The sequence below is a fragment of the Patagioenas fasciata genome, chromosome 1 (assembly GCF_037038585.1).
Source record: "Patagioenas fasciata isolate bPatFas1 chromosome 1, bPatFas1.hap1, whole genome shotgun sequence".
In the NCBI taxonomy this organism is placed as follows: domain Eukaryota; kingdom Metazoa; phylum Chordata; class Aves; order Columbiformes; family Columbidae; genus Patagioenas; species Patagioenas fasciata.
The window spans coordinates 76843024-76986613 of record NC_092520.1 but is presented as its reverse complement, the minus strand read 5'-3'; the positions used below and the strand labels follow the sequence as shown (position 1 = coordinate 76986613).

The 143590-nt window shown below is 45.3% G+C and overlaps 1 protein-coding gene across 6 annotated transcripts; it reads left to right on the top strand.

Moving 5' to 3' along the window:
- The first annotated feature begins 26113 nt into the window (after positions 1–26113).
- IGSF11 (immunoglobulin superfamily member 11) lies at positions 26114–137138 on the top strand. 6 transcript variants are annotated; one of them, XM_071809286.1, is made up of 7 exons: positions 26115–26304; positions 129601–129764; positions 130950–131157; positions 131935–132090; positions 133092–133214; positions 133446–133596; positions 134295–137138. In XM_071809286.1, exons 2-7 carry the CDS (start codon positions 129726–129728, stop codon positions 134743–134745), a joined length of 1128 nt encoding a protein of 375 aa, XP_071665387.1. In that variant the 5' UTR covers positions 26115–26304; positions 129601–129725; the 3' UTR covers positions 134746–137138. The 6 variants fall into 6 exon arrangements, with proteins under 6 accessions (XP_065685475.1, XP_071665387.1, XP_065685474.1 ...); XM_065829402.2 differs by having other exon boundaries at positions 26115–26345; XM_071809288.1 differs by lacking the exon at positions 26115–26304 and adding an exon at positions 26700–26962.
- The last annotated feature ends 6452 nt before the right edge of the window (positions 137139–143590 follow it).

Sequence of the window (143590 nt, the reverse complement as noted above, 5' to 3'; positions counted from 1 at the left end):
GAAGTAACAAATCCACAGTCGGCATCTCCGACCACTAGGGCCCTGACTTATTCAGCTGCTGTGAACTGCCAACTAAACTCATCCCACCTGTTCCTTCACTCCGACAACACGGGAAGCAACAGGTTTTACTGGGTACTGCTGCAGCTCCCTGGTCCTACCACTGCCCTCACAGGTGAGAAGTGCCATCCATCAGGATCTGAATGTCCCCGTGCTGGACAGCTGAGAAGGGATGGGAAGCCTAAGCCATGAAGGTAGATAACAGACATTGATTCTGAATTTTGATTGTAGTTCTTCATGCTAAAAATGAGTCATGGTAAGAGTCAATGGGTGTAACCTTCCTCCCCAAAACTCAGCAAGAGGTTCAGGGATGCAAGGATAATTTTTTCACTCGGATTTGAGCATGCACATGAAGGTGAGAACTGTGGAGATCACAACTGCCTTTGAGTCTCTCTAGCTCTGGCTAGCATCTGCAGCCTTAAAGTGACTGGAGCGAGCAGCTCCCTTATCCCAAAGCCTTGTCCTGTTAGGGAGGCTGCTGCTTCCCCCAGTTACCTGGTTTAGGACTGCTGCAGTTCCTGGCCAGGGAAGGAAGCCCAGAAGAGCCCTTATGCTGGGGGATCTCCTGCAGCACCTCTGCAGAGGGGCTCAAACACCTCACTTCTGGTTTTCTCCCCTGTCCGTACTGAGTGTTGCCACAGCTGATGTGCCATCTGTACAGGACAGGCTGACGGCTCTTCACCTCACCCTACACCCTCTGTGGAGGTGAGGGGCGGCAACTGGCTGTGACAGACATGCAAAAGGACAAGGTGAACATCACAGGCAGCACCAAGAAAATCCACTCAAAACTCAGCTCCATATGAGGAAGCGCAGTTCCAGCTGTTTGGCCTTCAGAGTAAGCTGGCTCTGAAGCTGCTGCTACCCTGGCTTTAATTCTAGGCAAGCACAGACCCATCAGAGCTGGTGAATAGGGGGAAAGCAGCAGGGGTAGCAGCACCACGCTGGTACAAGGAATCTTGTGATGCTATTGCTCCCCATGATTATGCTATTAACAGCCAAGCAGGGTGGAGTTTAATGAGCAAAGGTAGATGAGAAAAGGAAAACAACTGAGACAAATGATGTTTAAATGTGATGGCTCATTAAACAAAAGCTCTCTGCTATGTTTCTTTCCTTGGTAGCAACAAAAGGGACAATGGCCATAAGTAAAAGGCAACCCACTGACAACAGGAAGGATTTATAGAAACTAACACACTTAATTCAGCAGCTCCAGCACCAGTGAGCAAAGATATTTTGCATCAAGTAACTCAAGTGAAGACTTTTGCAATGTTTTTTGCATGAGACAGAGAGCTCTTTTCAGCGCAAATCCTAGGAGCTTCTCACTGTTTGAATATCAAGGTCTGGTCCTGCTTTCTTGCACATCCAAACTCCTGCTGTCTCCAACAGAAGTTTTGGAATGCAGAAGTCTGCGTAGCACAAGATGCAGGTCTCATACAAATGTATCTACCATCCTGTCTGGCCTGGGTTACCGATGCTTGCTTGTGTGGCTTTGATCTTGACCAGATCGTGTAGTTCTCACTGAACTGTAGGCTTAACAGGCTTTGAAGCATTATCCTAATCAATCGCCCTCCAAAAGGCAGGAGCAGCTACACTGGTGTTCTTCCTGCCAACTGTATAACCCGTGCTCTGAGCATCCAAGCATCTGCACCCCTCAAACTGAGCAACTATTCCAGTGTTTCATTGTCATTATCCACCTTATCAGTATATTGTCCTAACCAGCCTGAATATGGAGGACAGATTATTTCCTCCCTCTTTGCCGAAGCCTTAGTATTGATTTTCTAATACACTGCCTCTCAACTTTCTAAAAACATGAAAGAAAGGATCTCCATAATGTTCATCTGTCTTATAAGGCAAATGGCTACTCTGCAGTTGTGTAAATCATGAGGCTGGGTGTGATCTTATGCCTGAAAAAAGATTTAATCTATCATATTGAAGTTTCTCTTGTGTTATTTATGAGAAAGGTAAAGACAATAGTTTTCAGACATAAAATACCTGATCCCTCAGAATCTTCCACCAGTGAGCTCCTGAGCTGAGAAGGTGGCCCTGCAATCCTGCAAGACAAGGCCCTAGACTTCTTTACCAATTCAGAATTCGTCAGGAATGAGAAGGACTGAGTACATTATTATTTCCAATGCTAGGATATCTTGGATGTCAACAGAATAATATCTTTACTGCTCTTTCCTTGTTTTCTACATGGGCAACTTAGCTTTATCAGAAATTGTATTGTCTAAGACTGGAAAATTTAGCTACTTAGATGCTGTAGAAAATATGCTACTAGCACTCTCAATAAGAAAAAAAAAAATCTTAGGAACAGATGCAGAGGTATCAGATATAAATTTCCTATTATATGGCCTTTTTGAAGGTCAGGCATAAAGGAACTAACCCAAATTGCAGGGTTCCTGCTGAAATGGCGATGCATAACAGAAGTGGTAAAGGCCCTTTTGTTGGCTGTGTTCTGCACATTGACTGTGCTGACATCATAAACCACAGCGAAACAAGTAATTTTGTTCTAACTGCTGCAACAGGAGGTCCTCTGTCTCCCAAACATCATCTGATCTAAGAGAGACTGAACTGACTTGAAAGCAGCTTTCATCAACACCCTCTCTGTTCCAAGTGAGGAGCTCACACCGCTGGAACTGCCTGTTCACAAAGCTCATGGGAAGACAGCCGGCAAAATACACCATCCATATGGAAAATGCTTATTGGTTAAGAGATGACAACTCTGTGGACAGGAGAAATGCTACTGAGACAATTTATCTACAGTGGGAAGTTTAAGCATCCAGTTCTCACTTCTGTACTACTGTATCTCCTGTTTAGTGGATGTCAAACTGTTTCAGTTGAGCCACATCTCATTTTGTGCATGCAAATCTGTAGTCTGATTGATTGCCCTCGGACTGTTTTTTTGCTCAAAATTTCTGAAGCCCCATTACCTAAATGATACGAGCCAGAGAAGTTAAAGACTGATTATGATGTCATAAAGCAACCTGAATCTGCAAAAGAATAACTTAGGTATCTGATAGAGCATGCAGTTGTGTTTGCAATTGACACTTTGAAGTCAGATACCTTAATATTAGTGACAGCAACCTACAAGAAAAATAAGACACAATGATAAGGCAAGGCCAGCAGGACATGCAGTGGCTGAAGCACGTTGTACCTTGGCCTCTGGCAGTGAGTGAATTTCCAAAACTGACAGCAGGATTTAGCTCCAGCTCAAATGTTTAAATGTGGGTGTGCGGAAGGCTATGATTTTGAAGTCAGCAGAGCTGCTCTTGCTGAAGTAGACACAGTTGATTGGCTGAATGACTCTCCAGGCTCTCCAACCTGTGTTGACTCATTTTTTGTTGACTGTAAGCAGACATTTGGCCCCTAGTTCACATGCAGGTACCTACAGTCCAGACACCTACATCTCACACTGGCTTTAAGTGTGCACAGTTTAACTCACTCCTAAGCTGCAAAACTCATCTTGGTGTGTGCATTGTCAGTTAATAACAATAGCAAGCTCCTGTAAAAAGTAGTTAACAAAGCATAAACTCTGATTGTGGGGGAATATCAGCTTCATGTTTAAGACCAGTCCTTTGACTTCATTGCATGCCATGAGAATATAGAAAGTATCTAGAAATGGAGTCCTGAACTGGAATGTCTTCTGAATGGTGTGTTCACAAAACATTCAGTCCCAGAGATCAAGAATATGTAAATGTGTATTTCTCTCAAACCTTTCACCCACCTTGCCTATCTTATAAATGACTTATTCTCCTGGTTTTGCTCTGACGGATTTCCTAAAGCTCTCTTAATTCTTTGCAGGTGACCTCTCTCCAGTTTCACATCTACTGATGACCACATTTTCTTCCTCTATCTATTAAAAGCAGAAACTACTGTATCTGTTCCAAAATGCCTCTCCATGGACAGATCCAGGGGGCTTCTGATGACAAACAACAGTTTGATGCTCATTCACATTACACTGACATGTAAACCCACTGAGGATGACCCGAACAAATGGGACCTGACCGTCTTCATAAATTTCCTTGAGTGCCTGTTGGGAAGCAGAACTTGCTCTTGCCAATGACCTCTGAGATTACATTATAAAAATAACCTAAAACAGTTAAAAAACAACGAGAGGGAAAGGATGCATTTTATGTCAATTCAGTCAAAAAGTCCTCAGAATTAGTTGCCTGAAGTGTGTGGGAAAGCTGACAGAGTATAATAGCGCAGAGACTATTTTCTTGCTTCTCAGCAAAGACAGCATTAATCGTCTGGGCTTAATATAGCCTTCCACATGCCAACTGGGTGCAAAATTATGGCTGGTATTAGAAAACCACTTACCATGTGGACAGGCTTAAAGTGCAATAAGCTGTTGGATGTGGATGCAGATGGAGTATGCTTAAGGACATACAGTGACCTTGAGAATTGTATGCCATGTCTTTGGAGAGATAGTGCCTCTTCATTATGGACTCTGACAGAGATGGAGCTCTTCATCAGTGGTGGGGCAAAGAAGGACTTGGATTTGGAATCATGCTTGAATTTTGCAATCCAGGTGTATCTAGAGATGTCTGAGCACTAGAGATTTACAGTAAACAGTTGCATACAACATTATAATATCTGTATGCATAATACATAGACCAATATACATCAGGATTGTGCCAGGGAAAGAATCCACAGCCCTCGGTGTTTGTAAGGATGTCACGCATAGAAAAAAACACAGACCTGTAAGCAACCTCCATTCTCTTCTATACGCAGGCTGGTTTAGTTGGTGTATCTTCTACCAAATAGCTACTCTGATTTTGATAGGAAGCAGATATATGGCTGGGTATCTCATGTTTTCCATAGCGCTTGAAGAATGCGTAGTATGACCAATAAAGTAAAACCTTTTAACATCCTGTATTGTAACATCTGTGCACTGCAGCTTAGAAATTATTGTTCTGGTATTACTACCTAGTAAAATAGGCTCAATCTTTCAATGCTTATGTAACTCTCTTTTTGTCTGTACAAGAATTGTTTCAATCCTGTTTTTCTCTCAGTAGATTTTCTCAAAAGTTATTAATAAACAGTTATGATGAATAAGTTGCAGATTTTGCAGTGAATTCATTGGGTATTTTTTCTGTCTACAGTTGGCCTCTTTGGTTATGCAGTGATGTCTCTGATCTCTGATGAAAGAATTAATTTTAAGAGAGTGATAATAAATATGCTGTTGGTGAAGTCTTTTGGACAAATGTAAATTTTTGCTAAAATTAGAAGACATCCAGCCTAGCATTTCCGTGGTTATCCAAATACTGACATACGACGACATCACAAAGAGTGAGTCAAGCTGATTCATGGATCAGGATTTTTGATAGTCAACCAACACTATTATTTAGATAATTATGTCTGTACAGGATGCTATGGCACTTCTATCCTACATATAGTGCCACCTACCCAGACAGCTTCTTTTTGTTACTAAAATACACCTTTCCTGCCTTTAAACATTATGACCACTGTGGGAATTTCTCTTATTACTGAGCCACATGGTGATTTGCTGAAAGTGACAGGGCTCAACTTGTGTGAATTAATGCTGAACTGGAAGCACAGAGTAGACTAGCCGTGGCTTCTTGTCTGACTGCTGGAAGAATCAAAGTTTTGGCAGCAGGGCTGGAATTGAGAGGAGCAACTAAAAAGAAGGGGAAGTGAGAACATCCCAAGCGTTTCTAATTGTCATCTTCTTGTGTTAGTGACCAAATACTGTGAGATCACTGATTGTCCTTTCTCCTGTTTCAGCCTGCGTTTCTGGAGGTACCTCTGCACTGGGTGCCACCAAGACCTGCTAAGCTGGGGGGACGATCCAAGTCTCACTTTCTAGTTGGGAAGGGGGCCCCAGGGAGATGGCTGGGTATTGTGCTACCGTTTGGCTATTGCAGCTATCAGGAGGTAGGAGCATCATTTACTGCTGCACATGCTCTTGTGCACACCCCTCTTCTGGCCAGAGTCAGAAAGGGGAAAGGTCATTTCACAAAAATCAGCTGCTATGCACTTAACATCTTGTATTGTCATCACCAGCTGCATTAGTTCTTAGTTGTACTGGGGATCTGCTTTCCTTCCCAGCTGGAGACTGGGGAGTTTTGCTGTGCTCCTCAGCACTGAGACACTGTTTGTGCTGTCAATGGAGAGTCAACCCTGTATCTGGAGCACAGACATGCATCTGTCTCTGACCCTCTCACTGCAAATTTTCCAACAAACTCTGTCCCATGTTCAGATTTGGGGAGAAGTGGCCTTAATTGCCTGCTAGACATCTAATGCACTCCTTGCAAAAACTACTGTAGTCTATCTGAAAGGCTAAATAACAAGGCACAACGTGCTTGCTGTCAGGCTGGAGTGCTGTAGCCATGCTGGTGTTCATCTGAACCCTGCCAGCTCAAGGCTGCTCACTGTGTTCCTGCCACTGGAAGATTCCTCAGCATTCCTTCTTCCATCTCCCTTTTCTCCTCCCCATGCCAGAAGAGGCTCCTTGGCTTTTAGGTGGGGGCAGATCATGGCAGATGTGCGTTCTTCTTTGAGTCTTGCCCACTGTTTGGGTTAATTAATCCTGACATGTTGCAGTTGCTGTTATGGAAGAAATGTCAAGAGAAATTAGACCAACTGGTAGCATGAAAACAGTGGAAACCAGGACTGCACGGTACCTCACTTTCCTGGAGAAACTTGCTTTGCTTTCCTGATGAAGACAGCAGGGAACTGGACAGCTGTGAGCAGAAGAGTCTGACCTGTGTCACCCGCTCTTGGCACAGTCCTCTTGCACTGAGATCCACCAAGGGGACAGCGAGGAACTTCCCCAAACAGACCCAGCAGATCTAGCCAGCAGCAACTGGCGTGGCTGGGCTTTCGTGAGAGCCAGGACAGCCCTGGGATTCAGCTTGGCTTGGAGTCCCGGTTCCCTGAAGCGTAAGGCTGCGAGGAGCTCTGGGGCTTAGTTGAGCTCCTTGGGGAGGAGAGAAGCATTGCTGAGTTGCTTCTTTATATTCTTTTATTCTGTCTATGAGCACCTTCAGCTGCTGTTTCTCACCACTTCCTTCAGCTTTTTATCTGTTAACTTGGATGATTTCATACACTAATCAATTTTGCTGGACTTATCAGTAGCTTTCATGCCTTTATTTTTCTTAAAGCAAACAACCTTCGTATTTTATTGTTCCACTAGACCATCGCATTTGAGGTCTTTCCTTTCTGCAGTGATCTGATTTAAAAAAATGAGAAGCTGGTGTAATAATACACAGTGCAGCTGCACAATGCGGATGCATTGTAAATACATATTTCCCCCTATATGAACATCTCTTCCTCTGTGCACTCCTGTGGGACATGTAGCTTGTAAGTCTGCAGATGCCACAAGCTTGGAATAGAATTGCACTTATGGAGAACAGACTTAGACACTTAGATATTGCCCAAAGTTCAGGAGTGTATTTTGTGCTATGCGTCTTGGGGATGCAAACAAGTAAAATTTCACGTTTGTTTGATGCATTGGCAATAAAGTCTCTTTGTTCTGCCACAGACAGGCACCTACTTGCCAAAGTGATGTTACTCATGGGCTATGCGACTGTTCTCCATAGTCACAGCTCTTGAAGCTCCCCCAGCAAGAAAATGAATGGAAGTCAGGATCCAGGTAGCAGTGATGCCTATGAGGTCCGGGTCTCCTTCTATAAATTATTTGGAAACTCATCACCCCGAGGTGCCAAGGTGGAAATGCAACTCTGCTGATGTCTCTCTGTAAACATCAGGTCACTAGCTGAGCTGGGACTGCATTCTGCTGCTTTATGTGGGAGAGGTGCACACACTAGGACTGCCACTAAGCATAGCTGCTTTGCTGTTTTTTTGCACAAATCAGGTGTGTTTCACTGACAAAAACTGCCCGTGACTTAGAAAGGGGCTGTGCTAAAGCTGCTAGTTTAAAATATTTTCATGCAAGTGCAGTCAGAACCCTGTGGTACTCTCAAATTGGTCTCTGTCTTGTGTATCAGAGGATTTTCCATCCAAGCGAGATGCAGAAATCCTGGGAGCTCTGGAACCCTTCTGTGCACTCAGACCTATCTGAGGGCTTCTCAGCCATGTCAGCAAGATAGACTGCTTCAGGGCTGAAGGAATGAGGCTAGACCAGGACTTTAAGGAGGAGCTGCCATTGGAAGACCATTGGAAGCATTCATTTTCTGATTGTCCTGCATGTCTACAAGTCTGTGTCCTACAAGTCTTCTGCCTCCTTGAGCACAGCAGTAGCCAGCCTAGCTCAATGATTTGGCTTACGTGAAGCAGGGAACGGGGTCATTGTCCCATACTTTGCATCCCTTGGTCTAGCCTACTTGGCACAGGAGCTGAGCGCTGCACCTGATGGAAGCCCTCCTCCTTCCCTTTGCTGCTGTTGGGTTGGGCACAGCAGGTCACTGCCACAAGTGGTGTGGGCTGTGTTGGCATACAGACAGGTTTTGGTCTGGGGGTGATATCGGCTGCATTTATCCCAAGCCTCCACAGGTGAGTGGAGGTGGCTGTAGTGATGGAAAAGACATCTGCTCCAGCTTGCTGGCACTGCTGCCTTGTTGGAAGTTGCCAGTCCTGACCAATCTACTGGGAAGATGTGTGAGTTTCTTTCCCTCATCCAGGTTTTGCAAACTCCTCATGATTAGTTCATATCAACCATTTTGATGGATTCAACTAATCTTTTTTTTCCATGACTTGGATTTGGGAAGACTCCTGTGAACTGGTCTCCCAGCAGTGCTGTGCAAGCTCTCTACCCTTGCAAAGGCAGCGAGAGAAAGCTAAGAACTATCTGCTCTTTTACTGGCATGGCTGAATCTGAGAGAAGGCACATGTCCATCACCTGAGACCTTTCTCACTCATGGCCCTGCCCTGGGTTGGTTAAAGCAGCAAAATCTCCTCCCTGAGCTTGCTCATGTCAGTATAAAAGTGACTTACATCTGCTTTTTAATTCATAATTTCCTTATAGACTTAACTTGGATCATCATAAGCTGTTTCCAATCCTATAGAATGAGAAGGCAGACGTCTTTCAACTAAATGCATGCAGCACCAGCACAATTTTATGGGTGGGCAGGCTTCAAGCAACGTGACTGAAGGCATGAAGATATTCACAGCCATTAAAGTCAAAATAAATACAGTGCAGATGGCCTAATAAATTCAAACAGTGAATGCTATACCAGGAACTTTGTCCATAAGTAAAGAAAGACAAAGTTCATCCAAAGAAAAAAATAAGTACATTCACTCTGCATTATTCACCCAACCACAGCTCCTCCTCAGGGAGACCAAGCTGGTACTGGCTGGAGCGGGGGAGGGCAAAGCAAAAGGTGCAACAAAAATGGCAACAAAACCCAAGCATTTTTCCATGTTTCACCTATTGGTGCTAAAATATTAAACGCCTTTGCCCAGGGTGGGAGGATGTGGAGCCCTCAGGCAGGAACAGCAGCACACAGAGATACCCCTGAGACTTTCCACATTGGCTCTGAAAGATACTCCAAGGATTTATTTTTTTTTGCTGTTGTACTGCGGGACCTCCTCAAAGGAAGGAGAGAAACCACCCCCTTGTTCACTATGGGACTGCAAGGTACTAAGAATGGAAAGACTAGCACCTGACTGGGTAGGGAAGGAAGACCTACTGATGGTTCTGTCCCTATACTGATGCTCTGAAATAAACCTCTATAAGTAAGCTATCATTAGTGTCTCAACAAATTACAATAATATTTGGGGACCAGTTCCTCAGGGCACTTTGGTAAACCTGAAGCTTATTAGGCATCTTCCAGAAAGTCAGGAGAGTCTTTGCACATTTACTTCAATGTTATTAATTTAAAAGGGTTAGCCGATTAGGGAGAGTCCACTAACTTGTAAAACTTTACTTATTTACACTCTTTCTTGGAGAGGGATTTTCTAGAAGCGTGATGATGATAAGCTTAGGCATTACAAATCCTCTTGCTGCTTTTGTCAACAGGCAGCCTGAGTGCATTAATCAGAGACGCATGCTTCCCAGCAGTGGCTTTGCTCCAGTTCCCTGCCACTGGGCACAGCCCTGTGAGGCACTGGCTTCCCAAAAAGTCATGAGGAGCTCTGCACACTGGCATTAGCCCTTCCCAGGGCTGGAAACCCCATGTGAAAGGCAGCAACAAATGGGGGTGTTTCTCATTACTCCGCTTTGTAGGCAACAGACAAGACGAGGCTGTCTTTGCCTCAAAAGCAAAGCACTCTCCCTAAAGCATACACTTCAGCTCAGGGCAATTTTCTTGCACCACACACATCTCTACGGCATGAAGCTTCAGCAGGGCAAGATACAGGGCACGCTTGGGCTTCAAAGCATGCTCTGAATCACTTTCCAGTCAATCGAAAAATTGCAGTTCAAATTACTCCTGCAGGGAAGGGAAATGGAGCACAGGGTGAGGAGGACGGGGAATGTTGTGACCTTCAGGCCCTCAAGACTGTCTCAGTCACCTTGAAGGGTGACTCAAATGCTCCTTTTTAATCTGAGAGCCTCCAAGTGATTTTGGTCCAAGCCAGTTATGCAGCTCTGTGTTATTCACATGGCAATAGTGGCAGGTAAATGCTGCTGATGTGCTACTCCAGGGAGGTGATGGTACACATTAATGGTATGAGGAACTTGGTGCAATTTCTGCTCCACCTGAGCCCGGGCTATTATTTATCCCTGTGTCACTGCAGCAAGTGAGGTTTAGCTAATAAGAGTTTCTCATTCCTGGTAGTTACTGAGTTTTTGCTCTGGGCACTTGGTGAATCCTCATCTCCCTGGTGTGGACATAATGTTGCTGCATGAAGTGTGAAGTCTGAGTCCACCCATCAGACTGGGACAAGTCCTTCCTCCATCATAGATTCACTGAGATGGTACTAGGGAAGATAAACCCATCCACTAGCAGGTTTGGGCAAGAAAGTCGCTGTCTCAGACAGTGAGAAATAAGGGTAGCATCCTGCTGACAGAACAGGCAGATATTAGAGACACAGAGTTTGACACAGGTTGTGTAGAAGTGAGTTATTACTCCTTTTGACCCTTTGTCCATTGTCTGCCTGTCTGGCTACTCAAACTTCTCTATGAGTTATTCAGAGTGTTATTCTGTGAACTGACATTTACCTTCTTTGAAAGCTGCAAGGAGAGGATAACCCATTGCCTTCTTATATGGAAAATGCCAATAATGAAATTGGATGTAGTCGGTTGTCCCTTCACTGTGAGCTCCATGGTTTCACAAATGCATTGTGAGCATGTTAGTAGCCTTTGCTGCCTTGAGGGGTTTGGTTCTTGAAGCAAATTGGTTTCCTCTCTTAGTCAACACAAAAGCGAAGTTTTTCAGCTCTGACTGTTCTACAGGTGCCTGTGCAAGATTTAATGTGTGTTAATGTGCATGTAAGGATGTTGCTAGGAAACTTGTGAGAGCTAAATGAGGAAGTGCTGTTAATAGAGGCAAGCAACAGGGCCTCAAAAGTCTTCCTTTGCAGTCTTACTGATGGTCATTATTACATAAACAGGCCCAACTGTGGGGGTTGGGTCATCCCAACCAAAATGATTCTGTGATTCTATCCCCTGGTGTCAGTGGACGTGCTTAAATAGCAGCAAAAAAGGCTTGGCTCTTGTGGTGGTATTTTGCTGTTTTTCTATTCTGATAAACTTCACTGCACCACCTGCTTTTGGAAAGGGTAGGTAAGTGGTTTTTTTCTTTGGATTAGTTGATGGGGACTCTGCTCTGCCTTATTTCACTGTACCTATTTGGCACTTGCTGGTGACCAGTCTGGACAAGCCTGTTGCCAATCTGTCTGAGACCTGCGTTGAGGCTGTGCTTTCCCAGTCAGCCTGAAAATGTTTTGTGGTGTCTAGAGCACAGAGGGAGGTGATTTTTTTGCCACTACCTTTGTCTGTCTCCAGTAGGCCTCTTAGAGTTTAATTCAGCTAAAAGTTGGTCTTGAATGAGAGATTCTCCTCACTTCTTTGTGGTGTAAGAGGCCTATAGAGCCCAAGGGATGTGAGGTTAGAAGAGACTGCTAAAATCTTAATGTGGAAGAGGCCAGGAAACTTTTGGCTTGGGTTGTCTGTGGGTAGGTACACTTAATATGTGATCTTCCCAAGTTAACTGCTCTTGCCTTCTCCTAAAGGCATATTATTTCTGAAACTAGTGTTGCTTTTCCTGCCATTGCTGACCCCAAGAAGCAACCCTTTTTGCTTCTTGCAAAGTATTAAGAGAGTGCTGAGCTTGCCCTCTTTTAGAGACACATAAAATTATGTATGTTATGTACTTTCTGACTGCTGTAAATCCTGGCTTGCTCCCAGCTGAAGCTGTGACATTCTGCTACTTGAGCTTCTTTTTGAACTTATTCAGTATATAATGATTCCCTTCATTTCACTAACAAACAAGAGCCAATCAACCGAGCAAATTAACTAGACTCCATCAGAAAAGGGATTCTTTGGGTATAACCATTTGTTTTCTCAGCTCAGAGTGACCTGCAGGTGCCTACTCTCAGCTGGAGAGGAAAAGTCCTTGCTGTGGTGTGATGTGTGGATGAGAGCAAGTTGTGTGCCAGGTAAGCTCTTTCAGAATGAGTTGGGGATGGAGTTATTCTTCATGTATCCTGAAGTATAACTCCTTTATACAGCTCATCCTAAAGGAGCCCTGATAACTTTTTAGCCTTTCGCATGCCAACTGCTATTGCAAAAATACCCGCTGGAATAATTTAGTGAGTTAAAAATGTTTATTGGAAGAACAATCTCCTCCTGAGTCCCTAGTGTTCAGATCCAGAGACTTTTTTTTTTTTTAATCTTGAAGGCTTTGCGTGCCTAAAAGTTTGTCTGATTTTTTTTTCCATCTCTTGGCTGATCTAATAAAAATTAAATCCTTTCCCTACAAACCATCTCAGCTACAGCCTAAAGCCTTCACAACTGCAACAATACTACTACTGTGAACAAAGTTGCCTCCACTTCAATGAATCCAACTGTGCAGAACTCAAAGGGAATTAGCTGTGCCACCATTTAAAAATTACCCAAATGCATTTCTATGCACAAAAAGCCATAGCATTAAAATCTTGACTCTTTTCAGGGCATGTGTCCTCTTTGTGTGGCTGGGAATTGCCCTTTCCTAATAGCATGAAGCTCTCATTTCTATCCCTTCATGACCATTAGGCATTAAAGATGAGAGGGTTTTTGTTGGACACGGTTTTTATGCCTAGAAAAGCATCACTTGCCAAAGGCTGAATCTGAATCTTGTCTATCCTGAATGGGGATAGTTTGGGGAGAAATGCCTTTGAAACTGTTGAGCTATTTGTAACACTAGAATACATCTCGGTGAAGATGGATTAATGGGTAGAGTACAGCTGAGCTGGTGAAAGGTATGTGATTAATTCAGTTTTGACAGGACTGTATAATTTATAGCTTGGATCACACCTCCAATTAGGCATATCACATTCTTTATTTCTGCAGCTGTAGAATCTAGGAATACCATACCTGAATGTCAGCTGTAGTGTGCTTGGTGCTGTACAAATAGAAATAAAGATACAATGTGAGAGAGAGTGTGTGCACCTGAGAAATATTGAGACTATTTTGGAAGACAGTGATGCTCACTAGTGAAGTATGAGACCATTGAAACTTTCATGCTTAATGAACTGATTATTTCCATATATGTCCCAGTTTCTGTCTTTGCAGGTACTCCCTCATGGAGGTCAAGTTTGGTTCCAAGGAGAAATAAGCTGAGGAAGGCTATTTAAGGGGCCAGGGAAAAGACTGCAAAGGTGGATGTCTGGTGATGCTGTAGATGGTGTGGGTTTTGGATGCCATGACCACCAGAGGTTGAAATTTTACTCATGAGGGATGTGTGGGTTCCTGCTTTCTGGTGGGCTGGAACTGTGATACAGGGCTGGAGAAAAAGAAAGGGAGTTTATCCCTGAAAGAAGTGGTGTCTCCCAAGCAGAAACAGCTCACTCTGCCTCGTAATGGGCATGACCAAGGAGGCAATGAGGAAAGCTATCTAGGCTGGAGCTCCCAGTTCCTGTAAGGGCATTAGCTGCCCTTGCTATGGACCCATCTCTGAACATCAAGCAGCCTGGGGAAAGCAGGCTTAAACTGAACTGCTGCCCCCTTACACTGGGGGAAGGACCTCCTGCCAGGTGATTGTGAAGTGGATGTTGGTCAAAACCCCTCCTTGCTGTTGCTGCACTGAAGACCTTGCTGTTACACCGCTATCTGTAGGACTTGCAAGGCTGTTGTAGGAGTTCTGCTGTGCACCTCCACATCACACCTTGAGGCTACTGTTATTTGCACAGCTTGTGCTCCCCTTGCTAGTGATTTAGGAAGTGTCGCTGCATAAATTAGTACGCAGGGAAATAACTTGGCATCTCTGCCATGTGTCTGTTTTCCTGTAGTCTTCCCCAGTATTTCAGACTGGATCGGTAATGAGCAGATATCTATATTTGTGTGGAAGTGAGATGCCAGCTCCTTAAGGATTCATTTATTGGGCTGCAGGCCAAGGCATATTCTGTCCCTTAATTGCATGTTACATGCTGCTTTTAGTTAATCCAACAGGAAAGGTTTTAAATTTTCAATCCAACAACACGAATGCATCATTGCACAGTCCTCTGGTTTTCTTACTAGCAACATGTGAGTAACAAGGAATGGGGCTAGAAAGAAAGAATCACCAGTGTTCATCTGAGAAGGATCAAGATCTGCTCTGTGGATCTGCGCTCCTTCTGGTATAGATAAGTACTGTGCTCTTGTCTTTTCACAACATCAAGATCCATTTTATGAGACGCGTCTGAAAAATCCGGTTTGTAGCTGCTGCCTTTGCCTTCCTAGAGAAAGACAGCTGCTTTTTTTCCTTTCAAGAGAAGGATTCATCCTTGGAGATGACACCTCCTGGAAACCATTACAGAACATAGTATCCCTGGTAACTGGAGCTGAAATTTCTATACTCAGAAGAAATCTGTGCCATATTAAACTGAGGCTTGAATGGGTGGGGGAGGATAAGTTGAGAAAAAAAAATGCTCTGAGCTGCTGAAGGTAGTATCAGGAGTCCATGCAAGGTGTCCCAAACTCTGTGGTACCTGCTTCATCTTTCAAACAGTGGTATGTCCAGGGAAGACATGTAGAACTCACCTGTCCTAAATATATTTTACATTGTTACCAGAGTAACACCAGAGTGATACCACTCTGAGAAAAACTGGGTTGGTTAGCATGCCCTGTATCAATATGAGCTTGATATTATTTCTCTACTGATCAAACTGGACTGAGATTAAGTACTGCTGTGGTGGTGTAGAGGCTTCGATTCACTACCACATGTGAAGACAAGGAGAAGTTGAGGGAGCTGGGTTGCTTCATCCTGGAGAAGAGCAGGGTCAGGGGAACAAACACCTGTCTCCCAATACGTACATCAAGAACATGGAGGCAGGCTCTTTACTGAGAATAATTGATCACCGGAACAGAGAGGTGGTGGAGTCTGTGTCCTTGGAGGTTTTGAAGAACTGACTGGTCAAAGCCCTAAGCAACCTAGTCTGAGTCAAAAGTTGAGCTTGCTGAAATTGTTAGTTTGCTAATTTTTGGTTTTGAATATTTTTTCCCTCAACTTACTTGCCTCACATGCAACATTCTTAATTTAAAGCTTTAAGAAAAACAAAACAAAACAAACAACTTTCAAACCCTTTCTGTGTTTGAGGAGCACTAGGATCAGAGTATCTCCACAAAAAGATGTAATGTGAAGAAAAACACTTTTGATAAAAATTCAGTTGAAAAACTTGGACCTATTCTATGCTCACTTTTTGATGTGTCAAGACAGAGTGAATAACACCGAGGGTGGTAACTAGCGCTTCTCAGAATTATTTCATATTCCAGTCGCACCCAAGAGCCCACTGGTAATGAAACACCCTCATAGCTTGGTTTAGCACATCCCTTTGAAGAAAATGCAGATGGAGAAAAAAGTGAATTTATTATTAAAGGCTTAATTTAGCTAAATTGAGTTGGATCTGTGCTACCAAACTGAAAGCTCCAGTTGGTTTCCTAGAAGTCTGATCCTCCATAGTTCTCCAGCTGGGTTTAAAGGACTAAATGTTCCCCCAGCAGAACATGCTCTCTCTGGCTGATCAACACCCAGATGCTACTGCCTCATATCTTTTTTGTGAGCCCCCTCTTTTTCAAAAGGACAGCCTCACTGGAGGTCACACACACTCCCTGCTCCTCATCCTGATACAGTATAGAGAAATGCAGGCACAGTGTGATAACAGAGAATGCTCTGGAGAAGAGAACAGGCATGGGGTGATGAGAAAAGAGGTGCAGGATACCACTGTATATCCTGGGTCTATAAACATCTCTCCAGTGATCAGATAAAGAAGTGTGAATATGAGAGCTGGGCAAAACTAGTATTAAAGCGAAAGAATGAAATCCAACATATGTGAAAGTTCTCCATCTAGATGCAGTGTGGGCTTATAGACCAAGGAAGGAGAAGTAAGATGTTCCTAGAAAATGAATAAACTTCTCTCCATATGGACCTTAGATGGAGGAGGAAGACTACATCAGCATTGTGCTCCTCTCTGTGAAGAGAAAGATGGGATGTTTGCCAGGAAGCATGTAAAAACAATTTCAACTCTATTATCACTCAGACATTTTCCACGTAATATTCTTTCTGTATTTTTTCCTCTAATAATTAGATTAGATCTAGGCAAATAATATTTATTTGATTAGGCTGTTAAGATTTCAGTTACACTGACAATAAATTCTTAGGTTTGCATATAAGGTCTGTTTCTGTATTGTCTGTAGCAAGAATAGGAGTACCACAGCAGCACTCAGCACGTGAGAGAAGAAAAGAAACAACCACCACCCTCCCCGGAAATGAAGAAACAATGATCATAAGAGGTAATAACTTCCTCAGGTTCAGCTTTGTGCCCTCTGGCATGAGATGGACTCCTACCCTCCCAAACTATGGTACTCCACAAGACCAAGCTTTTCGGGAGAAACCAGCAAGTGAGAGAGAGCACAGTCTGCTGCAGAATGCAAGTCCAATGGCACTGGGGAAATGGGTGAGATGCAGTTCTTCTCTAAGGGTTGGGGAAAGAGACATTTAAATTACTGCCTCTGCTAGTCATGTCCCAAACTCAGGACTCTACTTGCTGCATCTTTTTCCTTTCTCTTAATGTGAGAGGGACTCTGTTAAGATTCCTGGAGAGCTGATTTCTGCATGCAGTGGCTAAGCTTGCTCTTGGCTGTGCTGCAGTGACAGCTACAAAACCCAGAAATGCTTTTACCAATGTGACCTGTTCTGTCCCAGGCCATTTTGCTAAAATAAGCAAAAAGTAAGGCAACTGGTGTAGTGGGTTTTGCACTGCTGAGCAAGGCACCTTGCTGAGACTGCTGCTCTCATTTCTCATACTGTAACCGTATTGTTGTTCAAAGCATTCATTGCCATTCACCTTTAGGAGTTTAATTTGCATAATCATTTTTCTTGCACGGCTTCAGAATTGGCTGATCCGGACTCTCCACTTCAAAATATCTTAACTGTGCTTTTCAATATGCACACAATGCTGTGAGAGAGAACAAAACGATCTTGTTGTGTTACCATAGAGACATTCAGGGTCTAAGAAGAGTTCCTGCTTGAAATCGGACTGTTAAAGGGACAAGGGGCTGTTAAAATTTGATGGAGAGTTTAATCCTTGACCAAGCACTGGTATAAATCAGTGCCATCAGGGTGAAATGAACTGGCAGTCCCAATGTGGTGCTTTACAGACAGTGCTCTTCAGTCCAACTGGCCCAAAGGGTGGGAGGTGGAGGGAGAGGTGGGGAAAAGTCCAGGAAATTAACTTGAAGATGTTAAATCACTTTACTCTTTTTCTTCATTTTCCCATGTCTTTTGATTTGAGTGCTAATTAAGAGGCCTTCCTTGCACTTAGACAACTCAACTTTACTTTTTAAGCATAAATTTTTTAAGCAGCACTAAATGAAGGCAGGGGTGAGGGAAGGCACAGGGCTGACAACTCTGCCCTGGAGACTGAAGTCCTGTGTTTATAGATAAAGGCAAATAGTGGGACTATAGCTGCATTCCTGTGGTGACCTGGAGAAAACACGATTTGGACTGAGAGGACACTACCTTCTGTTGAGTTTTTAGTGTTGCTGCAGTAATTGCTAGCTATAATGGCACTTTTGTGCAATGAAGGGAGAAGAAAGACATTTTCTTTATACATAAAGAGAAGCAAAAATTGGTTGGGAGTAGATTCAGCATCAAAACCTTATGGCAGTTAGCATTGTCTTTGCTTGGACTAGTATCTGGGCTATCTCTGTATCAAAAGGGTGCTTACAAATCTGACTTGCCAAATTATTTAAAAGCCCTAATGTAAGAGTCCCCATGTTTGTTAATTGACATGGACCCTGGAATTATAATTCCCTAAATAGGCATTTGAAACGCCATTTGAGAAAATGTATTGAAAACACACCTTTTGTCACTGTGTGACTATGGTGGGAGATGCAAATCTGCCATGTGTTATATGTGGAGCTATTCCTTTCCTCCACCACAGTAGCTGCTGGTTCAGGCTCTTGGGACGTCCTGGCTCTGGAGTCTGGTGAGGGCAGAGTTTAATCCTTCCTGCTGTCTCTAAGTCAGCCCTGAAGATTTCTTCTAGCTTAAATCTTGGCCCTGATGGATACATCTGATGACTGTTTTGTTATGTAGTGTGCATGGTAAGGTCTCTAGAAAAAAAGATAGTTCTTTTCTCTTTGCTGTGACACAAACTGTTTCTGGTCCAGGCTAATGTGAATTACACACACCTTGCTTTGCCTTGAAAGCCATGGCATATTAAGGGAAACCAGTATGTTCAGCAGAGCTAAATTTGTGCACGTCCAAGATGCTATTAACTCCTCAGGCGCCATGTGCTCTTACAAATACCATGTGACCTGTGGCTAACACCAAGCAACAGCAGGCAATACTGTCAATAATAGCTTGGAAACTTGCATTCCTGTCAACAGTGATTTACAGGGAGGTTTAGACTCCTTCCAGAACAGGTGAAAGGAAGATCAGCTGGCATGGGCCCAGGGCAGCTTCCCAATAGCACAGCAAATGCTGCTACAAGAGGTGGTTTGAATCCGAAGAGAATGGGCAACTAGAAATGTTAACCCAGCAGGTTGTGTCAAAGTGCAAGCTTATGTTTTGTTCTTATATTATTTTATCCTTATGTTGCTTCAAAACAGAAGACTTCATTTGTTGCCACATGGCCTCCTAGGTTTTAGAGGAATCAATCACCCTCAGTTCTCTGTATTTGAGGTTCAACACCCTTGTCCCTCTGACAGGGCAATGAGTAATGGTTTTAAACTAAAGGAGGGGAGATCCAGGCTAGACAAGAGGAAGAAATTTTTTACAATGAGGGTGGTAAAATACTGGAACAAGTGATGGTGGTAGATGCCACATCCCTGGACTCACTCAAGGCCAGGCTGGATGAGGCTTTGAGCAACTTGATTTAGTTGAAGATGTCCCTGCTTATTGCAGGGTGGTTGGACTACATAACCTTTGAAGGTCCCTACCAACCCGTACTATTCTATGATCAAGTGAGACCCAGAAGATGCTGTGCACTTGTCCCATGAAAGCAGTGACAGACATGGGTGAGGTGCGTGGTCTCCAAAATTCAGTCAGTTTGGTGTGGTGGTAATAAGTAGCATCATGCTTTATAGGTGGGAAACCTTGCCAAAATTGACCTTTAGGCCAGTAATACTTAACCCTCCCCATCACTGCATGGGCCACCTGTCTCATCTATGGATACATTGCACTGTGGATATCAAAGATCTGAGCTCCCTCCTGCTTTAGTCCAACAGAGAAGCTTTGCTCAGCTGCAGAGTAATATAGACAATGTAGACAACTGTAGTTCCTGAGCCAAGCAACCCTCCTGGATTGGGAGCAGCCATGAGGGTGCTACAGAGATACCTGTATTGTTCTATGGGCTTGGCAGAGTTAGTGTTTGCTGAATGTGGAAGTCTCTGCCCTGTGCTCTCCAGACTACCCTATGTATCCCTGGGATTTTCCTCATTACCTGGGATATCTTTGGCCTTTCTAGATAACTTGCAAAACAACCTTTAATCCAGTAAGTTACTGATACAGGCACCATTAGTGATAGCAAGATTAAGAAAAGTGGCTGTATGTCCACTGGCACAAGCATTTTAGCTTCTTGTTTTCGTCTTTATTTGTTTTTATTCCTCATAGGAAAAAGCAAGTCAATGTCAGAAAAACAGTATGTATAGCTACTAGTTGCCAAAGAACATAAACCAGTTAAGAAATACAGAAAGCTGCAATATCTCTTATTAGACCAACAGAAGTTATAAGGAAAAAACAGATGAGTTTTCAGGCATGGAAGCCCTTCTGCAGGTCAATGTGCCCAAAAGTGTGTTGATATTTTGCATCAGCTGGTCTAGTGAAAGTTATTGCTTCTCTGTAGAAGTTATTGCACCTCACATATCTTTAGACCATCATAGCCAGAGCAACACTGCTACTAAACAAGATTCTTGAAGACTCATTTTGTATCACAACTGCAGTAGTATGTCCACATGAGCCCTAACTTTAGTGTATTTCTTCTCAGTTTTGTCATCTATTTATTTTCTGTCACAGCTGTGTGTAATATATTCTTTCAGCAGTTCTGGAAAAAAATGGAAGAGTGATTGATTTCCGTTTTCTGAGCTTTATGGGGTGTGCTACTTAGAAGACTTGTCATTACCACCATTTGTTGGTGTTTAGTGGAAGATTTAATTCACCTACTGTAATGATTTGGAGAAATCTGTCAATGTACAATTTAGAAGTTATTATGTAAATGGCAGTATTATGAAATGCTTTTATGTGGATGCAGCATCCACAGTTTGCTAACAGGGGTGGCAGCATGCATCTGATAGGGTACAACGGACAGTTGTTAACCACAGCAAGAACAGCGTATCCAAAGAAAAAATTTAGTTGAAACCTTGGGGGGGGGAAATTTGTTCAAAACATTTCTGTGTGGACTGAGTTTGGGGGAGTGGAGTGAGAAGGAGATGAAGGATTTCAAAATGTTTGATAAAAGCTTTGATTTTTTAGACGTAGACTGAAACACAGTGGGTCTCTGGGCAGGAGGAAGGGAGAGAGTAGAGGTTTCGTAGCTGAGGAGGTTTATTTTTACTGTGGGAGCCATCGGGGAAAACTCAGAAGACTTAAAAAAGATAGAAAGACCTGACGAGATTGTGGATTAGCTCAAAGCACACTGAGATGCTCCCAGACAGTCAGGAACTGGGGGCACAGAAATGCATTTATTCCCCATGCTACTAAGGAAAAGAGCACCTTGCATTACACTAAGCAAAGTTGTTATGTTTCAGGTGTCTGTGATGAAGAAACCAGACAAACCAGCATGTCCACTAGGGTGGAAAGGTCTAGAGGAAGCAGTGTGACAGCCCAGCATCTGGGTGCTTGTGCAGCTCAGTTGCACGGCTCCTTTCCCATGAAGCGGGGACAGGCAGAGAGAGGCATTCTTGAGGTGTGGGACAAAGTGACCTTGGAGAAAGAAACAGCACTGTGGCCTACTTCAGCCTGGAGAAGTTTGAAAATACGCCTAATCCACCCGGGTTTCCATGGACACATCCGCTCCTACCATCTGGCATTGAAGGAGTGTGGAAATTTGCCTGTTGTTTCAAGGCTGGTTTTGCTCAGATATTCCTGAGGTCTCCCTATGTGGCCGACATGCAAGCACGGGTCATTGCTGTGGCAGGGATGAGGTTGTCTGACTGGTGCATGGGTGCATGTTAGGGAATTTTCCTTAGGTTTCTCAATAAGCTAAGGCAGTCTATTCCTTAACAGAGTGCTTGCCCAAAAGCCTATATTGGCAATGCATTGGAGTCATGGTGCTTGTGTTGGACTGCACCTGACTCTAGACAGAGAGGGCAGATGAAAGCAAACTAGTAAATACCCACCTCTCCCAGACCTGAGGCTTCTGCTAATTCCAGTACGCAGGCTTTTGAAACCACAAACCTTCATACTTGGGGCAGAATTCCCACATAACCATTCCTGTGGCTAGGACAAAAAAAGAAATCTGGGATAGATGAGTTTACAGGAGTATTGCTGTTTCTTCTTCTGGTAAGTGACATCTGTTTTGCATACACAGATGTTCAGCAAAATAAATCTAAGGTTTTGTTTTATTTATTTATTTATTTATTTTTAATTGAAAAGGTACAGAGATAGTTAATTGGGTGTATCTCCAAAGGTCTGTCATATTTCTTCTGAGATGGGGTTTGCAGATTGAACTGTTTTCATCCTATTTCCTCTGTCAAAAAGAGATAACCAATTCCACAGACTGAAGTTATTAATGATCAACTGAGTAAATTTTATCCATCTCTTTATATTTTGGAAGGACACTTCACTGAAGCTGATTTTGATCAATTTGTAAGCAATGTCACCTTCAATAAATTCCTATCTGACAATAGATAACCCAGTAACAAGCTGGGAGACAGCAAAGGTGATGTAAGACTTGGCATTTATTGCAGCTCTTGAACCCAACTGCATCCCCACTGTTTTTTTGTGGTTTTTTTTTTTTCTTTTTTAGAGCCATATTAAGGGAAAGGGAAAAAAAAGCACCTGGAAAAAAGCCACCTTTTCAAATTTGATTCAGAAAGATGTTTTTCCCTGAGACATGAAAATTGCATTACTTATCATAATTCTTTCAAAAGAAAAAGCAGGTGGGAGTGGTTTGATTTTTTCTCTTTCTGTCCTTGCCCAGCCTAGCATGTAAAGTCCTGGCAAATACCTTGGCCATTCAGTTAAAGGATCCCATGTCTGTTCTTGTGCGCAATGCAACACAACTGAGTCCTGCAGTGGTCACCTGCCAGCATCTGATGCTTGGGATGTTGCAAACATATCTCCTCTGTCCATGACATGCTTTTCCACCAGTGTCTAGGAAGAGGTACAGACACATACTGGTGGGAAAAGAGACTGCTGGAACAGCAAATATATGTCTGCTCATAGCTCTAGCATCCAACCAGCTGGAGTGTGTTGCACTCACTGAATAAAACAGTTGGCAAAAGTCTAATATTTTGCAGAAGGCTCAAGGGCAACTCAAGTAGAAATTCAGAGTTTCAGGAACAATATCTCCTCGGCCATGTCCTTTCTGTACAATCTGCAAGCTATTTTTGGAAGTGGTGGTAAGGTGGAGAGGGAGCCAGGGTGAGAGGACTGACTGGTACATCTGAAGATTATTATTCCCTGTGGCTGCTCCATCCTTCTGGAGCGGGGCCACACATTGTTCTTGCAATTGCTGCAAGAAGCAGCTAAAGCCTCTTGCTGTGTCACTGTGTTATACAGATATGACATAGTATCCACTGTGGTGACCAGATTCTAAGGGTGATTAAAATGCTCCCTGCCCCTACCAGCTTGGGTCTGAAAGGAGTCATCTGGGTCCATTCTGGACAGAAATGCTTTCTCTGACCACCAGGCTCTTGATCCACGTCATGCTCGCTGCACTCTTTAGGAAGCCCATTAATTCAGCCACTGTACAGGGCAAACTGATCTTTGCTATTTACCTGCCAGCTGATGCACAGCAGGATGCAAGGAACAGTCCAAGGCGAGCTGAGATGGCATTTGCCAAATGCAGTGTGTCCTTATCCTAAAAAACACACTTATTTCCATAAGGTCAAGAGAGCTTCCAAGTCTTGGCAGATCAGGAAAGCAGTGCGGCAGTTCTTGGGAGAATATGTAATTTTTCTTGTTTTTACTTGGTTCTTCTTTGTACCTTTTAATCCCAGAAAGTTATAAGAAGGAGTAAGGGTAGTGGGAGGCCACTGTGCCCAATGTGGTGTCTACTGTCTGCCCTTGACTTTGGTGAAGGAGGTTATGTTTGGCAAGAAACATTCATGGGCTTTTGTTGTATTATAGTTAGGAGCACAGACATACCCATTCTATTCCTCATGGTGGTTACTACAGATACCCACAAGGATGACAGTCTCCTGGAGCTGCTGCTGATCAATAAGAACATCATGTTCCTCTACCTTTTGCTCAGGTCAGAGGTGTCAAACGCATTTTCACCAGGGGCCACATCAGCCTCATGGTTGCCTTCAAAAGGCCAAATGTAATTCAACATGCAGTCCTAAAATTACATTAGTCCCTTTGAAGGTAACTGCAAGGCTGATGTGGCCTCCAGTGAAAAATGAGTTTGACACCCCTGGTCCAGATAAAAAATACAGCAGGTCAGCTGAAGGGAAGAGGAGTGGTCTGAGAGAGCCCGAGGAAACTTTGGTTCCCATGTTGCTGGAGAATGAGGGAAACAGCTGGGCTATGACTCTCCCTTCAGTGCTCTTCTGAAGTGGCATGCTTCAGCTGCTTGAGCTTTTGCCAAGAGATGGCTCCTTAATGGAGCAAAACTATCTCTTAGCCTGCCTGCCCATGGCAGGGCTGCAGTGAAGGGTGTTTTGTGAGAGCACCAGACCTATGAGACCGTCCACAGTATCAGGTTTGATGCCTGAGGACACACAGCAGGCACCTGACAGGCCTGGAAAGAGACTGGGGCTACACCCCCTGAATCCACACATGGTGCCTTTCCCTCCATTGTACTACCTCTCACTGAATGAAATCCCAGCCCATGTGGGAGTCAGCAGGAGTTTTGCCGCCTGATAGTTCAGATCAGCCATTGCTCCTCATAAATAGAGTTAGTGTTAGTGTTGTGTGTGGTTATGCTTTTTTTAATTATTTATTTTATTTTATTTTTTTTTACCAAGAGCCAAGAAAATCAATAAACCTGAACTGCTGGGGTGACATTATTACCTAGTCCTTTGCTGGAAGGATGCCAAAGCTTGATGCTGGGGAAGACAGAGCTTAACCTAAACTAGTCAGATGGTAGCCAGTTTTCCACTTACTGTTTCCACAGGCACCAACTCTTTTCCTGTTGCTCAGTTGCTTCTGCTCTGCTACCCTGGACACTTTTCCTTGTCTTTCTCACTCCCAGGTGCTACTCCCTTCTTTTTAGTGGAGTACAGACACATAAAGGGTCAATGCAGCTTTTGAGGCAACTGAAGAGGCAGAAATCTGATGGATGCTGGACCTGGGGATGCTCAAAGGGTGTCTGGCTGAGAAGAAGGTAGGGAGAAGCTTCATAAAGTGTATTATTGGCTTCCTGCAGGATGCCAAGGTTGCATGGCTATGCTTCAGTGGGGAGGGAACTTTGGGTAGGGGAATGAAGCAATCGTATGTTTTACAAAATTGTTAGAGGATTTTTCCTAACCAAACTGCTTATTTGCACAAAGCAAAATGAATGTGGTCAGACTTGGGCAGGGAGCTGGGCATGTGGAAGGAGGTGATTTGCATGAGATCTCTGCTTTGATCCTTTCCCCGGATGACCACTCTCAATTTGTAAAGGGCTCTTTTGCTCCATTCCCACCATTTACATGCACACTTGATGTCTAGTGTGCTGGATTTTGATTGGTAGATTTTTCTGTTTAGCCTTAAGGAGTGCAATTCCTTAAGCTCATGGCCCTAAATGACACAACTTATTGGTGATTCTTTGTGCTGTGTAGTATTGTGGGGCCCCAACTCCAAGAACTGCCTTACTACCTTCTGAGATATCTTGGTCTCATTTTTGGGGATGCTGAACACACGTCTCTCACTTTCTTGAATAGCATAGTTAGGGTGACCCATACCTTTGAACAACAAACCGGCAATGTTTATATCCTGTGCTGCAGCAGTGCCTGCCCCTATGCAGCCTGTCCCAAATAATTTGCTGTGTGCTACCACCCTCTGCTTCCATGTAACTGTAGTCAGGTCCTGAACAGAAAAAGCCCCCACATGGCCGCGATGATACGGAGAAGCTGTGGGGGTGCGATCTGCAGCCTGTGCCGGACCACGACTCCTCACCCTGGCCCTTGTAGCATCCCTACAGATGCAGCGGCACCGGGTTGGAGGGAGGGAGCGGGGCGGGGAACCCCCAATTTGTGGGTGGCCCGCGCAGAGAAGGAAGGTGGTGGGATGTGCCACTGTATGCTGGGACGGGACGCGCGGTACCCTGCGGTGGAGGGGTGTGGGGGGGGTGACAACCGCAGCCCGGCGGGTTGCGGGGGCGGCTCGGGGCCGCCAGGCTGCGCTCTCGGGCCGGCCGCCGCGCCTGCCGCCCTCCCCGGGCTACCGGGGCTTGGGGCACGGCGGAGCCTCGCCGGGAGCGGGCGGTCCCGGGACGGCGGCGGCGGCACCAACACCGGCGGCACCTGCGGCTGCGGGGGAAAGGCAGGGCTCGGTGGGCCCGCTCTGCACCCCTCGCCCGGCCCGGCATGACGCGGCGGCGCCCCGGCGGCGGCGGGAGGTGGGTACCGGTAGCCCTGGCCGTTCTCCTGGCCCTGCGAGGTGAGTGCTGCACGGGTGGAGCGGGGCGCGGTAGCCACGGACGGGGCATCGCCTTGGGGTCGGCGCCGGGGATGGGGCGGGCGGATTCCCCGCCCGCCCCATCCCCGGCGCCGACCCCAAGGCGATGCCCCGTCCGCCGTGCTGGTGCGGAAGTTTTGGTTGCGGTCCCACCGGTAATGCTTGGAAATGCGGCGGCGGGTGAGCGGTTTTGCAGACAGGCGTGGGGAAGGAGCGCTGTGCTCCACTCGTCTCCTTTTGCTGCCTCCCCTGCACCATCCTTCTCTTCTTTTATTATTATTTTTTTTTTTTACGGTGCTGTAAAACTTGCTTGAAACTGGGCTTCATGTCATGCCTAGTTGTCTGGGCCTAGCCCATTGATAAGCTCACCTGGGTGGAAAACTCTGGTCCGTCCTTCAGGCCCTGAGGCAGCAGGGAACTTTCTGCAGAGATGGTGACAGGCTGCCCAGAGTCCTCTGTGTCCCCCGGGGGTCCTCCTCAGGCCTTCTCTTCCCAGATGCATGGCAGGTTCCTTCAGCTCTAAGTGCCTGTCCCTGGGCATGTGGAGAGACACAAATGACTCCATCACCTCCCACTCCCAGAAGCCCTCCTGAAATAAGGTATGTGCCCCAGTCCTCTGTGTGGAGAGGAAAGGAATTGTGTGTGACAGATGCTACTCACATCTCTTATTGCGTTGCTGGAGAGTACCGGGAGATGCTGTGACAAGGGCAACAGAAGAAACTACAAAGTGCAGAATGTTCAGTCTCATCTGTTGATCAGGTGATGATGCCTTCTTTCAAGTAATGCCAAACTTTAGAGCAGGCCTGTTCAGTTGTGTCTTACAGAGCTCTATGAGGTAATTTTCTTAGAGTCTGCTCATTTATGCAGAGGTCCACTGAGTGGTTTTGTGGAGGTCTGCTAAACAGTGAGCAGTGCACATGTCTGCTGAGCCAGCTGGGTGCTGCTGCTGGCCACCTTTGCATCTGGGAAACCTGCTGCAAGTGATCCCTGAGAGAGCAGGAGGACAATAAGAAATGATGGGCTCTCCCACAAGAATACCAGAGGCATCTCAGCAAGGTCTGGACAAAACTTCCTCACAGTCTGGATCTGGATGGAGTCTGCTGCTTGAGTAGCTGTGCCTGGCTCTTACTGCCCTGCCAGGTGCAGGAGGCCAGTCCTCCCTGCCCTCTGAGAAACAAGTTTTATGATAGACAAGATGAACTTTTCACAAATGCCTTAGCCCCAAAAGCACCCTGAGCTGCATCCTCAGGAAACATTTGGGAGTCTGAGTTGTATACATTAACTGGAAATTGCACCTGCTGATGAATTATGGGGAAAAAAGAGTTCTTAGCATTTATTTGAAAGAAATAACTTCAGCTGTTTCAAGTGTCACGCTATTTGTTTACTTTTTGTACTTCTCCCTGTTTGGAAAGTGAGTTCAATGACTTTGAGGTTCTCAATGCCACAGTTTTTTGTCTGCAGACATTGCGAAGGTGTAACTGGCTAGAAAGTTACTGTGTCTACTGCAGTTAGAGGCATATAAGTGGCAAAGCATTTCTGTTGATGTGATATCCCTGCAAAACCATCAGTAACCACATTTAAGGTTAAAATTAAAGGGATGTTTAATTATGTCTTTAGGCAAAAAGACTGACTCAATATTTAATTTTCTTTTTTTTTTTTTTTGGTTAGAGGGCATGTGGGGACAATGACAATGGAGTCAACCAGGCACAGAAACACACCTTTCCATGAAATGTTTACCTGCAATAGTGTAAGGTTTTTTCTCACACTTTCCTTCAAAGTTTAAAAATTACCTGAATGAACCACTTGTGTCTCAAACTTTTTGGTTTTTTTTGGTCTTAGGAAAAGTCTTTAGAAGATGGTGGTAGACAAAAATAACTGTGGTACGGAGTTACTTCTGTGTTACACAGTATGGTAATATTTCTGGTGGTTCTTGAATTCAAAAATAAAATCCTAATAAAGCATAAGGAACAGACATACTCAGGAAAGCCGAAATAAAATTAAAAGAGTTTTTTCTAACCAACATTTTCAAAAGATCAGTAATAGTAATTCTGCTCTGAGTTGCTATGTCTGGTTAGGAAGAATGAGTTTTTCTTTTTGAGGCTTTAGGTTGGTTTAGAGGATAGAGAAGAAAAATGACAGAGTCCTGTGCAAAGTGATACCTAAATGAAAGGTGAAAGATTTTAAAGTTAAAGGATCAGAAACTGTAATGATATATAATCAGAAGAAATACTTGATGCCAAACAAATGAAAAGTGATGGGGAAAAAAAAGGATCCTGGAGGTCATTTTGTCATTCTCACAGTTTATGCCTGTATAAAATACAGGCAGATTTTGTAGTGAAATGTCAGTCAAACATTATAGTCCCATTTTCTTACATTGTTTTACAATTTGGAGGACAACAGTAATTCTTTTTAACCAGAGCTAGATGACTGCTTTCTTTGGGCCTATAATACCCATGTTTAATTCTCCTGGGGCAGGGGGCAACATCTATGTTTTCCCTCTGAAGCATTGAGTAGTAACTTATGCAGAAATAATATTTTTTCAGGCTCCCTAGAGAATTTTAGGGAAAGATAGGAGGGAATTCTGTTTAGAGCTTTGAAACCAAACCTGTGATTGCAAATCAATCCTGCTACCAGGCAGAAATAGCATACTGCAAGTTGTCAAATGTGTTAGAAATCGCACATTGGGTACAGCTGAACTGCAGAACCAACCTTTTTTTCTTTTTAACTGCATGGTGTTTGGATCCTGTGACAGAGTATAGCAACAGGTGAGATGTTGGCATGTTACGGTCTGTTGCAGCTGGATCTTGCAAGATCAGGGTGGGGGTGTGTGATGTGTGTGTGTGCCTGGCATTAATGCATCAATGCAACGGCTGGCCTGCAATTTCCAGCCAACACAGATTGGTCTTATAGTCCTCACCTGAATTCACCCTCCTGCCAGTCTGAGGTTATCACAGATGAAACTGAATGTTTTGGCCTTGCAGCACCCTTGTGCTAGCCCTCACCTCCTTCCCAGCCTTGTACCAGGTTACCAGCCCTCACAAGAGAGGACTGTGGCAGTCTCTTGCTCTTCCATGCTTATGCATTTGGTTTTGGAACAGATTGCTATTTGTGTCAAGCTGTGTGGTTTTGTGACATGTAGATAAATCATTTTGCTCATGACCTGACCTTCGTTCCCAGTGGTAGGCACAGATGCATTAACTGCTTGTGTCTCTGAAGTGGGCATCCTTCCCTTATTTTGGAAACTGATTCTTTATCTGTGTTTCTTCAATCTTGCCTAAAACACAATTTTCTTTCATAAGATTCCCTTCTCCAAAAGATCTCAAAGTGCGTTGAGAACAGCTATATTTAGCTGCTCGGTAGTGATATGGATATGCAAAGTATGGTACAAACAACTCACTAAGGAACTCGGAAAACATTTTTCCTGCCCCTATTTGGGAGATGAGCTTTTATTATTATACCAACAGTACAGATGGAGAAAGTGATGCTCAGAGAGGCTTCGTGACCCACTGAAGGTCAGCAGATGCTGATAGCAGTCCTGAATGTCTTGCTTCAAACTGTAACCACAGGAAAAGGCTTAAATTTATGCAGCAGGTTAAGCAATACTGTAATGGTGCTCTTTAGGGATGTTCACTACTAAATTGTGGTGAGTCATCTATATTTAGCAGGATGCCACTATCGTTGTGCTTTTTAAGTAAAGTGCTTTTAACACAGTTTATTTCAAGGAGAAGTGCATGCACTGAAAATCTGTCCTTTGTAGTTTTCTCCTTGTGGAGCATTAATGGTGCCTTCCCTTTTGTAAATGTTCAGAGAGAAATTTAGCTCCTGGTTGTTTAACAGACAATAGTGTAACAAAGACAGTTCCCTGGTTAATACCACCTTGTGTTTGCACAGTCATTTAGGAACATTAATTGAGAGTCTCCAAACTTACTTTGTGAGGGCAGTCTCTTTGATTTATAGCATGGGAACTGAAGCGTACGGGGATGGAATTACTTGCTTGCTGTCAGGCTAGACATCTCCTCAGCCTCTCCTTTAGAGAAGTCACAATAACAGGGCTCCTGGTCACATACCACCCCACTTTTTTTCTCACAAATGTTTCATGTCTTATGCACATTACTATTAAGTATGCACAGTGAACTGTCGTGGGTTTAGTTTTCCTTATACATTTTAAACTCTTTGGTTTTGGAGCTCACTTGTGTCCATTCGGACTTCTGCCTTTTTTTTTCATTGCTTGGGCTGGGCTAAAGGCAAATGACCTCTTTCATCAGAACTGAGGAATTTTACTTCATTCTGAACGGAAATAGTAGTTAAATGCTTTGATGGCTTTGAAAGGAAATTTTTGAGAGAAATTCCATCTTAGGAAAACCAATATTGTGTTCCTTTGTGGAATTGTATTATTATAACACAAAAAGCTGCCCTAAATAAAAAGATATTTTGATACCAAAAGTAAAAATACTTTTCGTCCTAAAGATGCTTAAGTTGGATGTTTCTGTATTTCTGACAATTTCCCCCCATTTTTCTTCTAAAACACAGTTACGATTTTACAAAACATCCCACTTTTGACAGGGTTTGGTTTAGCGGGCCTCAGTGGTTGCTGGTTTTTATTTCTATGTTGTTTAAAAACAACTGATAAAAACCAACTTGCTGCAATTGGTGACATCTGTGTGCCGTCTCAGTGCACTATATTTACCACTTCGACACGTATGCAAACGCCATGTACGTGCACGAGGTATTGCTTGTGTATTTTCATTGTTCATGCTGTAGAACAGTTTGCACCAAAAGAAACACAATATGACGTATGAAATAAGACAAGTTTCTTTTTAAGAAATACAGCCCACTTGTTAATCTTTGTTTACCCTTCTGGAGCAGTTGCTGGAAAAGTCAGAACAGGACTAGCAGATCAAGTTCAGACTCCTATTACTTCTGCATGTGCAGAGGCACATCTCTCCTTCTGGCAGCACAGCAGTACTTGTGCATTTGCATATCTGCATGAAGTTAATTTCAAGTGCTATTTTGACATTAGGTTAATCAGATCTCTTACTTAAGGATAAACACTTGAGCATTTTTTTTCCTTGCATTCTCACAAGTCAACAGCTACAAGAACATGAGCTAGATTGTGAACTCTACTTGGTTACATCTGGGCTTTGGTTTTATTAAAAATGGCAAAGCCAGGAATGTCATTTTTGGGGGGACACAATACACTGTTTATGATGCATGGTGCATTTCTGCAGATGCCTGTCTAAGCAGTGCTAGGTCAGGTCAGACTGATGGTCTGTGGTGACGTGGCCATCGCTGGATGTTTCAACGGTGGGGTGCTGAAACCCCACAGTGAGCAATTGGTACCAAACATTTGGCAAAGAGGAGTCTGGTCCCATGCCAGTGCTACATGTTGCCCTAGGAGGAGGTCAGTGTGTGCATTGCTCTGCACTTCAAAGCCTACTCAGGCCAATTTTCTTTTAATTTCAGGGGGTGTCCATGCAATAACATGAACTAAGTCTTACGTATTCTTCCTGCCAATGCAGAGCAAATAAAATGTCCATCCCAAATCCTACCCTCAGGGAAGGCTGCCCTGCTTGCAAAGCAACAGACTCAAAACTTCCCCCCGTTTTGCTGGGAGTGAGGTTGGTCTGAGGTATCCGAGCCCCATCTTGCAGCCTCTTCAGTTATCAGAGAGGCTGAGTGTGGAGTCCCACCTGGGGTCCAGACTTCAGCCTCCCAAACAGCATGGGCTGCAGCTGGGCTGGAGGGTTCAGCTCTTCCCCTGCCTGGCATATAAGCAGCATCTATCAGGAGCAAGTGGGTTGGTTTATTCTCTCTGCATGTCCACTGGGGAGATTGCTTCCTAATCCCTGTTAATTAGAAGTTGGCTAATGCATGGAAGCATGAGGGTGTAGTGCTGCTATGTTTTTTCTTTTTTTTTTTTCCTTCTTTTTTTTTTTTTTCTTCATTCTACCTGAAGTATCTGTGGATGTTCCCAGTATCCTTACAAATGCATGGGCCTCTGTGATTTCTGCTGAGCTCTTGACTTTATGATAACGTGGGCTAATCATTCCTGGTGGTTAATTATAGGCTGTATTTAGAATAAGCAGAAAAAGTAAATACAGAAAAGGAAAATCACAGTAGTTGCCTTATGTCTGGTCACGTTTCCTGCTCTTCAGTTGTACTCAATAACCTTTTGTCTTTCTGTTAAAAAATATACATAGAAGCACCTGGTTCATGTCTTCATACCCGTTTGATAATTTCTTTCTATCTAGCTCTTCTCCAGATTAAACTATACCAATTTTAGCTGTGCTTGACCAGTGTCATGGACAAGTGAATGATGAAACCTTTCTATGCCTTCTGTATTTTCAGGTGTGCCATCCAGAAGTAACTGCAGCAATTCCAGCTAAGGATGCCACTGTGGGTGTTCATAGTGGTATTTTAATACTTCCAGCATCCTTTTCAGCTTCCGCCTTTAGACATCCTAACAGCTTGCTTGCTTTTTTGACCATCGTTTTATGCTGAACAGATGTTTTCATTGAGCCGTTCACAGTGATACAAAGATACTTTCCTCAAGTGATTACATTTGAATTAGAGCCCTATGGTATGTGAGTAGTTCAGATTATTCTCTCAAGTTCTTATTACTGTTTGGTACCGTGGAATTTCATCTTGCATTATGCTTGCTGCCCACTTGCTGAGCTTTGTCAGATCCCTTGGAAGTCTCTCTCAATCTTCTTTTGTCTCAGCCAGCCCAAATCACTTTGCCAGCTCCCTGTCTCTCTTCCAGATATTAAGGAATAGATTAAATCACCCTAGAGCTGGTATGAAACCTGGGGGTAATCCCTTGTAATCAGGGCCAGAGTAAGGGCAGGGTGAGAGGGGCTCCCAGGCCTCTGAGTCTGGGCACTGAATGGTGGGATAGCAGTTCAGGATGTGGCATGAAACCCAGCTGAGGGAGACACAGGGGAAGGGATCTCCCATCCCAGGCAAAGAAGGGGATTGGGCTGGCACTGAACTGGTATCCTGCCCAGAGAACAGTTTAGCAGGTATGCTTTGAAGTGACTGAAAATTAGTCACTTAGTCCTGTTCTTTTCCTTCTAAAATTTGAGTGGATTGAAGTGGCACAAGTTCCCCTGAGCAGAGATCAAGCTGTTTTGTCTCCTGGTGTGTACTTTTAGTGTCTTAGGGAGTTTGGTTTAACCAATCCCTGCTGTAGCTCCCAGATTAGCCTGTGCCCTTGCTTAAGGAAAGCATTGCTAACTTCAAGAAACACCTGACTTAGCAAGAGCTTGCATGTCTTTGCTAGCAGCACAGCCACTTGAGAAATGTCATTCTCCCACTGTTCAGCAGTTCTGGACTTGTCCTTTGAATATACTGAAATGATTGTTTGTTTTTTGACTTTTGCAATTTGACTTTCAGTTTTGTTCTCAGCCCTCCTAGCTACCATCTTATGAAGCAACTGCTGAGACTGAATGACTTCTTGTTCTTTTTGTTTGATCTTACAATGTGTTTTCATGATTCTCAGCAGGTTTTTTGTTCAGGGACACTGAGTACCTTTTCATTGAGGACGCTGAGATTGCTTCAATGAACCACCATACAAAGCGCAACAACTTTAATTTCCCTGCTTTTGGACTATTTTGACCATTTTTCTTGTAATAATCTTTTTTAATGTTTAAGAGGTGTGATGCAAAGTTCTGGTACTGTTTTTTCTCACAAGGATGTTAAATTTGAGTATGTAGCGATCACTGTTACTTTGTGACTCAGGTTGCTCTTTGCATTAATTTCAGTTTTTTAGCTTCTGAGTGCCCTGGGGACTGGCTGTTCCAAGTGCTACCTGTGCTCTTTAAGATGCTGCAAAATTGTAGCCTGCTGTGACACTTCGCTAACTCCCGCACATGTTGCTGAAGTCACCATTTTTTGCCATTTTCTTTGACTTTTTTGTTCCTTTACTTCCACACTGCGCAGCAGATATCCCCTTCCTGATCAGGAGGCCATTAGTAAATCCAGGTTGCTGTAGTGAGATTTGGGTTTTTGTTATAATTTCTCCTTCTTCAGCCTCAGCTATCTACATGGGATCTGTGCATTGCTCATCTTGCAGTTTGATGTCTCTGTCCTTTTGCCCACATTGGGTTTCCAGGTAGGGCATTATTCAGAGATTAATTCTGCAGCTGTGGGCCCATGGACTATGAGACATGTGGACACTTTAACTGTTAGTTAACATGACTATTGCATCCCTTTCCTGCACTGTATAAAGTGATCATAACATGATGTAGGTAATGGTTCACTACAGGCCTCAGCATCAAAACCCAAGTGTTCCTTGAAGCCTTTTGCTCCAGTTTCACACCCATCCTCTCTGACTTGTGTTCCTGTGTGGTCTATCAGCATCAGCTGCACTCCATGAAGTGTTTGGTTTTGAAGTGATATCTCAGAAAATACAGTCCTGCTTCTTGGTTAAAACGTCCCTGAGTGCTCCTGCAGGGAATACACTGGGTCACCTCTGGCTCCTATGCATCCATGATAGGAGAAGGGGTAATGGTTTTAAACTAAAGGAGGGGAGGTTCAGGCTGGACATGAGGAAGAAATTTTTTGCAGTGAGGATGGTGAAACTCTGACACAGGTTGACCAGAGAAATGGTAGATGACCCATCCCTGGAGATATTCAAGGCCAGGCTGGATGGGGCTCTGAGCAACCTGATCTAGTTGGAGATGTCCCTGCTCATTGCAGGGGGTTATGACCAGGTGGCCTTTGAAGGTCCCTCCCAACCCAAACTGTTCTGTGATTCTGCCTCTCACCACTTGTGCCAGTGACGGGGTCCTGAAGCCCCTCATGGCACTTGGGGAAGGAGAAAGGAGTGTGTGGCAGACCCTGTTTTAGTGAAGCCCTGTGAGAGAAGGTGCTGGAGGGCTTCTGCAGGGTGCTGCTGGACTTGAGTGGCCTATCGTCTGCTTCCATAACTGAGCACATGTTGGAATTTCTCTGTCTGATGGGGCTTGATGTCTGAACACCTTTGTTGGTTGTAGAGCTGTTAGGCTGCAAGCCTGCTTGGCTTTCTGGCTGTGTTTTGGGAGCTGGTGGCTTGGGGAGGTTGAGAGGACCTTGGCTACTTGGCAGAGGGACAGAATAGCCTCAGTCTGTCTGCAGAATCGTCATGTCCTTGGCTTGTCAAGGGCAGCCCTTCCTTTTGCCCCTGAAACAGCTGGTGTGCCCTGGGCCCCTATTACAGGACTCATCTGCAATCAGTGTCTCCGTCTCCTGCACTGAAAATGCCTCGGACACAGCATAGGCTTGTGTTTCTCAGCTGCATGGAGTTGCAGCAAGGCTGTGTTTTGCTTGTTCTTTGGAGAATGCTCTGTGTTAGTTCTTCAGTAGCTTTTTTGCATAGTCTCACCTGTTCTTGCTGCTGTTGTGCCTATTCCCAGTGGCTACATTTTTTTTTTTTTTCCTTAAGACTGTATTTCAGCTGCAACATTGATTGCAGCTGTCTGTTTACTCACAGAATAGGCACAAAACGGGCATGCTTCCCCCACCCACCCTCGTCCCCATCTTCCAGCCCTCTTACACTAACCCCCCCATTTCACCCTCTTGGGACCCCCAACCCTGAACCAGAAGCTGAAGTGGAGGGGACCACTGCAGGTGAAGGAGGTAGGAGCAGGGGGCGGGGAGCTGAAGCATCCCACTCCCACCAGCTTGTGTTGCATCCTAATTGCAAATAGCCCTTCCGGCATCAGCAGTTTGTGGGAATAATTGACAGGAGGTGCTGGTGAGGTGCTGAGTCAGAGCGAGGTGTGCTTGCCAAGTCACTGCAGCAGAAGGAGCCTGCTCGCCTCGTGTGGAGGGAAGCCAATGGACGGTGGGTTTCCTAGCTGCCTTTTGGTCCTCTTTCTTTCCTTTTTCTGAGGCTGAAATTCAACAGCAGAGATGCTATGCATGTGAGGGAGAAATCAGGCACTGGGTTGGGGGGGAAGTTGTTTTTTGGTTTTTTTTTTTTTTTGGCTGAGAGCACTGAGGATTAGGAGATGTAGGCTTCATTCCCACCTACTTCCATTGTGTCTCTCTGATGTCATTTCCATACTCTGAGCAAGCAGAAGTATTAGAAAACACATTATGGGGGGCAGGTATAATTGAGTGGCCCTAGTGACAGATTGATGTCTCCTGAGTGAGGAAGAGGATCATGTGGCACCCTCAGCTGGGCAAGGGGGATAGCTTAGCAAGTCAAAAAAGCTGCAAAATGACATGACTGAAAATGTGTTTTGTCTTGTCCTTCCTGAGGGTTGCTTCTGCTGCAGTGTCCTACCATTTGTTTAGGGATTTGAAATGAGTTGTTTGACATGCAGGAAGATGAGTGCTTGTCCTCTATACATCTGGCACCTGATGGACCTCCAGGTCAGGCTTGTGAGAGCTTTGCCATTTACTCCTGACCTTCTTGAGTGTGGCTAGCATCCGTGTTTATACTACAGCTGCATTCAGCCCAGAGATCTGGATCCTTTCTTTTTCCTTGCTCCAGGCTGACTTCAGATGTCTTTGTCTTTCTCTCTGTCTATAACACAGGGTACCAGTCTCCTGCCTTGGAAAAAAGTCTGTAATTGTTTGCACAATGATCTAAATATATGTGTCTGCATGCTGCCTTTGTAAGAAGGGTATATTATTTTTGTTTCGAGTAACCACTTTGTAGAAGGAGATGAGGAGCACGAAGACAGAGGTCCACGTTTTTCAGAACCTTTCTTATCTATGCTGAGCTCCACCAGCTCATGTTTCTAATATTAAACTTCATATGATCTTTCTCTCCACTGACTAAGGTAACAGGCATGTTATCTAGATCATCATGGAGCTGATGGGAAAACTGAAGCCCAGAGATGGGAAGTGTATTGCCCATAGTTATGCAGGATTCCCATGGCCAACCTGGGGTTGGAGCCTCTATCTCCTGGCTGCTGGGCCTGTGCCTTCCCCATGGGAGCATGCTGCCTTCCTGCTGATTTAGTCAATGACCTGTTGAATACCATCTCTCCTGAGTTTTCATCGCAGTGGCTCCTGCAGGGTTATAGATTTTGAGCCTTTTATTTAAGAAAACCTGCAGTAACTAAACTGAATGTGGTTCTTCTCTCGTGGCTGCCTCCACAATGAGTCACGCATGGGACTCCCAGAGAGGTGGCCCTGAGGGCACTGGGGAGGGGAGTGTGTGTGTCTGATATCTGTCATCCTTGCCCCCAGCTTCCTGGCTCTTTCCATACTGTGTGCAGCCTGTGATCCTGGTGGCAATCTGGAGCCATCTGTGGTTTGGGGATGTTTTGGAGGAAGCTTTCCCCTCCTGGGTTGTGCTGTGAGATCAGCTGGGGATAGCTTAGTACTCAGGCTTGGCGCAGGATCATCTGCTGCATGACCAGTATTCCTTCACGTTATGTTTCTTTGTGAGTTATACCATGGGTGGTGGAGATGTACTAGAGTGGACCTGGTTCTGCTGCATTTTGAAGGATTGTCTTTATTACTCAAGGGAACCCTAGTCTCCATCTGGCCAAATGCAGGCCCTTCCTTCTCCTCTCTCTGCCCGTGCTGTGGCATCACTCTGGAAATTGAAAAAAAAATAGAGCAATGTCTGTTACAGTTGGGATTTTATAGGGTACCTCTGGAAATTAAGCACGCAATTCCCTCAGGTTCCTTTTAAAAGGCCTAGCTGATGTGAATTTATGTTTGAAATAAGAAAAGAGAGAAAGCAGTCCTGTCAGCAGTGCCATAACTATTCTCTGTGTGTTTAATGCAGGAACTGCTGTGGTAAAGCTTCTTTAGATTTTAAGGTCTGTGGGTCAGGAGCTGGGACTGGAGTCTTCAAGAGGTCTCTGCTGTGAGTGGATGCTGTGTCCTTGCCGCCTCTGGCCCTGTGCTTTTTGGCCCTGGTCTTTTAAAACACTCATAACTAGTGTGGAAATACTACTGTAAAATAGCACTGTATGTACTGACTGTGCTGTGGCTTGATCAAAGCACTTAACATTCACTGGGCCAAGGACTAAGACTTCTACAAGTCCATCGAGGGTGACAAAGCTCTGCAAAACCAGCTTTTCTTCTGTTTCTAAGGAGTAAAAATGCATACGGATGATGAGGTATAGTGTTTAATTGCAACCTTTTGCCAACAGTAGCAATAGCACTCGGTCTGGAGACAACTGGGAGGTTATTTTGACAACTACAAGAACCTTTTTTCACTCTCCTCCTCCATAATCAAATAGTTTGCATTCGTTTTCCACAGAGAAATTCAGTGACAATCATCATTCTAATTAAAAGTAAACATAAATGGTATATGTCAAACAAATAAACAAACCCACCCCCCAAAAAAACCACCACCACCACCAACAACAAACAGAACCACAATTAAACAAACAACCAAAGCAGAACAAAAACGAAAAGCCCCTCAAATCAAAACCACAATTGTTGAGAGACCAAACAATTAGCGAAACATAGCTGTCACTTAGAACAAGTCTGGACATGAATGATGAAAAAGCTGCCTTCATCCTTGGTTATGAGTAAGAACCCTTTCTGGGATTTTGTTTTCATGGTTAAAAAGAATTATATAGTGTACTGTAAGCTTCTTTCTGGAATTCCTTCCTCTGGCCATATAGCTTGTATAGCCAGACAGCTGGCAGCTCATCTTGCAGCTGCAGGAGGGTAAAAGCGACTCAGGTGGGGATGCTGCTGCCCCTGTGACATGGTGTAGAGCCAGTGGATCCCAGAGAGCCACTGCTGTCCCTTGTCTGTGATCTGCTGCTATCTTACTTTTCTCTCTTGGCTACCTGACATGTACCTGCATCTCTCACCATTATGAAAATGTTCATTATGTGGCTTGATGGACACAAAAAATGCCCTCTCCCCACTATGAATTTATGTGAAATGGACCCAAATGGTGAAAATCTTATGAGATTAGGCAGGTCTGTAAGATTACCATTCTTTTTGGTTTTGCTCAGAGAACAGCTTGGATTTTTCTCTCAGATTTGAAAAGTTATTCAGATTTGGATCTCAAAGTCAAATCACAGTCTAAAATCAGACCAGGTCTCCTTAGCTCAGCTTTTAAAACAAAAATGCATTACACTCAAAGTACATTAAAGGCAAAAGGCTGTCTTAATGCAATAATATAACTGGACAGTCAAAATAAAGCAGCACTGGGAAATGCATAAGTTAATAATGCCTTGTTATGTATCCTGTATCTTTTATGGCATGAATTTTATAGTCTAAGTGGTAGTAAGATTAGAGGTAGGTGAATAATTTATAGCAAATAATTTATTTAATGAATTCCTCTTCCATTTCTATTTGCAAATTGTTTGTGAACATCCTGTGGTTTCTTTGCGTTTTACTTATTTTAAATTACTTACTGAATAGCTTCTACAAATAATATTTGACATATCACATGCTTATGAGCAGGGTTTTTTTCTGTTTCCTTTGCGGGGGAGCTGTATTTCAGCTCCAGTTTTGGTTGCTCAACACTGATACAGAGCAAAAGTTCACACCATAGTATTTCACTATCCTGACAGCTTAAAGTAGTTATTAGAATTAAGCTGTTTCTGAAAGGTATAAAGAATTAGCTATTATTTTTTAATAATTATTCAGATTATTGGTGTGGATAGGCAGGTTCAAATTTCACTTTTTCCAGTGCGTGCTAAAGTTACTTAATGTGTTACTTCCTTGTATATTCACGTCACTAAATTAGAATAGTTGCAGAAATGAACAGAAAGATGTAAGGCCCACAGTCAGCAGAGTGCTGTGCATATGCTTAACTTCAGGCATATTCTTGAGTAGATGCATAAGTGGTAGAGTGACAAATGATGAACTTCAGCATATGTTTAAGTGGTTTGCTGAATTAGGGCTCAAAAATATAGAACAAAGCAAATTTATCTTTCATGAAAGTGAACATATGAGAGAATTTTTTTTTCCTCATCTTCCATTATCGAGCAGTGTGTCTTTCAGATGGTGGGGGGAAGCGATGCTATAAATATTGTATTAGCTTGCAATATTTCTGATTTCATCAAATACAAGACGGATCACCTGAAATTTCCCACACATGTCATCCTGTGCTCTTTTCCCTTAAATACTGGGGTAACTAACATGAAGAACTAAAAAGAAAACAGCAGTTAGTTTTACTTATTATTTTATTTATATCTTCATCTTTCAAGATTGCTCAGATTTCAGAATGTTTTCCATGTACTTTTATTGGCTTGTCTCTCTAAAGAAATGTTAATTCAGAAACATTAAATAATGCTTGACAAAAGTGACCCTCACATAAAGGAGAACTTTCTCTGGATCTGTGAGGAATAGCTGTGAGTTACTTTAGCACCTTAAAGAGCTGTCACGGCAATATAAATTGTACTTTTCTGTGCATGTTTTAGAGGCTACACATTGTGGAAGGCAGCTTCTGAAGTTAATGTGTCGTATCTTTCAGCTCTGTAATGCAGTTAATGTTTTGTTGGTCTGCCTGAAAATCACAGTTAAATAATTTGTTTTATGGGTCTGTCAGCCAGTGAGACATCTCCTTCCCATTTGTGCCTTCAGGTTGACCAGTGTGGAGTCTCTTATGTCTAGTAGAGGGCTGAGGGTAGCCTGGTCTTTCCCGCTCGCAGTGAATACCTCTCCTATACCTGCCCACCTAATTTCATGAACCTTATGGAAAGAAAATTAATAGCTTTGAGACCTTTACTCCTCTGCCAGAGGAGGGATGGATACAGGGGCCTCGTGTGCCAAAGCAACAACTGTTTGCAGGCCATGATGCCTATGGGCATATTGACTGGAGCAGCTAACAGAAGATCACGGGCAGCTCAGGCAGCTGTGGTCTGGGAAGCTCGGAAGAGAAAAAGCTGTCTCTGGATGATGGATGATATGTGGGAGGTAGCTGTAGAAGTAGGCAGTGACTTCTGGGTAAGAAAAAGTGACTGTTCCTGTTGACTTAAAAGAGCTAAAATGACCTCTTTGGAGTAGAGATTCAAAGGAGAAAGATGTTGTTTCTTAAGCTATGGTGATCAGAAATGTGTCCAAGCCATGCTCTGTACCAAAACACAGACCAGATACATCACAAGGACAAGCCTGCAAAATGTGGTCATCAGTGTCCATCAACTCCTTGTATGCAAGCAACAAGCGACTTACCTGAGAGGAAGACTTTTTACAAAGGGAAGTTTTTGGATCTCTGCACACATTTATTGCCGCTTACGTCATGGCCTAGATCCTGATCTTGCACGTATGGAGATCAACAGGGCAGTTTCAGGTCTGTGTGGTTGGGAAGATGAGGGAACATTGGTAGGGCAAAAGAAAAGAGTGCTGGAGCTGGACTAGCAATGCGTGCTGCAGGGAGGACTGCAGAACCCCTGGGCTGATGCATTTTCTCCATCTATTATTCCTGTTTATCAGTCTGCATTCCTTGCCTGCCTGTCTTCTTCCTTGTCCTGTCATGTGAACCCAGCTCCAGGGCTGGAGAAGATCCTGCAAGGAAAAGCTGGCAGTGGGATTCTGGATTTTGCATTGGCAGTCTTTTCTCATCTTTTTAGGGCTTTCAGCACATTAATCACATAAAACTTATTCAGGCTTACTGCTCATCCCCAGCACCTTTAATGATCCCAGCAATGAACATTGTGAAATTAAAATGCAATCACCTATCCCAAATGAGGTAAGCAACGAATGGCTGCAGTGATCTGCCATGTGTTCTTAGATGCCTTTAGCAGCAAAATAAGCAGCACTGCATTGGGTTTACAGGGGCAATGATGCTATATCCTGCAAGGGCTGTGGACACTTGTGTCTATGACAGGAACATCAAGAGACTGCTTGAGTCAATTGCATCCTTTTTATTTTGGGACCAGAGCCTGGTCAGCTCAGGAAGGTGGGAGATCAAAGGCCACTTCTGAATTTATCTTAGGCTCACTTTCAATAGAGCCTTGGGATTAAAATGGCAGAACAGGTTAGTTTGAAAAGAAATGTGGCTATGTCTCCATCCAGTGGCTAGTGCCACTGATGACGAGTTGGCATCCCACAGAAATTCATCTCTATATGTGGAGAACTCCCAAAAGGAGGATGTGGCAGAATGGAGTCTGCCTTCCCAAAACCAGCTTTTACTGAGGTCTATGATGTGTCTTATCTTCTGCCTCTCTGTATTGCTCCCTCTTAAGTGTTATGAATATAGATTTGTTAATAGTAGCAACAGAATAATAATTATTAAAAGTTTTACACTCCTTTGGGAAAGATCCTTACTGTGCCAACAGGTTCTGCAGTGACTCCTATGGGATGTTGTACAGTTTCAGACCTAAATGGCTGTGGCCATACATCAGGCTCTGTGTGTGTCACAGTCAGCCAGGACAAGTCAAAACAGGCAAAAGGAAAGAAAATAGACAAATTTCTGCATCCACAGCAGCTGGAGTGAACGTCAAACAGATGGGCTCTTCCACCCCGATTATCCTAACCTCCTAAATATAGAAATACAGGATTTTTTTTCTCTCTCTCTTCTTCTCCTCTATTTTTTTTTTATAAATTTAAATTACCCGAGGGGGTGGTGTTAGCTCATGCTAGGGCAGTGCTAACGAGTGCAAATAGAAGTCATCTGCTGACAGAGTCAGATCGCGGCTTCTGCTCATGACTCTTCCCCCCACCCTGCCCACACACACATTTTCCATTGGAAGGGTGAGGACTGATAGGAGCTGAAACTGCTCTCTCTGGGGAGGCGAGGGGGATATGTATGTGTGCAGACTTTTATTTCAGATCCTGTCTGTGTTTATGCAGATATGCAGAGTTAATAAGTATCAAAGAAAATAGTTAAGAACTGTGTATCCTCACTACCTCCTGCAGATGGTTTGGTAAGTAGGTGGGGCAGCTGCACTTCAAGTCACTGGAGGAGTTTGCAGCTATTTTGGTTATTGTTGCACAAACACACTGATAAGTACGGGGTAGAAAGATGTGGGGTCTGCTGTTATCCTCTCCCCGCTCTGCATTTTTATACAGTGTGCAGAGAGCCTGAGCACCCTGATCTAGCTGAAGATGTCCCTGCTCATTGCAGGGGCTGGACTAGGTGACCTTTGAAGGTCCCTTCCAACCCAAGCCGTTCTATGATTCTATGATTGCTGGCAGTGGGCTGGCTGGCTGGCTGTGCTTGAGCACCTTTGTCCTTTTTCTGTAGTGGTTGACACCAGTAAAGCAGCAGCAAGGCAGTGTTTTGTAAGATTTATTTATTTTTTTTACTTCTTTTGCTGTACCAAGCCCTTGGGTAAGGAAACTCTTCTGAGTTGTGTTGTTGTTTGTTTGTTTGCTTTTTCTTTTCCAGTGGGTATACAGAGCACCTCACCAATGCTGTGTTTTTCATTCATCTTCCAGATTACAGTTCTTTTTATTGTCCTGGGGCTGAATTTCATACCTGTTCTCTGGCTTTTGTTCCCTGACCAGCCACGGGAGCAGGAGGCAGGGAAAGGCAGGAGGAGGTGCTGTGTAGAGAATGTGTTAGAGGAGTGTGGAGCAAGTGTGAGGCCACATGTCTTGTCCCTGCGCTATTGATTACTTGAACCATGATGGACACACGTGGGCCTTGCTGCCCTCTCCTCAAGGAAAGGAATGACAGGGGCTTGTTTCTGAGGGTGCTGATAGGGAAAACGATTATGTTGGTGGTATATTGCTATTACTGCCATAAGCATGACCTAAGACTTGTAGTGAGGATGAAGCTTTGCAGCAAAACTGTGCAGACTTGGGGCCCAGCCAAGCAGAACTGCCATGTTTTTGTCTTTGTCATTATGTACAAGGTTGTGTTGTGCTCTGTGAATATATCTATACTAGTATCAGTGTAAATATACAAATAGACCATGAATAAGACTTCAGAGACTCTGAGAAGAGATTTTTTTATCTTATGGGCTGCTCTCATGTAAGGATTGCACGTGCTTTGTTAAAACTCACAGGGCTCATTCTGCTTCTGTGCTCATGTTCTCCTGAAGAAACCCACACAGTTGCAACCTTAATCGCAGGTGCCAGAGTGTTGTATGTACTGTTGACATGTATATTGTCTGCATCTTCCTTGGAGGCCTCGTATGTGCAGGAGAGGTTGGAGGAGGCTGTCTGGGAAAGGTGTGGAGTTTCTACCATGGAAGAAGGCCTCTAAGAATAGGCTTAGCCAGCAGCTGGCAGGGTGACAAGAGCTGTAGGAAATCCTGCCTGGAGGCAGAAGGATGAAGCTGGTGATTTCCTGGGGGTTCCTGTGGAGGGAATTGTAACGCCTGCTCTTTTAAGGGTAAAGTGCATTCTCTTGTTACCCTGAGGTCATACAGAGCAACATTGTCTGGACCATGAAGCAACCAGATGCTACAAATACTCGGTAGCACAGCAAAAGCAAATGCATCTGGAAGCTGCCTCTGGAAACAGTGTATGTTTGGCACAGTGGCGGTCGTTCCACTGATAATAAGCCTTACAGGAGCTATGCTCATATTTGCACTGTGTTCCCTAGAGCCTGGGTCAGGAGAGGGCTTTGCAGCCTGGATGCAGTGCCAGACCTGATCTGACTTCCACGTGTTTGCTTAGGACTCAATATAAGCTCTCCCAGATACTGCGTATGAGGGATCACAGTGGAGAGATACCTAATTGGCTTTGCAGGAGAGGAGCTTTGGCACAGTTTGTTCACCCTGATTCACGAGTGGCTGTATCAAACCTGGCTGGCACAGCATGGGGTCACTCGAGCATCTCTTGCGCTGTGCACTTGAGTACTCCTGATGAGCAGCATCTCAGGGGTGCAGGCACACCCCTGCTGGCTCCGTGTGCTGCCTGCTTGGCAGGGCTGTATCGCTCAGGCTTCCAGCCACTGTGCACTTGATCTGTCTCTCGCAGCAGCTTTGCCTTGTTCATGCTGCACAGAGCCAGGGCTAGTCAGCCAGCCGGACCTGCGGTAACCCCAACGGGAGCCACCACCGTATGTCTGCACCAACGGCATGGTTAATCTGCAGCCTGGTTAGATTGTCTCTTGAGATGATAACAGTATTTTAGGATTAAAAAAAAAAATTACTGCTGTCAAGGAGACTGGTTGTGCTGCTTGTGTTTAAAGATGCCTGGTATTTTCACTTATACTTTTCACGTTTTCTTGCCTGAGTTTAACTCTTGGTAAACAGGGTTAACAATCTCTCTGATTATAATTGTTGTCCCCTCAGTAACTGTGATGGTGATTACAGTCTTGTCAGATTTTAAAAAGTTGGGATGAAACTCTCCCATCCCCAAATTCCAGCTCACATTAAATTTGTATGGAAAAATTTAGCCACCTCTCTCACACTTTTGAGAATAAGATTAAGTGGGAAAATGAGTTCCTGTGTGTTTGAAAAGGAATTTTTTTTTTTTTTTTGATGCTGCCTTTCCTCTGTGTTGTGCAGCCAGACCTTGAAAAGCAGCAGAAGGATGGTCTGTGTGACACAGGTGTGCTTTCTGCTAGCTTTGAGGAAATCTGCCTGAATCTGATTGTCCATGTGCTCAGCAGAGGCACCTCAGAATTTAGTGAAGAAATAAACCCTGGAGTTTTCACCCCCTTGCAGCTGCTATGTGTGATGAGGCTGTGCATTGTGCTCCCCCCCAGCATGCAGACCATGCTGAGCAGGTACTGGGACAAACCAAGACCTCCCCTGCAGATGCTATGAGCTGAGCAAGCGCTGGTCTCTGGCAGTAGGAGTGGCTACAGGTGCATGTATGTATTCCTCACCTGCTCATGGGACTTCCTTAGTCATGCTTGGAGGTGATGGAGGAGCAAGCCATCCTGCTCGTGTTCAAGGTAGGAGGGAGCTGGTGAGGGAGGTGACCAATGCAGGAAGTGCCTGGGAACAAAGGAACATGGTGAGAGTAAGAGTGCACCAAGGGATGGGGGCGGGGAGAAGGGAGGAAGTGGAGCCAAATGAGACTGGATTGAGATTGGGACTCACTGGGGGTGAGTCACATTGGTGGGGCCTCCCCTAAACCTTCTCTGCTCCAGACGGAGCAGTCCCAGCTCTCATCATCTCCTGTGGGAGATGATGTTTGCACAAGGGGAGTTAAGACTAGGAGTGGGGCTTTTCCAGTGACCCTGTGGCCTGAGGAAATTCAGAGGAGAAGGGCAGGATGAGTCTGGGACTAACTGGACAAGCAGACCAGCATCCCAGCTGAGAAGAATTGAAAAGCTAGAAGAATTTGCTTGAAAAGGATGCAGGATGCTATGCAGCCAAGCAATCCCCCAAAAAAGACCCACAGGGACTCAATTATTCTGTCTTCTGGGTGAGACTTGCAGGTATACCATAAATAAAAGCTGCAGTTCCACGTTTAGTATCAGGTTAATAAAAAAATACAGGATTAAATCTGTGCTCAGTTTCTGTCTGTCCTGGAGGCTGGAAGAAACAGGAACAACAACAAAAAAAAAAAGATCTTTTTTATTTATTTGTTTTAGTACCTGGTCAGCTACATTTTAGCAGTGCCAGTGGATGTGGTGTCCGATGCAGTTGCTTTTCTGGCAGCACCTGGGCTGAATATCTGAGCTGTGTTGATATTTGAGTGATTGAACAGTTTGCTTATAAACTACTTTGGTGAAGGCTGGTACTCGCACAACAAGGGTTGAAAAGAAGATGAATTAACAAAAAAAGGTAACGACTATTAATAATTGTTATATTGGTGACAACAAACAGCAATGAATTTTAAAAAATCCAGAGGGTTTAAATAACTGCAAAGACAACTGCCCCTTTCTGCCCTTTCCCTGTTAGGTATATTATATTCCTGAAATGTCTCCTGTCACTTCTGTGCTGAGAACTCACTGGTGTGGTGGTCCTTCACTGCCTGTTTGGGGTTTGCTGCTGACCTATTTAACAGGAGAAGTGTTTTGGTGCAAGCAAAACATGTTGTGGGACTTCTGCAGTACGAGTATTTCATCATTGATGTTGGCAGTATAGGCAGAGTCTGTTTCTTCCTTCAGGAAGAAAAATGGCAAGGAAAAGGAGAGAGATGACTCTAGTATGAAGTAAGTGTCTTCAGCTGATGACAGAAAATGTGGGGAGGCTGATGGATGGCAAAAGCATAGGCACTGAATTTCCGCAGGAGCAGCACATGGTGGGCAGCACATGTTTGTTACCCAAGTGGAGGAATCGCACCTGGGATCTCCAGCAGCAAGGACTGCCAAATGCAGCGGGTGAGCTCACATGTGCCGTGTTACCTGCACTTCTAGTCTCTGCCCCAGCATTGCAGCGTCTGGGGAAGAGGAGCCACTGAATGAGGCAGGGAAGCCTCTTTCCCTGGCAGCAGCTGAAAGAGACTCTTTGGGCATTAGTGCTCTTCCCTGTTTTTGTTTTTATTCAGAAGAGTGGAAGTTGAGGACAAAATGGTCTCTTGGCTGGATGTGATGTGTGTGTTTTGTGGAGGCTGTTTCACGCAGCCTTTTGCAAAGGTGGACAGTGAGACTCCTGCCCATTCAATTAGGCCAAACATTGGTGCTTAAAGCTGGACTCATTTATTTTTATTGAGACACATCAGGAGTAGTCACCTCCTCTTCAAAGCAGTGAGTTGCTTTCTTGGGAGGCTGAACAAAGCTCCCAGGTTTAATCTTAAAGCAAGTGCTTAACATGTTTGGTCCTGGTGTAGATTAGACTGGGAGCTCCTAAGTGGATGGGAGTCCCTTCCTTTATGGTCTCAAAACCTTGAAAAGGTTGGTCCAATTCATGTGGAAATGGCTTCCACTCCCTGACCTACGCTAATTTAGCAGGCTTTTGCACAGAATCCCTTGTTCAGAAGCAAGATATATGGTGGTGTTTTTCAGGGTTTGTGCAGAGAGCGATTACTACAGCATGAAGGAGCCTGGAGTTCCCAGAGCACCTTCCTCCTGCCTTGTGTGGTACCTAGGCTGCAGTAGGTCAATTGGAAGTGAGAGGGGAAGCAGATCAAACACAGCACTGATAAAGTTGCTGGGCTTGCGTTCTCCCTCTCCCCTTGCTTGCACTTCTTCATGGAGAAAAGGCACTAAGGCCTGTAAAACTTATGCTGAGGTCACCATACCTTATCAGCTCCAATGAACTGGCCTCCTGCTGTTGAGAGGGGTTTATAAACACTACTTATCATATGGGGGAGTTGTGGTGTTTGGCTATCCTCAACTGCCTTTAGAATCATAAAATCATAGAATCATTTTGGTTGGAAAAGACCCTCAAGATCATCAAGTCTATTAACCCAACACCTTGCTGTTCCTAAGTCTTCCTACAGGCAGGATCAGTTGCATGAGTGTTTGGGAGGTGGCTGTTCACTGCATGGGCAGTCCTGGAAACAAGCAAGAAAACCTTACATTTAGCTTTCGTAGTCTGTTGCTCTCTGATCGTGTCAAGACCCAGTGCCCTTTGATCAAAGTTACCAGTAACACAAACAGCTGGAGCAAGCAGACTGTGGATGCAAAGTTTTCTTTTTTCTTAAGTCATTCATCAAGTGATTGCTAATTGAGAGTAAATAATTTCCAAACCAATTGTGAATTGGAAGTAAATAATTTTTTAGACTGTGTGTTGTGAAGGAATTGCAGATAGTAAGAGGTCTAAAATGGGCACCAGGCGTTACCCGGAAAATAACTGAACCACTTTCTTCTACAAAAAGAGAGTATCCTCTTCTTCCTTGCTCTCTGGTCTCCAGGTGTTTTATCTGTGCTTGAGTTGCTATTGAAAGTATGAGGGGGACTGATGCTGTGAGAAACCCACAGATACAGGCTCTTAATTCCTAGGGGCAACACACATCCGGAGAAGAAGTTTCATTGCTCTGCAGAACGCATTAGTCTTTCCCAATGTGCATGTGTAGCTTTTTAATCAAAGCAATCACCCTCCCACCTTGATGAGCCTTGAAAAGACCTATTTCTGTTGTGTCTGTCTGTGACACTTTGCGCTTTATCTTAATGGTTTAGAGAAAGGATTTCTTGCCTACTGGGGGAATTTGGATGGATGAAGCCTTCCCCATGCTTTTCTACAGTTTTGTTTCCAGATATTTTCCTGTTGTCTAGTAGGTAGTTAGGAAACAGCAAATGAGAAACATTGGGAGCAATTACTTTCTAAAGTGAAGGGTGGAGGTGGGTAGGGGATGGATCCACACGTTTCATTTGTTTGATTCATGCTTTCTGTTTTTCCCTTTTGAGTATCTTTCCTGTGGATGACACAGGAGTTCCTGGCAAGCCCAATTAAAGACCAGAGTTCAGTGGGTAATTTGTTTTTTCTTGTGGCCTGTGATCATGCCCTGTAATTATTAAACTTTGGAATAAATCCCAGCAAATTACTTTGAAACTGCCTCCCTGTTACCCCATTACCAACACTGAAGACAGAAATGAAACCCCCAACTTTTTGGTTTTGCTCCTGCCCAAGAAAGGAATGTGCAAACTAAAGGTCATTTTTAGGCTCTGTCTTCTCCCAGTGTCCTGCACAGAGAAACAGTGCATGAGAAAGAGGTGCCATTGATACTGGTGGAAGAGATGTTTCCCAGTCCAGTCAAGCCTGATCTAGGATGAAGACTGGGATGAGGAGAGAGATCTGGGCCTCAGTTGTTGGGCTCTCTAGGGTACAGATTCTTTCCCAGGCTCTTGTTGGATGAGTACTTAGAATTAATTTAGACTGATAGCACCACAGGGTAGCACAAGCACAGCTGTGAAATTAAAGCCACAGGTCCGCTTGTAGAATTTCCTGTGGTTGAAGTCATAATGTCTCCTCTTAATTAATTTAATTCAGGTTTAATTTATTGAGGGTTTGCCTTGATTTATTCCATTGCTGAATTGCTTGCTCAGATGGCTTGTGTGAAGAGCCGCTGTATTTTCTTGCAGCCTGGAAAAGTGTGGTATCGTGTCATGATCCAGCATTAAGTTACTGATGATTCTACACCCATCCTCTTGCCTTGTTCCACCCCTTGATGAGAAGAAATGAAAAAAAAAAAAAAGGTGAGAAGGCAGGGGTTCACAGGTTCTGCTATTTGAAGAAGAGAGAGAAATTTCTTGGGACTTGATAATTTTTGCAGGGGGTTATCAGCTCATCTCTGCCCTGGGCTTGCTACTAGTCCATAGGTAGGTGGCCTTACTCCTTGGGACTGTCATTTCTCCATGTGTAATGTGGGTCATTTGCATTTGAGATGTGCTTTTGGGATCACAGGCAGGGTGGATAACCAGCCTCATGGAATTTGCTTCTCGCAGGGCAAGACAGCCAAGCAGTTACACCCAGCGCCTCCCTCACTGTGGAGGCTGGATTCCCTTTATCCCCCCCAAAGGCGTTTTGTTCTCTCCACTTCCAGCATCAGCTTGTATAGTGTGTGTGCTGGAGCATGTCTCCCCCTCCTCCATCCCCTACCCCTTCTATGCTTTCCCCCATCTGAAGTCTCCCAGTGACCTTGTTGTTGCTGTTGTTCTGGAGGAGCCACCGATCCTCCTTCTGCTGGCTGGGTGCAAGGCCCTAATTTCCATTTCAATAGCAAGTTTTCTGCTGAGGCTTCCCCACCACCCAGGCTGGTGAACAAGGAGCCCACTGTTCCCAGACGGGATGTTCAGCCAGCCCTGACGTCCCTGCCATCCTCAATGGGGCTTTTCAGCCCCTCTGCCGAAGCCCAGGGCGCCGGGCTGGTGGGGGACAGGCGCCCAGCCCTGGGCAACATGCCACTTATTTTAAGCAGCCCCAGCCTGTCCCCACTTACGGCTTTATGATCTATCAGAGGCTTGTTTGATTCGCAGCTGGTTTTCGTGTGGTGCTGGGGTAATAAAAAAGGGAGGGATAAGTCAAACTGAAGAGGCAGCAAGGGGTGGGAGGTGAGATAGGGTCCTTTGCCAAAGGCTTGAATCATGCATTGGTGCTTGTATGGGAGCAAGTGTGCATCGTGCCCTGCCTGCCTTGTGAGTTCACACTGATGCTTCAGGTCAGAGGCAGATCTGTGCCTCATCCCTGGTTGTTTTCTTCTAAAAAATATATCCTGCCACGCAGGTAGCTTTCTGTATTGGTGTTTGCTTCAGACACACAGCTGTTGACTTCCGATCTCCGAGATTTCAGTATAAAGGTAGGACAGAGGAGCATTGTCTAACCCCCTGCCCTGGGATCTATGAACCTGGGCAACCTAAACCCTCCTGCCCCATCCCACCATGCTGAGCATGTCACCAGGCAGGACCCTGCGTGAGCCGGCTGGGTTTGAAGCACTGGTGTCTCATTACTGTAGCCAGATGGAGATCAGGGCTGACAGCCTCCTCTTTTTTTTGGAGTTTTCCCTCCAGATGATTCTAGTGCAGGTGTCACAACAGACTCGTCTCTGCCATGGGGAAGCCCCTCTCCCTAGAGAGGTGTGGGAGAACTTGGCTACTTCTCCTGCTGCCTTCAGCTTCCAGGAGCTTTTGGTGGCACAAGGAATCCCAATTGCAAAGCCACAAAGGAGTTCCCAGCATGGTGATGTGCCAGGGTGATGGTAGGCATTGCTTTTCTGAGCTGTTTTCTTTCCCCCCCCCCTGCCCCCATGTGGATAGAGGTAAGGGATGCCAGGTTTGTTTGTGTTGTTCCTCAAATAGTATCACACCAATGACATTTAAATTCTACAGAGCAGGCACAGAAGGGGCAGCAACAGAGCAGGCTTCCCTCTCTGCTGTTATAGGAAGAGCCAGCTGGAGCATGGGGACTGTGATGAGGCCAGGCAGACCTCTGCCAAGGCTGGCAACAAACAAAGCCCACTAAACTGGTTGCAATGTGTTAAATCGCCAGTTCACAGCAGACCAGAATGAGAAACCTTTCTCTTCTGTCAGTATGGGTAAATTGCTGATAAGGGAAGGTAATGCTTGACTCTGATCACTTCTTAAAGTTTTAATTTAGCTCTTTTCTCTCTCTTGGTTTTTCCACTGAGTACTTTTCATTTGTCCTTTACTCATGGCTTCTCATGTGCTGAGCTCTTGCAGCCACGTGCTCCCTTTGCTAATGGCGACATTAATTCAAATGAGCTACATGCCTTTGTAGCAAGCAAGTGGTGGAGAGTGTGCAGGGGCCCGTAGGTCTTGTATTTGCCCTTTCTGCTTCCCTCCCAGCTCTGGCAGCAGGGTACGGGCTAGTGGTGAGAGGATGGCCCTGAAGCCTGCAAGCAGCATGAGGCTCATTCAGGTCCGTGGTGGAGGCTTAGAGCAGATGGGCAACTACTTCTCTACTGCTGACAGGAGCATTAGAAAACCTGCATTTCCTGTTCCCCAAGCTTGGGGGATCAGTGCCCTGAGGGATTCTCTGTGGTTACCCCAATATCTGTGCTGTGCAGCTGGCCCTGTGTGAAGGACAGGCTGTTGTTGCTGCACGCCTGTGCCCGTGGGGAAAGGGGCAGAAGGAAGAATAAGTGACAGACCTGCAGAGGTGTGGAGGCACCTGGCTCCTGGCTGCTATCCTGTTGTCTACTGACTTCATTAGGAGATAGGCACTGAAATATTCCTGGCACCTGGACATAAAGAAATTACAATGTGAGCAAATTGGTGGCAGTGGCTAGGAGAGATACCAAGTCACCTTCCCAGCTGGGTGGCATAACTGCAGGATGTTTCCTCCTCCTGCGAGCTGTCCCCTGGCTGCCTGTATCAGTGCTGGAAATCTCACTGCACTCTCAACCTCTGTACACCCACAACTAGTAAGAAGGGCTTCCTTATTGGAATGGAATCTCCCAGTTTGGTCTTAGCCTAGAGGAGAGGATGTCCAGTTTTTGATTGGGCAATGTTTTGTGTGTGCCTGTGTCCTTATGATGGAGTGGCATCACTATACTCTGAAAAGAAGAAGGTAGTGTGGCGTTGTGAAGGATTGTGGCTTTATTTTGATCTTTTGGAAGGGATTATTTGTAATGTGAAAGGGTCAAATTTAAAGCATGTAGTAACTCACAATCACTTTTTTTTTTTTTTCTATTAGACGAATACTTGCTCTTTGCCAAGAGGAAGAAAAGAGGAATAGAAAAACTCAATAAAAAGTGTTTACGAACTATTGTTTGTAGCAGCTTGTTTCAAGGAAGCTAAACACTTGTTATTTGAGGCTATAGGGGCTGGTGCACTGTTATGCTCAGCTTCGGTGGAGCTGTGATAGCTTGCAGCCCCTGTGGATGTGCCCAAAGGGTACTGTGGGTGCTCAGAGCCCAGTAGGGTCAGAACTTTTACTAACATTACCAGCTGACATACCACAGGACATAGAAGAATATAAGTTTGTGAATCCCACTGGAATTCTTGGGTTCCTGTGACAGTTTTCAGGATGGAAACTTTAGGCAGGTTTTAACACAACTAGCAGATTGTTGAAATCTTTGTACTTCTGTGGAGTGTATAAACTCTGTAGGAGTGGACCTTCTTACCAGATAGCTTATAAATGCTGCACTCCCTCTTACAGATTTTACACTAGTGAATCCTGTGGGACTTGTTCAAGCTGAGCAGCTCCAGTTATACGTAAAAGGTAATATGTAACTGAGCCAACCCTGTATTTTTTTTAATAGTGGAGATTGTGGGGAATTCAGGAAGAGAAAAATACAGATGCTTGTGTTACTGTAACATTAATGTCTCGGATGAATACGTTTCTAAATTGTGACATTTGGGAAATGTTATCTTGTCTTTATTGCACCTTGAGATGATTGTATTTTCAGTACGAATATTTCTTTGTGTTTTTTTCCAAAGACTGTTTTGCTGGATGATGAGTATGTAAAATGCTGAGATAAGGTTACTATGAGAACCTTCAGCATTTCATTTCCAGATTGAGAGTGTTTAGCTATGAGCTGTGATGATAGTTCAGCTAGTTGCGTTTCATTTTTATTAACTTGCACGTGGTTATCACCTGGATGACTCACAATTAAGTAAAAGGAAGTGTGGAGGTCACCCCCCAAAACCCACCAAACCCAACAGTAGGTCTAAATACTGTATAAAACTATCTAAATCCAGCCATTAATATGATTCTGGAAACAGCTCAGTGTTTTCTCTGACAGCTTCATTCTGAATTCTTAGGGCTTTGAATTTGCACTTTCCCTTCTGGGAAGGGAGCCTCCCTTCACTAGCATGTCTGCGTAATTCAGCAGGACACATTCAATAAGAAAGGAAACCCTTCCCAAGAGGAGTAGAATCTTCATCTGCACAATGATATGTGGGCAGTCAAACTTTTTTGTTAAATTTATTTTTGTGATATTTGTATCTATTTCAATCTGTGTTTGTGTTTTTTGTTTGTTTGTTTTTGTTTTGTTTTGTGTGTTGGTTGGTTGGGTTTTTTTGTCCCTTTTAGACCTATAAAGATCAAGTGTCCTGGGAACAGTTAGCTTGCCCTCTTTCACTTTCCCGCATGACCTACAGTGACTACCATTGTGAATGGGTGACAAGGAGAGAACAAAATGCTTATGCTCATTAGGGTTTTGTGGTTTTGGTAACAATATGTCCCTTGTTTTAGATTCAGATATGCTTGTCAGAACAGCCTGATAGGAGAGATGGGTTCCTGCTGGCACAGCAGGTGTATCAATCCAGCAAACACAGGACCCTGGCAGCAGTTGCAGTGGGCTGGCTGCTGGGTCATGCTGCCTGCCACGCTGGAGAAGGGACTGTGTATCTCTGGTGGACCGGCACTTCCCAGTATTTATCAGTGGAGTAAATTATTGCAGTAGAACCTATTTCCCTCCCCACGGCACCTTCCTGTCTCTTTTGCAGAAAGGATGCTGTGACAGCAGCCTCCACTGCTGCAGCTCTGCAAGTCTGTGCAGATAACTTGCAGCAAATTGCAGAGAAAATGTCTTCTTTCTGCAGGGGTTTAATTAGTCTGTGAATCACATTAGCAGAGAGGGCATACTTACTGTGCCATACGGTGGACATCACTCAAGCTGGGTGTGAAGAGGCAGGCACCGCACAGTGAGCAGCAAATACTGAACCATCCTGACTTTGCAGGACCTCCAGAGACATGAGTGCTCTGGCAGAGCATCCTTCTAGAGTAGGATGTCTGTTGTTGCTGTGTTGTGATCCTGCTGTCCTACTCTGTCAGGCTGTGTTTTAATGATGTGTAAGGAAATGTGGTATTGCAAAGGTGGCTTTGGCACTTTGGGCAGGCTCCACATTGCCCTCTGAGCCCATGTTGGAAGACTTGTAAACATTTTGTCATCTGTGCTTTAAATTGGCTCATGGGCAGGGCAGTGGGGATGCTGCAGGGCAGTAAGTGGGGACATAGGCCAAGCTGAGTCTCTGGAAATATTTTCCTTCTCTTTGTCATTTTTCACGAGGACTTACAATTGGATGATGAAATAGAAAGTAGATCCCTGAACAAAATGCCATCCTCAAAACCAGTAGTGATCGGAAGAAAGAGAATATGCATAAAGTTAGAGAGTGCAGAGAAGGAGCTGGGCTGGTTTATTTTGTGCCTGAAGCCTAAGCAAGCAGCTGGTGAGTGAAATCTCATACACATGCGCACACACAAACACAGAGCTCTACATTTCTCAGTAACAGTGTAGTAGCATGGCCTCCACATATGAAAGATCATGTCTGTGCTAAAGGGGCATTACCCAGGGAGACCTGTGCTTTTGGGGACTGCAAAGGAGAAAATCATTGATATATATTGCTGGAAGACCAAAAAGGTTGCAGAAGCAGAAGTAACTGTGCTGTTTAGGCTTCTTTTTTACATTTTTATTTATTAAAATGCTCTAGTTGCAGAGGAGCTGTGCTCATTATTTATAAGTGTCGCTACTGCCTTGAAATGGAATTTGCAGGCACTTTGATAAATGTAGTGAAAGCTTGTCTGGTGTCACTGCCACTTCTCTAAAGTGCCTCCTGCATCCTCTGCTGAATCGCTGTTTCATCAGTTTGGACAGCAGCATTCCTCAGCGAATTGCAGTAAAAGTCTAGTTGCATCATCCCATGCTAATGGAAACGGAGCAGGAGGGAGCAAAAGCCATGTGTGTAAGTGCTAGGCAGAGCAGGGGCAGGAGGAGACAGCCTTGCTGAGCCTCAGTCACGTCTCCATCCTGCTGCGTTTGGTCAGATAAAGGCTCTTGTTTTGTATCGTTATGGGCACACTTTTCTTTTGCCTTGCGCTGACAGCAAGGAATGGCACTTCTGTTTGAATCTCCTGTGCCAGAGAGCAGAAATTAAATTGTTCCAGCATCAGCCCCTCCTTCCCATCATCCCAATGCGTGTGGTGGGGACAGGCAACCAATGGGTTGTATGTGGCACTGTCCTGACACAGGGAGCATTTAAAGGGCTCCAAGAATGCAACTCCCCTAGGATTGCAGAGGACCAAAGTGTTGACATTGAAAAACCTAGTGACCAAAACATACAGGGAGAAAGTGGAGTGTATTTTTTTTTTAATGAAAACAAACAAAATCAACCAACCAAGTGAAAAAGAACCCCAACCAACAAAAAACCCCAATCAACAATAACAAAACAACAACTCCCCCAAAACCTTGTCTCCTCTTCCGGGCAGAGAGAGTTGCTCTTAGCTGGTCTTGCTAAGCACAAGCTGCACTTGTGCTGAAGCAGATGCCTGTCAAGATAATGAGGCGAGGCCAAGGTTGGCCTGCAAGGGGAGAGTTTTAGAAGAGCATGGACTCTTTAGCCTGAGTAAAATGGTAGGGGGAATATAAGAGTACTCTGCAAATATGTCAGCAGGTAAAGAGTGTGATGGGGGAGAAGCTTTTTAATACTAAGGGAACATGCTGGCAACAGTACAGGCTCCTTTACCTCAGCTGGGGTAATATAGTGTGGGAGTTAAAGGAATATTTTGAACCATTAGTGTGAAGGAGCTTTCAAGCAGAATAAAGGGAGCAAAACACCCATACAGTCTTTAAGATGAGTCTCAATCTGTCTGTGAAAGGGATCATATGATGGAGCCCAGGCTCTGTGTGCTAGCAGATCCTGTCTTATGCTGCTTCCTATGTTCCTAGTCTTGCATTAACAATATGGGCTTTATGTACGAGATATACCTAAATAGAAATCATAAATCAAATAGTGATTTGCAATGTCAAACTAATTTCTTGTTTGTTTGTTTGTTTGTTTTTTTCTTTTTGTTTTGTGTGTGGGTTTTTATTTTTTTGAGTGTGTGTGGGGTTTTATTTTTTCCTAAATGGTTCCTTTCAGGGTGTCCTTTTGACCTGAATATGCCACAGCAGCATTTCAGCCGGTGCCCAGGTTTCCCTTTCCCCCTCCTTGAGACGTCTCACTTTTGTGCAAGCTATTTCCGCCAATGTGTAGTGCAGCTCAGCACTTTTGGGGGCTGAAAGCTGTTTACCAGCTAAGAGGGCAAGAGTATGAAACTATTTTCAGCACCATGACCCACCTTGGCCAATTGGATTGTGTCTTTCAATCCTATTTGTTGGAGATGGGGTCATGTAACCTGAAATAGTTCCTGCTCTTTGCTTTCACCTCCAGCTCTTGTGCCTTCAGTGTGACTGGATTGTGGTGTCTGTGCTTTAATACCTGACCTCTGGAAGGGAGAAGGGCAGTTTGAGGTTTTGGGCTGAAGCTCCTTCTCACTACCAGGAGGTTGCCCCTTCTCTCTGCTGATGCCCCATGGAGCAATGTCCTTATGCCACAATGTGAGGTCGCCCTCTGCCCTGTGGAGTCAGGCACAGGCTTGTCTAGCTCTGGCCTTTAGCTCTCTAAGCCTCTGTCCTTCAGGTTTTTGTCTTGCTGAAAATCGGTGGGGCTTGTGAAGTGGGTGGGCATTGAGGAGTGGCCACTGGGCAGTGTGGAGTAAGTGGCATCAGGCTCCACAGGCTGGGTTACTGACCCTCCTGGAGAACTTGGGTGCTTACCAAGGAATTACTGACACTGTGACTCTGAATCCCAGCTCATCCTGTGCAGGCCCCAGAACTGCAGTGGATAGAAGCTTAAGGGCGTATGCTCTGTGTTGCAATCATGGGACTGATTCCTGGCTGCTTGGTGGTTGCAGGGGTGATCTGGCTGGCCCAACCCTATTGTGGCTTGGGAGGGGCAATAGGATGAAAGCCATGCCCAGAATGAGTCTGATGGTGTGGGCTTACTCAACAAAGCAGCCAGCATTACAGCCCAGGCACCAGCCTCAGCCTAAACCTGGGCTTGCACCTAAGGTTTTGGTGAGTAGTGGTACCTCAGCATACCATTGCAGTGCTTCCATTCTTGCCTGTGCTCCTGCCTCCTGATGGTGTGATCTGGAGTGAACAGGAAGGGTTCAGGAGTTAAGTCAGGCAAGGAAAGGGGCATTGATAACCTCTTATACAGTTCACTTCAAATGTTTAAAGTGTTTAAGAGTCCTGAAAAATCTGTGGCCTAAATGAAGCCAGGAATGGAAATGGCTGCTTAGCCCAAAGAGTGCATTTCAGACAGGATTTGAGGCTTCAGGTTCTTCTTGGTGCAGTAACTAAGCAGTGCACTTCCAGGATCCATTTTTATCTCGATCTCACTGGGAGGGAAGGACTGTGAAGCTATACTGTCTGCTTCACCCTTATAGCTTTGTACCTCATAGGCCTCTTTCAGCCCAGTTTGACAGGGAATCTCCAAAATACTGCCTTTGTCAGAATTCGTCAAAGCATACAACCAGATTGCAAGGAAAGCAAATCAACAACCTCACTTCAGGAATGGATGTTTGTAATGTGAGCTTAGGTAGATCATTAGGCATAAAAAAAATCCAAGGCAGCAGGGTGCAGGAATCTAGGCTTCAGTCCTGCTACTCACGGTTTCCTTAAGTATTTGGGAGTGGTGGTAGTGGTATGTAAAGCTTAAGGTCTCTGAGCTTGTACCAGACTACAAAGCAGGAATGTTGCTGTGTTTTGTAGTTACCAGTTATAGCTCAGCTGAGTCTCTTTCTGGCCTTGATTGCTGCAAATTTCAGTCCTTTGATTGACAGAGAGTACCCTGCGTGCTGAGCTGGGCTCACATGCCTGCATTCTCTCCCATCAAAGACAACTGTGGGCTAATCCTCTGGGCTACCCTGACAGCAATGAGAGATCCTCTTCTCTCCATTCCTGACAGCATTGAGAGATCCTCTGCCCCCCTTTGAGGGGTAAGATGAGATCCTCTCTCTGACTCCAGCACAGGTTCTGCAGGTGCTGCTCAGCCTGTACCATGGATTGATGCTGTTTCTGACTTGTGCCTGTGCTTAATGAAGACATCACATTTGTTTCATTGCATAAAACTTCGCATGGTAGAGGTATATTCTCTGGAGGAGTGGGAGGAACAAGAAGACTGTCTGAGGATAAGGTGCTGTCTGCTATGGGAGACTTTTGCATTTCTCTAGCTAAAGCATAAACTGGAGTTTGTGCTGTGTCACTAAAACCAGTGTCAACTCAGGCACAGGACTTCTGTTGCCATGAGTGCTGAGCTAGGCTGAGCCTGAGTCTTGATGCTGTGTGTGGTGAGCCTTTGTCTGCCTTGTGATGAAGTAAAACAGTTGGCAAGTGTTGTCAGAAAGCAGTGCATGTTGTACTTTTCACTGCTTTAGACAGCGCTTTTCATCATGGGCCATGCAAATGCTGAGTTAAGCCTGGCAAGAAACCCAGGGAGGTAGGTCAAATATGTTACAAGCTCAAGCAAGCTGGGGGAGCATATGTAGTCACACTAGTGGAGTCATGGGGTGGCCAGAGCAGGGGCAGGTTCCTGGAAGTCTCCCTCTCTTTGCAGTATTCAGACTACCAGAGTTTGCTGCATGTTGGTTTGGCCATTTCAAGCTGCAGTTTCCTCCTCAGCTGCCCTTCTGCTTCATGCAGCAGCAGCTGCTGCATGGAAGTGAAGTGATTTTCCTGCTACTCTAATATCCAGCGCTGCAAAATTAGGCTGGAGTTTCTCTCTTTCTCCCCCACCTCAGTATCTTGTGTGTCTTTGCAGGGATGGTGTGAGCTCTTCCAGAAATATTCAACAGTGGCATGTGATTTATCATATTTTCTTTTTCCTGCCTTCTCACAAAGTAGTAAAACCTTTTTCTTGTTTCAGTGTTGGCAATAGTAGGGGCACTGAATTTGGATCCAGCATGAAGATGAACAGCCAGCATAAATCCTGGATATGTTTTTGGAGTGAATAATACACCCAATTCGTCTCACTGTCATTTGCACTAGGTGTTTTGGAAACCAGAGCGTCGGATAGACAGGAAAGCCAGCACAAACTGAATGATGAAAGGATCTTTCCAGTCTGAGTGCTGGCATCCCTGGAGGGATTTCCTTCTAGGCTTTCTCAGTTTACCTGGACAATACTTATAACCTTAGCCTTTCTTGCACATGCTTTAATCTCATGTTTCAGACTGCTGTAGGGTCAGGAGGGCATTTCTCCCTCTGATCACCATGGCAGGATCTGCTGTAATCTGGGTGGTTGATTTCCTCTTCTCTGTACTTTGGAGCATGCTCCGCTATTTCATATTTCTGGGCACTTCTGCCCAATAAATTCCTGCCAGTGGTGAGGGCACATAGCACAGCCGTGTAGAGTGTTAGTGGAGAGCACTTCATCTGCCCTGGGCGCTCTGTAGTTACAGCTCTGGGTCTTCTGCTCTAAGGAGCACAGGGCATTGGAAGAAGGGTGAGGTTACTCTTTGGGGAACTTTTCTGTATCAAAATGTTCATTGCCAGACAGCCAGCAATTGTGCTGTGCTGCATTTGATAACTGTGATGGTCCCTTCCAGTCCTTCCTTCCTAGTGACTGGGATGTGACTCATTCGAGGACTGGCAGGATGCTTGTGGTCCATGGTGAGGATCAGAATTCCCTGGAGTTTGGCACTATGTTTTCCTGCATCCTTGTGCTGCTGTGCTCCCCCTACCTCCTTCTCTCTTGTTTGAATTTTTGTTTACCTCATTTAGTTCTGAATTGCAGCAGTCAGGGTATATATATATGTAGATAGATAGATAGATAGATAGATAGATAGATAGATAGATATGTAAAAATCAGTCAGTAATCTGGGTTTAGAAACAAGCCTCCAGGGTGTTTAATTAAACTCAGTGTGATGGAGGCAGCCAAAAGGCCTGCATGGTGTATTTGTGCACAGACAGCTGGCCGTGGTGAAGCGGCAAGGGGACTGGTCAAGTGTGTACGTGTGGGTGAGAGAGGGAATAAAAGATCTGATTAAATAGATCCTTTCTATTTGTGCTCCAAACATAATATTCTTAAATGTGTAACCCACAAGAAAACAACAATCCCCTTATGAGCTGTGCAGAGAGGGTTGTGCCAGGAAAAGGTCAGCAGCCCAGCTTTGTGTTTCTAGTGCAGACATGGGCTGGGGTGGCAGAGAGTTTTGAAGGGGAAGAGGCGCATGCTGGCGAACTCTTTACTGGCACAGTGGCTGGATTTTCCTGCTGGGATCAAGCTGGAAGGCTGATGACTCTCACCTAACTTGAAAGAGAGAGGAAAAACAAAAAAAGGCTGGGAAAGGGATGTGTGCGCTGTTACTTTACCTGGGCACTGGATGCTGGCAGAGATGGCGGAAGAAGTGAGGTGGAAACAAAGCTCTGAGTTTCAACTCCTGCTTTGTCTCTGGCATCCATAACCTCTCTTCCTCTTTCCTTCATGAAGTAATTACCATCTGGATATCATAAGGAACTGATTTTTTTTTTTTCTTCCCAAGTTATTTTGGAAGAGAGGAACAGAGGAGCCTGGGTAGGCCAGGAGGGAATAACTTGGTGCTAGTATTTTGTGTTTTCTTCTTAAATTAATTTCCTTTTTGTCATCTTTGGAACCTCTCCAGTTTTTCTGCTTGTATTTTGTATTTGCTGAAAACAGCTGGCTTCTGTTTCCCCTCCTCTGCCAGGCAGAGTCCCTCCTCACCTCCCGTCCTCTGCTGCTCCAGAAACAGGAGCTATCCCCAGTGGGCAGGCAGAAACTCTTGAGGATATTTGCCCTTTTCTGCCCAACTGCAGGTGTAAATGGGGTTTGTGCCTCTGCAGCTAAGTGCCCAATGCAGTGAGTCATGCAGCGAGCGGTTTTCCTGCTGCTGGTGGTACCAGCACGGGTGCTACAGCTGCATGCAAAGCCAGCGTAATTCTTGCGTGCTTGGTGCTCATTTGAAAACAAGGCGGGGTGGGGGGGGAGGGAAAAAATGGCTTTTTGTTTTCTGACTGAAATAGCTTCGACAAGTCACAGGCACCACCTCTGTAAATGCAACTATTTTGTGCATCCCTGCAATAACTGGCTCCGTTGTGCTCGTCTCCACGTGGCTGACAGGCCCACAGGGCCTCCTCTGAGCTGGGAGCTGGTGAAAGCCAGACGACATGGTGGAAGAGAACAGGCAAAGGATGGCAATCCTTTGCAAATAACCTCTTCAGATGCAAGGGTTGCTGAGCACAGTGTAGCTGCTGCTGCTGAGCTTTTTCAGTTCTATGAGAGCAGCGAGCTGTCGTGTTTGCAGTGCTTGCTGAAATAAAAATGTTACAGAAAAGTGTTACTGCATGATGGTTGCATTTCTGTCTATGAAGCCTACAGTCCTGTGTCTTCCCTGAAATACAGAATGATGAAAAGGATTAGGGCGGAAGGACCCATTTAGACTACCCACAGTTGGAGCAGCACAGCACATTACTTTGCATTAAGGACTTTCAGCTGCATTTTTACTGTTAGGCAAGGCAACTACACCACCTTTCTCTCACTTTCCAGCAGTCTCTTGACTGGCTGAATGTGTGTGGAGCCATTGCATATATTGGGCCATCAGAGCAAGGTGGCTGCTTTGTTGAGCTCAAGCTTGCTTTCTACTGGAGTCACTGCTCCTCCATGATGCATTTTTTGGGCCGCAGAAGGTTGTGCAGGTTCTCATCAGCTCTAATTAATGCTCCTGGCAGTGATGACAAGTTGCTGAGAGAAGTGTGAATCTAGTTTAAGGAGCCTAAGGAGGGAAAGAGAAAAAAAAAAAGGGGGGGGGGGGCAAGCCTTCTAATCTGATCATTATGCTCAGGCCAAGGGATCAGCAAAATGATCAAGAGAGGAAGAGAAACAACTTCTGGCTACTAGGTTTTGCATCCCTATCCAGGCCAAGTGCTGTGGGTAACTGTTAACAACTGTACCACAGTGAACATCAATCTTGTAACAAGCTTGGATAATACCCTCTGGTGAATTAACAAGGGCTGCCGATATCTAAGTGCTTCTCAGCTGTGTGTTGCCAGGAATAAGACTCAATTCTGGGGGAAGAGGGTCTCTCCTCAATCTGAGTTTAATTCCCTCCCATCTGCTGTCTGCATTTCCCGACGATGCTTGCCCAAGTAGCGTGTTTTGAGGCGAGTGGGGACACGCTGGGCTCTCGGTAGGCTGAACCGTCCAGGGATAGGATTTCTGCTATGTGAGCATAACCAGGAAGACTTTCTAGTTGTTTCTCTCCCCTCACTCTACTCTCTGCCCTCTGTCACAGACATTGTTCCCCTGCATGTGTCACCAGGTGCTGCCCTCGACGAAATGCCCTGGGAGCCTCAGCAAAGATGGGTCTGCTGTACAACAAAACTGCCCAAGCTGGTGCAGTCTGAAACACAGGACAAAAGCGGTCTCATTCCCACCATTGCTGGGCCGGGAAAATGGGGATAATTATCTCATTATTCCTGCAGCCTCCATGTCTCCCAAAGAAAGAGTAGCTGGTGTGCAACAATGCCTCTGCTGTAAATAACCCCCTCAGCACATTCCACTGATGCAGAAGACAGAAGTATAAAGCACTGTCTGCCCTCAGACCACTCTCAAATACACTATTTGGATTTTGGTCCACTGAGCTTTAGGTGTTTTTTTTTTTTTTTAAGGAGGCGGGGGGGATTGGGCACTGCATGGGCTTTCTAGAGTTTTATTTATTAATTAAATCAAGAGCATGGGTGCATGTTTAGTTTGCAGCTGCTTGGAGTTGTGCAAAAAGCCTGTACCACCCCTGTCCTCAATGTGACTGGCAACATCATGGAGTGGACAGGAAGGGGAACCTGTGTCCTGGCTACACCAGTGCAAAATAAGGGGGTGCCACCTATTCCTCCTGCACCTGTCAAAAATACACGTTCATTTGCAGGCCTCAAAAATGTCCCCAAGAGGGGGAAATCCTTGTTTGGCAGCAGTCAATACTAGGGAGTAGGAAAGGAAGAGATTTTGCTGAGGTCTGTGCAACCTGGAGAGAGCCAAGAGAAGAACCAAGTGCCATGACTCAGGTTTGTTCACTTTGCCTTGTTTTAAAGGTGTCCCATAAAAAGAAAAAATATACTGCCATTAGATGCAGAGATGTTTCTTTTGTCAGACATCTGCACGTTTCACTGATCCATTGCTGGTTTGTGGAGGTTACTGTGGTGCTGCTGATGACTATGCTGTTATCCAGAGGTGATTGAAATCCCCTGGAGTATGTTTTGGTTCTTTTCTCTACTTGTTATTCACATGAGAAATATCAGGAATCTGTCTCCCGGGTTTTCCTGGAGGGCTTCTGGGAAGACTGGGAAAAGTATATCATCATGTTTCTTAATCCTCATCTGAAAATTGCATTGGCTTTCAGGAAAAGAGGTTTTTCTTACAAACATTTGTCAGGCGATTGTTTTAAATAAGTGTTAACATAAAGCAGAGGATAAGTTTTCAATGATTCTTCCAGTTTCCTGGCTCAGGCTTCAGTTCTGTTTCTTGTGATGTGACTATTTCATTAGCTCACTGGAGATGTCTATGGCAAAAATGAGGAAGCTGAGACATAACATTTCAAATGAGTCTTAAAAAGAACAAAAAAAGCAGATGTAAAAAAAAAAAATGATCCAATCCATACATAAACTTTCACCTATGCCCCAGACTATTGCAAACTCATAAAAACAAAAATCCAAAGGCTGAAGCATCCTTCTCTTGCAAACCCACTGGGAGGAAGGCTGGTGCTAGGTGGCACAGGACCTTTCTCCAGGGGACCACTGTGCCCCAACTGGGCTGAGGGTAGGGGCAGAGCAAGAGAGGTGTGGGCGCTTCTGGAGATTAAAGCAGGCTGCAGGGAGCTGGGGCAGCCCCCATTGCTTTATCCCAGGCTCTTCCACTGGCTTCCTGCAAAAGCAGGAAGACCATCATCAGCAGATTTGCTGATGACACCAAGTTAGGGGGCAGCGTCGACCTGCTGGAAGGCAGGAGGGCTCTGCAAAGGGATCTGGATAGACTGGAAAAATGGGCTGATTCCAATGGGATGAAGTTCAACAAGGCCAAGTGCCGGGTCCTGCACTTTGGCCACAACAACCCCCTGCAGCGCTACAGGCTGGGCACAGAGTGGCTGGAGAGCAGCCAGGCAGAAAGGGACCTGGGGGTACTGATTGACAGGAAGCTCAACATGAGCCAACAGTGTGCCCAGGTGGCCAAGAAGGCCAATGGTATCCTGGCCTGTATCAAAAATAGTGTGGTCAGCAGGACAGGGGAAGTGATCCTTCCCCTGTACTCTGCATTGGTGAGACCACACCTGGAGTATTGTGTTCAGTTCTGGGCCCCTCAGTCCAGGAAAGATATTGAGGTGCTGGAGTGGGTCCAGAGAAGAGCAACAAGACTGGTGAAGGGACTTGAGCACATGACCTATGGGGAGAGGCTGAGGGAGTTGGGGTTGTTCAGTCTGGAGAAGAGGAGGCTTAGAGGTGACCTCATTGCTCTCTATAACTACCTGAAGGGAAGTTATAGCCAGGTGGGAACTGGTCTCTTCTCCCAGGCAGTTAGCAATAGGACAAGGGGACATGGGCTTCAACTCTGCCAGGGGAAGTTTAGGCTGGATATTAGGAAGAAGTTCTTTACGGAGAGAGTGATCAGGCATTGGAATGGCCTGCCCAGGGAGGTGGTGGACTCACCGTCCCTGGAGGTTTTTAAACTGAGATTGGACATGGCTCTTAGTGCCATGATCTAGTAAATGGGCTGAAGTTGGACCAAGGGTTGGACTTGATGATCTCTGAGGTCTTTTCCAACCTAGCCAATTCTGTGATTCTGTGTGATTCTGTAAAACTTCAGTGCTTCAGTCACTTGTGGTGTGGAGAGGCAGCTTGCAAACTAAGGGGGCTTATGCTCGTGCCTCTGCAAAGTGCTGGATGGATGTAAAATATCCCTATTCCCTGTCACGTCCCAATCCAAAAGCCCTCTGAATCTATGCAGAGGAGGGATCCCTCTTCCTTACATCCCATCTGCAAACCTTCCTGCTAGCAGCCTCTGGCCCTGGGCGAGTGGTGGTTTACATGGAGGGTGGAGCTTTCTGAAATCCTGACTGTAACCTTGGTAAGTACAGGCTGCAGCCTAGCAATAGGACTTCTCCATTTTTGCAACACCATCTGTCTCTAACTTTCTCTAATCCTTCCGCTGCTAGATTAGAAATTATCATTGGGCAGGGCTGGACTGAAGCAGAAGCTGGGTTCCTCCTTCAAGTGACTCTGAAGAGGAAAGCCTTGCTGAAACCTTACGTCTTCCTGCTCCTCCACAGGGCCCTACAGTGTCACCACTTGGCCAGCTTGGGTCATCCTGGAGTGGTAGAGCTGGATTTCTGCTTTGCATCTTGGCATCTTCTTCTCATGCCATGTTAAGGTGTAGAGGGGATGGCACTGGAGGCTGAGCAGGACCAGTGCAGGGAGGGAAACACAACTGCTTGTTTCTCCTCTGACCTTAGCTTGCTAAACAACATGCTCTTTGCTGGTGTGTGTGTGGGGAAGAGAGGTTCTGGGTCCTGCACTTGCTCATTATCAGTCTGACTCTCTGGAATCAAAGGAGAAATTGATCTTTCCTGTGCCTTTTTGCAAGACTAAATAATATAAGGAGGGAGACAAATTGTTTCTTTCCCACACACTGTTTCCAACATCCATGTTATAACTGTGATATGCCTACCATTGTCAGATGTTTCCTTGCTACATAAAACATCTCCCGTCTTTTTCCAGTGCTGATGGCAGTCTTTTCACAGAAGGTGAAAAACAGGGCAATGAGGCTCCAAGCAGCGTGTCTGGTGCATGGTGCGGCTGGTGTTGCCCAGCTGCTGGATCAGACTTAGTGCTTTTGTGCCACCAACACACGCAGAGCTCTGAGATGCAAGGAGGTGTGTTTCCTGCTCTCACCCCACCGCTGGCAATGACAGTTTTAGTAGCGTGAGTGCTACTAGCTTTTTCTTCATATTTCCCAGTTGCATCTAGAAAAGGATTTAGGGACCTATGACTTAAGCATCTGTCAGGGGCACTGAGGTTGTGACACCTGGCCACTTACAGAAGGCCTGCCAAGCCAAGGGGAAAAGCATGTGCCTGGGGTCTCTCAGGCTGGAGAAGTGTGCTGGCTGGGATGGTGGTGAAGGAGATGGTGAGAGGACCTGAGGAAATGCCTGATTCCTTGTGCCAGGGCATGAGCCAGCAGTATTATATAAGGGGCTGGTGCTGCTGGTTGTAGGCATTATTTTAGGATGTGTTTTATTAATGTTGAAATTTAAACCAGAAGAGGAACAGCTCGGTTGTGCAGTACCAGCAGGAATAAGAAGCCATTAAGATGTATCTGGGTGAGCAGAGCTGGTCTTGTGGGCGCACACAGAATCAGCAGGTCTCAGCAGAGAGGAGTCCTTTGGTAACAGTTTTCTGACTGAAGTGGCACTTCTGTTGCTGCTCCCGTGAGGTGCAGCAGGGAAAGGATGACTTCCCAGAGGGTGCTTCTGGGAGGTGAACCCGTTTGCGGTTTCCTCAAGGAAGGAGCAGTTTCTTTTGTGAACCATCCCATGTGTGCACATTGGTGGTGATGAGGTGCCACTCGCTGTCATCCATTCCTGCCTTCCAAAAGAACCTGCACTACATAAAGGAAGCAGAGGGAGGAAAAAGTAAAGATGAGGTGCAGTGGATTTATAGGCTTACAGGGAGGTGACGTCAGCAACGCCTACATAATATATTGCAGGCAGAAGTAAACTCCCTTGAACTTTCATCCAAGCTGGTGGATGCAAGCCAATAGTGGTCTGAAAGCCATAAGACTGCTTCAGTGCAACACTCAGTATGAGCTAATGCATCTTGCATCTCAGCATGCTAACCACATCCATACAGCTTTTTCTGCTGGAAGGATGGTCAGGGCTTGTTTCTGCCTGCAACACCCCAGGTAAAGGTACCCATGGCTTCACTAATGCCATCTTCTTCTTGTAACCCCTGCTTATCCCAAAGTGCAGCTTGCTTCCACATGCATGTTTAAGGGAAGGTTGCTCAGGCCGTCCTCTGAATAAGTAAACTGGCTGTAATGTACAACAGTGGGTCCCATCTCCTTCAGATATAATAGTTCAATGTACACTTTGCACATTAGTCTCAGCTTGGCAACGTGACCATTATGCTGCGGTTTGATCCTGTGATGAGTTCACATAGGGATCTCAAGCACCACAATGCAACGTTACAATATGATCATTAGTCTTGAACTGTACCTTTAGAAATAGTCTGAAACTCCCAATTTCTCTTTCCATATAAGGTGGAATATTTCTGTGCTGTGGACATCTTTGGCATCCTAGCAGATGGTCTATAAAGTGCTAGTATTTGGGAAGTCGCTTGCTACAGTGATTGGAGGATTATGTTGGGATGGGGCTGTTTTGCCCTGAGAAATGATCCCCTAAATTCATCCTTTCTATACAGCACAGTTGTTTGCACACAAACTTACACACATCTATTATCCTCCTGGAATTTACTCTTTCTATGGAGTAGAGCAGATGAAGACTTCTGCAATTTCAGTGGAAGCCAGCGAGCTCTTAAGCAGGCAGAGCAGTTCTTGGCATCCCTGCCACTCTGCTGAAGAAAGAGGATGACTGCTAACAGAGACATGAGGTGCCACTGTCCCTGTTTATCCAAGGGCTGAAAAGAACTTTACAGGCATTTAAACTTTACAAAATCCTCCTGCAAGGTGTAGAAGAAATAATTTGCAGATGGAGAACCCAAGACAAAATGCCTTGTTCCTGCTTGGTCCATTCATCACGGAAAGAATTGGGGACAGGAGCTGGGTCACCTATTCATAACCCTGTGCACTGACCACAGGGTCCTCCCTCTCTGTCACCTTGGGACCTTGTGGGGGACATAGCCCACACAGCAGTGCTCCTGGGAGAGTTTTCAGTGTCTGCTTTAGTCAGGAGACTCCTTTGCAAATGCTCCTCTTCTTCATGCAATGACACATTGTCTCACCTTTTTTTCTTATGGATATATTAACCAACCCATTCCAGGTATGCCATCCTGCAAGACCCACCTGTATGTGCCTTCTGTTCCCCATCCCTCCCTACTTTCAGTCTATGCCAGTGCATTGATTACTTGAATAATAATAATTTTAAAAAAACACCTTGTGTGAGCTTTTGTTTATCTTGTGGTGGCTCTGTGCTTCCCTTTCTGGATTGCCTTCCCAGCCATGGGTGCAAAGAAAACCTCTCTGTGGGGGAAGAGAGCAGGTTGGGAATGCCTACCCCTTCAGGGCCATGTCTGGTCCTGGATGTTGTGAATGAGAAGCTGCCACTCCATCCTGTCTTCCTCTTCCCTGCAGTGAGCTGACCATCTGCTTACCTTAATGCACTAGAGATTAGCCTGGGGGGTTAAGTTATCAACATAATTAACCTAGATTTCTCCTCTATGTCTGAAGCAATTTTTACTTATCTACTGCTCAGGTGATGTTGTGAAATTTGGATGGCTGTCTAGGAACTACAGAAACTGGAGCAAGTGGAGGGGAAGACTTTCAAAGTTTGAAATTACCCTGAAGCCCCCAAGGCACAGAGATGAGAGATTATGAAGCTTGCACAGGGTCGCATATGTTGTCAGCTATGAGAATGGTATTGCAGAGAACTCTAATATATTATTAATACTGCTGGTTCCTTATGTGGAGGCTTTTCAGGTCTGTGTCTCAAACCAGGCAAGACTCATTAGCTCCATTTTATGAAAATTTGTTACTAGAACATATGTGGAAAGCTAGCATATCAAAAATATATTACATCCCTGTGTTTCTGCCCAGTGGGCATAATGCAGAACACCATCATAGGTCACACTCACCTGTAGGACACTTTCCAGCCTGTGCTCTGGGTGCAAGTGGTTCAGTGACAGGCTATCGTTTGATAATCTGGTCATATATCACCAGGTACTCTTTTCATTTTGGGTTAGTACACCAGAGCGAATGCCACTCTACAACCATGGATGGGTAGCTTTTGTGCTACCTTTTCTCTTGATGTTAAAAGACTGCAGTTGCCACTTGAGAGCATCCCTAGCTGACTTTCTTGCCCTAGATTCAGTTTGTGTGTGTAGATAGCACTATCAGACCTGGGCACATGCAGTCTTTGTTGGCAGGGCTGGTGACGGTAAGAGAGTGCCAGAAGTTTCAGAGGGCACCAAGTTCCTGCATATACCTTGTGATGCTCTCCTGACTGTGGCCACAGCATTCCAGCCATGCACATTTGCTCTGGGCTGAGCTTGCCGTGAGTGGAGATGGCTCATGGAGGCCATGAGAGTGGGAGCACTGTCTGACCCATCCCTGCGGGCACTTCCCATGCCAGAGGATGTCTGGCATGCTGTCAGGCTTCAGAGCCGGCACTCAAAAGATCATTGTAATTACTGTCCTGAAAGCTTTTAATCCCTTGGTTAAATAAAACCAACAAATGATAGTGGGAGTAGGAATCTGCAGGCGTCTGGAGGACAGCCGCACCATGAACAGGGAGAAGTGCAAATGAACAAACACCCGCATTCTGCCAGAGACGCCTAATCTTGCTAATGAGGAAATCAGTGTGCAGCTTTGGTGAGATCCCACTCAAACCTCAGTGTTCAACCCCAGACACCTCATTGTCAGAGGGGTAGGCAAGTCAAAAGGAGTTCAGAGAAGTACAATGATTAGGGTGCTGGAGGGGAGCTGAGGTATGAGGAAAGATTAAAGTTACTAAAAGCATTTGTCTTGGGTAATTGGTGATTAGAAGGGGAAGCCTAACTGTCTTCCTGTAATTTGAAGGGTGTGAACCTCAGAGAGAGGAGCTGCTCTGGAGGGTAGCAGGTGGTATACAAGTAGAAGTGATGTGATAAAGCACAGGGAAAGAGATGTAGGTGGAGTATCAAGAAAAGCTCCTAATAGACATTTTTTGGTCTGGCTTATGAGTGAAAATGGTAAGAACATCACTGTTTGGGGCACATACATACAGACAGAAAAATGCTGAAGGAGAGACCCCATAGTAGTAAATTATTCTGCACAGACTGCCTGGGCCGAAGCACATGTTTTCTACACTTCTCTACATCATTTTTTTATATGAAGAAACAAACACTCTCAGCACTTGTTGTGATTTACAGTGAAGACATGTTGCAAATGTTACATTTACCAATAATGCTTTACCCCACAGTTGCTGTTAAATCTGTCTGCTGTCAAACTGCAGTGGCATGTCAGTCCTTATGTCTCTTTGGTAAGATCTGGGAAGGATTTGGTGGATGTTGGTGACACAACACAACTCCCCAGACTCTGCTGAGAGCAGCTGTCCTCAGTGAAATGGGGCGAACCCTGGTGGTGCCAGGTTGCTTGGAGACAGAAAAGCCTCTGAGCGTGCCTATGTTGATCTTGTTCATGCTGCTTGGTTTACACTGCCAGGTTGGTGTGCCCATCATGCAACTGGGCTTGCACTCTGCCTTTTAATAAGGCTTAAAACTTGCCAACCTGTCCTTTTCGCTGGCAGAGCCTAAGTCTCAATGTAGGGAGGTTCTCCCTTATCTTGGGCAGGAGGGATGTGAGTTTTCTTACGAGGGGTTTGTACACCCAGTGTCTTGGAGGCACTCAGAGGGACCATGGCTGGAGCACAGTGGCAGCCACCTAACACATTAGTCCTCTGTTGTCACATGGTTGTACCTGTGCAGAAGAGACAGCATCGCTCACACCAGACAGATAAAGTGCTTCTAATGATGGCTGTGCTGCAGCCTTCTTACTAGTTAAAATTATACCCCACCACCCCTCCCAGTATTAAGCCTGCCCCTTGTATGCAGTTGATCCTCTCCATATGCTTACACACACCCATGTGTCCACCCCCCACCAGCTGCCTGCATGTTTTCCAGAGAGCCTGCAGAGTTTTTGCTGGCAGAAAACATTACCTAGAGTGGGTTCCCACTGCAAGCATCTCACCTCATTAATCTCCAAAACATAATGTGTTTACCAAGTTTTACAGCTGCCTGTGGGAACCTATCTGTAACGCACACAGATTCCTCACCTTGTGCCTCATCTGTTCTACTGCTTCATTGTGCCTTTCTCTCCAAACCCAAATGATGCTCCCCTAAATGTGTTCCTGTTTTGTGCACCAGCTGTCCGAAGGCTCTGGCACCAGGTACTAGCATGGCAAACGCTGTGACGCGGTGCTGGTGCTCTGCTGCTGCTCTTACCCCCAGGGCGGCTGCTCCCATCTTCATCCTAACACAGAGTGACTCGGCTCAAATACCCCTGCAGTAACCTGCCTGGCTGTAAATTGCAGACTTTACAGCTCAAGGTTTGCCTCTAACTTTTTTTGTGGTGGGTTTTTTTTTTTTTAGCTTGCATAGTATAATTCTCTGTTCTGCGAGTGCTTGCAGACACCATTGCGGGTCTTATTTCCGAAGCAGACTGCATTGTAATTAAGAGGCCCCCAAACGAATTCAGCCTAGCAATAACAACACATGTAATAAACTGAGCTCCTAACAAGACTGATGGGAAAGCAGTGAAGCCGCACTTGCCTGGGATGTTCCAGCATCCACATAGATATTTTACTTGACAGAATAATAGCAAGTTTCTTTCTACTGTTTTATTTGCCTTCTCTGCTAAGGTCTGACAGCTGCTGTCACCTCAGAAATCACCAGTGAAGGGTACATCCTTGTCTTTCCAGGGAGGTAACAGCACCAGCTAAATGATAGCAGCTTTCATCCTGGAAAACTTCCAGATACCTCTAGAGAGGAAAATCCTGCCACTAACAGACACTAACCATAGAACCAAATAATGCAACCACCAGCAACTGCAGGATTGATCCTTTGCCTCCTTCTCACAGGCAGGCAGCCCTGAGTAACTGCAGTCAACAACAGAATGCAGAAAAGCAGAGTTTGTAACATGATGCTGACTCAGGCATTCAGGTTTTGAGATCTGGTGTCTTGAGGAATTGAAGGCATCTTTCTCTCAAGTAGAGTTGTATCGGCTATTTCACAGCCAATACACACTGTATTGTTTGCTGACTTGCAGCTGGCCTGGTGGGCTGGGTGGCTCCATCTCTCTGCGTTATGGCCTGCTTCTGGTGCAGGCTGGTCTTAGCGTGGTTCAGGACATGCCATTGAGCTGTCAGTCCTGGCTCCAGCAATGCTCAATGAACCTCTCAGTCAACTGGCCTGGATAAAATTTGGGTGGGTCTCATTACTGGGTCTTGCCTCCTTTGTCTGACAAGGTCTAGTGAAAAGCAGCTTGCTTTTTGTCATGTCATGGTCATCATGTGTCTGTGAGAGAAGGCATATGGCTGTCTGAAGAGCAATGGATCCTGGCACCTGACAAAGGTCTATAACGCTTGTCCAAGCATAAGTCAAGAACTTTCCTTGAAGACATCCCAAACTCGCAAGATCTTGCAAGACAGTGTAAGACAGAAGCTTGTTGGCTGATACATGCTACAAAACAATAATAGTCCTTGCCCTCTGTGTCCAAGGCCATGTCAACTGAGGGAGCCATCAGCCTTTGCTGAGACTAGTCAGGACAATTGCACAGTGGTGACGATGTGTGTGCCAGCAACCCTGGACTGACTCTGCACTCAGAAACAGACCTGTGCGAGGTCCTGCTCTTCTTCCTGCCTGCTCACTGCCAAGGGATGGGACAACTCCTTGGCCAGGACCTTCAGACATAGGGAGCAGGTTGGTGGCTGGTGTAATGCTGGGGAGACCTGGCAGCGCTGGGCAGGAGAGCTGTGTTGCAGGATGGTGCAGTTGTGGAAGTGGCTGTCAGTCTCCTGGCATCTCCAGTGGACTTGTCAACTGTGCAAATAGTGCAGGCAAACTTATCCGAAAGGAAGTGACAGTGAGGAAATGGAAATGTCTGGAAACATACCAGGGAGCGAAGCCTCGTCATAATATACCCTCAGGCCAGATCAGAATTACTTTAGTGCAATGATACATTATTTTTTTTCCCCTGCTTTCCTCTCAAGGAGGAGATGCTACAGATCTTGACTGGTACTGCTAGGTATGTAAAATGTCATGTTGCACAGCTGAAAGATATGCTGGCCAAGGGAAATATGAGATGAGGCCAGCATAGAAGAGCTAGCTCGAATGTGCATTTTCAGGATAGCAGAGCTTTGGCTTTCTGGAGTCAGCCTGTTTTAGACTTCTCTTAATTCTGCAAGAAAAGCCAAAGTTCTTTGGGGCTTCTGCTTGTCACCTACAAAGTTCAGGAAGAAGTTTTCTCTACCCTGTTCTCCCTTGTATATTTGTATTTGATACTGAGGGTGATGTGCGTGTATTTGTGTGTTGTATTTTCACCAGGACCAGATTTACTTCGGTGTAATAGAGCAGGATGTTGCCCTCTCTTTTAATACAGCCTGAACATCACGAAGATGTGGTAGACAGTGCGGCGCCCCTCTCTCTCTTCCCTTTTTAACATGCTGCCAGAAAAACAGCATTTGGTCTTGATTTTTACCTTCCCCTGGAAGAGAAGAGATGGGAGAAAATAGCACACTGGATGTGTGTTGTGGCGCCACAACTGTCATTAGAAAACTCTGAGGCCAGTGGGCGTCCCTGGCTGGTGGGTCACATCATGATTAGGGACAGACACTTGTCTGCATGGGTGCTGTGACAACCAAGCTTATTTCAGCCTTTTTTTCTGTGTCACAATCTAAATAAATCTTGGAGAGTGAAAGGCAGTTATGATAATTTATCATTTGATGAGCTTCAGCTTTGTCTCTGGCAGGTACTAATAGAGAAAACGTTGTCATCCAAACCCAAGCAGCCTTCAGCTGGAGTTAAATTACAGCACTGCTGAAGAGTGACATATTTGGGAGAGAATAATAACAGGTGGGAAGATTATTAAAATACAATGCAGACAATACCTAGAGGGTAAATATAATCAGCTTTGAGATGGCAATGAATTCTGAGGAGCATTTTGAAAGCCAAGAAGGCTGGTATACATGTGCCTCCACAGTGAAGACCCCTGGTTACACAGCTGGAGAGCTGATATCTTTATTTTAGCAACTTGTTTTCCATCACATAGGAGTGTTTCTTGTACCTGATAATGCACAGGCAGCCTGGATGCATCTAATTTCTCGGTGTTTCACAGCAGGCTTCCCACGGCATCCCAGAAACCAGAGATGTCTTGCTGCAAAAGCAAATGCTTGGAGAGGCATTGCAGAGGCTAACTGAAAGCCATCCCAGGGTTGCACATCTTGCCCTGGGTCCTGTGAACCACTGGGTGGTTATGAGCACAAGCAATGCCAGTGTTGCCCACCCCTGATCCTAGAGGAGCAGTCCCACAGCCTCTTTGGGTACGGGTGATTTCTCTCTTCTGTTCATGCATGCTTTCTTCTCCACCTTGTGCACAGGCTATGTCTCAATCTCCCAGTCTCCTGCCCCATGTATCATGCAAGCTTCTTGCTCTATCTGTCCTGCACACTTTGAGCTGTTTGTTCTACTGTACGTTTACTTCAGAAAGCTGTCTGGGGAAGACATATTCACACCAATAAAATTGATAAACTGCCAGAGAGAGAGATACCGTTTTAGTAACTGGCATAACAGTGAATTTGCTGACCTGGCACCGGGAGGGGAAAAAGAAAGACTGGTGAATTAATTACAGCACTGAAGCAGTGCTGAGGAGAGCCTGGCTTATCTTGGCAGTGGTTCAGTTACTTGGCTTGAGATAGGTGTCCAACTGTTGTACACCTGAGGAGGTAACAAATGGTTGAGACTCAGGGCTGCTAAGGCATGGGTCTGGTTAGTGTAAGCTGTTTGGAGACCACGCTGCAACCCTTTACCTGCCCATCCATGACTTCCCACTGCCTTCCGTGTCCTGGAATTTGCAATCGCACCCAGAACTGACTCTTTAGATAGCTGCACAGTCCCTAAGCCCGATGTGAAGGAAGCGGTGGCAAGGTGCGGGCTAAATTGGGATGTCAGCAAAGCATCATTTCAGGTTTTTTGATTCCTTTTCCCGGTTCAAACTCTGTTTCTAGCTCTGTCACTGACTTGGGTGAAGGTAGGTCACCGCACTGTGCCTCAGCATGGTCTCCTTAGTCCAGAAGTGCTGCCTTATTTGTACAGCTGGGGGAAGACCAGGACTCCTTGTGACCATCCTGGGGAGAGGAAAAAGGGAAAACTGCTGTTGTGGGCAGTATTGCCAGTTGCAGTCAGTGTCCCCAGATGCTTCCCAATTATCTGAGCAAACCTGGTACCTGCCTTGTTTAGCAAAGCTGAAGCTATCTCTGGAGTGTCCTAGCCTGGTTGTCCCCTATCCCACTCATGCTGCTGGAGGAGCAGAAGGAGCACTCATTTCTCAGCACTGTCACTTCATCTCCTGCACATCTTCCTGGGAACCAGCTTGGGGAAAACAAATGGGAGGTTAGTATCCCTGGTGTAGTGTTGAACGAGGTGGACCCAGTGCTTCCTGGTTTTCTGAGAAATTTCAGAGAAATACACAGAGGGCAAATGAATTTGCTCCCCACAGGAGGCTTGGAGGCTCAGGGGTTCAGCAGCGGGTGCGATTTCAAAGAGAACGGCATCGTGTTGAACAATATCTCCAGAAATTTCAAGTATACCGTGAGTCTAGAAGGAAGAGTGTCCTGTGTCCCTTGTGAAAGGTATATTCTCTCTAGAAGTAAAAAATAATTATGACTGTGGTGATGTGATACTGTTAGCCCTAATGTTCACAAATCCTCGTTGCCAAAGGAAAAAGGTTTGAATACATTTTGAATGTCACTGGTCTCCTTAGGGATTATCTTATCTGTGGTGTATGACTGATAACTTGGCCAGACAAAGGTTATTGCAAGAAATAGACTTAACCTTTCAAGCATACAAGAGAGATTTACAGCAGTAGTGAGCACTGCACATTCTAAATGAATGTGTTAGCAGGCAGTGAAGAGAGTGCATCTAATTAAAAATGTATTTCAAAGAAAATAGATGGAATAAAAAAAGGGTGAACAAATATTAGAGAAGATACACATATTGTCACAACAGAAGTTAGAGCCAGCCAGCATGGAGAGGGAGGGGTCCTACATGGAACAAAAGCAGCCATTTTGAGAGCCATGCTTAGCACTAATTTGCAAAGAAATACAAAAATAAAATGCAATTATGACTATACAGCTGGAGAACAAAGCTATTATGATGATGGTGCAGAGCCATCGGTAACTGTATGATGAGAAAACTCAAAAATCTTTCTACCATCTGGTCAAGTCTAGTACTTACATAGTTCTCATTGTTAATTGTCCTTTCATCAAGAATGTATTGTAAGGCTGCATACTTAGTTATATTTTCAGGCTGGATCTATAGCAATAGGATGTATGATCAGACGTGCAATCAAATGCACACAAATGTTCAAATTTCTCGTCATCTTTTGAAGAGAGCATCCTGCCTGGTAGACAGTTAAAATACTTTGCTTATCTGCACTTGTCAAAGTCTCTTTGTCTTCAAATACCTCTGAACAGAGTCTTCTCTGAGCTTGGTTTGCTGATTTTACTGTGTCTCCTTTGTAAAATGAGTGTAAGTCATTGTGCAATTATTGGCTTGCTGTTACTCCATCCAGTCAGACCTGTGGAGGAACAGAGGGTGGGAATAACATAGGGAGCATGTAATCACCTGAGCTGAAATTCAGCCATGATACTGGGCTTATCACATTTAATCTCAAAAAAAAAAAAAAAAGACCACCACAGGATCTCTAATGGCTAGAATGGTTTGGTCCTCAGCTTCACCTCTGGCCTGAAAGCCTGATTCTCCAACAGCACGGCTCTCTTGTGGGAGAGGTTACTCTCCAAGCCTGGGCTTCACAGAGAGAACAACCTTCTGAAAACTCACCTTGGGCAACATTTCATTTTTTCCCGTGAGGGTCTCCTTGCTCTGCTATAGGCTTTTGCCTGTTCAGGCTTGGTGACTGTGGGAGTAGAGCCAGTGGGAGGCCTGGCTGTACCAGGGCTGTGAAGGAAGGGTGGCTACAAGTTTCTTGTGTTTTACAGGGATGATTGCTTTTGACGTCTCTTTCAGTGCCTCTCTCTTTGGGGAGGGCTGAAGGGAGACACGATGTCAGAGAAGAGGGCACTGAGTATGTGTTGGAACAAAGTAGCCCTGTGAACTTGGAGGTGGGATCACCCTTGCTGCTGTTGTTAAGAGCTTTGAGGCAGATGACGGGAGGATTTCAGTTGCAGCATCTCAGTGTCTGCCAGTGAGATGCCCATTTGCAGCGATGTGATTCCCTAGCATGGTCTGACCTCTGTGTGCCCCACTGAAGAGGGCTGAGGGTGTGCAGTGGAGGGATGCTCTAGGCTGTATAAGTACTTTTGATTCAAAGTGATGGTTACCCAGTGGTAGCTAGCACGAAGGACTACCTGGCATCAAACTCCCCATGGAAAACACTCTCTGGCCACAGCTGTTCCTGGGGGTTATGTGGAAGGAGGGTGACTGAAGTCATGCATTCGGTCCATGGGGACTTGCCCTCAGCCTCCGGAGGTGCCCCAGATCCCCCGGTATGGCAGGGGCACAGCCACTCTCCTCAAAAGGGTCGCTGCTTTCCACTGCCATGCCAACAACTCTGCTGGCTGTGCACCGGGGACACAGGAGGAAGACGAGATAACAGTTTTAGTTGACAAGGCTGTCTTAATACCTGTGTAGATCTATAGGCAGAGTTGCCTGAGGAAAGATGAAAAATTAATGGGGACATTTTCACCCTGGCTGGCTCACATGCCATTTTAATCCTGCTGCCAACATGATGGGCGTTTCTGCCTGAGTAAAAGTGTTGAGTGAAATCCAAATCGTTTGACAAGGAGCAAAAACAGGTACTGATGGGGCCTGGGGCAGCAAGTCCATTTGTAAACACTCTGCACTTTGAGCAAGGTCTACCCACAGTTTTTGTTTCTACAATGGCTTGAGCCAAGGTCTAAGCACCTCTGAAGTGTGGACTGTCTGCAGGAGAAGGCAGTGTCTGCTGCAAATGGGGAGAAATAGGGTGGTAGTGGGGAACGGGCGTAACATAGTGGAGAAGCGTGTTTTATTCCAAATGATTAAGGCTTGCTCAGTGTGCAGGGGAGCACCCATGTAATGGAGGGCATAGTTTGTTAAAATGTGAAAATCTTTTGTCGGTTCCTTTGGTTGAAAGTTAGCACCTCAATGTTTAGGTGGTAGGTAACATGCACAGTGACAGCTAATGTTAAGCAAAGAATCATAAACGCAAAGGCTGCTGGTTAATAGACAGAAATGCTGAAGAAAGTGCTAAGCTCAAAACCTGGGATGAAATAGAGAATTAATTACTTCTGGGTAGGTGGCAGTGGGATGTACAGCTGCAAGAAAGCTGGAGCAAGAATTGAGAAATGAAAGAGTATTCAAGGTTTGCCCAGGCCACGCAGTTCAGGTTACTCCACCATCTCCCAGTGATCTGTGGCTTGAACAACCAGTGAGTGCACGCCAGGGCTTGGGATGAGCGGGGACACGCTGCTCTCCATGTAGTCTTCCAGCAGTCACTGTGATATCACAACTCATTCTGTGTAAACTGGGGAAAAGGACTCATCCTCTTTCCAGAGAGATCAAGCCTGAAATGTAAAAATAGTCCGATTTGGACTGGAGCTTAAATCTAAAGTGATTACATGACTTCTATTAAAGCAAAAAGCAAGCAAACAAACCCTATTTTCCTCTGGCGATTACATAACTCGCAGATCAGATGAATGGGCAGACTTCAAAGCCATCGCTGGAGGAAAGCACCTGTACAACCCGAATCCAGCTGCTGTGTGCTGCAGGGACTGGTGCTCTGGTAGAGGCTGAGCCTTGGCAGCATGGCTTTCGCCCTGCGCCTACCTTGCAGCTTACTACTCCTGCTTTGTGAGGGGATGTGTGCCTTTTCCCAGCCGTATTAGGTGACCTCATAACCTCTCCCTCAGTGTGGCATTTCTTATTGTGCTCCTGTCTCTGCGCTGCAGGATGTGGAGCTGCTTAGTTGGGAATGTGGGCTTTGGGAGACCACTAGCCAACTCTTTTTTGCCAGTGCCTGTGCAGCAGGGAAGCTGTATATTGTAGTGGGAGAGGTGTGAACAGCAAAAGAGGTTACCTTCCCAGACCTCCCTACACACACAATGCAATGCAAATAGTCCTGAAGAGCCACATGGACAGTTGATCTGAATGGCAGACCCAGACTTCAGTGCAAAAAGCTTCAGTGAAAACTTGTGCGAATCAGCATCTGCCAAAGTCCTGCTATGGAGATTTCCCATAGTACAAGGAAGTTTTCTTAAGTGAAGCTTACTTACCCCAAATGATGGTTTTCCTGAATCAACAGCAGTTGAGAGGTGGCTGAGTGTTGCAGCTCGTGCTTTGGGTGATTTCTCAGGTGCCTTTGTTCTTGTTGCAGGTCATCAGTCAGTCTCTCAGCTGGAAGTTGCTGCTGAGTCTGCTACACATTTTTGTAAATGCTGAGGATGAAGGATATGATTTTTTGCTTTCTGATATATAGCTTGAGGGCTTTGAATTTTTCCTGGCCTGACATCCTGCTACAAACCTGAGTTGTGCAGGATCATCATATGATGGCAGATCTGAGTGCAAATCTCCAAACTCAGGGTCCTCCTGGCCTTAGGCTGGGGTTCCAGCAGGTCTCTGACCTTGACACATGGTAAGGTTGTGGTGGAGGAAGTGCATGATTTCCCATGAGCTTCCTTTGCCTGCTGCTCTGGAAGTGTTGATGCAGGGGACAGCATGGCAAAATGTGGTCTTTAAAGGGAAGATAGGCTTGTAGGGGTTAATGGGTATGAGTGTGTAGGTAAGGCACAGAGGTGTTATCTTCGTAGACTTATGTGCAGGACCAGGAGGACTCCTTGCCCACACTGCTAAGTAGGAAGGAGTTATCTGCAGGAGTGGAACCAGCACTTGGGATTTAACCTGGACCTCTAGCAAAGACTGAGCTCACATGCCAGGTCCAAAATGTGTGTGAGTGAACTGTGACAACAGCCGTGGAAGAGCTGAGGATAACCCTGCAGCAAAGATACTTGTCTGGGGAAAGTCAGGAGCACTGGGCTCTCCTAAGCAAATGGGCCTACTGAGTTGAGGCACTGAAACAGGGAGCTGAGTAGTCCAACACTGCAGCCTTGCATGTTGGGAAGGGCTCTTTGCCCTGTGCTACTGTTGCTTTATAGGGTTTCTTTCTAGCACTTCGTATCTTTGGGCTGTTCACACGAGGACACTCACTATTTCACTCCCAAGGGATATGACTGAGGGGATATGACTGTCCCCAATCCAGGGAGAGTTCAGCATCAGAATTCAGTGAAAACAGGGCCTTGTGCTCCTTTATGTGAGAGCACTGGGTGTCCTGCCTCCAGGAAAATGGCTGGCGCCTAATACTTTGTAGGAAGGCTTCCCTGCCAGCCTCACTTGCCTACAAGTCACAGGATAGACACAGGAGGGCAAAGCTTTCTTCGTCTGCCTTGGAGAGGGTTTTGAAGCAGCCTAAGATACACAACAGGAAATTATGAAGGAATTTCCTCCATACATTTATGTGTGTGCATATATGTATGCGTTGATTTGTTCGTGTCATCTATTTCTGATTATCAGTCCTCCCAGTGGGTTGCTGCCCCAGTTTGTTGCTGGAGCTGGGTAATTATTATGTGGTCAGAGTGGGCTGAAGGTGGAAATTATTTTATTCAGAGAATCCCCTTTTACCAAATACAGCACTTTTCCACACCTTTTCCAGGACATGCCTTTTTGTTTCCTGTGAGGCTTTACCATCACTTGTGCAGATATTTCCAGACAAGTTCTGTTATTCTGCTTTGTGCTCCATTTTGCCCCTCTATCTCCTCTCAGATCAGCTGTCTTCTTCCTTCTTCCCTTCCCATTAAGCCATTACCTGATCTCTCTCAAACTACAGCTGCCATCCTTATGATCCTATCTGCTGCCAGGCTCACAGAATTTCAGCAATACTGACAAATCTCAGCTTCTGTTAGTTTTCTTCCCCTTCCTTTCAAACATACCTCAGAGATAGAGCTGTGTGTTTGAGAATGTGGTGGGGGGCTCCCAAGTTTGGAGCAGGTTTTCTGCCATGAATTGCAAAAGGCATTTGTAATGGTTGCTCTCAGAGAGGTGAGTGGACCAGCTAAGTCCAGAGATGGGTGACCTAAACCCAAAAGTGTAACTGCTGGCATAGTTAATTCCCGAATCACTAGAGCAATAATATCCAGAAAATGTGTGAATACAGCAACTCTTAACTGCCTCCATTGTATTGCTGAAGTGTGAAGAGCCCTGTTGTCTCATGCTCAGCCTCCTGGCAGCTCCTCTGCTTCAGAGACTTCTTGTAAAGTCGTTGATAGTTATGGGGTGCGGAGGAATATAGGAAGGAGCTGAATTAAAGTGCATTTTATGTAAAAGCAGTTAACATAGATACCGCATCCCCAAGTGTGTGATTCACATTACATTTAATTTGCTAAAAACTTGCATATAGGTGAGAGGGCTGCTGCCCTTATCAGGATGTCAGTATCTGGCTCTCAGTGCTGCAGAGCACACTGGGTCTGCCTCATCCAGTTTGGCATCTCTAAGCCATAAGATTGGTGAAGCTTGGAAGTCATCTGGGAAGCAGGAGGGAAACTGCCTGTGGAAGGTGGGTGGTGAAATATAGACATAATCCTGAGTCCAGTAAATCTATCTATGAAAAGGGCTCTGTTTCTCCAAAGTAAGGCAGTACCAGCAAACCAAGGTACTCAGTCTAGGCACAAAAATTTCTCGTTCTTGAGATATTTAAAGAATCCTGCATTATTGATCATGATATCTGTAGGTATCATTTTCTTCAGACAAATTGATTGCTCCAGCAATCTGTATTGATTGCATTTATTGCCACATTAGCAGAGTCTGTGGTTTTTTTTGCTTGTTTGTTTTCCTCTGAATTGCTCTACCTAAATCTATATCTTCTTCTACCAAATTATGCATGTCTCATTCTCTGTGTCTCAGAGATGCACAGCACAAGTGACACCTTCATTGTGGGCTTCCAGGTTACTGGCAGGCTTTGTCCTTTTCCTGTTACCCTTGGTTGCTCTGTTACACAGGTGAAAGTGCCTTCCATTAGATTAGACCTGCACTGGCCACTGGGTAGTGGAGCAGATCCATTTCTCCACTGAGTCTGGTACATCACACACAAACTATACCGAGATTTACCTCTTTATAGCTCTATAGCTTTTTTTTTTTTTCCCCTGTTCACATTCTCATTGGGTTTTTGCATCAGTGGTCTGTCCTGTATTAATGGAGAGCAGAGCAGCTGGATCAAAATGGCCATAACCACAGGTGAGCTGTGTCTCTCACAGAGCGGATGAAACACGGTATTCTGCTCTGAACTGTGATGGAGCATAGCACCAAACTCAAAGCTCTCTGTGAAAGGTGAAGTACCTTCAGATTGAGGGCTCCAGCCCACCAAACTGTCCCTTTCACCAGTCCCCCCCAGTGTGTCAAGTCTGATCGGTCTCCTCACCACTGCAGTCCTACTGCCTTGCACACTGTGCTGCCATCCTGTCCGTGCTGTGTGCCTTGCTCACCATGGTGCTGCACTGTGCTGCCAGAGGTGGACGCGGGGCAGCTCTCTGACCTTTCCTCATGTGCTCTGCACTAGAAATGCCTCATCTGCTCAGGTGGAGGGTGGGTTTCTTTCTAGTACATCATTGGTCTCATAAAAGGCTAAGTGACTCAGTTCAGTGGTGCAGGAAAAATGGAGTCTGTGTTTTCTGTCTAGTGACTGTTGCTTCTTTTTAGTTTTCTCTGAGACTCATTCTTCCTCTGTGTCTCCCCTAGTCTCACAATTCCTCTCACTCTAAGCTATACACAACCAGGGGCTCTTACCCGTGCTCCTGCATTTCTCCAACAGCTTCCCTCCTTGCTTCCCCTTGTCTTACATGCTTACACCAGTCACTTGTTCATGGGACTTTGGCCAATGTCCAGGGCAGAATACCTGAGGACAGTGGCTGCTTTTCCAGCCATGCCTGTCCAAGAAGCCTAGCTCTCTCCCAGGCTTCATCACGTTCATCTGCCAGCCTCTGGCTGCCCTTGCCTCCATGTTTTCCCTGGACAGCTCTTCCCTCTTGGCAGTGTCTCCTGGGGTCCCATGTAGATCCCCAGTCTCTGAGCCTGCATGGACCTAGCAGAGCTTGTACACCCGGTTTCACTTTACCTGTGATGTGGCACCAGTCTTATGGGTCCTATGGGAGCCCTCTTCCAGGAGTAACACTGACTCTGCTGGCCAGAGGCCTGAGAGAAACCCCTGCACCAGGTCCAGGTCACCCACTGCATGAGTACACAGATGACAACACATGTGATGCCTGTGAGTAGTGTCTGCCAGCGCTGCTGACGGGCTCCTGGCATGCGAGGCCTGGCTTCCATGTTGTAGTTGCATCCATATTCGCTGTGTCTTTTAAGAGCTTTCAGGAAGGGCAAAATGAGATTTGTTGGGTTTGGCAGCGAACTCTCTCAGCCCTTCCTTCTGCTTAGGGTGGGGATGAAGTCCATGTATTTTTATCTCCACTTGGGTGCTGAATTCCATGTCTTTATTTGGCTTGCGGTCTTCGTCCCTCTGCCAGGGTGCCTCTGGCTGTACCTGGTTATATCCAGCCCTTGGGCATGTGTGTGGGGATTCTTATGAGGGTGGTGGCCACCCCCCCCTCCACCTGTTACGAAGACTTGAGGATGGGGTGGGGAGAAAGACTCGGGCAGCAGTTGCGCCTGGTGGATAGAGTTAATCCCTGGAGTCTTGAGCATCTCCTGTTTTGCTAGCTGGTTTCCTGCCTCCAGCCCCTGCCCTGGTGGGGTAGGGTTACCGAAGATGCGGAGGGTGGGAGCCGTGAGGGGGAACATGTCTATTCTGAGGAGCAGTGTTCGGTTACCACTCCAAACCCGTGGCATGCTGGAGACGCTCGCGTATCGCTGGCAGGGAACTGCCTGGTACCGGAGCCGGGAGAAGGAGCTGCAAGATGGAAGCAGGAGAGGATGGCTAAGGACCTGCAGGGCTTCATGAACCATTTTTTTACTCAGATGATTACAGAGATAAAATTTGTTGGTTCAAGACCAGGAACCAGTGTCACTGGGAGATCCCAGAGCAGTTAATCTATTAACCTTAAACTATTCCTCCTCCTGAACTCCCTACTGCTGTGCCTCCTAGGCAATGAGGGAAAAGATACAGACCTGTCTTTTTTTTGTGTGTGTGTGTGGATAGCCATGGTGAAGTGACTTGTCTGAAGATATGGGGCTTTGTGGCACAAGGATGACCAAAGCCTCAGTCACAGATGGTCTGGTAGTTCTGTAACTGATCTGCTAGATGATAACGCTGGTTGCACAGGTTGCTTGTAGGTACTCAGTTGTTCTGGATGTCTCTACAGATAGTGATCAGGCATCATTCAGATGTAAAGTGATGTTCAACACACTTTATAAACCTCTGAGGTACAGAAGCTCAGTTTGGAAATAGAGACAACAGACTTTGTGACCTCAGGGACAGACAGAGCATGAGGCAGGGATGTGATGAGCAAGGGTATGCAGCTTGGGCTTGCTCTGATTTCTCTGTGCTTGCTGACAACATTTAGGTGAATGGGGACAGTGCTGCTCATGCATGTGTAGCTAACATCGCTGTGCAGTCTGTGGTCATGCCTACAAGGAGCTTGCTCGTACCAGTTTGCATCTGTACCTGCCTGGTGCCTGTGCTTACCCCTTTTATAGAGCTTTAAAGAAAATGAGGTTTTCACCTGGTGACACAAAAAGAAGAGCTCATTTGGGAACTTGGCTGCCTGCAGGTTCCTATCCTACATCTCCAGCACTCCTGCAATGCTGTCTTCTTCTGCTGACATCCCCAGGGTCAAACATCACAGCATTTGCAGAGTCCACACATCTTCAGGCACCCTGTGCCCTGCCAAAGCTTTCCATCTCTCCCCACCGAGATGGTAACACTCAGCTCATTCCTACATCTCTTGTGACCTTTGGAAATACCCTTTACTTTCTCATCTCATTCCTATTTTCTTGACCAGATACTGGTCTGGCAAGTACTTGGCTTTGGGATCTGTGTGGTGATTGATTGCCTGACAGGCAAAACTAGGCAGCTGGCTGTTGAGTTGTTACAACAGTTTGTCACAACACAAATTTACTCATCCCCTCAATGTCACAAAACTTACAGGGACATAAATCTTGGAGGTGTCTACTGCTTTGTTAAATTTTTTGACCAGCAGGTTTGGAAACTGTGTGGGTGACAAAATACTGACGTACACCCACACAAACTCACAGTGTGATCTCAGTAAAAGATGTGTTGTATGTATAGACAGTAATCATAGCACTTCGGCTTAAAAGCAAGTCCACCTCTCTTATTTCATTACCAATCAAGTTTTGCCTTTTTTCCTTCTGAATTATCTGTGCAAAATCCCTTGCTTTTTCTGAGCTTCTTTGTGGTGAGTATTTAGTGGGCAATTATGCTTGGGCCAGTGTCCCAGGTCTCAGTGCTGCTATGATCCCCCAGGCTTGGAGAAGACCCCAGGCACCATGTCTGCATGTAGCTGGAGTCCCAATGGGCCAGTCCCCTGCCCATTTCCCAGGCACGTACCCTGTGTGTGGATACTCTGAAGTCCATGGCAAAATATGTCTTTTGTTCTCTGCTTGGCACCGCATGTGGAATTCCAGTTTGAGAGGGATGTAGGAGAGCTGTATGGGAAAGTGTAGCACTGTTTTATGAATAAAGGGGTATTTACAAAACAACGGGGTTTGTTATAGCTACATGAAGACTTTATACCAGACAATGATGCCAGCATTCCTAAGAATCAGCAAGCAGAAAGACTATTCACAGGCATAGTCAGCCGATTAATTTATTCACTGACAATGATTCTTACGGACAAGCGTTCTGCAAAATAGTATTTAGGAAATAAAATCAATAGTCCTTTTTAAGAATTCCAGAGCTATTAGGGAAGGGAAGTAAAGTCGCTTCATACTTTTCGTTATGTGATGCTTGATAAAGCACAGAGGAATCATATTATCTCAGTTTAAGCACTTTTACATATATTGCTACAGTAACCTGAACTAGTGCCTGCTGGCTTGCAGCTATTAGTGATTGTGCTGCTTCAACTGATAGCTTCAGCTCCCACTACATCTTTACCTGCAGTCTATCAAAGTTTCATATTTTTACCTCCAGATTTTCACCTATAACTCTATGTCTGTACCCTCACTGTGAGCTTCTTTTCCTGCAGGATGCTCCTCTGATGTCGCTTGTTCTCTCAAACTTCTGTCCTTATTTTTAAAACTTTCCTATTTTAGCCCCTCATTCAATGCGTTTACGTTTCTGTGTTCTTTCCCCAAAGACCCCCCACGGTTCTCCATCCAAACAGTTTATTACCGCCTCAGTCACCAGTTCTGCTGGTAGAAATCTTCCTTAACATTTTTCTTCCATTTGTGGTGGATCTTCTTTTCAGTCTTGAAAGAGCTGCTTCATGCCCTCCTTTCTTTCCAGGTCTGTGCTCCAGTTTCTTCCACCAACTCGTTGTGCCCTGTTTTAGCTTGTTTAAGACCTCCTTGGAACCATCTTTTATTCTTAACATTACCAAAGACAATGTCTCCCTGGGTTGTCTAAGTGCTACTGTAGTACAAATACATATCTAAAATTCATCATCTTGCTAGGGCACATTCCTGATGTCCTAACCTAGCAATTTCCTTGCTCTTAGTGCGTGGGTTTTTCAAATGATGTGATAGAGAAGTATATTGTAGTCACTTAGCAACCAGAATTGGCTTTTGAAAGCAAAAATCTTGGTTTTGTTTTGTAATTTTGGCTTCTAGGACCTTAAAATTAACAATTGTGTGCTCAGGAAATCAGTGAAGTGTTTGCAGAGTTGCGGAACAAAGATTCCCTGTCGGTTTATGTGCTCACTTGCATGCACGTCTATATGCATGCTTACTCATTTGCTCTCTCTAGTTACAGATGGGACAGCTTATTTTCTTGTCCTTCTCTTTTGCACCTGATTTTCAGGAGTGTTGCTGAACTCCACTTAAGGTCAGTGGGAACTTTTGGTGCTCAAAAATATGGAAAAATCAGTTCCTCTGCTGCAGACACAGGCTGCCTCCAATGCATCCCCAGCCGTGAAAAGTTCCGACTGCCCTTTATTCAACAGCCAGAACTTCCAGCTTCGTCCCTGGCAAATTCTGCAATGCAGCTCCAAGTGATCAATGCAAAAGTCTTTGGCATACGAAAACTAAAAGTGTGGGGACAGCACAAAATAAATTGAATTGCAAAATGAAAGAGCGCAGGCAATTCTCCTGATCGCATTATTCAGCTGCACATTTATTTAATTAAAGCCCGGCATTTTCTAATTAAAACGCAGCCCCTGCAGAATTTCCCCGTTGCCGCCTATGAGGTGGGGGGGAGGCGTCGGGCTGGGTTCATTGCAGCGGCCACCGCAGGGGGGCGAGGGGGACCTCGACAAGGAGGGGTGTCCTCTTCCTTCGGTGGCGATGCTGAGGGACAGCCGGGGGACACCCTGCCCGTGTCCCGGGAGTTTGGGGACACGCACCCGCTTCCAAGGCAGCGCACTGCCCTCTAACGCTGCTCCCTGGTAGCGGAAGGGGGAAGTCCTCCGGGGCAAGCCGGCTGAAGGGAGCCCCTATGGGTGCCCTGTCGAAGCGGAGGGGAGAAAAAGGACTTTTTCAAGTCTCTCTGGTGAGAGGGAGAAGCCGTGCACTGTGTCTGGGGCTGCCCCGAATGCAACCCTGGTGCCAGACCCGTAGTTTCCCTTCTCCATCCCCTTGATGTGCCTGGTGCTGCAGCCAGGGAGAGCCTTATAGAGGTGCTGCTGTGACAACTTCTGTACCCAGGTGACTTATGCTTTTCCTTTTGGAAGTAAACTTATCCCAAAATTTTGTGTAAATGAGCTTCAGGACAGAAATGTTGCCTCAGGGCTTTCTTTTTAGCTGTGACTTGTCTTAGGCGAGGCCCTGGCTTGAGCTGCTGCAGAGACAATGCTGCCCTTTTTCCTTTCCCTTGTGCTTCAGAGACGCATGTCCAAGCTGCGTATTGCAGTTACATCAGAGCTGTCTAAAATTACCATATCTTGCACATCTGGAGGTGGGAGACTTCAATTTCTTGAGCCTGTGTCTGAACATAGGGGCAAGATTTGCTCTGTCTGCTTCCTGCAAATGAATGCCTGGAGGTGAATAAGCCTTTGCTTTCTTCACCAGGGTGGCACTGGGAAGGGGCTCTAACAGCCCTGATTGTGAGATCACCTTTTCTAAACATAGTTCCCTATAGGGGAAATCCCTGCACCAGAAAGTGCTGTTGTTTTAGATGCTGGCCTGTGGGAGCCAAGCGGAAAGGCAAGGCAAGGCTGTGGAGGTGGGTGGCTGCTGCGTCTCATGCACGGGATGACCTCTCTGTGGCCCAGGCAGGAGACCGGTGCTGGGTGGAAAGCTTCTGCCCGATAATGGAGTTCACTGTTTTCCTGACCTGAGGGTAATAGGGTAGGAAGCTTGGCTGGGAATGGCTTGTCATAAGACTGTCATCAGTTGGTTTAAGTCGATACCAATTACAAGGTTATTAATTAAAAAATGTGACTGCTGTGAATAATGATTGTAACCCTTTATTTAATTAGTCACATTGCATATATCTAGTATGAATTAGAGCTCTCTGCATGTACTGACTGGTAAAGGCTGTGGTCCCTTAAACGTGTCTTTTAACATCTTTTTTTTTTTAACATATTTCTAAGTGTTAGGACTAATTTTTTTTCAGAATTGGCTTTCTCCTGCCTTCAGGAATTTTCTCTGACTTGACACTCATTCATCTCCTGCTGACCGAGAAACTATTAAAAGTCTCTTAAATGCAGTCCATCATGAAAGGGTGGAATGTTCAATCAGGCGTGGAAACCCGCCTGATGTCATCTTTCATTCCCAAGAAAGTTTTCTGGCACTTCACTAAATATTCCCATGCTTTCATCTGTGGGAAAGAGATACTGGAGTAGTCACCATCTTTTGCTGGCACCAAGATAAGAGCTTGGTGCTAATATTGTTGCATGTGACTAGTCTCTTAGGGTCAGCCTCCTGACTGTCTGGTTCGCAGATCCTTGAAGAGGGGTCTTGGGGCTGTCTGGTCCATGTGAGGACAGGATCGTTTGCTCAAGCAATTACTATATTAGACCAGCACCTCTGATGGGTTTCCAGGGTGACCTGGTGTAACCCCTTCTGTGTTCGCAGAAGGACACCATCTGCGGGGAGAGAAGGAAGGTGGTGAAAAGACTACTTGCGTGGGTGTGTACTGCGATTTGTTTGTGTAGCATGACTTTAATCTGGCAGTGCCTTTTTTCTGTTATGCACCTGAGACACAAGAGCAAAGAGCTGCCTGCCTTTGGTTTATGGTTCTTCAGCCAAACTTAGAGAGAGATCTGAAACATGTATACCCAGCCTCTAAACCTGCCTTCCTGTACGTTTAAGACAAACTGGGCAACCTTACAGTGCCATTCAGTTGTGCCCAGAAAAAGTGTGATTCCCTCCTTGCTGACACACAACTTGATGGATTTGGGGGCATGAATCCTCCTCAGGGATGCACGTAGCCCTGGCTCATCACCGCTGGGCAGGACAGATGTGAATCCACGTGCATTGGTGACGCAGGCAAACTGGATTTGGCCAGCTGCCGGGGCTTTGAATGTTCATTTTGGGGGAGGGAGGGAAGGAGGACAGAAGAGGGGAAAGACCTGCCCTCTGTCTGCTCCTGGTGCTAAGATGCCTGGGGAGGAAGACAGGGCTGTGAGCAGAGGAGGAGCTGGGACAGGGCTGCTGCGTTGCCAGGGGATCCTTTCCCCATTTGATGGCAGAGACACAATATCTTGGGGCCAACATGCAGAAGCTCGGCTGGAGCTGTTTGTCCTTTTGCTGCATCGGATGGATTTGTGTGTGCCTGTGTGTATGTGTGTTGCTTTGTTTTTCTGCCCTGTGTATTTTAGAAATAATCCCCTTCAAGGTTACAGAGATATCATTTGTCAGGCAAGCCGACAGAGCTCTTTCTTACTATGGGATTACATAAGAGAACACAGGCTTTATTATCATTTTAGGACGTATTAGCATTGTGGATTATTTCCATAGAGACTGAGCACAGTGGCAGCCTTCACTCTGGGCTCCCTCATCCTCCCCCTGCTCCCCACCTCTTACTTTTTAAAAATAATATCCATTAGCAAACAAGCAAGCAGGAAGTGTCCTGTGAAGCCTGGTCTATGATCAGTGGTGTACATGGAGGGCTGACACTAGTGCCAAGAGCACATCACAAGCCTGCAGATAGAAGGACGGATTTTGTAAAGAGGATGCAGAGCAGCAAGAAAGCAGATGTGCCTTCTTTATTCCTGCTGATGTGTGTGCCTTCTTGGGAGGCTAGGGAGAGCTGCTGCTCCTGCCTTGGTCATTCATTGCCTGTGGGATCATGATAGATGAGGTTGATGCTTCGTGTCTCAATTTACCAGTCTTTAAAATGGAGGGTTTAATTACACTGGGGTATCCCATTGACCAAGAGTAACTCACGAATGTATGATTTATTCACAGCATCTTTTCTATGACAAAAGCTGATCCCGAAACATCTGTGTCATGCCGGCTGTGCATCTTTTGGGCTGCTGCTGGAGTAAGAAAGGAGTGTGGAACATTGTTGTAAATAAATTAAATTGCACATTCCTCCCTTGGAAAAGCATCTTGCCATACACCAACTCCTGCATTTCTGATGTGTGCTGTAGCCAGGCTGTGGTGGGACTAATAGGGGATATTTTAGGCCTTTCACCGTTTCCATCAAAACTTGCAGAGACCAGAGATGTTCTTCATCAGCAGACCTGGGGGACTGCTGAACTGTAAAATGTGGAAACTGGTCTCCTCCTCTTGGCTGCACCTCTGCTACAGCACAAAGTGTTGGCATTTCTCATGGCCTGGCAGACACAGTACAATAAATTTTTGGCCTTCATCTGTGCTGGGGGTGTTGGTTACATGAAGTCGTTCATTGTGAGTCTCAAGCTTCATCATGTAGAACTGAGAGTGGAGTTCATAGGCATGACTGCCAAGGCCAGTGCTGGTTCACTGGTCGGTGATGAGTCTTCAGGTCTGGAAGGGAGTCTTTTATTTCACACCTTGCCTGGTCTTTTCAGGGCTTATAAGTGATCTGATTAGTGTTTCTTCTCCTGATGCTGCTCATATTTACCTGTAATGTGAAAGCTGTACTAGATGCTGAGTAGCTCTAGTTGTATGTCACAACTATCCCCCAGGGCCAGTCTTACAAGAGAACAATCAGACAGCTAACTGCATCCAAGAAAGAACCTGTCACTTTGTTTCTTGAGTGCTTCTGTTTGGGCCTCTGTCCTGATGGGAGCTGCAAGTGAATGCATCTCCCTATCAGTGAAACCCAGGGGCTCTAGGTACCAAATATAGTCTAGTGACAGAACAGTCTTCTACAGAAGAGACACTTAGTACAGGAAGAGCAAGAGCTAACCAAAAACTCACTGAGGATCAGTCGTTCACGAATAACTTGTTGACGAAAGGCAAGGAATTCATGGTTGTTGAAGAGGGATGGGAAGGTATTACTCAGTGCTGCAGCAGCTGCAGTGGGAACTCAGATGGGTTACTGGACACCTGAGAAGCCACATATCAGACAGCTGTAGGAAATCAGGCTTCAGGTATGCTGCTGTTGAAGAAGCTTTTTATTCCTCTTTGAAAGAATAAGTTTAACCAGAGCGCTGAGAAAGTAACTGTCCTGTTGTGACCCTGGCACTTGCATGGTTTCTGTGATTTACCAGCACAATACATGATCACTAATGGCGTCTTTAGTTGGGATGGTGAACTGAAAACCTTGAGCTTTAGCAGTAGGCTAATTGGACCTCAGTTTTGACATCATTGCTGCCATTTCAAAAAATTAAATATATTTCTTGCCCATGAATATTCTGTTTGCTGCTTTAGACAAGAGAGGAAAAAAAAAGTGAGGTTCTCATCTTTGTGACCTATGTGGACTTACCACCCTTGTGTTCTCTCCTGTGCTGGTCTCATGTTTTCTTCTTGCCAAAAAGACCTAAAAGCCTTGAAAGCCCCTGAGAGACGCAAGTTTCTAGCTAAAGACTTGTGGCTGTGTAGGTAATACAATACTTTACTCACATGTCTAATGGTTTTGGATCTTTAAAGAGTTTTGGCTGGATTCCTCGACTGGTCCTTGGACACTTGTTGGCTAACAGAAAGTGTCCTATGATCTTTACTTTCTATAGGGGAGACCAGGTGTGATATTTTAAAGACTGGTCTCAGTCCTTAGAGAAGTCCATTTGCAGAAGTCCTCCAAAATCAGAGATGTCTTATCCTAACCAAAGTGGGCTACTACAGAAGACTCCAGTGACACAAACCTGTTTGTGGGAAACAGCCTAAGGAAAAGCTGTTTGGGCTGGAATAAAAATCCATATGTGATTGAACTACTAAGACCTGTCTAAAATGTCGGCTATATATGTCCTTACTGCTCACTCTATTTACTGCTGCTTGTGGAGTTAACATTGAAGGGATTCATGTGTGTCAGCCTGGTGGCTGGAAACCTTACCCAGGGATCTGACTTTCCCTTAGCTGAAAACAAGACAGTAAGGAAGAGCTTTCTTAGGTTAAATTTGCCACAGTTCAAAAAGGTCGTGTTCTAGAATGTTTCATATCAGCTTAATGAAATCACTAGATACACCGCTCTGCAGGGCTTAGGGCACACATTTTTCTTCCTGGCAGCTACACCAGCATCCATACATACACTACAACACCTTGGTCTGTTTCTTGAAGACTTTGTGTAATTGTGAGTGGGCTGCAAGTGTTTGTGCCTTGGACTGATGACTGAATGAGGAAATCTGCAGGCCTATGCAAGCAATGGAGCTGACTGTATTTCTCATCCAAATACACACAATATGCATTTTTCCAGGGGCCTCAGGGAAGGGCAGACATCTAAATGCTGGACCGTCTGTGGTGATGATTAGTATCTATTTATCACAGCTACTGTGAAAACAGGATAGAAGATAAATAAAATGGAAAAGGACCTTCTTTCTACCACTTCAGTTCCGGGAGTGCCTTCACCTCATGCTTGCTCATTCATGTGGCACAAATCAGTTTTCCTTGATGCTTAGCTGGATTGCATCTGCAGAACTACAGGAAGATGAGCAGGCATCATTTCTGTCTCTTGTGGTCCTCAAACCCTGCCTTGAGCAAAGTTCTGACTGCAGATTCTCTAGTGTCTGCAGCTGTTGAAGATGCAGGAAGACATCCATCTCAAACCTTCCTAACTTGTGTCTTGCCTAAGGCATCTGAAAACTTCTGTGCAGTGGAGAATCTGCAAAAATATCTGTCAGTTGAGGTGGTCCCAGTTAAAGCTCTGTCAGAGCTCGGGAGCCCTGTGTACACAAGCTGCTGCCTTGGGAGCCAATGGCGTAACTGAATTCTTACTGCTCTGTGTTTCTGTTTGAGAAGTCCCTCACCAAAGTAGGTGTGCATGACGGCTTGGATCACATCTGACCTGCTGTGCTGATGGCTGTTCCCTGTCCTATCTGCAAACAGCCTTGCACAGCATGTGGACACAATTGTTCTTTTTTATGAGTCATCAGACTATTCCTGTACAGTGCTGATTAAGCTCTGAAAAGACTATGGTAATAGCCAAATTTCTCTTTTTCTGCCCGCACGGTTTTACTAGATGAAAAAATGATAATTTGTTGTTGGGCAGCTGTTCATACAACAGTCCTGTGGGTATTGCGTTTGTGTGACACATGTGTGGCTTACGATATACCCTGAAACCTAAGAGAAGCCTTGTCCAATACGGAATTCCTTACCTACTTACTCTGTGTGGTCCTGCCTTCACCCACAGTGGGAGACCTCCAAGGGACCTTAGCAGTCAGCTGTGGGTCAGTTTTGCACATCTTTTCCAAAGGACTGTGGCACCAAACCCCTCATGCTTGCATTGTATTGAGACCCTGGTGTCCTTAAAAATTGTCTTTGTCAGACACGTGTCCTTATTTCATGTAGGATTTGAGTATTACATGGGTAGTGTATTTATGCTTACAATACCTCTAAGAATTGCTTTATTGTCAAAAGTGTTTGTGCTTCAATCTGTGAAATGAAGATATTTATTCACCTCTGGGCACATTATATGGTATTTGGTGGTCTGAATTTCCCTCTGCATGGGCTTACCTCTGTGCTGAGATCCTCTGAACTGTGCCTGAGTTTGATGCCTTGAGCAGGCAGTGTGACTGCTCTTCTGAGTGACTTCCATGGTCACTCATATTGCTTGTGGCATAGAAAGGAGGATCCAGAAGCTGAGCCTTCCATCTCAGAAAAATACCCTCATTTCAGAGGCATTCTCCCTTGCCAGGTACACTGACACGAACATTTCCATTTGTGGAACCCAGTGTGTCTTGCAGCAAGGAGAAAAACACCCTTCGACTTATAAATTGCACACATTTAATGGGGAGCAGCATAGGAGGAGTCATTTTTAATAATTATTTGCATAACAATAGCCTTTCTTCCATAGATCTCGCAAAGCTGGGCAAACATGAATTAATTCAACCTTAAACTACCCACATGGGAGGACGCAAAGTATCATTATCCACATGAACAGTTTCTCTGCATGATTTTACTAATTATAGTATAGCACTTAGGTGTTGTTACGTGTGCTACACAAGATGGTAAATAACATTTTACAGAGAGGAACAAAGGGCATTTCTTACCCAACCATACCCTTTCCAGCACTCACACTGTACTGTCTTCAGCAATCGTGAGAATTATTCCAGCAGAAGGTGGAGGAAATGGGTCATCAACGGGCAGCGTGGCCAGAGCTATAAATAGGTGTAATGTCTTACCTAAACCCTGCAGAAGTGGTCTGTTGAAGAGCTGGATTTAGATAGTAACTCAAGTTATGCACCTTCCACCATACCAGAACAGCTTTCACTTTTCTCCATTGTTGGGAGGAATCCCATTCCTGACCCTAGCAAGGCAGTATAATGCAACCTTCCCAAAAAAGGCTGAGCTGTTTCAGCAGCACTTCCTTAAGATGTGGCTGGGCTGGTCCAGCTAGGTGCAGGAGAACCTTCTGTTTTGTGATACTTTGAGGATTAGGGAAACAGCTACTGCCTCAAAGCCCTGAGGAGGGGGAACTGAAATACTTCCAGCAGCCTGGGAACCCGTGGGTACTCCTCTTTTCTGGCATCTGAGACTTCCAGCAAGTCCTTTGCCATCCTTTTTCCTATGCTAAGTTCATGGAAAAGAGCTGGCTCAAGGTTTTCCTGAGGACAGCCTAGCAACTGGGCATGGCGGTGTCTGAAATAAATATAGTTTTGGAGGAGAGTTCATTTCCCCTGAATTAATGCAGCCTGACACAGAGCGCAGGAGCATGTGCCATCTGGTCAGATCTGCCTTGATTTTGCGAACAAGGGGGAGGGTAACTGATACTTTTATGAACTGCAGTTGCTGCGCAGGAGAAAACAGTAATCCCCTAGGTACTGAAAATGCGAGATGCTAATCTGAAATTAAAATGGGTAAACACGCACAGGCCCAGTAAGGTCGGGAAGGTTGAAACCTTGCTCTCTAAGGAAATGAACCTTTTTATCTCGAGAAGCCCTGGGCACAGCTACGTAGTCCATCAGTTTAATAGGAGGTGGTGGGGTAGTGTGCTGCTCTTTTATTTCAGAGCCAAGCAATGTTCCCTGTGCAGGCAGAGTGTAATGTAATTTCCTTCCTTTACCCCATGACGTATGTGTGTTTTCTGCAGAGATTTCACTCTTTACTACCTGTCCATGTGCCCTGTTTTGCTATTACCTTTTGATGCCGCTGTATAAATTGGGCCGGAGGGTGTCCCTCTCTCTCCTCTTCAGCTAGAGAGCAAGTATCTAATTCCACTCTCGTCTATAGTCCTGCCGGGCACGTAATGAAATGGCCAAATTCCGATGATTCTACCTGGGAGGGAGTCCGAAACTGTTCAGCGGTATGTCGTAATGTGAGCTGTGATGATGGGGAACCTGGAGGAGATCCTCATCCCTTTCCTTGTGCTGCTCATGGAGCAGGGCTTGCATGTTCACAATCAGCGTGTGAGAATTCTGCACAAGCTGCCGGAGAGTTCAAGACAGCCATGTGTGCCCCACGGTGATGGCTACGAAGTCATGGCTGGCTGTGGCTTTGGTACAAGACAAGCTCTTAAGGCCAGCAGCTGTGCTGGCCTTAATTTAGCAGATAGTGGCTGAGTAACCCAGAGGCATGTGTAAGGCAGGAACAAAAGGTGTTTGCCTTGTTTTCCTAACAAAATTGCTCTCTGGATGAGTGCTTTCCAAATTTTCAGCCATTGTCCTATAGTACAAAATACCAATGAGGTCTCTGAAGCTTTTCTGCAGATCAGGCAAGGCAAGACTGCAGTGCCATGAATAGCAAAGGGCAGAGCGGTGAGGTGGTAAAAAGCTGCTTTCATATACAGCAAGGCAGTGGGGGAACTTGTTGGGGTGCTGGGCAAGATGCAGGTAATAAGTAATAACCTTCCCTTACTTCACTGAAGTTTGTAGTCTCTGTGCTGCTCAGAGGTAAAACCTGCGATCCTTTCGTGTGTGCTTGGGATGAAACAGAGTTGTGTGCTAACAGAGCGTGACAAAACCGAAGTGCAGGAACAACCGATGTGGTCGCTGCATTTCTTCTGGAGGTGTTTGCACGCATGCATGCCCAAAGCCTCTGTCATCCAGGGATTTGTCTTCCTGAAACACAGCCCCATACCTCCCATCTAAGAGAGTAATTAGTCTGCTGCAATTAGGTCTTCCCTTTTCTGTTGTGAGTTCAGCTGCTCAGTGGGCAGTGGTTAGGCACATAGCCAGTGTACACCACTCAGTGTTGAGGTGAGCAGTGTTTCACAGGGAGGTGAGGGCTGCAGGAAGCACAAAAATTGGGAGGTGAGTTTTCCTTGTGGTTAGTTCAAGAATATTGAGGCTCCTCTGGCTGGGAAACATGCATGGGGAGAGCACGCAGTGGCTTGGTTGTCCTCTTTCCATGATGAAAAGCAGGAGCAGTACCTTCGATGTATTCCTTCCATTCTCAGATGGAGTAAAACTTGCCTGGATTTTAGGGGGAGGCACTTTACAATGCTGGGGTGAAAGATGCTATAAAAAAGGCTGAAGGTTTATTTGGCCTGAAAAGCCCAGATAAAGGCTGAAAGGTTTAATTCATGACAAGGAGTTTCTGGCTCAGAAATTTCCATCAGTTTCATGAGTGCTGAGCTTTGATCGTCTGTGCAAGGGGCACATTTCAGTAAAGAGACTGTATTTATTCTCCAAAACCAGGGAACTTTAAACATATATCCTCTTTTGCCTTTTTTCTTTCGCTCCCAACCTTGTTTTTGTTTGTGGACCAGAATGCCCAATAAAATCACGCAAAGGTCTTTTATTTATGTTTGGCTAGGAGCTGACCAGATGCCCCAGCCTGTGAAATAATCACCATCTGTTGATTGTAATCACAAGGCAAAAGCCAAAAGCCTGAAAGGTTTTTTCAGTGGTGTATTCAAAGAAGTGCAGCTTGACTTTTCTGAATAAAAACAAAAGCTTCTGCTTTGGGTCAGACCTTTTTTTTTTTTTTAATACCTCCCCACATGCTGAATGCCTATGAATAGCTCTGCTACTCATACCCTCCTTATCAGAAGCAATTTGGCTTTGCACTTTACGTTTGTTTTTTTCATTGCCGTCTGAGAAGATGGCACCATTGCTGTGCCCTGGTGCCTTGTGTGCACCCTCTGCAGCTCAGCACTTCAGTGGGGAGCACGTTTTTCTGAGGTCCCATACGCAGCAAGTTTCTTTTCACCCTGTTTTTGTCTCTCTGACATCTTACCATTCTCGCATCAGTCAGAGATGTCTCTGGGGAAGAAGGACAATAGCGAATACTGCAGGTACTGTGAGAATCAATAATTCATTTAATCATAAATTAATAAATGATGATGCTGCTTATGGCGAAGGGGAGGAAAAGAAAGAACATTAATAAAGTCATTTCCAGATCAATTCCACAAGTCTGAGAGACTGAAGAGAGGCTCCAGAGGGCCTGAACATGATAATTGTTAAGGTCTGCAGGATTCCCTCACTACCATCATTGCCACTTCTTGGGTTTTATTCAGTGATATGGCTGTTATCTGCCCCTCTCCTGTGGAATTTGGAGCTTGCAGAACTTCGGTATTTGCATGACGCAGAGCAAAGTGCCTCTGGGTGGGGCAAGTGAGCTGTACAGAAGTTTTTAAGCTTGCTGCATAAAAGCATTGCAGTTACTGAAGTGCTTCTGCGAGACTTTAAGAGGAAGGTGGGTCTCCAGTTTGAGCTCAAAGACAGCTGTGCTTGCTTCTCTGGGCCCATGAGGTGCAACTGAGTATTGTTGCCCATGAGTGACCTGGGAACACTTAACGCTGTGCTGCATCTGGCCCTGTTCAAAATACGTGGTGGGGAATACACATGTGCACCTCTTCTGCTTGAGTCCACAGCGTATGAAGGCAGTGCAAGTTAGGATTTAGCCATCAGAAAATGCATAATGAATATAATAAGGATGCTAAGTGTTTTAACCTCCAGAAGACACCTCTTAGGCAAGCGATGTCTATTTATTTCAGTAAGTGGACAAAGACTTCGAAAGCCCCTGTGACAGCACTCCTTCATTCTGTGGTGATAGGCATTACCGGGTGGCCAAATTTGTCACGAGTTACCACCAAGCAGCATTGCTTTCCAGTGCTTTCCACTCCAGTGTGCGCTGTCCTTCCCTGTGCCTGCAGTAGCTCAGACCTTTTGCAGCAGCTCAGGTGAAGGCGCTTGGAGCTGCTGAGCACTGTTGCTCTGGTTTTCTTCTTCATTGGCTCTTTAAGTAACAGGCACGGACATTTCCTGACTTGGGGGCTGGATTTATCTTTTTGAAAATATGTAGGACATCAAGGATGTTTCTCCCTGGATTTAGTGCTCTGTGGGCCTACCTGCAGTTTGGGCTGACTTAAATTGCACTTGGAGATAAGAATGTTCATTTTCGTCATTGTCCAGGAGAAGAGGTCAGGTCTGTTTATGCAGTGCATGGTAGTGCTTAGAGGAATTCAGAAACTGTGCCCATCTACCAGCCCTTCTTGTGGTTGGCAGGCATCTGGAAACATGACCTCCCTAGGGACAGGAGGTCTTCATTATGTATTTGTATGCCACTGTATTAATAATGGTAATGAATAGTGGAATTAGAGCCTTAGTATCTCGCTTACATAACTACATGTTGCTAATGGGCATAAGCTCAACCAGAGCTGCTGAAACACCCGGCAAAGCTGTTTTACCCTAGCAGTGGTTTGAATTCTGCCCAGTGCTCATATACTGAGGGAAGTGTCTGCTTTTCCTAAAGTGAAGGAGCAAATCAGTGCAACCAAGAGCATTGCCGGAACCAGAGAGCTGAGATCTCAGTGTAAAGACTGAGAGAGAGGGAAAAGATCTCCAAAATGTTCTCTCTGGATGTGCTCACAGTACCTGTTTCCTGTGCCACTTCTTTCCTTTCTGTTGAGTTACTTTTAATTTTCACTGATGCGGAAGCAGAAGGCCACCTTATTTCCTGATAAGGTCTACTCTTTTTTTTTTCCCTTTTCCTTTCTTTCTAGTTTAATCTCATAACTCCTAGTTATTACCTCTTCCCACTCTGCAATATTTACATGCATTAAGTATATTTACAGTTTACTTCCTTGGGGTTGTTCTTTAATAAGCTGTACACATTTAACCCTTCTTAGTCGTCTTAATAAATTCTCCAAGGTCTGTTTATCAATCATTTCTGTTTTTTTTTTTTTCTTAGTTTGCTGCTCATTTATTGCTGATGAAGAAAAAGTCATGGAATGAACAAAACTGAGTCTTTGGGCTGGTTGCATTGAAATGGCGCAGAAACTCTTTCCTCGCTGCCTCCCTCCCTCTCTTTTCTGTGATGGGATGCCCCTCTGTTCACCATCCAAAATTACAAGAGCCTGTTTTGCTAATATAGCACATCAAGATTTTTTATTTGCTGTTTCCTGTAACTTCAAGACTCAGAGAGCAAAACAGCTTCTATACTTTCTCCCTCCTGCTAAGTATCCATCTTTTGGATTATTTCTCTCCAGGGACATTACCTGCATTTTTCTATTTTGTTGGGTTCAGCTTGTGGCTCTGATGAGTCTAGATTCAATCATCCTTTGTCCTGCTCATGCTACTCTCTGCTTTAACTTTCGGACCATTGCCCACACGTGCTTAATTTTAAGGAGCTCTGTGTTCATCGAGGGCCCATTTCTTTGTCTTCCATTGTATTTGCAATTTCTCTGTAGAGTGTCAGCTGCAAATTTCACGGACAGTTAGTGTTGTTTTCCTGTGACACTGGTTTAATAAGACCAACATGGATGCAAACCCTTTGGCACATCATTTGTCATTTCCCAGTCCAACAAAATCTATTTTCTTTTGGTACCTCTGGCCAGTTTTTTGATCCATGGGCTGTTGATTCTGGTCAAACGGATGCAGTGGGGCAATGTCAAATCCTTCAAATTCCTAAAGCTTCAAATTCCATTTACTGCCTTTCCTCTAGGTGCTAGCTGTGCATGTGTATTAAAAAGCAAAAGACTTTAGCTTGTGTATTGCATGTGATTTTATTATTTAGATTCTTAATGACCCTTCATATTTGTTTCATTTTTTCACTAAGAATAGATATTGACTTGGAATTAAACATTGCCAGTTCTATTCCTTATCGAAAATCTTTACTGTGTTTACTTTTTGGTTGATTTTGTGGAGCCTCCCTAGCTCTATGTAAATTGTCAGATTATTTGTCACTGGGATAATACGTTTGTCAATGCCTAGCCATTACAAATTAGGCTCCTGATCCTGCATACATTTATGCAGGTGCTTATATGTATAGATTGCTTAACATTCAGCCCTATATTAGTTCTGTTGAAGTGAAAAATAGTTTTAAAAAATATTTCTGTCTTTTCTGGATTAAGTTCTAGGACATCGTTTACTTTATTATGGTTTGTGGACATATCATTCTTCAAGTTCTTTTTGCTTCTGCTTTTTTTATTTTAAACAACCCTTTTTTTCCCTCCTTTCTCTAAACTTCCTCTCTTTATTCTTCTGGCTAAAGACAGATTTTAAAAAGCTGCTCAGCAATTTCTGAACCATTAATTTCATCCTCATCCTCATTTATTAATGAACCTACCTTCTTTCTGGTGCTTCTTCTCCTCCTGATAAATTTGTAAATCCCTTCTTATTCCCCTCAGCGCCTTAGGCAATATAAATTCATTTGCTTTTTTCCCCTTGCCCTTATCTCTTCCCTACAGCCTTGACTGACTCTGTATATTCTTGTTTAGTCACAATCTCCAGTTCCATTTGCAGCAAAGGACTTTTCTTGTGATTTTCATAAGGAAAAGGAATCAGTAAGGAAGCATTGTATTGTACAGTGCAATAAGATCTGAAGTGCTTCATTTAAAAGTTGTGTGTGGTGGAGCCTTCTCAGGGACAATTTATGTTAGGAACAGTCACTGTGTGGCAAAGCCAGTATTTTAGTTTTAGTATGTCTTTGGCTCGATTTTAAAAGCTCTCACCATGACTTGAGCAGGGTAAGATAGGCAGCTGAGCCAATGGGAATTCCTTTCCTTTCTGAGTGGTTCCATCCACTGTGCTGTGTTGGCTGTTCATTGCGAGAGCTGTTCTCCTTCCCTAGTAGAAGGCATATTAATAGAAAAAGCTCCCTTTTTAAGGGGAATTGTAACCTAGAAAGTGTGTGTGTTGGAGAGGAGGGGGCAGGGGAGGGTGTCTGTGTGTATTTCAGCCACTTGTTGCTCAGGAGAAGGCAGAGCACCAGAAGGAAAACCAGATCCAAAATATAAGTTGGTGTAAGAGGGAAGAGAAGGCAGGAGGTCTTTCCACCCTTCCAAGCTCCAGTTCAAGTTGGGTTGGCAACACTACCACACTTGAAAGCAGATATGGTCTTTGAGCTCCATCAGTGTGTTATGCAGGCAAAATGTCTCATGTCCACAGTGGCTGTTGCTAGCAGAGATGGAAAACATGCCCTTGGGGAGCAAGGCTGGAGACTGACTGGCAGAGGGGTTGCTTCACAAGGTCTGGAAGCAAATAAACTTGAAGGGTCATTAGAGAAGACCTATTCAGTCAAGGCTGATGTGGACTTGAAAAATGCCTGTAACTCAGCTCACGTGAATGGGGCTGTGCCACTGCCTGCCCTGTGACTTTTGAGAAGTCTTTCCTATGGATTGCAAGGGTTTGGTCAACTACTGACTGCAAAATGCTCCAAGAACCTGGCTTGAAATGGCAATGTTTGTTTCTTTCTTGTTGGAAGTCAGCATGAAGATCTTCGTGGGGCAGGGCAGGAAGAAGTGGGTTGTATTTACTGGTTCCCATCACCTCTTTTGGGGATGCTTTTACCCACCTTTCTCCTGTTGTTTCTCCCTGTGTGGGTGCTGTGGAGAGCAGCTATGGATAAGCAAAGTGTAATGAGATAATGAGTTCTCATGTGCCTCTGGGACCAGAATAGTACTGGCTATTGCTTCTTCATCTTCCCACATCACTCTTGGCATCCTTCCACATTTGGTGAAGATGGACGAGTCAGGAGTCATGCAAAGTCCTGAGGAGATGGAATAAAGAACACAAAATAGCCTTAAAACAGAGGTTACCTCCACAGACCCATCCTTCTCCCATTCTTCTGTGCCCCATAGGGTTGTGCTACATGAGGGCAGGGAATCTACCAGAGCTCTGGTCAGTTCATTGAATATTTGCTCAGAGGAAATGTCTTTTGTTTACATGGGGGAGAGAGAAGCTTAGAGAAGAAACCTGGCACAGAGCAGTTGGGATTCAGTTAATCTGCTTAGAAATACATTAATCAGAGGATCAAATGCTGTCAACAATACTCTTACCCCTCACTCTCTTCCCTCTTCCAGTACGTTGCTCATTACTGTTCTCACTGGATCTTACTCCTCACCCTCCTCCATGTGTCCCTCCTCTTCCCTGCTGTGAAAGTCAGACAGTAATGAAGGACAAGGAGATTAAAGCAAAATCAACAAATAAAATATAAATCTTCTATCTAAATGAAAATTAAAAATGGATCTTCAGCTGTTTATTTGCTTCCCTAAAAATAGCCCTGTACCCCAACCAAGCCCAACATAGCCGGGATTTCCCTGGAAAGTTCTGGGCAAAACAGGCAGCTCCCAAATGATGAGCAAATAGTGGAAACAGTGGCTGCCTGCTTCCCCTCAGACTCCATCCATCTCCTCCCACTTCCACTGGAGGCCACAGGAGAAGCTGTGGGGCCACACTGGAACCTTGCAACTGGAGGAAGGACTACTCCAAACTGCCAGCACTCATTGCCTTTAGCAGGAACTGCCAGTACTTGGCTTCTGGCTAACATCCCTTGTCTAAAGATGGGCATTTGTAGTTGTCAGCGGTCACAATTTAGTGGGTGCACTGATTAAAACTGGAGCCAGGCAGTACAGTTTCTCTTTTGTGCAGCTGGGATAATAATACTCACAAGGACCTCACCTGCATGGGGAGAGAAGCTCTGAAAAAAGGTGTTGCTGTTAGTGGCATATTCCTCAATATCTTGTTGCTTCCCTGCCTGGCCTCTGGTGAATTGGAAAGGGGACTCAAAGATGGCATCCTCTGGTGACATGGAGTGGAGTTTGAGGTAGTTTGCTGCTCTCTGTGTTCTGTTGCTGTAGAATAACTGTTGTCAGAGGACTATGTGTTCTACATGCACTGTCTTCTTCTAACATTTTTGTTTTATTAATTTTGCAAGAAAAGCACAAGAACAAAAGAGCGTTGCAGTGAACAAGATATCAGTACCAACTGGGAGATGAAGAAAGAAATAGATAGCTACTGTTATCCACTCTTAATGTTTGCATGCATGGGTTTTGTTCTCAGATGTGCAGCAATCGATTTAATTCTCTGTATGAAGGTATAATCATAGGTAATGCAGGCTGTGTAGTCTGGCTCGCTTACTTAATTTCAAGGGAAACCTTTAACTTCAGGGATCTCCTGACCATTGAACTGTTGTTTTAACAGCATTACAGTTGTATTAATTTCGGAGATTTTGCAATCCCATGTTAATCCAAATTCCATTGAAGTCAGTACACAGACACCCATTGTCTTTAGCTGGGGTTGGTTCAGGTCATTGCTCTTCAAATTCTTCTGAGGAAAGGATGTGGATAAAAGGGAACATGCAGTGGTATATCAGAGCTCAGTTTCTTTTTGTTCCTTCATGGGTTAAGTAAAGGCTGGCTAAGAAAGAAATTGAGGTGGGTAAATGTTTTTAGAGGAGGTTTTCTTTTTTGTTTGTTTGTTTGTTTGTTTTTTTGTGAGGGAACAAGAAGCATGAGGGGAATACAAGGCCACTCCCTTGTGGTGCAGTAATACTTGTCCCAAATGGGAAAAACAGAGTGCTCTGTCCAGAGACTTCTCAGTGCATCATTGCTTCCATGGGAAGATGTGCCATTGTGCCAGTTTCCTTCCTCTACTTCTTCCTGCTGGGCCACACAGCACTGAAGAAAAAGTGAGAACCCACCTCTTTTTCTACTCAATATGCTTTAGAGGAAGATCCAGAGGAAATAGTGTCGTTCACCTGTTTCTGCATATACATGAGCAGATACACTCAGCTATTTGAGGACATGTGGACCCCTTTAATGTTGGTGCACCCCATCCCTGCTTGGCATGCCTCCTGTATTGCCCCAGGCACTCTAGTGCACTGTGACCCAGCTGCCCAGTGTCTGAGCATGGCTGCCAGGGTAGGCAGCAATTCCTGCTGGCTGTTCCCTGAGGGTTGTCTGCAGGCTTCCTTTTCCTAATGTATTTGTAGTGCTGAACCTGTGGCCCATACTATCGTGTGAAGCTTTGATGTTCTGGGGCAACAGCTTCAAAAGACCTGGGCTTGAGCGTTGGCCCTGCAACCAACGAGGGGTCATAAGACCTCCCAGAAGGCTGTGTCGACACGTTGTGCCAGCAAGGCAGACATGCTGAGTTAGCAAGTTCACAAATTCCTGCATCTTGGCTTCTTCCCAGCAAGTGGGAAGTAGAGAGCCAATAAACCTCACAGAGCTGTGTGCCTTTGACAGCAGCCCCATGTGCATTAACTGTTCTATTGCCCCTGGCCAGGAGCTGGGGCTCCGATACCCACTGGATGACATTATTGCACTGAATCAACACATTTAGGGATCTTGTCTGCCTGGGAAAACAGTGTGTGGTGGCCTTGCTGCATCCGTTCCATTCAGCATGAGTGAGAGTTGGAGGATGTAGCAGCACAGGTCTCGCTGTGAGCTGCTATCAGGAAAGTATACAATATCCTTTCCAGCATGATGGCCCTGCCAGTTTTAGCATGCTAGCTGGATTAAAACTAGTATGGACACATGTACTCATGCTGTGTCTGACTTTTCCTTTTGCCGAGGACAAGTGCTTGTGGGTTTGGAGCTAGCTCTTATCTCCAAAAGGTTGTATGGATCTGGTCCAGATTTTTCCTTCAGCTGTATGTGTCAATGAAAAATGTCTTTTAATCAAAGACTATTTTTCACAGAAGCTTCTGTTATATTATTGTCTCCATATCAGTTTTTGTATGGAAAATGGTCAGGGTAGGAGAAGGAAGTAGGACAGGTGGTTTTTAATTTTTTCTGACACAGCTTTCAATTTTCTCTGAGAGGAAAAGGGAAGGAAAAGAGGACTGGAAAGCAGTCAAGGGAGAAAAGGAAAGGGAAATAAACCTTTTTTATTGTTCTTTCGTCAAAGTTTGGAAATATCTACCTTCCTCATTTTCCTTGTCATCACTTTCTTTCTTGTGTTCCTTTCTCATAATTTCCCTTCTCCTGGGCAGTCACTTTCCTGAGAACATAAATAGCCACAAATGCTGATATTTGCGTGGAAGATTGGAAGGGAAACTTGCAGGAAAACACAATGATTTAGGTAGAAATGTGCCTTGGTATCAGCCCTGCAAATTAAGCTGGTGAGCTCTGAAGCTGGTCACCAGTCTGGCAAGATGCTGAGCCAGGAGCTGGTGCTAGCTTTGTGCTGGTGTCAGCCTGGTAAGCCAAAACTGGAGAGAACATCACCCTCCAGTTGCTCAGGCTTGGTTTAAGTGGACAAGCTTGAGCAAGCAGAGCTGTCTCTCCCCTCTTGGAAGAAGGAGATTTTCCCCTTTCTCTTCTTCACTGGATGTGAATGAAGGTGGCCTTCTCCTATTAAGTCTGCTGACTTGAGAAGTGAGGAGGATTTTAAATGAGAATGGTGCCAGGCAGGGAGATTTAAGACCTCTCATCATGATCCAATACTTCTGACAGGAGGTTTTTAATCCATTGTTGTTCTCTGTCTGAGATTAGCTACTGCTTTTTCCATTGTCTTAAGAGCAGTGGCTTTGCTGGGTCATGCCTCAGGCCCATCTAGCCTCATAACTTGGCTACTGATTGGAATTTGGATTGCAATAGATACTCAGAGAAAGATGATGTTCAAGGAGGCATCTTTTCCCATGTACTTTCTCTCTGGGGTGTCATGAAGAGAGGGATCAAGGAAGAGGTGCTTCATGAAGATCTCTTACCCTGCCCAGGGTGTTGCCATTGGCTTCTTTGCTTGTAGCCAAGACCTAAAAGGACACAGTTTGAGACTGATGTGCTCTATCTCCAGGCTCAGTGTTGTATATTGGTGTGGATGGTGGACAGCGAGTTGTTGCACTGAGAAGGGGGGTTGCAAGCACTGGGGAGGTTGCACCACACAGTGTGTCTACATAGAACACATGCACTATTGCTGAGCAAGCCTAGGTCCCTGGGGTGAAGTGGATATCTTATACATCCTTTTTCTTCTGTGGTCTCTGTGTGGTCTCACATCTACTGGAGCCTGTTGCTGCAGTTGAAACATGTGAAAGGTAGAGCTGCAAAAGCTTGAGAAGATCTTGGGGTATCTTTTTATGTGGACTGTAGTCTGGGAGACTGAGGTGAGCACTATGCAGGTAAACTGTATTAAAAAGTAGTTTTTAAAATCTCAGTGATTTCATATAGCTGCACTCCAAAAATCAGACAGTGGAACCTGGGCCAAAAGTTCAGGTACCACTGATTGGTTCTGTGTGCTACTCAGGCAAAAACCTGGTTAATTCTCAGTCAACTCTATACCCTGCCTGTAAAAGCTGCCTGAGCTGGAGTTTTCACAGCCTCCCTGGAGCAGTTTGTTTCAGAGCTTTGCTGTTGTCATAGCTAGATAGCTAGTCTGAGATCTCGCTGCAAATTTTGTTGCTAATAAAGATGATCGGTGGGAAAAAGAGAACTATTTTTCTCATGCAAATTATAAGCATACTACATTTATCTTTTAGCATTTTTCTTTCTATTTTTCTTCTGTTTCTTTTCTGTCCCTTTGATGCATCTCCCTATCTCTGTCTCATTTCCTGCCTTCCTTCCTTCACGATGATCACTTTCTCCTTTCACAGGGGGCAGAAAGAAACATTTGCCATGTTTTATAGATTTCCACTTAATACTGCCTGATCCCTCGTTATTAGAAGGCTCCTTCCCCTCTGGTACCTTTGTGTCTGGTACAGATGAGTATGGCAGATCCCTGCAGAGACTCCTGCACTCTCGGGATGCTTCTCAGTCAGCCAGTACCTCCAGCCACATCTCCCTCCTCTTTTAACCCAAACAACTCATGTGCAGATGCTAACGTTATCACTCTTTTCTTCTAGTCTGATGATGCCTGAAGCTTTCAAATATGTTCGTTAATTGAGCCTCCTGGGGTGTGTTCCCTGCTGGCCATTCTGTATATGTACATGGAGCCAGTGGAGGGGAGGAAAGAGGAGAGGGCATGCCTGGCACTGGAGCATACGCTCTGCATCCTGCCGGATCGCAGACTCACTTTAACAGTTGGTCATTCCTTAAAGCCTCAGCCCCCTGCAAAAGTCGAGAGGGCCTGGGATGCCTTGGAGGGGCAAAGAGACGCAATTGGGTTTGACAGGATTTGCACCACAAATTAAGTGCTGAGCGTTAACGTTTGACACTCCAGCTCCATGGAGCTTTTGGGTAACCCCTTGCAGAGAAATCTGTCAGAAACGCAAGCATCCAGAAAGCAGTGGGAAAACTACCCTGCCACCTCCTGTTTTTCGCTTCTCAGAGGACAGAAAATGGTGAATTCGTGCTGCATGGCCTTGTCAGCTCCAGCGAGCACCCCGATTCCATTGCCCTGGGCAGGAAGGCACTGTCATGGCAGGGAGCTTGCATGCTGTCACCCCTCTTTCCACACTCTTGCCTTTGCCATCTTGCTGACACAGGGCTGGAGGTTTGGCCTGCAAAGCAAGCACAGGTTCCGAGGAGTGAGGATCAATATGGTGCCCTTCAACTTGGGGGCATGATTTTTCCGTTTCAGCCTATTCCTGTGCTTCTCACAGCCGTAACCAGCTGCATTGTTGTGGTGGTGGGCACAATCACACTACTTCAAACGATGTCTTGGGTCTCGTTGGTGAGGGTCAGTATTGGCGTTGGAGAGGAGATTTGTGAGGGTCACTGAAAGGGTTGCAGGAAAGAGAGTGGCTGAGTTGGTGCCCAAAACTCTTCACTCTCTGCTAGGGAAGTGCTGAGCTGCTTGTCATCATTCATCCTCGGAAACATTCAAGGCCAGGCTGGACGGGGCTCTGAGGAACCTGATCTAGCACAAGATATCCCTGCTCATTGCAGAGGGGGTGGACCAGATGACCTTTAAAGGTCCCTTCCAGCCCAAACTATTATATGATTTTAGAGGTAATGGAGGTGTGGAGGCAGTAACATCATTCTTCTTGATCAATTAAGATGAAAAGTAAGAACCAAAGCCATTTAATTACTTCGAGCCAGGGATCTTCCTGCCAAAAGACTAATGGAAGCTTGTTTTCATTTGTTAGACTTCTACTCTCCAAAGGCAGCTGTATTTTCTTCATCTGTCCTCTGTGATTATGGATTGTTAGTTCATGTGCTCTCTGAAACAATGTTGTCTTAGATCCTAGCAGAAGTGCTTTCTTCCACTGCTCTATCTTCCTGCTTCCTCAAGCTTGGAAAAGACTTCAACATTTTGTGGCATAAGTGTAGAAATACCTCAGTAGGTCCTACAACAATGAGAGATCGGCAAGCAGTTGTAAAAGGTTGTTCTTTTGATGAAAGTCATCCCTGGATGGGCCTTGTGCCAGTCCCAGTACAGCTCAGCTTCCCACAATATCACCTCGTCATTAGAGCCGAGGTCCTTCCCTGTGCCATGTGCTTACTGGGAATATGAACAGCATCCCTGTGGCAGCCTCAAAAGACAATTCCTTCTGAGCTTCTGTTGTTCTAGAATTTACTCAGTGTAGTGTTGGTCTTTCTCAGACTCTTGGTTTCTCCTGCTTAGAGACTGCTCTTGTCTTACTGTATTGTTCTTTAACCATTCCACATCCTGCTTAGAGATAGCCAAAATGTCTATGGAGATACAGGGTTCTTGCAGAGGTATCCAGTGGGCAACTTTTCCATCTGTCTCTGTGGGGTGTGTATTTTAAGCCATGCTGATTTAACTCCATGATCTCCCTTTGTCTGGCCATCAACATGTTGTGGTGTTTGTTTGGTTGTTGTTTTGCCTTTTTATTTTTGTGTCGGTGTTTTTTTTGTTTGTTTGGTTGGTTGGTTGGTTGTGTTTTGATTGGTGTTTTTTGTTTTTGGTTTTGGTTTTTTTTTGTTTATTTGTGTTTTTTTTCTTCTCTTGGGGTCATATTCTAGCTTGCATTTGAGTATTGCTTTGAGTATTTATTACTTTCAACATGCATGTAGACCTTGGGGTATGGTTTCTGCTCCTTCCACCAGTCTCTCTGCTTGTTTGCCTGCCTTACCTTAATACCGCATGCCCAAGGAGCACAGAAGCACAGGTGGGGTGAGGGGACATGCCCCAGTCTACAGTCAGACAAATGGAGGCAGGCAGAGAGGCTGCAGTCAGATGTACGGCCCTGGCTGTTGCTAAGATGTATGGGCAGGCCAGAGTCTGTCCCTGCTCCCTTGCCAGAGGTTGCCATTAGTTCAGGTTGTCAGCACAGCTGCTTGCTTTCTTGCTCTTTAACCTGATCCTTTCATTGTGACTTACGCTAGAAAACAGCTTGCTCCTACCCACTAACATAGAGCTTTTTGCCAGAGCTGTGGAGGAGAGCTATTCCACCAGCAGTTATGCTGGCAGGTCTGAGTGGGAGCCAGTGGGATAAGGAGTGGGAGACATGCTTACCTGCACCCCTAGGGAAAACCAGCCAGAGGAGCAAGCATAGCCTCAGTATAAGCAACTGAGGGAACTGGGGCTGTTTAGTCTGGAGAAAAGGAGACTGAGGGGAGACCTTCTTGCTCTCTACAACTACCTGAAAGGAAGTTGTAGCATGGAGGGTGTTGGTCTCTTCTCCCAAATAACAAGTGACAGGACAAGAGGAAATGGTCTCGAGTTGTGCCAAGGGAGGTTTAGACTGGATATTAAGAAAAAAAATAATTATAGGAAGGGTTGTCAGGCCTTGGAACAGGCTGCCCAGGGAAGTGATGCAGTCATCATCCCTGGAGGTGTTTAAAACACATGTAGATGAGGTTCTTAGGGATATGGTTTAGTGCCAGAGTTAGGTTAATGGTTGGACTTGATCCTGAGGGTCTCTTCTAACCAAAATGATTCTATGGTTCTATGACTAGCCCTCCTCCAGCAAGCCTGAACTGCAGAGACCAGCTTTCAAACCCATGTACAGATCTTTTCAGTGATAGACCTTGTTGCAGTAAGTTTTAGCCTTCCGACTTTAGACTTGTTTATCTTAGCTGGTTTTTTGGAAGTCCAAGAAGTAGCTGTGAAAGATCTGCACACCAGAGGCTTGAAATCCCTCCTCCACCAGCTGAAACCATCTTTGTATTTACACGAGTGTGTGCAGCAGCCTCTCTCTCATGCCGTCATCTTTGAACAGGGGAGAGCTGGTGTGAGCATTCACAGAAGGCAAGGAAACCAGGTCGGGTGAAATTCAGGCTTATTATTCAAACAGATGTTCATGAATATATTTTGCCAGATTTGCAGAGTCTTAATTGTAATCTGACTTGATGGGCACATGAGTTTGAAAGTAGGAGACAGAATTTATTGAAGGAGATACAATCTGGGAGATGAACTTCCAAGCTGGGCTCTGGAGGGTGAGGATTCTCTTCTAGCTCTGTGCAAGCATGGGGAGGTCACTTGGGCTTATTGCTCCTTGCCTTTTCTGGGTCCCAGGGGTGCTCAGACCCTGCTGGGGGAACACATCTGCATCCTGAGCAGGATGGTTTGTGTGTTGGATTACATGTTTGTTTGTAATAGTTGCTTGCTTTACTTTCCACTGTAGCGAATATAATGGAGATTTGCCACCTTTTTTCCCTCCTGCCTGTCACTACTCTGTCCCTGAGACAAGGGCTCTCCTCCACCCCTCTTCTGTTTTCTCAGCTTTCATGGTTGTGGCCCCTCCTGCAAAGCCAGGTCTCTGTGAAGTTTTGGTGATACAGTGGCTTTACTGCCTGGTGAACAAGAGGAGCATCTGGGAAAGAAGCCAAAGTATGATTCTACTACAGTGATTATTATTATTGCCATTAGCAAATGCAGCAGGAAAAGTTACGATAAACATGGGAGAGATAAGTGCGATTTGTATACATTTCATATTTTCTCTGTGTGGGGTTTTTGTGTGGTTTTTTGGTGTTTTTGTTTTGTTTAGTTTTTATTTTCTTTCTTTTCCTTCCTGATGACAAGTACTACTTTAAAGGTAGGGACAGATTGCATAGTTTTCGCCTCGAGTCTGGTGACATTGGGGTTGCTCACTGCATGGTGCAGCACAGGGTATTCAGTCTCAGACAATACCTTTCGCTCAGCAGGCAGCAGTCTCCACTGCAAATGAGTCATAGAATCACAGAATAGTTTGGGTTGGAAAGGACCTTCGAAGGTCATCTAGTCCAACCCCTTGCAATGAGCCCGGACATCTGCAACTACATAAGGTTGCTCAGAGACCTGTCCAGCCTGGCCTTGAATGTCTCCAGGGATGGAGCACCTACCACCTCTCTAGGCAACCTGTTCCAGTGTTTTACCCTCCTCACTGTGAAATATTTCTTCCTCATGTCTAGCCTGGATCTCTCCTCCTTTAGTTTAAAACTATTACCCCTCATCATATCATAACAGGCACCACTAAAAAGTCTATTCCTGTCAGGTCCTCTCCTTTGATGGCATCTGGAGGGTGAGAGAAGCATTGTCACCTCCCTGGGTGGGGACAACCCCACATCCAATAGTTGTGCTTAATGCCTGTGCACCTTCTTCACCCAGGAGGTGCTCCCCTTGGCTGGCATGGGGCTTCATCTGGTGCGGATCCAGCTGCTGGCAGGTGAGGGCAGCCTTCTTGGGCCGGTCTCAGGTTGAGGATTTGGAAGGAAACAGGCCTGCGAATGCAGTGAATGCAGAGGCTGCTTTGTGATGGTAACTGCTAGCACAACTGTGCTGAGTTGGCTGTTATAAAAACATTGATGCTAAAAAAGGAAGTTTTACCCCTTATGGTAAATGACATGGTACCACAGACTCTAGAGATGGAAACCTCCTGCTTAACTTACTTCAGTGTTGTAAAGCTGCAGCTGGTCAGAGAAGAAATGGCTGCAAAAAAACTTGCCAAAGAATGCATCACCTCTGTGTGTGCTGCCTGGTCCCTTCGTCCCTCCCGCCCCAGGCACACAGAAAGAAAGCATGAAAAACTAAGTTAAATTTAGTGCTCAGCCTCAAGCCCCATGCTCCTAAATGAGAACCCTTGTAGCAAGATGGCACATGGTAGTTTGGGAACAATTCTTTCTTCCATTAAGCAACATCTGAGTGCTCCAGAAAAGGGTCCTCTGCCACAGTGAGTTGCGGCAGGCAAGACCACGTAGGGCACAGCAGTTCTTTCCTTGGGTGTGATGCTGGCTGTACATCCCACATCACTTTGTTAAAACTGGAGGTGTTTGCGGGTACCAGAAACTCAGCACTGGGGCTGACCTGCAGAATTTGGTGCAAGTCCTCCCCTCAACCACTCAAAGGTTGAGGCCAGTGATGTTTTTGATGCCTGTGGATAGAATCTGGTTTCAAAAAGGCACAACTGGGCAGGTTGAGTCAAGCTGTGACCTGGCGCCTCTGCTAACCCCTGCTAAACAGGGGAGTGCTGTTTAGAAGCATCCTGCTTGTTCCCACCAGCTCTGTGTTTGCTCCCCAGGACCACAGGGTAAGTGGCAGTACTCTGAAGCAGGACCTGGAGATCCCTGGTGTGAGCCTTTCCCAGCTCTTGGGAACCACAACAAAGCTTTCTCTGAGCTGAATGGATAAATGGGAGAGCAGTGAGTACCTGCTCTTGGCTTCAAGAGAAAGGAAAGAGTTTGGAGAGACTTCTTTACGCAGAGTAGCACTGATCTGAGCTTTTAATAATGCAATGGACTTGTAAGTGTTCCAAACTGTGATATTTTTGAATGAATTTTTAATCCAGGGTTTAACATTAAAGATTAACATATGTGTTTTGGATTTCAAGAAGAGAATTTCCCCCTGAATGGCTGAGAATTCCTCCAGTGGCTTCTTATGGTTTTGTTCTATTTTACTTTTTTTTTTTTTTCCCCCTTAACCTCCTTGGCTTCATTAAAGTAAAAAACAAAGGAAAACCCAGCATCCAGGCTGTGCTTGGGGAGTTTTCAACTTGTTGTTAAACCAGTGTCTGATTGGGCATTTTCATATTAATGCTGCTCTGTGGGCTCTTAGACTTGGCAGGAGTGACAACATCTGTGTGAAAAACTGAGCCAGCTGTGCAGAAAAAAATCGTTCTTAGTTCAGAGCAGTTGTCTGCTTTGCTGCTTGGGCATAAGCAGCTTCTTGCATCTGTTACAGAGGGAAAATTTGCAAAGTGTTTTCCTGAGACTAACTCCAAAAGACAAGGGAAGACTGTAGCAGCTTTATGTTTGCAAAAGTTAGCAGCTCTTGTAAAAGGGAATTTAGGACATCAGGGGAAGGGGAGAAGAGAGGGCAAGCATAAAATCAGACAGGACTGCAAGGCTTGGTCAGCCAGGGTTAACTCTCAGGACTTGACATCAGAAAAGAAGATGGTAAGGAGGGAGGTACGTTGTCCTGTACAATAACAGCAGGAGCTGCATTCACAAACCCTCTTTCCTGCATTTCAAGCATGTTATGACAATAGCATATGTTTTTTTAAAACCTCCTTAAGAGGTTTGGAGCATTTTGTGAGCATCTGACACTTTGCTTTGGGGCAGGGATTCTTGCAGAAAGTGTTTGCTCTTACAATCATGTTGGCCTCCAACAGAGCTGAACATAGTGAACCTTCTTGGTTATTTTTTTCCTCCTTGATAAGAAATGTGTGTGCTAATTTGAAATCAATACAATACTTGGCAAAGTGGTGGAAAGGGTGATTAATAGCCGGAGCAAGGCCCATGAATCAGGTGCCGAAGTCCTATTGTTGTCTCACCATTGACCTGCTGCATGGTGTTGAGGTGAGTTATACCCTCCCTCCATCTTGGTTCTCCTCACTGCAAGGTGGAGACTCTGCATTGCCTCAATGCCTTGCCTGATAGCATATTTTAGAGCTGTCAGTGCAACTTTCTGCACTTGAGTTTTTTCTTCATGGTGCTGGGTACCTAAGTTGTGTGCATGAGGGCAGGCACTGGCTGGAGGTGAGGATGCTGAGCATTTGTGAAAAAACAGGTTCAATGACCTTATTCTGGCCACTTAGAGCCGCGGATACCTCAAGCCTGGGTATCCTGTGAACAGGAGAACCTCTCAGCATTAGGAGTCCTTTCCCTTTGTGCCCTGTGCTGGTACATGCCCACATGGTGAATGGGCATACAGCAAACCGACAGCAGATTTGCATTAATCTGTCTGTGTGCATTTTATATATTGGTCCTGCTTCCACCATGCAGTTTGGGAATTATAAGCCCAAATGACTGGAGAGTGGGAAATTGATTTATAGATAGCAACACTCACACCGAAGTTTTGGGTTTTGGGGCAGGGAGATAGGAAAGATGGCGCTCCCAAGGACAGGGAGCTAGGGAGCAAGTCTTATTCAGGGAAAGGACAACAAAGTGCTTAAATGAATGTGTTCCTGTGGCTCGTGTGGGAATGTCTGTGCCTGACACCGGTCACTTGAGCACATCAGGACCAAACTTCATGTGACGATACCTACAGCTCTTGATCTCTGGGTGTTGCCATGAGAAGACTGGGCTGGAGGCATTTGTAGCTAAAGCTGGCAATGAACTGGTCGTGCATGCCAGGGAAGTCCTAATATATCCTCTCTAGTTTGTATCCCCTCACAGTGAGAGTCTGGATCTTTCAGTGGATGGAACAAAAATCAGGAGACATTTCCAATGGGAAAAGATTCACATGAAGCTGAAAGGTCATAGCATATTAAGTATGTGTGTGTATATAACACTGTACTATTACTGAATAAAATTATGCTAAGTCAGAATTTATGTAATATCTATATATATGACAAAAGTTTAAATTGATTGAAATAAAGTGTTTTTACCTTATTGAACTGAAGTATGCCAATATTGCCATAATTAAATGGGAAAGTCAAAGCAATTCATTTTGTCTTCACTTACTGAAAATGTCATCAAAGTTGATATTCTTACAACCTATTTTGATTTTAATGAAAACTCTTTTCTTTTTTTTTCCCAGTGGAAAATTGTCCTTTTACAACCTCTTTCCGACAGCTCAACTCATAATCTGAAACATTCAATTACTGACCTGACATTTGCCAGATCAGAAGACATATCTGGGTTTTCCTTTCTTTTCAATTTAAATGAAAAACAGCCTGCCTTTTTAGTTTCTTTTCTGTTTGTTTGTGTTCAATAATGTTAATAATTTTACATACAAAGTAGTATGGAATTAGCAATGTGGAAGTCTAATATCTTTGAACATCCCCATGAAAGCTAGTTTCAATCTGATTTCTTTTGGAGATTGAAAATTATGCTTTTATCAGGCTTATTTTGAGCATCATGTATGAGATGAGGAAGTTTCACTGTGGTTGTGCGTGTTTTCGCTTAAAGGCGCTCTCTCATACCAGTGAGCCACAGGAGTTTTGTTATTAAAATGGATGCAAATGTGATTAGACCTTTAAGCCCCGATTTGGCAAGATACTTAAACATGTGCTTCATTTTTAAACATCCAAAGTATTTCCAGTGACTTAACTGCCTTTAGTGGAAGTGCTAGGAGGTATCAGATCAGTTCGTGCATCCGTGTCTGGCTGAGCGGCCCCAGCTCTGTGTGGGCACTCAGTTCACCATGCAGGCGGCAGCACAGGTGAAGCAGGACTCAGAGCTGAGTCATAGAGCACAAAAAGTTTTAGGAGGGCTCAAAAGCACAGTGAACACCAAAGAACAACTGCCAAATATCCTTTCACTTGCAAAACTCGTGTGCGCCACAGTGTGAAAGCATTTCATACATGAGACACAAAACTGGGGTGGAAAGCAGATAGCTGACTTGCTGGCATTGCCTCAGCCAAAAATTGTAGGTTGCTGGACTAGATCTTTTAAGAATCTGATACTCCTCTTGGTGACAGCCCTTTCTGACCTCAAGGAGAATGAGATCAGTCTATAAATGAAAATTTTTATTCTCAGAAGTGGCTAGTTTCTGTCTCCTCAGGGGTTGCTTTATTTTAAATTATTTAGAATCATACAGTCATTTTGGTTGGAAGAGACCCTCAGGATCATCAAGTCCAACCATAACCTAACTCTAGCACTAAACCATGTCCCTAAGAACCTCATCTAAATGCCTTTTAAACACCTCCACGGATGGTAACTCAACCACTTCCCTGGGCAGCCTGTTCCAATGCCTGAAAACCTTTTCCATGAAGAATTTTTTCCTAATTTCCTTTTTTTTTTTTCCCTAATTCCTAATTTTATTTTGTTTTGTCTTAAGCACCCCTTGAGGGACCAGCTCATCATAACACCCCACAGGCCATCATAACCAGCCACAGGGTGATGATGATGCTGGAATATCCAGATAATGGGGAAAGACAGGTAAAGTGGGTACCCCAGGAAGCATTGTGGGGTCTCCCCTTCATTCGGCTTGGACATGTGGGGCCATTTCTTGGGGAGTAATTTCCTTGTTGCCTTGTAATTTCTGGAAGATACAGCAGCACCAAGGCCTGGGTTTCACGTGGCCACCTGAGATTCCTGGAGGGCTCCCAGAGGATGTCACTGGTGTCTGCAGGGAGGGAACCATGCAGCATCATGTGCCTGCATCTTCATCCAGACTGTACTGTCCTGTTAGACAGACGCTGTCCCATTTCTGTCCATCACCCTCTGTTCTTCCTCCTTTTTGGGGAAGGATGGACATAGCTTTTGGTGCATTTGGTAAAAGTAGTTGAACAGTAAGTTGGGACTATTTGCACTGGCCTGGCCTAATCATGGTTGTGTCAGGGCAGAAGAAAAAGCTGCTCAGGTATGCGTTTGCAGTCTGTATTTCAGTGGCATTTTTTTTCCATAATGAAGGCAGGAGGTACAGGGATTTGCAGAGTACATATCTCTACATGCATTCTGGGAGGCATTTATGAGCAGTGTTGAAAGTCACTGATGAGTTGGCTCTCCCTCTCCCATCCCCACCTCTTTTTGTCTACAGCTGCAGCGTGTGCTTCTTCCTCTCCCCACCACACACAAGTTGAATATTCCAGCCTGCCCACCCATCCATCCTGCCTTCCCCTGAGCCAGCTCCCCTTACTGGGCCTTAATCTTATTGCTTATGGGCTCTGTCCTTCCCACTCAATATACCATTGAACGTATTTAAAACTTGAGTTGTTTTCCCTTATTAAGCAGTTTATCACGATGTTGTGCTTTGCTTTTTTTTTTTTTTTTTTAAACCAGGAGAGAAGGAAGAAATTTATTCTTTTGACCATAAATCATTTACAGAGCTGCTGGGCCGTTAATGTATTTTTTATGGCTCGGCAAACAGAAAATAGGAGTGAGTGTCTTAGTAGAGTTTCGCCGACCTGTTTTAATTTCGGCTTCCTAACCCTGACTCTTTGTGCCCCAGTCTTCAGTGCAGAGACTTTTCTCTCACAGAGGCACCAGTGGATACCTTCTCCCGAAGGAGGCTGCTTTGCTGTGTCAGCAATGTCACGTGCTGTTGCCAGCACTTGGCACTGATCCACAGCATGACACATTTCAGTTGTATTGGGAGAATATTAGCAGGGAAATGGGGTGGGTGGAGGGAACTCAAGGTTATTTTTGCTTTTAGATCCTGGGTAGAGCTCTAATTAGACTCCCGCTCTGAGGTAAGCCAGTTACATACAGCTCTCATCTCATCCCATGCAGCCTCATTCTGTACTTTGCATGTTGTGGGCTCAGCTGGCCTCAGGTGTGGTTATGCATAACCATGAGGATGCTTGATGATGCTTTCAGAGACAGTGACTGGCCACGGTGGTTTTTCTCAACTGTTAAGAACTGGCTTCTGTGAGGTTTTGCAGCTTGCTTCGGGAAAATGAAGACATTGTATGCCTTTGCATCTCTGTGCCTTTTCCCTCTTTTAGGAAACACAGATACAAATATTTGCTGTAAAAGGTGCATTTTCCTTTCTGATGTGCTGTGACAAGCAGTGCAATAATCAAGAGTGTGGAATGTGACAGGTTTGTGTTGGCATGTGAGGTAGTTGAACGGCAAAGTCTGCAGCTCTGAGCTGTTGTTGCAGGCTCTCTGCAAACTGAAGCAGAGCTTCTCACCTTAAAAGTGCTTGCATGAACATTTGATAAGCTTTCATTCCCAAGTCACTTCAGCTAATGCAACTGTCTGTGGTCATTTAAAATGTTCCCACCCCTAAACATTGACTAATATTGGAGAATGCCTCCACTGTAGCAGTGAGCAGAACAGGGCAGCACATCTGCAATGCAGCTTTTCCCTTTTGCAGCAAAGCAAGTTAGCCTGTCTTTACACCTTCATCAGCAGGTTACACTAATTAATGCCTGACTGTAAGGTGGGGGCACAGGTTCCTTTCTGCTTTTGCTGTTTTTGAGGCAATAACCTTGTGCTGAGCAACAAGGCAAATAGCAGAGGATGACAACATCTTCAGTTACTGCAGCAGGATTCTCCAAAGCTGATCTATACAGGACTAGGGGTGAAGGAGGAGGGGCTGTGTTTGCCACTCTCAGCTTTGTAGAAGACAAGGAATACGGAGATATCATTCTGTGCCCAACTAAACTTTCACTTTCCTCCTTGCCTATGTTTGGAAGATGGTGCTCCAAGCATCTCTGGAGGACCTTAGAAGGGAAAGAAATGAGTAGCACCGTGTTGCAAGGACCCACCACCGTCTTTGTACCTTGGTTATGCTGCCTCATGCATGCTTCTGATCTGCCCACCTGAGTCCTGGAGGGATGAGTCATTGATGATTCTGATGCTGGGCACAGCCAGGGATGGGCAAAGTTGGCACCAGATGGTCCCACAGAGTGGTCTAAAATAGTCTTTCCCACCCCTCCACTCTTTCAATTCAATGGAGCAATGAATAAGCACTTGAGTGAGTTCCTGACCCCCCCCTGGATCCCCTCTGGTCTTGCTCATCTGTTAAAGCAAAAAAATTCCCAGCCTCAGTAGTGCAGCTGCTACTTGAGTCCTCTGCAAATGCTGTGAATTCAAGGACTGCCAGCTCAGATCACAGCAGCGTGTTTCCAGCCAACACCGCATGCATCGGAGGGAGGTGTTAAACTTTCCATAATGTACCTAATTGTGCAACACTATACCGTGGAGAGGGGATTGATGCATGACCCAGAGCACAGCGATTGATTAGTTTTATCCTAGCTAATGTCATTGCAGATGCTATTTTTTGTTCCTGTCGATGTCCCTTCCTGAGTTTATGATCTTGCTCTAATACAATGCAGTTGTGTTGTTGTTGTTGTTTTTAATCTCTAACTTGCATGCATACTGCACTCGAGGCAGCAGAGATGCAAGGCAACCATGCCAGCTAGCAGGAGCGGTGAAAGTGGCTCTCCTGGCAGCTCCAGCCAGGCTGGATAGAGGCACAAAAGAGAAGCCAGCACTGGAGGCATAGCAGGAGTCATTGGATTATTTGGCCCCCAACCCTACTATCACTAGGGCATCTATAAACCATATTTGGGTGCTTGTTCCCACTTTGTACATGTTAGCAAGCTGCTCTAGCACTATACTCTTCTCACGGTTCAAAGATATCTTTTACATTTCAAGACTGTAACTAATTAAACACAATCATTAAGATCTGTTAGAAGAGCACTGTTCAGGTTACGCAGAGAGCTTGATGTTATGCGATCGCTGCTACATGGAGAGAATAGCCTCTCTCAATTTCCCTAGCAGGTGTGAATGCTCAGCAGTTCAGTAAATCAAACTCTTGAGGTCTAAACCTGAGCAAATGAGGATCTCACACTAATAGGGACCTTCTGATGACACATGGAGCTGAGTATTTTGCCCAGCAGGACCCAGGAGATCTGTGGCAGAAATGGGGAAGGAATCAAATTCCTCGGGGTGTTATGGGAGTCCATTTTCTACCCCTGCAAGAGCTAGTCCAGCTCCTCTGACAAGGACATGGGAGGGAACTGACACCATTCTTGAAATACATATAGCTGAAAGCTTTCCTGCCTTATTTTGGTCTTAAAGCCCAGTTTTCATCCCCTCTACAGCTGCACATTGGGGAGGTCAGGGACAGGGAGATGTGCTCCATGTCATCTCAATAAGACAGTTATTTGTAATCTCCCTCTGAGCTGCCTTGCAGAGAAAGACCTATTTCTAAAAGGGAGAGTGGCAGGGGTGGTAGTGACCACTCTTCACCAGGCCAACAGCTGTGGCCAGAGCAGAGTGGGTAAGCAGGAAGTTTCACTGTTATCTTTCTGTCTAGTTCAGATGAGATTATAAATGGTAAGGGAGAAGGGTCAGAATGACCAGCACAGATTTATGGGTAGCCAATGTCCCTGATCAGCTGGTGGAGTGCTCAGCAAGAAATGCTGCAGGGCTCTCCAAGACCCTGACGTTGTGTTTTCTCTGTGGATTAGTGTCTGCTAGCCTGCATATCCTACAGGCTGGGCAGCAATCCTGAGATTGCTCTTACTGTGGTAAAATGAAGCTATTTACTTGAGATGCTCCGTGCTGGAGGGATGACTAGATACCACCAGTTGTGTCTGATGATTTCTGCAGGGGCAAAGGTTCTTAGAGAATAGCTTGGTTTTTGACCTGCATTTAACAGAGAGACTAACATTGCATAGACTTCAGAGGAAAAGTTAGCGTTATTGTAGGTTTAACATCTATGTAACAAAGATCTTGCCCTAAAACCATGCTAGATTTGATAGTTTTCCTGCTCTTTGTTCCAGTCTGTCCTGCAGAGACAGCGAAGATAGGAAAGAAAGAGTTGGAAATTATTTTGCCTTATGCACTGTCAGGTTACTATCTCATTGCTGGACCTGTGAGCCAGAAAGAGCCAGCATGAGCCTTGTTTTGGGATATTGTCTGTGTTCAAAAAAAGGCAAGAGCTTACTCTTAATAAATTCTCAGTCTGGTGTCTGAGATATTCAAAGTTAAATGCAGCTGTTTCAGAGAATGAAACAGTCAAACTCTGTCCAGTTGCAGTTTCTCTTTCTATATCTGAGTTGTGTGTTTGCCAATCGTTTTGATGAGTATAGTGCAGAAAGAGCTGGACAGAGTGAGGGAAAGGGACAAGATTGGCAAGTATGACTTGCGTGGCTGGGTTGCAGAGAGGGAAGGGCAGGGGCCTAGAAGCACCACTGATGAGACCTCTGGGAATTACAAGAAAGCAGGGATACTGAGTACTGAACAAGACTGCTAAGCTGTGCTGCGCCACACAGACATTTTCTTAAAGACTAAATTAGACAAACTTCTATTGCGAGTGGCTTAGGCAGTGTTGATTGTGTCTGGAGGAGAAGCTATTTGAGAAAGTCTCTGTCCCTCTTTTCTGACAGAAGCATGACATTTTCTTGGCTGTCCTCAGTATGCCTTGCAGGCCCTCTGGGAAGGCTCCCTGCAGCACCTGTACAACATGTCTCTGCACAGACTGAAGCACAGGAAGTTCCACCTAAACATGAGGAGAAACTTCTTCACGGTGAGGGTGCCAGAGCACTGGAACAGGCTGCCCAGAGAGGTTGTGGGGTCTTCTTCTCTGAAGACATTCAAAACCCACCTGGACACATTCCTATGCAATCTGCTCTGAATGAACCTGCTTTAGCAGGTGAGTTGGACTGGATGATCTCCAGAGGCCCCTTCCAACCCTAATCATTCTTCGATTCTGTGATTCTATGTGCCCACAAACTGGGGCACAAAGGCAATTGCCCTGAGGATGTCTCTGGACAAAAGTTTGCCTTCTCCTTGATGTGAGGTGGCAGAAAGGCTACAGCGTGGTAGATCCCTCCCTTCTTCTCACCATTTCTCCTAGTTCCCAGTATAACTGTTCCAAGGGGGTCTCTATCAAGCACAATTCAGCCTAGCTGGGCAGTAACTCCGGTCTGTGCTCCTTTGGAGTTCTTGGTGATGCTGGTTCCAGAAGCAGTGGAGTCTACCGCAAGCTGCCTCCTGACTAGGTGAATACTGCTTTTAGTTAGTTAGATTCTGAACTAGCAAGTGTAGCACATCTAGAATGACAGTCTCTGGTGAGAATGGACAATGCAAATATTCAGACAGCTTGTTGAGCAGTCTGTCTGGATGCTGGACAACTTCGATGTTATCAGTGCTTGCAACTACAAGTCAGGCTCCTTCAGGGGCTTTTGGATGGTTGCTGCGTTAGCAGGTCCTGGAGGAGAAGTACTCCCTGCATCTGTTACTGTCTCCTCCAGCTGTGAGTCACGCCTTCCTGGGCCGTAGGTTTTGCTGCTGCTCGGCGTGTTGAGTTGGCAATGCACCTCAGCTCATTTGGGGTGGGAGACATTTCTCTTCTTTAGCACAGAAGGCAGCTTTGGTCCCAGACTCAGAGATGTGAGGCAGGCCAAAGGCACAGTGACTTGTGTTTTCCTTTCATCTCAGGAAAATGACTACTCTGCAGTTTCCCCCTCTGTTGCCTGCGGTTGCCAGATTGAACGTTGTGTTCCTACTCTGTTCTTGAAACTTTTGAATGAACTCATCTTTGCCTCTCTAATGAGGGACCCAAAATGTCATGCTGCCAAAGGCATCTTCCCTAGCACATGGCAATAGGATTGCTAATTGCACTGGGATAAGGGGGAGCCATTCCCTGGGTCTTGAATGCAAGCTGATACAGCTGAAAGGTTTATTCTCATTTTCCCCCAGCCACACACATTTCTGCATGCTTTCCCTGGAGGTCTGGAGATGCAAAATTCAAGCAGCTGAGTTTTTCTTTTTCCCTTTCACACTTCCCTCCCTCCTTTCTCCCCTGACCATTTGCTTCCCTGGCTTGCCAGCACTGCAGAGTGAACCTGCACCCTGATCTCTGTGTATGCAAAGTCATGCTAGCCCAGTGTGATGGTTTGACTCAGCCTCCCATGCCATTGAGCATCAGGAGGCTGCTGCTAGCAGATGCCAAGTTCTACTGATTTGCCCACAGTTCTTGGGGGTACTCGCAAAGTAAAGAGTGCCCTCCAGAAGGTGAGGCATGGCAGGAGCTTTTATGGTATGACTGACCTTCCAAAGAAACTTCTGTTTTTCTTTGACCCTGGAAGATCAACACTCCTAAGCTAAACACAGGGTGAGGGAAAGACCCTCTCTGTGCCCTGTACTGCAAGCCCGCCAATGATACCCAGATATGTTGCTGAGCATGATCACCTCTAAAAACCAGGTGCTGGGGATGATCCAGAAGCAGAGGAAGATGTGCCCTTAGGATGACCACAGTGCTTCCTGAAAGGGACAGTCTCTGCAGTCTCTGAGGCCCCTGTGGTATGTGACCATCTGCCATCATGGTAATATGGACTGGTGATTGTGCATTAGCTGTTCATGTTGTAATCTGGTCTATTGATTTGATGTGATGCTGGTGGAAGTCCTAATTTCACTCATGTGGCTGTCAGCCAAGATGATTTGATAGTCTTGCTGGTGATGTCTGGCACACAGGTGTGGCAGCAGGCAGGAGCTGGGAACATTTTCAGTCAACATAATATGAGTCAAAATTCTAAGATGTGCCCACATCTTTCAACTTTACTGCATCTGATATGTTCTGAAGCTTCTTAGGCTTGCAACCCTTGTAGGACAGCTAGCAAACATGTGGCAGCATCCATCTCTTCCTCATACGCAGCAGGGAGGCAAATGCTGATTTCCAGACTGGGCCCTATATGCTTGTATCATGACCTATGAACTATATCCATGGACTCCTTCATGGATGCAGGGGAGGGACCTGAGTGTGCTACTTGGAAAAACAGTAATGACCCATCAAAAATGAAATCAGTGTGATCTGTTGCCAGAATAATTACTTGGTCCTGGAAATATGAAGAAATTCTAAAAGAGCCTCTGTAGCTGAAACATAGTTCTGCTGGCTAGTTCTGTGGCAGGGGACAAAAAAAATAAAATGGAGCATCTGTTCTAATTAGTGATGAGAGCGCGATGCATTGGGATCAAAGGAGAAAGCCGTTTGCAGGATCAAGCTAAGATCAAAGTGTCCTACATAAAGGAAGGGCCCATTCCTCTTTCTGCTGACGGTGGTGTACCCTGCTCTTCCTTCAGGCGTGCTGCTTACAGGAATGCTTCATTACTAAGGAGGAGACTGCACATACAAGAGAGGGCTGTTGTAATCCAATTCTAAGAGACGACTTGGTAGCGATCAATTCTTGCTGTCTCTCAGAAGTCATTAAACTTCTCTGAATGCTTACAAAAGATCTGGATTGTGTACCTTTGCAAAAAGAAGACCCTTTTCAAAATCCTTTGCTTGATTTTTCTGACCTTTTATGTGTAATTTGACTTAGTAGATTGGGCTGTATGTGTATGCATATATCCATATTTGCATTTATATCTACCAAAGGGAATTCAAGTCCTTGTTCCTTAGGCTGTATTGAAAAATCCTTATCCCAATAGATATGCTAAATTTGAAATTTCTTCCTCCCTCTCTTCCCTGTCTCCCTCCCTTTGCATTAATGCAAAGCCACATTTTTGCAACTGCTAATTTTGAGAGGTTTAAATATGTAACATTTGGTTGAGTTTTCCTACTAGGTGTCTTCCTGGACACACGTTTATAAATGTGCATCCACCTGTGTTTTGGGCACGAGTATTGGTGTGGAAGGATGCGATCACGTAGATCCTTGCATAGTTGGACAAGGGCATGTGTAAGTGTGTTATATTTTCTAGTAGTCTGAGATACAATGAAAGACACTGTAGCTTCTGCAGAGGATTTTATCTTCGCTCTTTCAGCTGTCTCCCTGGGAGAGGGGTCACACTGTAGTAGTGCCCTCCCAGTGCTGTGTTAACACACCAGCCTACCTTCTTGCTTATGCTGGTAGAAGAGGACTTTGCCTACATTTGGTCTCCTGACTCCCCTGTCATTTTGTTTCAGCTTACTTGTCAGAAGCGATTGTGTGTGTTTTCCCCAGCTGTAGCCCTGCAGGTGCCACTTAGCTTAACAAAATGAGTCCTTGTCTTTAAGTGCCGCCTGCCTTGTATGCATCCTGGGTCAAAGAGCAGCTGACAGGCCCTGGAATGCATGAGGCAAAAGCAAGTCTGAGGAGCTGACTTGCCTGGTGGCTTAACAAGACAGAGATGATAGGACAGTGTGGTGGTGGAGGGGTGCTCATCTTCCATGGCCAGGTTCAAAGCAGCTTCCCTTGGCAAGAGAAATGGACAGGGAACTCAGCCCTTCCTTAGTGCCCACGCACCTCCCTCACAGAAACCACTCCACGGCATCCAAATTAAAAGGGGTGCTATGGTGCCTTGAAGGGGGGAGGAGGTTACAGGGGCTGTGGGGTGCTGCAGAGTGGGAGTGGGGTACTGGCATAGCAAAGGGAATATTATGTGTTTTCTTTCCTTTTTTGAATTGTTCATAAGTAGATCGGGAAAGCTGAAAATGTACTGAAAAATATTTTTACAGTGAATAAATTATGCATGTTCTGTTTTAGTGTTTTTATTATTCTGCAGGATGTTTACAATCAATTAATAGTAAATATTAGGATTAGCAAGAGGGTGGTTAGGTATGAAAATCACATCATCTTAATTACTGAGTGATTGATGTAACTAATCCTGCAATGCAAATGGTAAACTTTTCCAGTAAATTTGCTATTAGTGAATACTCACACGTAAGTATTACTTTTTCTGAATGACAAGAATTTGGCTGTGTGGGTTTTTCTTGGAGGGGAAAGTGGAGGGGATAATGGATAGGGCTGAAGAACACTTGTTGCTATTCCAAATCAGATGAGTAGTTTGTTTTCCTCTCGTGGAAAGCCTCTCATAAAAGTTACATTGAACATGGCAGAGGAGCTTTCTGTACCATGTTGGACTGAGAGGTTAATTCAACAAATGTCCAAATTATTGTGACTCCCTTCACACTTTTTAGCACCTGGACGATGCTAGACTGGATGAGTAGCCATGGCAGGGTAGCCTTCAAATTTAGGCCTACAGAAAAGACAATCCCACGCCAGGGTCACATTCAGTGAGAAACATCTCTGAAGTGGACATGGATCACTTCTGGTTTTTGGGCTAATGCCACTGCCTGGCTAGCCATAAACAACTGAAGAATCCAAAACTACTCATGGTCTGTTTACCACAGATGCAACTGGAAGCAGATACCTTGTAATAGAGGTGATGCTTGTTACTAGCTCTTCAAATTGTTTACTTCCGCTTGCTGCTGACAGCCCTGCATAGGAGATTGATGGATTAAGTTTTCACCAGCTGTTTCTCATCCAGGCACCTAATTCCCTGGGATGTTAGCACCAGAGATTAACTGTTTCCCTAGGAATTTCCAAAATGTTTCATATTTTAAAATATATTCCAAGCTTGTGAGGAAAGTCAGGCTTTTTTTTCTTTTTTTTTTTTTTTCCCCTGCAAAGTAAGAAACTCATTAGTTTCTCTTAGAGAGATTAAAATGGCATTTTGTCTGGCTCTATTCTGAAGTGCTTCTGAGTCTCCCCAAACTACCTGGGGCACTGGAGGTGAGAGATATGGAGGAGGGAACAGAAGTCTGGAGTAAATTGCTCAGGATTTGCAAGATCCTGGGGTATCGCAGCTCCAGAGCAATCAGTCCAAACCCAGGAACTCATCATAGGCTGTTCAGGTGATAGAAACTTTGAATCTGTAGCATGTGAAGCTCAGTGGTTCCAGGCTCTGAGCACCCCATCTCTCCAGTAAGTAGGCTGGGAAGGATCCCAGAAGACAAGCGTGTGGGAGACCACTCAGCATTTTTTCTCAGAAATTAGCCTGTTCAATTTATTTGTATTTCAGACAGAAACCTACTGACATGGAGCATTTCACCTTCAGCAAACTAATGTCTCTTGGCAGAAAATAGAAACTTTGCTGGCAACCCTTTCTGGAGTCAAGAAGAGAATAGGGCAGTCCACAGACTACACCTGGGTGCTAGCAATATTCTGATATTGCATTGGAGCTTGAAAACTCTCTGCCTTCTCCTCCAGCAGCCTCCCACATGTCCTAAACAAGAAGATAGTGAGCTATCATATACAGACATGTTTTTTGTAGTCAATATTCTGATTTTGTGGGGGAAAATAGTTTAAAGAATTTTTGTGCTACTCAAAATTTTGACGGTGACTCCTTGGTTAGTTTCATTTGACAAGATTTTGGCAGCAGGAACAGAGATATTTCCCAGTGTGACTTGCAATCTAAAAGCTGCAGCCTTGAGCTTCAGCACTGGGAAGCTGGGGCTTATCAGGCTTTGAGCCCTGTCCTGGTTATGTGGAATGCAAAGAAGTGAATTGTGGAAATGTTGGAAAATAAATGAGATTTTATGACATTCTCCATTATCAGTAGTCATTTTTCACCAGCTAGATAGAAATACCTGGACTGGAAAATATTTAGATTTTTAACCCTTTAAATTAAAAATAGCACTAAAATGTTTCTGCTCATGCAGGACTTTGTGAGGGGCAGAAGTAGGGGGAGAGCTGTGTTTCTTCTTTAGCAATATGCATGCTCTCTGCTTAACCCTTGGTGAAGGCTTTTGAAATGCAGTTGCCTTTTCTGTTTCAGTGATGTTGGGTATCATTAAGATTGATGGGTTTGAAAACATATTTCATTATCTCCTAGACACAGCTTGGCTGCTCTTCCAGCTTTTTTCTCATCACCAAAACAAAACCTGTTGTTTTCAGAGGCTCTGAAACTAGAGTGCTCTCGCTTAAAAGGGCTTCCTATCTGCATTTGCCTGTGAGAAATGTCTGCGTGAGAGCAGCCTTATCTGTTAAGGGAGGAATACAATTTTTTTTAGCCTGAAATAATTTGTAAGGGACAGTTCTGTAACAGGATGCAGCTGTCAGGACCTGCATGTGTATGGGGCCACCTGCAATGCTTGAACTGGCTATCCTTCTCCTGCAATGCTTGAACTGAATGTTCTTTTCTTTTCAGGTCTGGTGTGTCCTCTGGAGGTGTCAGTCAGTTCAGGGAGTATCCAGGTTGCCCGAGGCCAGACAGCAGTATTGCCCTGCACCTTCACCACTAACGCTGCTCTCACTAACCTTAATGTCATCTGGATGGTCATTCCTCTTTCTAATGCCAACCAGCCTCAACAGGTAGGTATTTTCTTACTGGAATGTGTATTTCTTCAGGACTTTCCTTTTCCCCACCCTTTTCGTGCCGATTTGGATGTAGACCCTTTACAATCCTGAGTCTTTGGCTGTTCCAGAACTCCATTGCCCCTTCATTGCTGAAGATGACCTCTAGATCTTACATGAATCTGATTCTTCAATGCTTTGTCGACGCACATTGTGTCCTTGGCTGCCTTGGCAGGATGTGCAACTGAGGCGCATGTGTGTGGTATTATAGAGCTGCCTTGGCTCTCTGGTGGTTTGTGTGTTCAAAAGAGCACAGGAGATGTAATCCAGGCTGTGGTACACTGGATATGGGATTTGGAGGACCTGGAGACAACTGCAGGCTTAAACCTGTGAAATCTATGTAAAATGTGCTGTAACACATGGCCTCTCATAGACTCACCTCCCCTTTTACTTCCCTCCTTACCTCTTCATTGTTCCTTATGTAAGTCCATTCTTATGAACATTATCAAAAAAGAGTTTATCATGGTGGACACAAGAATCATAAAACTAAGATCTGCTGGCTTCGTTTTTGCCCACACACTCTGACAACTAAAGAATGTCATTGCTCTGAAATGCATATGTCTTTGGTCACACTGTGCCCATCACACTCAGTATTCAGTTGTGAGAACCTGTGCACAGAGGAGTACTTGCTCCTCAGGGACTTGGTCTGAGTTCACACTGCTACGTAAACTTTCTGATTGTGGAGGCTGAGCAGATTCAAGGGTTGCATTGCCTGTCACTCAGTTCATCCCAATGATCTTCAGTAAGCATTGTCAACTCATTACAGGATCTTACTGGCTGAGACTCAAAATGATACTGTTCACTTCGCGGATGCTTTCCAGCAAAGTACTCACCGACCTGCAGAGAATTTCTGCTTCTCTGTGTCAAACCTGTCCAGATGGGTAGCGACTATTGTACGAAGTAGGCTGGTATTGCCAATTCAGCTGTGCCAGAAGAACTGGGTGTATATCTGATCAGTTACCTCTGCAAACATTTTTATTGACATAATGGTTCTGCCTGGAACAACTGTATATTGAGGTGTGGTTATTTAGAAATGCTTTAGGAATTGGTTCTTTCATCTTTGGAAGCCCATGTTTTGCTTGCTGTTCTTCCTCCTTGCTCAGCTCCTGCAGAGTGTTGTTTGAGCTTTCCTTTCTTTTCCAGGTTATTCTCTACCAAGGGGGTCAGATCTTTGGTGGTGCACCCCAGTTCTATGGGCGAGTGGGGTTTGCTGTGACAATGCCAACCACCAGTGCCTCCATCTTCATCAACAACACTCAGCTATCCGATACTGGCACATACCAATGTTTGGTCAACAATCTTCCTGATCGAGGCATCAGGAATATTGGAGTCATTGGACTTACTGTCTTGGGTGTGTTTATTTGGATTATGGGGGAGAGGGGATCCTCTGTGCATGACAGTGCATCATAGCAGAGTAATATGGTAGTGTATGCGTTGGAGCTCATGGATCCTATGGTGAGGGATGGGCTGCCTTGTGGGTATTGTGGGAGTTTGTTGGGCCCGTAGTCTTCATATGCAGGTAATATATAATGCAGTTTTAAAATACGGTGGAGAGAAAGCTTTTGTGGCAGCATTGTGATGTGAAGTTGCAAAGAAACATGAACAAAGTACAAAGGCATCCTGGAGAGCTGAAGGGACCATAAAAGTTTTGCTCATAGCAACAGAAGAAGAGAAGGACTTTAGATCTTTGCTTCATTTTCATTAAAACAATTAATACTGGATGCTCCCTAGAATGTTAAATACTCCAGAGTGCATGCCATTAAAGGGATATGAAGCAAAACTCAACCACAGCAAATTCTGTCTGCAGCTCTGTTAGCTCCCACCACAATTGCTGTCTCAAACACAGAAATGTTCACCTTCTTTTTCTCTAGGAGGGGACCTAAGAGTACTGGGTCCTGTGAAAATCAGCAGTAGTCTGTAACCTCGAAGGGCTGGTGGGTCAGGAATCTTTGTGAATTATCATCCCCCAAACCTTAATGGGTTTTTGTCTGCTGCCTCCCTCTTGTCCCCTTGTCACCTCATGCCAGTGACCTTGCTTTCCCTAGCAGCATGTGTCCAGAAAAAGCCCGTCCCCCACTGTTTGGTCATGTTTCCTGATCTGCTGTCACTTTCCCCTCTTCTCTCGCAGTTCCTCCTTCTGCTCCACTTTGCAGAATCCAGGGGTCCCTCGATGTGGGCAGCGATATCACACTGACCTGCAGCTCAGAAGAAGGCATCCCCCGGCCAACATACCTCTGGGAGAAACTGGACAATGTTCCCAAGTTGCCCCCAACTGCCACACAAGGTGCTCATTCTGTTGATTATCCTACTGTTTCCGAGGTGATAGCCTGGGCTTTCCTTTGTCTGAGCTGCCTGAGGTGGCATGGCTCACTGAGTGTCTGCCATCTCTTGCATGTTCGCTTTACTGGAAAGAAGATTCCTAGAGCCCATGGTGGACTAGGTACCCTCCAGTGGTCACTTACATTTTCAGGGTTTTATTTTGGTACAGAAACATGTTCCTCATTGAGGAGCAAGTGTTCGGTTGAATGGGAGAGAGAGAACATGGTTGCCAGATGTTGGCACATGGCTGGAGATTTCAGCTGCTGACTCACCTGCATTTTAAACTAAATGAAAGGCTCATAAATTGAAAACCAGGAGAATAGAGGCAGAATCATCCCAGGAAAATATTGCCAGCTTCTCATGCTGAGGCCACTCTTCTCCAGTAAATTACTGCCAGAACTGCCTTTCAGATATGTGCAAAAGCAAGGCTCAGATCAGACTGGGTATTGCCCAGTCTCAAGTACTGTCCAGAAGATTTCTTAACATAGGTGTCCTGACAAAGTAGTGATAGCTGTACTTTTGCCTTTTATCTTGCTGTATTTTAAGAATACTCAAGCATTTAAGTTTTACATAATTCAGGAACGAGGAAAATCGGTAAAGCAGGGACAGGGAGCCCAGGAATGGGAGACGAAGGGTTCTGCAGGGCAGGACTGAATTTAACAGATGGATCTGGGTATAGATAATTGCACATCTCCTCTTTCCTGCCTTTTCTCACACAATGCTGAGAGTACCAAGCTTTCATTTGCAGAAATTCATCTATAAGAAGAAAAAGAAACGTCTAGTATAAGCTCCTTAAGACCTAATCTTGTGTGTGTGCGTGCGCACAATGCTTCCATCTCAAGGTTATTTCTTAATTTATTTCTCCTTAAGAGTCTCACACCAAAATTCTCTGTTTGCTGGCTTTGCCTTTTCATGGTTTTCCTGAAGGGGGGGAGGGATTTAAATCCTTCTTTTCTCTCTGACTAGACCAAGTCCAGGGCACTGTCACTCTCCGAAATATCAGCACTGTGTCCTCAGGTCTTTACCAATGTGTGGCTTCAAATGCCATTGGAACCAGCACTTGCCTTCTGGACCTGCAAGTCATTGCACGTAAGTATTTTTCCAAGGGAGGCTTGGCCACCTGCTTCTGTCTTGTGACAGTAAACTGTGTAACCGTGTTTGCGGTGAGCCACCATGTGCCTCTCTGTCAGAAGATCACTGTGCCCTGGAATGGGGATGTTGCCTTTCCCTGCTCCCGATCCACAGTAGCTTCAAATGCTCATGGACAGCCACAGCCCAGCTCTGATTTCTTCTCCATTCTCTGTTCGATCATTCCCACAGCCCACCCTCGGAGCATTGGCCTGATTGCAGGAGCGGTGGCCACAGGTGCAGTCGTGCTTGTTGTTTGCATTGTGTTGGTGGCCGTGGCACTGTTTTACTGGAAAAATAAACACAAAGAAGAAGAAGAGGAGGAGATTCCCAATGAGATAAGGTAAGAGCCAGGGAAAGCTGGTGTCAGGGGACCTCTGATCACCCAGCAAAAGCAGCAGCTGGTAAGAAGGCAGTCACAAAATTTAATCTTGCTAATGCTGAGTGTGTTCCCCTGGGCCAGGGGAAGATGTCCGTATCTGTCCAGAAAAAGGAGAGAGCAGATGAAGAATAGTAATGACACATTTTGTTTTCAACATTGCCTTTACTGAGAAGTTTGGTTTGACGTTGTTAGCTCCATAGGAGAGTGTCTCTGCACATGGTGGGGATCCTGACCCACAATACCAGACAATGATAGCTGAAAAGCTCTGGAGATACAATGATAATCTCTGTTTTTAAAGCCACAGTGTTTCCTTCTGGTAGCTTCCTGCAACTCCCCTTAGAATCAGCTTCTTTGGGTGTACAGGTACAGTTGTATTGACTGCCTGAGCACCAGTGGCTGTGATAATCCCTGGTTTTGCCCCTAGACACATGAACGCAGGTTGTTGGCATCAGTGATGTGCATACAGAGCAATTAATGTTCACAGAGCTGGGTCTTGCAAAGAGGCATGAGCAAATAGGCCAAGGAGGAATGCTGGTTCATGTTGCTGCTGTCCTTCACCTTGAATTGATGGCGTTGACCCCAGCAGGGTGTGGTGGTGGGGAGGGTCCTGGCAAGTGGAGCATCGTCCTCCATGTACCCACACACCCTCTCTTTCCTAGGGAGGATGACCTGCCGCCCAAATGCTCCTCTGCTGCAAAGACATTCCACGCTGACGCATCCTCGTCAGAGAACGACACCCTCACCTCATCCAACACCTATAACAGCCGCTACTGGAACGACCCCAAAGCCAACCATGCCACAGACTCCTTCACCCGCTTCAGCAACAGCAATGATGCCCAGCAGCCCCCTTTCTCCCGCTCGGGGAGCACGAGCACCCGCCCCATCTATGCCAACGGTGGCCACCCCTCCCCAGCTCCCCCTAAGACGCTGGTGGTGACAGCCAGCACGGCACCGTCCCCTCAGGAGGTGATCCGGAGCAATGGCTCAGTCAGCAGGAAGCAACGGCCGCCGCACACACGCTCCTACGCCATCAGCCAGGCCACGCTGGAGCGGATCGGGGCTGTCCCCGTCATGGTGCCCGCACAGAGCCGGGCCGGCTCACTTGTGTAAGGCCAAGCTGGCAGCCAAGAGCTGAGCAAGGAGCCTCTTGCTGGGGAGAAGAGACCATATTCCTTCCTGAAAGGTTGTGAGGTGGTGGAGGGACACACACACGCCTCTCCCCCCCGCCCTCCCCTCCCGAGGCCGCTGCTGGACGGTGGGACAGCCCCAGTTATGCCACATCCCCCCTCAGCTGTTGGGGCTCCTTGTGCTGGTGGACGCCACACATGTGCCAAGGCCAGGGGAGCAGGGAGGTCGGGACACACCCCTGGCTGCTGGTCCCCAGCTGGGACGCGCACCTGGCCCTGACCTTGGTGGGGACTTTTGCTTTTGTTTCCTGTTGGTTTTGTTGAGGGTCGATTCCATCCATTTGGGTCTTTCAGGGAGGTTTGGGGAGATATATATATATATAATTTTTTTTTTTTTTTCTGTTGTTGTTGCTGTTTTATTTCCAAGAGGACGTCAGCCTGCATTGGGGCAGGTAGGGCTGAGCGGGGAGAGGTGCTGAGGCAGGATATGCCTCAACATGGTGGTCCCAGTCTCCTCCCCAAGGCCTTGATCCCACTGCCAAGTGAGGAGGGTGGTGGGGCGAGATTGGGTATGAGAAGACCCGGGACAGGCTGGAGGGGTGAGATGGAGGCACAGCAGCCAACCACCCCAAGTGAACAGCTGGGTGAGGACATGGACCAGGGGGCGTTTGTCTTTTTTTTTTTTGCAATTCTTCCCCTACCCCAACACGCACACACAGATACACACAGATCCTCGTCAGACTGGGTAATTTTCCTGCACTAGCTCAGAGTGTGTGGAATGTCTCTTCCTGAGGGACTCCATGCAGGGCGAGGGTGCCTCACTGCTGCTGCTCTATGTAGGGCTCGCTTTTTTTTGAGTGTTGCTGGGGTTACTCAGGAGGCAGAGAGGAGCAGGGTGGTGTGGCAGAGCAGCATGCAGGTCCAGAGGTGTCTGCTGCCCCTGGGCTACTCTGGTTTGGGGCAGGTGGCTTCAAACCCCACAACACTGGTGTTTGCATGGTTGATTGACTTATCGGGCTATCCAGGTCTGGCTGACATGGCACATGTTGTGCTTAGGGTCCATCCATGAAGCATCACATTTTTCATCCCTGCTTTCCCACACGCACAGATTTCCCGGACACTGAGGTTGACAGGATCTGTTTCCAAACTGCTTTCCTTAGGGTGAAATCAGGGGCTTAATGGAGGGGGTGACCCTGTGAAAGCCCATGTGCTATGTCTCTGTCTCCTCTACTTCCCTTAACGTCCCAGGGCTGGGCACTGGTGGCATCTGCTGGTGGTTCTGCCATTTCCACACAGCCAAGGAGTTGGTTATGGCTGACACCTATTGTTTTTCTATTGCAACTAAATAGCCTTAATCAAAGCCAAGAGCTGAAACTGCTGGAGGAACCTGGTGCCATTTGGAGGGCTAGAATGAGGTCTGGGACTCTCCTAGAGAGCACAGGCTCAAGGGGTCCATGGTTGGACGGGTGCCTCGGCCCTCCTGCATAACACCAGCCCTGGCACATGTAAAGGCAGTGGTCACCTCCAAAAGAACCAGAGCCCTCTCAGGTCTGCTCTTGGAAAAGCAATGTGGGGAGTCACAGGTGACTTTCCACAGCTCTTACATTGGAAAAAGGGTCTGTTTAATCCAACAGACTCTTCCTCATCCCCACTTCCCTTGTCCCGGCACGGCTTTACTTTCCCTAGCAGTGTACAAACCTTGGGCAGGGACTTCTGCCTGAGCAGTACCTTTCAGATGTAAGCACAGACTCTGAGGAAGAGGAGGGAGAGGTGAGGGCTGGGTTCCCACATGGGCACACTGGTGTTTTGGGAGGTTGGGGGTTCTCAGGCAGCACTAAGTTTGAAGCTTGGCTCAGATTTTGTGCCTTTTTTGAAAAAAAAGGAAAAGGAAAAAGAAAAAGAGAAAATAAAAAGAAGAAAAAAAGAAAAAAGAAAAAAAAAGAAAAAAGAAAAAGAAAAAAGTCTAACATCTCTTCCTTCCCCCTCTACACCATCCCGAATGGGTGCAAACCCCTGCCGTGGTGCAGGCAGGCAGCTGCTCTGTGTGTATGTGTACACATGTTTCACCAGAGCAGTCCTCTTTCCTGCCTGTCTACTCGCTTTGCTGCTGGGTGGTAGGATTGATGGGGAAGAAGAGTGGTTTGGAAACCCTAATGTGGGAGGAAAAATGAAAACAATCAAAGAAAAACCCAGACACGCTCACTCTGCTTTTGTAACCACCTTTGTGTGACATTTACAGGAACACTGCCCTCAGCGGGTCCCCTCCTCTATTGGGAAAGCTCTTCTGGTTCCTACCCTCCGTAAGACTGTTTGCTCCTCTTTCTTTGTTCTTTCTAATTGTCTAAAATTCAATAAAACTTTATTCATATAAAAAAACAGGACTTCTTACTGCCTGCTGCTGCTTTCGTTTACTCCGACCCCCTACCTAATTCTGTAACTACAATGAATTTGGCTGTTAATGCTCATCCTCGATATGACTGTCAGTAAACAGCAACCATGCAACCAAGACCTGCATGTTATTAGGCCAGACAGTTTCGTGGTGAACTCTGGTACTATAGCTTTGTTTTTCTCATTCATAATAGTCTGACATGCTGCCCTTGAAGGTACAATTTCCCAGGCTTGCAAGGTCTCTACTTCTCTAGACAAAGGTGAGTTTTATCTTCTGTCATTTGGCAGGGGATATCTTTTACAGCTTTGAGTGATGTGGGAAAATGTTTTTAAAATTGCCTAACTTTGCTCATGTATTGGTTTTCAATCTGAAACATAGCATGTTCATCCTAGATTCAAAATCTAAGGCAGTCGGAAGGATGGTCTTCACTGGCTTTATTTGGCTGTTGAATAAGCTTGGTGAGGGAGGCTGCCAGGAATTTAACAAAAGTGCTGATCTGCATAGGCAGAGCATGGAAAATTTCAGTGTCTGAACATTCACACTTCCATGGTACAAGGGGACTGGGAAGCACATACTTCTTAGTCCATATCAACAGCTGCTGGCAGAAGGTTATTATTAGTTAGGGCAACCTAACGTTTTGCCAAAGAATTTGCATTTTTTCTCTCCATGTTTCATTTTCCCTACTTCTCTAAAATCCCCCAGATATTCCAAGATGATTATTAAAACAAAAAACCTACAGATCCAACAGCAGTGGTAATTCAGCCCTGCTGCGCATTCATTGTGTTCTCATTCCTTGGTATTTTTCAACACCTAGTTTAAAATACTCCTGTAAAAGTTTTTTCAGCTATAGGCCTTAGACTAAATGAGATGACTGCATTGCCATTTTCAGAAAGTTGCCATAGGAAACTTAGAGTTTGCATTTTACATCTTTTGATTGTGCAGCCTTGATGTGACATTAATAGCACCTTTGCATTTTATTCCCATGATAGCCCTGTCAGTATTATGCTACACTATCCATTCCTTCTCACTGGCTTGCCGCTTACCTCATTCTCCTGCACGTCTCTGTCTATTGATCTACAGCAGAATTTCCTAAGATTAAGGATAGCTTACTAGGTTTGTGCAGCACCTAGTATGCTGGAGCTTTAGCATTTAAGTTGTACCTGGTGAGGCATTGCTTCAGTACAAATATCTAGCCAAAAATAATGCCAGTTAGATGACTTGATAGTGCTCCGGAGTGACTATCATAAAAAAGCAAACAAAGGTTCAAGCTATTATGGTTTTAAGTGGAAGCTACTACTGACATTCGTGAGTTTGCTGACAGCCTTCAGCCCCAGTTGTGTAGCAGGGATTGTCAAACACAGTGGGTGCCACAGATGTTACTTTAAATGTCAATATATATCAGTTATATCACCTTCCACGGAAGAATATCAGAAGGAAACTTGTTTTAGCACAAGCATTACCTCTACATTTGAGTGCTGAGACAGAAAAATAACGATAAGAGGATGCTTCACACTTTAGAAGTGGGCATCTTTTTAGAGGTTGGTATGGATGAGAGCTCAGTTAAAAACATTTGGGAAATCTGGTTTGTAGATTGTGAGAAGTTTTTTTGTTTTTTGGTTGTTTTTTTTTTTTTAAACTTACGTAGCTTTTGGACTTGTATCTGCTGATTCATCTAAAACAAAGCAAAACAAAAACCAACAACAGCAAAAAAAAAAAAAAAAACAACAACAAAAACCAACAAACAAAACAAAACCAAACAGATGAAAGAAACCCCAACAAAACCCAGATGCATATACTTCAACAAACTCTTCTTGCCAGAACACAGATGAGTTTCCAGCAGAAGCCAGTCTACCGGAGGGTGTCCTGTCCAAAACTGCTTGGCTTCCCCAAAAAGACCTGGGGTGCTCAGGAGATCAGTTCTCCTTATGTCATACTTTAGTTCCTCATAAAGAGTATCTCAAATCAGAGTAGCCTCAGATTACACCCAGGACCAAGGTAACTGGGTGATTGATTCGGTACTGGACAGACAAAATCGAGCTGAACTGTTTTTACTCCCCCTTTCCCCCACCAAAAGGGAAGATACGGAATTTTTGTGATAAATTTCTGGTTTCAACAAACACATTGATGAGCTTTTACAGGTTACTGGATTTCTCCTGGAAGCAACATTTTGCATTCTAGGTTCATCTGCTTTATGCACACAAGAACCTTTCTGTGTCTGCACTCTAACCATGATCTTCCCAGCTGTGGTGCTGCTGGTTTGTGAGCAAGTGGATGAGTCTGTGCCTGTGTGTACCAACACCAAGTGCACCCAAAATGGTTCAGCAGATTCTGTTAAGAGGGTCTTGAACATTTCTCAGACAGAGGGCAGGAAAAACTGAGGAAGCAGATCCCTCTCACACGTTCACTTCAGAGCAAACACAACATGTCCTCCTATTAACTCGTATGACCTCTATTAAAGGGAGGCATGGAGCAGAGCTATCGTGAGCTGTCTTGATGACCGAGCTGCCCTTCTCCCTGCGTTGTTTCCAAGTGCTGCTCATCATCCTGCCTGCAGCTTGTTGTCCTGATGCCAGGAAAGCAGGACTCCCCCCACCATGGCTTGGTTACAGCTCTGCTCTTGTGAGTAAGGCAACACGTGCTTGTAAGGATCAGGAATATGCGTGTTGAGAAAGGGAATTCAGTGTGACCTGAGCTACATCTCTCCTCAGTAGGTGAACATTAGGGACAAAGCAAGACTTGGAAGCAGGGAGAGTGAAAGGCTTTGCCCTTTTTTTTTTCTTTTCAGACTGCTTTCTTCCATGTTTGTCTCTGCATGCTGCAAATGCTGGGAGGATATTACCAAAGATTACAGGTCTGTGACCTCCTAAGCAAGGAGAGGCACACACAAGATGTTGTGAGCTGGGAACTAGCTCAGACCTCTTGTTGCCAGCTGCGGGTAGCACAGAGAAAGGTTTCATTAGCTCATCTACATGGCGATGGCGTGGGGAGCAGCAGATAATATATGGCAAAAGTTTCAAACACAGATTGCTGAATGCGTTTTTTTTGAGGGGAGGAGGGACTTGGTGGCTTTGGGACTTTTCAGCTCTAGGGCTCTGGAATATTTTATTTGATGAGTTTCCATAGATAACGACAATTAAAAAGCACTTTACTTTCCCTGTGGTAGAGGCTTCTTTGCTTCAGAGAGCAGTGCTAAAGTGCAGGAATGGGACAGTGCACATAGCTAAGGATCAGACTCTTCACTAAGCCTTCTAATGCCATTTTCTGCTAGTCCTTTGTTCCTGATTTCCTTCTTCCCCCCACTTCCTCAGTAACATGTTTGAATGAGAAAGTGGGTTGACAGGAAATTTAATCTATCCGCGTAGAAAAAAACACAAGCAAACAAACCCAACCCCCTGAAACAAATAGCAACAAAGAAGAGAGGGGATTAAGACACAGCTTGCATGGCTGGCTGGCAAGTGATTCTTTAGCACTGGATGTAGTCTGGGTCAGGTCATGGATTTGGTCTTATTAAATCATATTTGGGAAGGGATGATGACTTGCTTCTAGTTGATATGCTTTAATGGGAAAATGGATGTGATGCAGGCACACAGAGAAACATTGGCTAACGGGCTTGATACAGTAAAGCCCAGATGCTCTGTTGTTTAGATCTCTTGTGTTTAAACCCACTATGTTTGGTACAGAGACTGAGCTACACAGCCTCCCTTCTAGCTTCCTGGCTGCTACCAATATCCACAGAATTTCTCTGTAGTTCTTTTTCTTGAAGGATCTCAAAGAACTTTGGCAAGCTGACTATAGCAGTCACCAGGTCATTGTCCGTGTGGACATGTATGAGGGCGAAAAGGTGTGTGATTTGGGTTGCAGCAGCAGTACTTTTAGCTGTGGCAGTTTCTAAGAATGCAAAGTAGCCTAGCGAGTTGCTACTCTTTTTTAGTGCTCTGCATCACTGTAGAACCTTTCCACTCATGATCCTCTCCTATCTCCTTAAACTGAGTCTTGTGGTGAAGGCATATATGTCCTTGTGTCCCACATGAAGAACTAAAGGCAGCAGAGGCTGGAATTAGCTCAGCAGAAAAGGCAGTGTGGCATTAGATTCTCAAAATTAAGATGCATAATTAGGCCTAGAAACTATTACAGACATGTGTCATGATCATCATTGGTGCTTCTTCCTTTTGGTTTTGCTGCTGTGACAAAAATGTACAAACCCAAAAACTGCCTTTTTATGACACAAACCACGGAAGTGGGTTAACAAGCACATAGACCCCCCCTGCCAGCAGCTCTTCCCTGGATGTGCTTACTCAATGTTCGCAGTACACAGTCTGATCCTGCTGCCTGTAAACGCAATCTCCATGTTCTCAGTTTTCTTTACTCATCTTCCTTGTGTTTGAATGCATCCTCCACACACTCATCCATGCTCATATACGTGAAAAAATACTGAAAGCGGGCGTGACTGTAAATCCCCTGTTCCTTTGCTCAGTCCAGTCACCTGGAGCAGGCATCCCATTTGTGTTCCAGGCTAACCTGTTGCACATCTTTCAATTCACAATGGGTTTTGCCATTTCTCCTGCCCTTCCACAAGTTGCACGCTTGTCTTGGGTAAGTTGGTTACTTCTGAAAGAGTAAATACGGAGGTTTGGGCCTATTGTCCGAAGAGCAGCTGAACACTAGTCATTTATTCACTCGCTGTCCAGATTTGGGTCACAAAGCTCGCCTTTTTGGTGGCTCTACGATGACATCCTCTGGAGGGAAGAAGAACTACATCGGTTGCTCTCGTCCACTTGTTCAGCTTGTTTGAACCAAGCTACACTACCTCACTGGCTCGAAGATTGGTTTCTTTCCCTTGTGGTTCTGCAAATAATAAAGTGCTCTGTGCTTTGAGTATGAACACTTTTTCCTTTTCTCCTATGATTGTCACTCAGGAGCTGCCTTCAGTGCAGTGGTGTCTACTATGCTGTGGTGAGGAGACTTGAGTCCTTTTCACCACGGCCTGCCTTCAGCTTCCCAGCTCCTTCTCTTGTTCTGATGGCCTGTGATTCAAAGGCATGGGAAATGGGCTAGTGCATGTGTGTGGCTGGGGAACCGATGGGCCACAATAATGTAAAAAGCTGCTGTTTCCTTATTTAACTGTACCCACCAGTGCAACTAACTTCTTATGGGCTCACAACTGACTTAGATTTGTCCTTCTGCTCTGCTGTTGGGGTTGAGAGGGCCTGTCTGGCTGAATTTTGTAGCTCCTCCACACTGGAGCAAAGATTCAGAGCCCAGCAAAGGAGTCACTGCAAACTAACCCTTATGTACCTGCCAGCCAGCTCTGGGGGATCCAAAACTTCAGTGACTTTGTGAAACCAGGACCCATGTCCGTGCTCAGTAATGAGCCCAGATTAGTTACAACATCAAGGACATCTAGAGTTTGAATTCAGATGTGAGAGCAAAGTACTTGTTCAAGCAAGTCTGGTGAGGTTTTGGTTCAAAAGGTAAGGTGATTATATGCAAACCTTCCAAATTTGACTTTCTTTTCAGCTATGCATGGGCAAGAAATAGAAAACATGACCCTAATAGATTTGGGATGTGACCATGTCTCCAAAGCTTTTCAGGTTATAGAGAACCATTTCCAACCCCAGATAGTGGGGTTCTCAGAGTATTAGAAATCAGAACTTGGTTCTGGATCTGTGTTTACCAAAACCTGGTCTATGAAATGGTCCAAACCACAGTTCTAAGACCAGCTACTTGACAAATACAGTTTGCCTTTGAAATGCAGCTTATAATCCAGATTTCTGTACCATGCCCTCATTTCTATTCTTGCCAGTCAAGTCAAGAACATAGAGCCCATGGGTCTTTTCTGGTAGCCTTTCAGCTGGACTTCGGTATAAATGTTGTGCCCCCATCTCTCTGCAGCACACACTAGGTACACAGTAGGTCCTGCCTTTCTTTCAACTGCAACAAAGCTCCCTGTCCACTGACTGGAAGAGAGCTGCAGCTTGCTGGCTGTTTCATATTTCTGAGCGTGGAGTGCAAGGTCTGCATTAAAATTGATGAAATCAGTCTCGCTAGTTTAAAATTATTTTTGTTGACCACAAAAGATTCTTGGGCTACAGATTATTTTATTTTTTTAGCAAAGGTTTTTAGAAGTTGTTACTGTCTGTCTCGTAGATGTAATGGCCACGCAGCTTTGCATCACATTTTAGTTCTCAAAAACTTAAATCTCAATATTAGACTTGTGTTATCCAGAGCTCTTGCAAATCTGTTGCTTGTTAGCGTAAAGCAGAGAGGGAAGGGAACAACCCTCACATAAACGCAACTGCTACACAAGGTAGTAGTGGAAGAGAACAGGTACTAGGTGCTAAGTCGTTTGGAACATAGTTATTATGATTCTTCCCAATGTACTGATTTTTTAAGATGCTTTTTGTTGTTCATTTAAAGCTTCTGGTGGTGTTTTTGCTGC

Excerpts from the sequence above, each read along its gene's own strand:
- IGSF11 (XM_065829402.2), top strand. The coding sequence starts at position 26,273 with ATGACGCGGCGGCGCCCCGGCGGCGGCGGGAGGTGGGTACCGGTAGCC. Across the intron at positions 26,346-129,600 it reads CGTTCTCCTGGCCCTGCGAG|GTCTGGTGTGTCCTCTGGAG; the intron begins GTGAGTGCTGCA and ends TTTTCTTTTCAG. Across the intron at positions 131,158-131,934 it reads CATTGGACTTACTGTCTTGG|TTCCTCCTTCTGCTCCACTT; the intron begins GTGTGTTTATTT and ends CTTCTCTCGCAG.